The 144,179-nt window shown below is 35.2% G+C and overlaps 9 protein-coding genes across 12 annotated transcripts; 4 read left to right on the forward strand and 5 right to left on the reverse strand.

Moving 5' to 3' along the window:
* Window positions 1–4,555: 4,555 nt before the first annotated feature.
* LOC142618060 (protein NRT1/ PTR FAMILY 5.4-like) lies at window positions 4,556–10,908 on the forward strand. The gene is made up of 5 exons (XM_075791030.1): window positions 4,556–4,762; window positions 4,953–5,170; window positions 5,744–5,995; window positions 6,608–6,867; window positions 9,628–10,908. Exons 1-5 carry the CDS (start codon window positions 4,618–4,620, stop codon window positions 10,505–10,507), a joined length of 1,755 nt encoding a protein of 584 aa, XP_075647145.1. The 5' UTR covers window positions 4,556–4,617; the 3' UTR covers window positions 10,508–10,908.
* Window positions 10,909–22,218: 11,310 nt separating this feature from the next.
* On the forward strand, window positions 22,219–24,593 carry LOC142614839 (two-component response regulator ORR10-like). The gene is made up of 5 exons (XM_075787481.1): window positions 22,219–22,657; window positions 22,789–22,895; window positions 23,048–23,125; window positions 23,925–23,995; window positions 24,128–24,593. Exons 1-5 carry the CDS (start codon window positions 22,555–22,557, stop codon window positions 24,318–24,320), a joined length of 552 nt encoding a protein of 183 aa, XP_075643596.1. The 5' UTR covers window positions 22,219–22,554; the 3' UTR covers window positions 24,321–24,593.
* Window positions 24,594–40,273: 15,680 nt separating this feature from the next.
* On the forward strand, window positions 40,274–57,415 carry LOC142617263 (PH, RCC1 and FYVE domains-containing protein 1-like). Its single transcript, XM_075790040.1, has 9 exons — window positions 40,274–40,851; window positions 44,875–44,961; window positions 46,529–46,618; window positions 47,437–47,517; window positions 47,674–47,868; window positions 48,020–50,158; window positions 52,608–52,754; window positions 55,215–55,597; window positions 56,931–57,415. Exons 1-9 carry the CDS (start codon window positions 40,789–40,791, stop codon window positions 57,061–57,063), a joined length of 3,318 nt encoding a protein of 1,105 aa, XP_075646155.1. The 5' UTR covers window positions 40,274–40,788; the 3' UTR covers window positions 57,064–57,415.
* A 2,150-nt stretch (window positions 57,416–59,565) lies between these two features.
* LOC142615808 (F-box protein At3g54460) lies at window positions 59,566–66,056 on the reverse strand. The gene is made up of 8 exons (XM_075788651.1): window positions 65,480–66,056; window positions 62,661–65,264; window positions 62,342–62,555; window positions 61,954–62,241; window positions 61,800–61,859; window positions 61,595–61,725; window positions 60,548–60,662; window positions 59,566–59,828 (listed from the first exon to the last, which is right to left on the reverse strand). The coding sequence occupies exons 1-8, from the start codon at window positions 65,986–65,988 to the stop codon at window positions 59,682–59,684; spliced, it is 4,068 nt and encodes a 1,355-aa protein (XP_075644766.1). The 5' UTR covers window positions 65,989–66,056; the 3' UTR covers window positions 59,566–59,681.
* A 4,477-nt stretch (window positions 66,057–70,533) lies between these two features.
* Window positions 70,534–70,893, reverse strand: LOC142616861 (large ribosomal subunit protein eL28y-like). Its single transcript, XM_075789619.1, has one exon. The coding sequence runs from the start codon at window positions 70,891–70,893 to the stop codon at window positions 70,534–70,536; it is 360 nt and encodes a 119-aa protein (XP_075645734.1).
* Window positions 70,894–81,898: 11,005 nt separating this feature from the next.
* Window positions 81,899–89,593, forward strand: LOC142617682 (potassium channel AKT1-like). The gene is made up of 11 exons (XM_075790633.1): window positions 81,899–82,086; window positions 85,743–86,108; window positions 86,229–86,286; window positions 86,385–86,705; window positions 86,830–87,075; window positions 87,202–87,300; window positions 87,486–87,518; window positions 87,642–87,827; window positions 88,118–88,312; window positions 88,417–88,492; window positions 88,731–89,593. Exons 1-11 carry the CDS (start codon window positions 81,899–81,901, stop codon window positions 89,591–89,593), a joined length of 2,631 nt encoding a protein of 876 aa, XP_075646748.1.
* A 10,205-nt stretch (window positions 89,594–99,798) lies between these two features.
* On the reverse strand, window positions 99,799–107,782 carry LOC142617278 (putative disease resistance RPP13-like protein 1). 4 transcript variants are annotated; one of them, XM_075790063.1, is made up of 10 exons: window positions 103,990–107,782; window positions 103,059–103,295; window positions 102,849–102,945; window positions 102,165–102,357; window positions 101,754–101,916; window positions 101,499–101,622; window positions 101,086–101,294; window positions 100,679–100,753; window positions 100,425–100,606; window positions 99,799–100,302 (listed from the first exon to the last, which is right to left on the reverse strand). In XM_075790063.1, exon 1 carries the CDS (start codon window positions 107,780–107,782, stop codon window positions 104,024–104,026), a length of 3,759 nt encoding a protein of 1,252 aa, XP_075646178.1. In that variant the 3' UTR covers window positions 99,799–100,302; window positions 100,425–100,606; window positions 100,679–100,753; window positions 101,086–101,294; window positions 101,499–101,622; window positions 101,754–101,916; window positions 102,165–102,357; window positions 102,849–102,945; window positions 103,059–103,295; window positions 103,990–104,023. The 4 variants fall into 4 exon arrangements, with proteins under 4 accessions (XP_075646178.1, XP_075646175.1, XP_075646176.1 ...); XM_075790060.1 differs by having other exon boundaries at window positions 100,425–100,753; XM_075790061.1 differs by having other exon boundaries at window positions 100,425–100,753; window positions 101,499–101,675.
* A 3,212-nt stretch (window positions 107,783–110,994) lies between these two features.
* LOC142616862 (uncharacterized) lies at window positions 110,995–112,398 on the reverse strand. Its single transcript, XM_075789620.1, has one exon. It carries the CDS (start codon window positions 112,396–112,398, stop codon window positions 110,995–110,997), a length of 1,404 nt encoding a protein of 467 aa, XP_075645735.1.
* A 23,651-nt stretch (window positions 112,399–136,049) lies between these two features.
* On the reverse strand, window positions 136,050–136,697 carry LOC142616863 (uncharacterized). The gene is made up of 2 exons (XM_075789622.1): window positions 136,552–136,697; window positions 136,050–136,317 (listed from the first exon to the last, which is right to left on the reverse strand). The coding sequence occupies exons 1-2, from the start codon at window positions 136,695–136,697 to the stop codon at window positions 136,050–136,052; spliced, it is 414 nt and encodes a 137-aa protein (XP_075645737.1).
* Between the last annotated feature and the right edge of the window lie 7,482 nt (window positions 136,698–144,179).

The raw sequence follows: 144,179 nt of genomic DNA on the forward strand, positions 1-144,179 counted from the left end.
TTAGCATGTTTAATAATCGAGCCTAATCTGACTCTTGAACTTATTAACAAAATAAACAAACACAATAAAATCTAATTTCGAGTTGAGTCCAAATTATTCATAAAAGAACTCAATTCCTGTAATATATCCAACTTGAGTTGGGAATTGTTAGGGTCATATTTTATTGTAATTGGCTAATTCTCTGATAAAATGTACTTTACTTGTAATTGGGTAAATCTAAGATGGGTTTAGTACTTCAAGAAACATGTTGTTCAAGTATTAAAGACGTGAAGATTGGTTCAAAAAACAAGTGAAGAAAAACTGTTGATTAAGTCTCAGCAAATAGCTCGACAAATGTCTGCTATCGAGATTTCCTATGAAGCTCAATAGATAGCTCAACAGCAGCTCGATCTATCGAGATTTGCGATTTTCAGTTTTCCAGATCTGAAATTTGGCCCAAGCTTATGCAATTGTTTAGAGTTTATTTTCTCACAACCTTAGACATATATAAAGCTTATTTTAAAAGTCGTCATACATGGATATAGAGACCAAGAGACTTATTTTCTCTATGTAAAACTACTACGTTTGTACTCCATAGGTTTTGTAACCGAGTGCTTCTAAATCTTCATTGTTGATGAAGTAAAGAACTTTGCAACCTACAACATTTGCTCATGTTGCTGGAGTTAGTCACGTACTTAGATCTGTGCAAAGAGTTAGTCACAATTTGGAAGTTTATGCATCAAAGGAAAAGAATGCTACTACAAGATCAAGTCCAATTGAGTATTAGAGTAAAGGTTCAACTGTAAGTTGGTATTTCGAGATAAGCCAAGATAGTTGGTAAGATTTCTTATACTTGTAATCACTTGATTGTTTATTAGTGGATTCTTGAGAGTGGTGGCCTTAAAATCACCTGGAGGGGTTTTTGTCTTGCAAGGTTTTTTCCATTTGTCAACAAATCACCGTGTTAATTTATTTTTCCACTGCATTTAGTATTTTTTGTGGTTTGTTGGTGTCTTCACGATTTACATGCAATTGAACCTAACTAATCAACTTGGATAAATAAAATTAATTAACTGGGATCAAGCTATCTTAACCCAACAAGATTGCTTTATGTTAAGGTTAGAGGAATTTTAATTTTTGCCTGTTCGACTTTTTCCATATTAATTTTGAATGATAATTGTCATTTTATGTTTATTGCAATATATATTTATAACCATTGTGAGGCACACAGAGCCTTGTAGATTAATCGATACTTACTTATGCATAAAGTTTTTGAAGGTCTAGGGAGGAAAAGATTTGAGTTGCGGGATTAGCATCATATTGTAATTATCTCCACACCAAAAAAAAAAAAAATTATGAGGCTATAAAAAGAATGTTGCTTTCATAAATGTTAGGGTTTTAGCAATAACTTAATTTGTTTAAAAAGTAGCAACAACTCAGTCAGACACTTAAACTTTCACAATTAATTGGAGAAGTACCAAATTACAATTTATCAAAAATTTAAAGGTTTAGCAGTCTTGATTTGGAAGAAAAGAGGAAGTTACTAAACTTATCATTTTTTAAAAAATAATTTTTATGAATGAGCTGAGTAAGCTTATCATTACTCATTAATATTGAGAAAAGAAATTAAGAAAAAAAAAGGCTTGAGGAAAGTATCATTAGTCATTAGTTTTGCAACGTAGCCAGCAACTATTTAAATGCTAAGAGCTTTTTTTTTTTTTTTTTTTTGAGTCATGGACAGGCATATTTTTCTGTAATCCAGAATTGTACGTGCTATATTCCCTATTGTCTGTAACATCATCAGTAAATAATAACTACGTGGAAAATATAATTAGCACGAGCATAAATATTAAATAAATAATTATGTGGTATAATTTAAGTGATTCATGATAATGCATCAATTTAATCTATATGATACATAATCAAGCCAGCACCAAGCCACCAATGAAGAGAAGAGTGTGTTTTTTCTCAGGAGAGAGAGAGTATGTTTTGAATATGTTAAGTTCAATTGTTCCACGTGAATTTTAATTTGTTTAATCATAAAGAATTTGAGTTCGAATCTCACTTATACCGAAAACAAACTAGTTTTTTAGCATGGCAATAAAGAACTATGATTGGAAACGTTGAAATATATCAATTTTTTCTCCCTTATAACAAGTGGTAATTAAAAGAGGGGCAATTGAATCCATATTTTATTCAATTTTAATTAGTTTAATAATAAGGAACTTAGGTTTAAATCTCATTTATATTAAAAACAAATTGATTTTTTAGCATAATAATAAAAAAGAATCGTCATAGAACGTGGAAATACATCCTTTGTTTTCTTCTTTTTTATAACAAGTGATAATTAAAAGAGAGGCAGTCAATTATAAAAAAAAAAAAAAAAAAAAAAAAAAAGGAGAGGCAGTCAAATCCATCCATGTTTTCCTCGTGGTGAAGACTAAGACTCTAATAGTTAGTCAGTAAACACTTTGAGACTTTTTTTTTTGGTGAATGATAAAAGAGAATCTTTGGTGTGGCGCATTGACTCCATGTCACGTGACAATAATGGATAATATCACGTGTACCGCATGAGCTTGCTGGAACTATCGCTCGAACTGCTTCTCTCTGAGTGCTGAAATAAAAACTCATATCATCAAGCCACATCCTGTGTGATAAGCACTTCGAGACTCTAAAAACAAAAGTCAAGCACAAAGATATAAAGCAACGTCGGCAAAACTTAAAAAGTTCATATCATTCGAGAGCTTTTGGAAAGTTTGAATCGTAAATTTTAAACTGACTAATTATTACTATCGTCGGCAAATCCACCGCAAGTATTACAGTGAGACTAACTAAGAGTGGAAATATTAAATTTTTTTTAAAATATAAAAAAACATGTTTGTGTCCACTTTGACCATTCAAGGATTTAACCATTTATTCCATTGATTCCGGCCTCTTCCATATGCATGCTTATGTAAGGCTTCCACCCACATACATTTTCTTATTATCTAAGCTTGAATTTTTCGGTGGTCAAGACATCATCTCCCCATAGTAGTTATTTATTTAAAATAATAATAATAAATTGTACACCACTCAAATATCGTGTCCATTTGAAAACAGCTTATTTAGTTTTTTGCTAAAAATATAGTAAAGTATACTTGCATTTTAAAAAAGTGAGAAAAATTAAAAAAAAATTAAAATATTAAAAAGTTATACATAAAATTTAAAAGTTCAGCATATAAGCTCATACCAAATAGGCACAAATCCACTTGCTCTCCAATTTCAAAACTTTTGATTCTGGTTTTTCAAAATGTTAATAATATAGTCCTTTCATTCACCTGTCAATTTTTTTTTTTCATTCACCTGTCAATTAATTACATACTTTTTGTCTATTATTTCTTACTTACAGTTATGTTTAATGTCAGTTCCTTAATTATGAAATGGGTTCAATTTTAGTCCCTTTAAGATGAGGTTAGCTGGTTAGGTAGAAATATTAAAATGAGTTGAAAAATTATATATTAGCTTCCCTTATTTACCTTTGGAATGAGATAGAGTTGTTTTTAGAAAATTTTCTAAAAACAACTCTATCTCATTTCAAGCTAAATAAAAGAAGTTAAGAAATAGTTTTCTATTATTTATTTTTTTATGATAATACCATACGCAGTAAAAACACAAAAAATTATCTTTACATAAAGTTTTTTATCGAGACAAACAGAAATTCCCTAAACTATGTTTTTTAACCTTCTTCAAGAATGGCCTACAGCTCATAATTAATCTCATATTAGGTTCTAGTAAAAATACGTAAGTTCCTTTCCTAGTTGCTCTTATTATTTTCTCTCTCTTTTTTCCAATTGTTTTAATCTCCTTATTACTAAATTTTAAATTGATTTCCTTTTGTTTAAGACAAGAAATATAATTCTTAATTTTTATCCATATTTTATTTTATTCAAAATAATGTTATTTCTTCAATATATTAAGGTAAATTCATGATTGGTTAAATCTAATCTTATTAAATCTAACTAATATTATCAAGAACAAGGATATATGTCCAAGGTAAGAACTATTGATACATTCTTTAATTTCCCATGTTAGATTTACTACTAATATGTAATGTTTTATTCTCAAATATTTTTTTTATTTGTTATCTTTCTAGGTAATATAACTTTATTATTGTTTTTCATGCAACATGAACAATGGGCGTGAGAAGATTGATAAATTGATATGGTCCACAATATTGTGTGTGTGTGTATATATATATATATATTCTTTTATGGTAATGATATATTAAATTGTGTAAACTTAAGAATTTATGTATTAGTTTAAAATTTATTTTTTTAATATTTTGTTATTTGTTTATATATATTATTACTTTTTTGCAAGTGAAAAAAATACAAATCAACCCATTAACTAAACCCATAATCCGATTACCTAATTCGCTTGCAACTTGTTTGGGACAACCTATTATCTTACTTGTATTTGATTAACTTGATTAACCTGACGTAACCCGTCCCGTTTGGCAGGTCCCTAACCTGACCCTATTGGCGATGCAATTAATCAAACTTACATTATGAAAATGCCAACACATAGTGAACACACAGTGTTTCTTCCGTATATATAAAGGGACCCATATGCCTGAAAGTCCCAACTCATTCATTAGCTATGTCAAATTTCTCATACCAACCTTCTTCCATGGATAGCTCCGTAGCACCAGTTATGATTAATGATGGTCAGAAGGAGACAAGGCTGGTCTCCACCAAGCAAAAGTCCTCCAGAGGTGGCTGGAATGCTGCCATTTTTGTCATCTGTAAGCCTTTCTTCTTCTTCATCTTCTTCTTCTTCTTTCTCTCCTCTTCATTTTGACCTGAAATCGTTGACTTCGATCAGGATTTCAGTGCAGAAAGTGTGTGTATACGATTGTATGCGGTGTGAAATAAACAGTGCCCTTTGCTTTAAAATCTGATTCACTTTTTCTTTCATTTTTTTTGTGTGTGAAGTTGTTGAAATGGCTGAGCGTTTTGCCTACTATGGCCTCGCTGGTAACCTCATCACGTACCTCACAAATGAACTCCATGAGCCCTTGACCACTGCAGTTAAGAATGTCAACACTTGGATTGGCGTCTCAACACTCTTCCCCATACTCGGTGCCTTCATCGCTGATTCCTACTTGGGCCGTTTCAACACCATTATTATCTCCTCTGTCATCTTTCTCTTGGTAAAGAAAATTCCTCACCAACATGACTACAGTTCTTGTCACATATGCACAAAAAGCGGAGTCAATATTTTTCTTTTCTTGGACAAACCAGATAATAATCATGATTTTTACTTACATACATACACACACATATATACACGTTTTTAAAATTTAAAAAAAAAAAAAAAAGGTTTGGTGAAAAATACTTCATGACAAATGAGTATATGAAAGTTCTTGATTCAATCATGAATTTTAATTAGATATCATTATTTTAGATGTTATAAAATTTAATAGAAATCTGTCATACAAAATTGATAATTTCATCTATAAGATGTATAAAGCTTTCTTCTAATTTAATTATGAGATAAATTTGACTTTTTTTTTTATTAAAGTTGGGATCTCTTTAAAAAAAAATTCTTCTTTTGAAAGGAAGATTAGCTCATACTTTTTGGAGGCAGAAATCCAAAAGGAAAAGAAATTACTTTTCTTAAAGTGAATTCATTCTGCTTATTGCCTATTCCTCCTTGATATTACATGCATATGAACATGGTTCTTGACCAAGTTTACTTTCATGATGACTTCTTTGTATCACAGGGAACAGTCCTATTGACTTTATCAGTCTCAGTGTTTCCTCTGCATTTGCGTAAGGCAATGTCTTTTTTAGCCCTTTACATATTATCAGTCGGCGAAGGTGGCCACAAACCGTGTGTGCAAACCTTTGCTGCAGACCAGTTCGACGAGGTCACACCAGAGGAGAAGAAGGAAAAGAGCTCATTTTTCAACTGGTGGTATTTGGGGATAGTTGCTGCCGCAACTTCTGCCTCACTGGTTGTAATTTATGTGCAGGTAACACAATTCTTAAATTGCTAATACAATGACATCTTCATTTTTGTTATATCAATTTGCAGTTTATTATAATTTTTACACATCAATGCAAAGTTTTTTTTTTATAATAATTTTGTGAGCTATGGTGGATCCAAGGTCATTCTGACATTTTTAATGAATGCAACGGAAGTAGTTTGATAGTTTAAAACTAGTTCCACTATTTCCTTTTTAAAGAAGCAATGGACTAATTAATCATTAATTGTGTACAAAATAATTAAAGTGTTCATTTAATTGTTTTTTAGCATACATTTTTCTAATAGAAATTTGAACTAAAATATATACCTAGTGGTGGAGACGTGGAGTGAAAATTTTCAAAAATGGGTTTCAAAGTGATAATAATTATAGAAAATAAAGAAACTTCAGATGGCTATATAGGAAAAATTAGAAGTTTAGAAGTCACTCATGTAATTAAAATTTTGAAATATTTGGGGTCCATGGTCCCCCTTTTTTCCCTTATAAGTTATAAATAAACTAAATGTGAACATATAGCAAAAAATTTAAAAGATCTTTAAAAAAAAAAATTATTCCACTTTTAGTTTATCTAAAAAATTAAAATTTTACTAATGGTTGCAGGATAATATTGGCTGGACAGAAGGGTTTGGAATACCGATAGGAGTGATAGCCGTGGCATTGACAATATTTTTACTAGGAATTAAAAAGTACCGGAAGGAGGGTCCTGTGGGCAGCCCTTTCACCGGGGTGGCACAAGTGTTTGTTGCGGCGGCTCGGAAGTGGCGGGTGGATGAGACACGCCATGGTAGGGGTGTATACTATGGCATGCCCTCGGAGGGTCAACCTAACACATGGATTTTGGCCAGGACTGATCAATTCAGGTACACAAAATTGTCAACTCCTTTTTTTTGTGGTGTATGTGTGTGTATATATTAAAAATCACGTGCGGTGCCTGTGGTAACAAAAGTCACATACCTAACCATACACAAGTGGTCAACTATGGGTAAAACTTGTGGTCAAATTTAGGTCATTCTTAGTGGGGTTCACATTTCACATTTGACTATTTGAAACCTAACCCTGATGTGAAGTCAACGATGTAGATAATTTGTGATGACTATTGGTCGAAATCTTTTTTTTTTTTTTTGGTATTGGTCGAAATCTTATCTCTAAAATATAGCTTTCTCTTCTCTGTAGAACAGAAGACCTAATAATTTATTTGGCTATTAGTCACCAAAATGTATTAAATTATTGAAATAGTGTACCTACCCTCTCACCTGTCATAACTCACAGGTAAACAGATTCTCAGAATTCATTAATGTCTTTGTATAAATTGATGTTGTTATATAATAAGTTAATAACGTGGTTTAAGATATGATAAGCATTTTATCCCCTTCAATAAAAAAATTAAAAAAAATATATGATAAACATCTATATTTTTTATGTAATATTTATTATAGTAACTATACCAATTTCCCTCCATTTAAGATTATTTTCTTAGATTCAAGTGATAATCCCATGGTTTAAGTAAAAATTATAATAATGACCTAATCCTTTTCAAAAAAATTATAATAACCTAGTCGTAATAGTGTGTGTATATATATTTTGTGTCATTTGTAGTTATTAGTACGAATCTCACTCACACCTCTCCTTTCACCATTATCTACATATAAAATAAAGTATAATAAAATAATAAAAAAGTTCGTTTTCCATATCATTTATTTCAAATGGGAAATCCCAGGAGATTTTTTTTTTTTTTTTTAGGGATAAAGATATTAATTTGTTTGGCCATTGCTTGTTGGATCCAAAAGTTTTAAAGAATAATGCTATGTACACATGGACACCAAATATCATAATACCCTCCTATTTTTATAAATGACACTTCACCCCCACAAGGTTTTAATTTATATAACAAATAATCCCCACAAGGCCACAACTATATATTTGTGTTTATCTCAAATTGAGTAACAAATGTATACTTTTTCAAATTTAATTTCATATAGAACAACTTTAAAATAATGCTTGCAAACCATATTCTTTCTATAACAAGAAAATTAAAATAATCATCTTAGGGGGCTAAGGGACATTTTCAAAAATGCAAGGTTTCTAACATGGTTCCAAATCTCAATAGAGGTTAGTGTAATTTACCCAAAAAAAAAATAGTTTGCATAGTTTAATTTATATATAGTGGATCCTCTAATAATTATAATACTTTAAAACATAATAATCTTTGGTAACAAAAATTGATAACAATCTTCCCTTTGTTCCAATTTGAATGACAGTGAATAACTCATACTTTTTTTTACTAACTAATTTGATTTACTTCCTATTTTTCATTTTCTACAAGCTACTAATTAACTAGAAGTTTGAATCTACCTATTTCTTTGAACATAATTAACTGTACTAGAACCAATAACTTCTCTTTCATTATTTAATAAGTTTGCTAAAAATGTAGCTTTTATCCACCAAATTAGCCTTGTAAAGTAAACCATCTATACGTCTTTTACAGTTTTATACTAAATAATTATTTTCCAATATTCATACACTAGCTACTTAGCTAGAATATTAAAAAAAAAAAAAATCTATTATAATATTTTGTACATAACATTATTGGAACCAGCAAGGTATCCCTCACTATTTAACATTCTTGTTAAAATGTAGCTTTCTTTTTCTTTCTTCTTTTTTGATGAAGCTATAAATGGTAGCTTTTATCCACCCAAATTAGAAAAAATCTATTTCTTTTTCTTGTCTTTTCTTCTTTTTTCCCATACATAGCTAGAATAAGTCTTTTTCTTTTTCTTTTCTTTTTCTTCTTTTTTCCCATACTTAGCTACAATAATTAAATTAAATTTTTTGTAAATAAGATTTCTAGAATTTGTAAGTATATCCCATTATTCAATATGCTTGTTAAAATGTAGCTTTCATCCACCCAAATAAATCAGGTTAACCCATCTATCTGTCATGCTACCATTTACACGCAACTGCCCCCCCTAAAGTATTAAAATTGACACTTGATTAACCTGTGCGAATAATTGAAACTATTTTCTTATCATATCTAGTCATCCTTGCTTTGCTTGACGTGTCCAATATATCTTCTTGTGCACAAAAGTCAAAAAACTTTTTGCAATATCTAGGTTCTTATTTTTATTTTCGTCTCCCATTAGTTTTGCTAGTTTTTAAGCAATAGTTTATTTTACAATACTTCTCTTTTCCTCCTCTTTTTTTAGAAAGCCCAAAAGTTTATATTACTGTTCGAAATTTGAACATTAATTAAATTAAGTAATTATAGGCCCAAAAGCCCATGCCCATTAGTATTACATGTGCAGGTCCAAACCCGTTAAAATATATCTGTGCAATACTTCATTCTATTACTTGTGCAGGTCCAAACCCATAATTATCATTACTCTTTTTGATGAATTTTAGTATCATTACTGGTTCAACACTTCTGTTACTTGTACATTACTTATATTGTGTGCCTATAAATATAGAATTTCTTTCTACCTCTCTCTTTTTCTTAACATAGTATCAAAGCAAAGAACTTAGTAATGGACTGACTATATTAATATGACCATATTCTTGATGCATGTGACTTAATTTGCTTATTCTCAAGCAGATATTTAACTATTACTATTTGAAAAATGCAGGTTTTTGGACAAGGCAATGATCATTGACAACATTGATACATCTAGCAAAACCAGAAATCCTTGGAGGCTATGCTCACTAAATCAAGTGGAAGAAGTGAAGCTTGTTCTCCGCCTCATCCCCATATGGTTTAGTTGCATAATGTTCACTGTAGTCCAAGCTCAACTTCACACCTACTACATCAAGCAAGGTAGTACAATGATCCGGTCAATAGGACACTTCCATATTCCCCCAGGATCACTTCAAGCCTTAGTAGGCATCACAATTCTTTTTGCCGTTCCATTCTATGATCGAGTTTTTGTCCCAATAGCCAGAAAATTTACAGGACACCCATCAGGAATTACAGTGCTACAAAGAATAGGAGTTGGACTATTTCTATCCATACTCAACATGGTTGTGTCAGCTCTAGTAGAAGCCGAAAGGGTCAGCATTGCAAAAAAATATAACCTCATGGATAACCCTAAAGCAACTATTCCAATGACAGTTTGGTGGCTTCTTCCACAATACATGATTTGTGGTTTATCGGATGCATTTGCAGTTGTGGGACTCCAAGAATTATTCTATGATCAAATGCCAGAAGCACTGAGAAGTATGGGAGCTGCAGCATATATTAGTGTGGTTGGAGTTGGAAGCTTCATTAGCAATGCTATTATATCTGTTGTGCAGGCAATTAGCTCAAGGTCTGGTGATAAATGGCTTGGTAACAATCTCAATCGTGCACACCTTGACTACTACTACTGGGTCCTAGCAGGGTTGAGTGCTTTGAGTTTGTGTGTTTACGTATGCATTGCTATGCGCTTTGTCTACAAAAAGGTGGAGGAGGTTGAAAAAACCAACGGGGGAAGGTGGGTTATAATGAGCACCACCAATGGAGAATTTTAAGACTAGAGGGACATGCTACATTAGTAGGTTAATTAACAAATAGAAATATCCCATTCATAGTTTTTCACTCTATGCTCCATCAACTGCTACATGTTATATGCTTAATATTTCTTTCATCTTAAACCTTGATTAAGAAAAGAAAAAAAATGCATAGGATTGACATGTGATAAGTTGTGATTGGTGGAGCATAAAATGAAATACTAAAAGTTGGATGGAAGGTTTTATTGTTAATTAACATTTAAAAAAAAAAAAAAACCAAATTAGAAAGAGTAAAATTTATTTGGAGTGAGTTTTGGATATAGCAACCCGTGGTTGTTTTAGATGTACTAGTAAATATGTATGTGTTTGCATGTCAAGATAGTGTGAATAATAATAAAAATAAAATAATATTATTGAAGAAATTTGAAAGACTATCTTCCTTTGTTGTTTAATGTATAGCAGTAAATATGTTTGTGTATGCATCTTAAGTTACTTGACTACGGAATTTGAACTAAATATTTGGGCTCTTTGATAGTCATAGGGAAATTTTTCGTTCTTTCTTTGATTTTTTTCCCCCAAACATTAGGGAGAATGGATGAAGTGGACTTTAAACATAGTAGCATCAACCAAAAATGAAAAATAATATAATCAGAGTTTCGAACCATTTGGTAGTGTCAACACTTGATAATTATTTCGGTTATCAGATGAAATCTGATAAAACTCAAACGCTCAACTCCATGGTTAGGTAAACACTATTTGTGGCACTTCAGTCACTCATAGGGTTTATGACATGTCTAATTGACTACTACTACATCAATCTGGCTCATTTTCTTATTGTTAGGTTCACTATTTTCTGCTATGATAAGCTAATTCTCCACCTCTTCCTTCCTATTAGACACTTAGTGTGTGTTTGTTTGGAGGGATTTTAGGCAGAATGGAGAATTATGAGAGAAAATTGGGAGAGTGTTTGGTTGGGAGGGGGAGTGGAAAATTTTGTAGTGGGGGCTGGGTGTTTTCTCCCCATGCCCACCAAAAAATTCTCTCCCCAAAATAGGAAGAAAACTAAGGGGGAAAAGGAAAACACTATGTCCACAACATTTTCACAATATTTTTACAACAAATCTTATATGGCAGGTTGTTACGAGTTGTTAATGGTGAGGTAAAAAAGTAATATCAATGATAACTTCAAATTTGAACCAACAACAACTAACCATCTTTGATTTGTTGTGAAAATATTATGGACTTAGCACCTCTCAGAGAGAAAATGAGGCTGTTTAAATATTATGGCTTCGTCCATGTCAGTAACGTTTTCCTTCTTTTTTTTTATTTTTTCTTCTTCTTCTTCGTTTGGTTGCTTTGTTTACCCAAAAAAATTTCATCCACTTGCACATACAAAATTTGTTTGCTAAAAAAATGTGTTACTTTTTTTTAATGATGAGGACATAATTGTGAATCTATACCAATTAAATTTTTCATCCTTTCATTTTTCTTCTCAACCAAATAAATACGTTTTTCATCTTTTCACTTTTCTATCCTCCTAACTAAACACAAATGAGAGAAAATTAAATTTCTTCTATCCCCTACTTTTTTTTTCCCTCTCAATTTTTATCTTCCCAATCTTTCACTCCTCCCACCAAACATACTCTTAAAGCATTTTTGGGCAACAAGTTAAAAAAGCCCAAGGCTCATACATCAATAATTCAAGCCCACAATTTGTAAATATGGACAATGTATTGGACAAAATCAATATGTGTGAACTTGGCTAAATTTGGGCCCATGCAACCATCCCCTCAAAAAACATCTCATTAATATAGATCATGAAGCCAGCCAACAATACTAGGCCAGTTAGGGCCTACCAAAAGTCTAACATTGGAAAACCAAGGACACAGCTGGGCCAAAAACTAGGTTACTTGGGTGCTTCTTTTTCTTTGTGTGGACCAAGCCCACATATGGAAGAGGAGACCAACAAAAGATAAATAATAATAATAATAACAATAATAATAATAATAATAAGAGATGTAGGCCCATGCTGGATTTCATGTGTAAAATACCCTCATGTGTAATAAAAAGATTTTCTGCTTGGACCCACTAAAAGTCTCTCAAACCTATGAGATTTATGGGCCCATGCTGGATAGCATGTGTAAAACGCAAGAGCTCATAAAAGGACTTCATTCCCATTGAATAAGAGGCCTTACTTGAAAAATAGCTTATTTTCCATTAGACAAAGATCAGTCAACATTAACACTGATTACCAAGATCCCTTTAATTTAGCAAATTGGAAGGGAGTTTCCATTTGAGGAAGCAAATTTTATGGAGCTTAAGTCAACTAGTGCACCCTTTTCAGGATGAACACTAGTGAATGATAATGATTAATGAGTGTTAAGAATTCTAGTGTATCCTAATCCTATTTTCCTCTTTATTTTTTACCTGAATGATAACAATTGTATTAATCGTAGAATATCATTCGGTAAATTTTAGAGGTCAGGGGAATTGTAATCGAGTAATATTACAAATGAATTAGGACAATTCCTTTTGAAATTGATTTATTTCATAATTTAGACTAAATATTACAAATCAAAAAATGTATTTAATTATGTCATATCATTTAAAATTTTGGATACTCAGCATTGTATACACTGTTAGATATAGTAAATAAATTTTTTAACTATGAAATAAATTATATTTCCATTTCAAAGTTGTTAAAACACAAGTGAAATCTTTTCAATTTTCATATTTGAAAGACAACCTTGCCAACTCCTATCAAAACTTTTCAATTTTCACCCCTCATTAGAAGTTTTGTCATATCCACCTTGACTCTCATATATGAAGGTAGCAGTGGCGCCCACATCCAAAGCTGTCTTCACCATATATCCAACTCTTCCAGCTTGCCCATCACTTCTCCCATGACAGTTGCAATCTCCTCAATCATTAAGTTTAGTAGCTCGTCAAGCAATTGCACATTTGCACCCATAACAATGTCTCGTTATATGTATTGCTATTGCTGCCATCCCTCCCTCTTACTCCTATTTCAGTAACGCTGTACAAGTTTCTTATTAAAGATTGAATTGAAACATAATATGATGTATGTTTAAATTATGTATTTTAATTGTTTGTCTGTATTTTCTGAATTTCATTGAACAAGCAAAGAGAGTTGGGGTGAGACTTGAAAGAGATGGCAGCAAATTAACTTGGGTACATCTGGACCTCTAGTCCATTTAAATTGGTATCATAAATTAAATTTTACAACAATATTACTATGTAAGTACATTACATACCCTACAAATTTCAAAATATTTTTCACAATTTGTTGAGATAACATATTGTGATTAGTATAACATTATTTATACTAAAATCATTACTGACATCACTTTTATTATACATCAATCATAACATGTCACTTTAACTGTTGTAAAAATAAGCGTGAAATAACCACCCGCGTGCAGAGCTTGCATAGTCGTAGGAAACCCTTGTGGTCTATCACCTTGTGAGTTTAAAATTGTAGGTTTGAGTAGTAGCAAATCTCACTATTGTACGGGTGATCTCACGTTATTCATGAGTAGGGTTTAAAAAGGCCAAGGATAATGACCACACATGTGAACTCCCTATCTATATGATTTATTTGTAAATCTAAATATCTATTAAGTTCGTGTAGCCGAGAATAATGACCACACTTGTGAACTCTTTGTCTATATCACTTATTTGCTATGAAGCACGGGTGTGGCGTTTGGGCCGCCGCACCCGCGTCGGACGCGGCGACGCGCAGGCGACGCCGCTGCCTGCGCGTCCGTGCCTCGTCCGGCAATAAAAAATCATTTTTTTCAGCGCGATTCGCGCCGATATAGCTCCGATTCAGGCCGACGCGCGCGAAATCGGGCCGATTCGCGCCGATTCGTCCCGAATCGGTCCTTATCGGGTGAAATTGGTCCGGCCGATATCGGCCGAAATATGCCGATATCGCCCGAAATTCAAAAAAAAAAAAAACAACAACAACAACAGGTGCTTATGGCTGGGAAAAAAAAAAAAAAAAAAGGTGCAAACGCACCGTTTGGAAAAAAACCAAGACCCAACCCTCTCCCTCTTCATTTTTCTTGAGCCTCTCTCCCACTCTCTACCTTCACTCTTCAGCTAGGCTCTCTCCTATTCTCTGTATTCTAGTTATTATTTACCATTGTTCTTAAATTTGGTATATATTTATATAATGTGAAAAATGTATGTTTAGCAATATATTAAAAATATAAATAAAAATATTTTTAATAATTTTTTAATCGCCGCACCACGCCGCACCCGCACCCTACTTTTTCAAAAATTGCCTAGTCTTACACCCGCTCTCGCACCCGCACCCGAATCCCGAAACACACCCGTGCTTCATAGCTTATTTGTAAATCTAAATATACATTGAGTTCATGCGGTGGGTTTAGACTTTGGATGGTTTCCCTAGAGGGAAATGTGGCATCTGAATTACCATATCCCTCAAAAGGATTTGGTGGGGTCTAGGATCTCTCCCACAGCACCAACCCAGAATACCCACCATCCAAATCCTTGGGCTTCCCTTCCAAGACATTGCTAGGCAGCTGCTGGTAAAAGCTAATCAGATATCAGATATGGAAAGTGCAATATATAGAGGTTATCTTCATGATTAATACTACTCCTCTCTTAGTTAGCAGAATCTCTTTCTTTATTACGCAAGTCCTTTTCACGTGGCCTTCTTTTTGTTTTCTGTATTGAAATCTGGTAAATAAAGGTCAAAAGGTTGCTCCTTCCTAGTTCCTGCCTCCTCCCTCACCAAGAAAAAGTGAAGATTTTCTTTGGTTTTTTCCTTGCCTAACCTTTTTTTCCTAGATTTTGTGGTTGATTTTAATAAAAGCAATGTGATCACACTGTTAGAATCTTAATAAAGCAACGTTAAAGACAACAAATTTGGTGATATAAATTTACTTTTACTTAAACCTATCAATGACACTACTTTTTTAATGCATTTATCCGATAAACTGTTGTGATAAAAACTTTGTTTCCCTGGACATGCTGATGTTAACAACTCACACGATCACACCTTTACATACTCATGATTGCACCCAATCGTTGAAAAATTTTCGTTACCACCTCTGTTTTCAACTATTTGATACTAAAATTTATAGTATTTCAAATGCAGAGGAGCCTCCACCGACATTGCATTCACGGGAGTAATCTCCTCATCTACAGAGGAAAAACAATGTTTCTTGACCACTGGTTGGGGAGTATATGCACTAACTTCCTCAGCCTTGAGTTTTGAAGAGAAGCTCAATGAGATATTAGTGTGTTGGTCTCTGGACAGCGAGAGGATATATTAACCGCATATATATATCTTTAGTCTCTATTAAAAATATTTCAGTTGAGATATAAGGCTTGAGTCTTGGCTATTAAATATCCAATCTAAAGCAATAATAATAATGAAAGTAATAATAGTGAACATAACCACTGCACACCTTTGGTAAGATGATCACTCCATAAGTACAAATGCTTGTGGGGTGTGAGGGGTAAAGGTCGGGTTTCAAGTCTCCAGGAAGGAACTTCACACACATATACACTTAGATTATGCTATAGTAGAATTCTATCTTGTATCAAAAAAAATAATGAACATAGATTTATAACGAAGCAAAAAACTAATGACAAACCTCTTCAATGGTAAAACCACCACAGAGACTTGGTCTTGTAGGAACAATTACAAAATAATTAGGATTCCCAAATCCTTTATAGCCTAGCTAGACCATCTACATAGGGTGCGTTTAGATACCACTTATTTTGCTAAAAACTGAAAATTGAAAACAATAAAAAAATAATTTCCGAATTACTATTCATACCAAAAACACTGTTCATTTGCCTACTTGCACTGTTCATGTCCGTGCAATAGGTGCTGGTAAAAAAAAAATGCAAAACGTGGCCATGGACGTGAGGATCCAAACGCTCACATATTGTCATAATCTTTACAAACGATCCACTTGCCTTTCTATTGCAATAGTCCTAGCTATAACCAAGGGAATCCTTTTGTAGTGGTTTCCTCCACAAGAACAACAAATTCGCTTCATGAACCAAAACTTCAAGCACACTCCAAGGATTCTCTTTGAAGATTTGCTATAGTGAACTAACTAGAAAAGGTATATGTAGTTTCAAGAAACATTTAAAGTTCAAGGTAATAAAATAATGGTTTTTCTTGTACAATATGTGTCGCATTATAAGTACATTACAATAATTAACATAGTTGTTTAAGTAAAATTTATTACCAAATTTTTTTTAATTAATTAAAAATATTACTCCTATTGAAATTTTATCACCTAGGGTTTCTAGAAATTTAAAAGTTTTGTATTTTTTAATATTATTTAAATATTTTAACATATATTTTTTAAAAATAATAAAATTGGGTTATACACATTGTGCATACACTATTTGACTCAATGTAAGTGTAAGGACAAGTTTTGGTTCCTAAGCCCAAAAGATAAAAGGATTAAGGCCCAAAGAGCCCAACATAATGAATTTTTAGAGAGTGGGCTAAAAATTAGGCTTCAATGAATTGAATAACGCTCACAATGGATTAAAGATGGTAAGAAAGCAAAGAAAAACAAGTTTTATGTAAAGAAATCCTTCCTCAGCAAAGTCCAAGGAGAGTAGTTCTTGAATATATTTCTTTTAGACTTGATTACAATTACAATTCTCAGTACTTCAATGTTATTTCTATACATAGATTTCCAAATGATCCTCGTATAATGGTGTCTTTCTTCCTTATATTCCCTTCTTTTGCTTCATCTCCACCTTCCACGTGTAAGTCAAGTTGCTTGCTTTGATCCCTATCCCATTAGCACATTCCTGAAATCTTTAGAGGTAGCTGTAAGGCTGTATATCATTGTACAGGTATCACTTCCACATTAATGCGATCAGAGAGTTAGTTACAGAGCATTTGATGCGGTGGTAGCAGCTTTCCCTTAGATATTTCTTAGCTTTCTCTTGTCCTATTCCCTTTTGATGTCTATCCTTACCAGTAGAATCGTTCGGAGTATTGCTCTTGATGGCAGACCAAGCTTTCTAACCTCTGCTTTGTTTAGTTGAGGAGGCATTCCTCCTCAGACTATCTTACCAAACCTTCATGGCCAGAATCCTTCTATACCCCATTAATTTGTATATTTTAGCTAATATCTAATTGTCCTCGGACTGCTGAACGTCCTCGGACAAGGCCCACAGTCCAATGTATACCCCTGGGCCTTCCATCCCTACAGTAAGTATTATAATGTTTTTTTGAGAAAGTATTATAAGTTGTAGGATATAATTTTGTCATATGATTTATTATAAATACATTAAAATTATTAATATACTTTACTTAAATAAACTCTATAACTACAGGTTTAAATAAAATTAAAATAATACTATGATTAAAATTCAATTATTAAAAAAAAAAATTTAAAAACTTAACAGGAGTTTCATTATTATTTAAATTATTTTTAGCTTATATGATATTTGGTTTTTGATTAAAACTTGGTCTTAAATGACATTCATTTATGATGTAAAGTAATTGCTATTATATATTTTTATTATTCAATTTAATTAAATTATTGAAATAATTTTTTACTTTATATATTATTCTTGATTTGTGTACCACACAATTATTATACTAGTTTCTTCATTATATATTATCAAAAGTACCAAACTACCAATTGAATTACAAGACTTTTTATTTAACTGGACTAGGTATCAAGATAAAATCGTTAATAGATTTATTTTCAATTGCTTTTTGTCCAAGTTAAAAATCTTATCATGATTTTTTTTTTCTTTTGGTCCAGTTAAAAATTTTGATTGATTGAAAAATTTCAGAATATCACAGAGTATCTTTTATTAGTGGCCTAAAAAATCTGCCAGAATAACACTAATATCTTGACAGAAAATCATTTATTACAAATGAGATACTGGTATCCAATATTGACAATATCCATTAATGTCACCGAATGCTCCAAACTTAAAATATTGGTAAGGTTTTGAATATTTCAAAAACAAGTCAAAGTTTTTATCATTTTTCCTGGGAAGTCCAACATTGTTTTTACTCCTCGTTTTTCATTTTTAAATTTAGATCTGTACACACACACATATATATATATATATATAACACATTCTCCACAACCAGGAGCACAAACTTTGTCCTTTTCATATATAGGAATATGTGTATAATCCGAACGGATAAAACCATGGAAACCCGTCCCCATAAGGGGCAAGTTGTTGATTACTCTATTGGGATTTTGTTGGAGTTGAGGTCATGCTACCATCGAAGCCACATGTAAGGATCACTTACAAATACAGTGCCTTCACCGTATGGACCCCTCATATATTAATTGATTCTTCAATAAGTTCATGTGGAAGTAGGGTCTTTAATGGATTGTTTATTCGTACAATTTTTCATTATTTAAAAAAAATACAGACTGTAAGTTTAATTATATACAAAAAACTGTGAGTTCTAGACTTTTAGTTAACTTAACTAGTAAATTTTTATTGTTGAATAAAATATTTGAAAGATTACTACATCCACCAAAAATCAGTTGGTATCTTAATTTGATGATAAAAAGCGTTTAGATATGTGAAATCTAATACATTGTTTGAATCTGAGAATTATATATCGAATTATGAAGGGTGAGATAATACAATGATAGTGACATGAAGAAGAAAAACAAGGCAAATAGTCTAAAAAAAACACGAGACTTGAAATTAGCTGTAAGCCTCACATCGAGCTAGGGATCTAATGTGAGAACAAAATATTACCTAGATGAGAGAAACTCACTCAACGTAAAGTTAGATCGATTTCTTATTGCTCATTTTTCTTTACTTCTTTTCTCATTTACTATTTATTAATGTTTTCTCTTGTCACACCTCTTCTTCTTGTCTTAAGCAAAATATTTTTACCTCTATTTCCAGGCATGGATGTTTTAAGTTATGAATCCACTTGTCAAGGATCTAATGCTCAATGTCATCATTTCCAAAAGACAAATTGTCACATGTAGGGCTGTCCACGGTTCGGGTCGGATCGGGTTTGGGCTCAACCCGCATCCGACCTGAACTGATCAAGTGTAGCCATCATCAACCCGCCACCAACCAGGAGGAGAATCGGATCGGACCGGTCGGAGCTTCAACAAATGTTGGGTGGATCGATTGGGGTTGAGGATCTGGAAAACGGGAATAATCCAGCGAGAAAAAAATGAAAAACGGCCAAAATCCAGCGAGAAAAGAATTGCAAAACAGCCTAAATCCAGCGAAATCTTGACCATTTTCGGCAAGATCTCAGCTAGATCTAGTGAAATATCGATCTAGCTAGATCTTCCCAAAAAAATCCTAGTTTCGCCGGAAAACACAACTGGGTCAGTCGGTTCAGGTTTCTCGAATTTGAAAGGAGGAGATATGATACCCGACCTACCAATCTCGATTTTTGGAGAACGAAATCCGTCATCGACCGCCAGAACAATCGGTTCGGTCAGCGACGGGTTAGGTTTGGTCGGCGATAGCAGGTAGGTCGGGTTTGACAAGTCGTTAGACAGCCCTAGTCACATGGCACAAAGATCGTCACTTTTTCATTAATCTATTTAGTAACAGGGACCTCCTATTACAACATGGGTTGCCTCTAAGGTCCATGTCTAGTAAATGCTTCCCCTGTGCACTTATCCATTATTTCCATGATCCTTTCAAGCTTTCGGTCACTATTGTGAAGACATTCTCTTTACAAGACACATCTAACCATGGTTTTAAAAATTAGATTAGTTGAATCAATCGATTTGGTCCTTTTTAAAACCATGCATCTAATTAACCTATAAAGGAAAGGTGTCTTGATTCTTATCTAGGAATAGGTTAAAATGCCTATCTTTGCTAGGGTCTGATAAATTGGTTATCCTAGACGTACAAAGCTCTGCTTTTCTTATCCCCTTCCTTTTGGCGCCCAAATAAAGGGATTGTATGATATTTATAAGATCTTTCGTAGTGGAATTATGCATGTTTTTAATGATGTGAGACTCTTCTTATTCGACCTTATGCCACTCAACTGACTCAAGGAGGATTTGCCCGTGGAAATATATTATTTGTCTATAGGCTCCAGGTGTATTACCGTATTCATGATGTCGAATTTGAGTATTTACAACCGGTTAACTAAGCTGACGTCATCTCTTAACCCTAAACAATATGGATATAAAGCAGTGGCGGAGCTAGGATTTTAGTTTAGAGGGGGCAAAATTAAAAGACGATATTAAAAGTAAAATTTATCTAAAAAATATTAATCAACAATAATAACAAAATAAATAAACAATTGTAAGCAAATATGAATATATTTTATATTATTAAAATAAATAAACAAAAACAACCAATTCATAGCTACTAAAAAATTTACAAATTGATGGAGAAAAAATATGATTAGTGTTACTTAAAAAATATAATGAATAAGTGTTTGAAATTATTTTTTGTGATTGGTGACATGCCAATTTGTAAGACATAAGTAGTAAAATTTGTAATATCTCTAGCATTATTCAAAGATAAAATGCTGTGAAAAGTATCATAAATAGTAACAATTGTGTAAATAATGATATAAAAAAAATAGTGAAATAAGTGGTTTGGTCACTTTCAAATTTCAACAAATAGAAGTCTTTTTTTTATTTTCCTCCATGTGACTACTAATACAAAAAAAATAATAATAATAAATAAATAAATAAATAAAATTAGTAGTTGGGGGGCCAGGTGCCCCCCTTGCCCCCCTCTGGCTCCGCCAGTGATATAAAGGTTCATGTTTAAACAATATTGCTAACCCCATGTCAAGAGAGGGGGTTGGGTGTGGGGGGAGCCGGAAGGGAACATATAAAATGAAAAAAAAAAAAAATATATATATATATATATATATATATATATATATATATATTTGTTGGCAATTGCCAATTGGCCTAGGCAGGTATACACGTTGGATGTGTAAGTTCCGATTATTGGAACCATATGCAGTCCCTTTGCAATATATTTATTTCCATCTAACAAGGTTGCCCCTTCGAAACAGGAAAGGACCAATTTGTTTTAACTTAACGACGGAAATCTCACTAAGCAATTTATAAGAGCTAGTAAGAACTTCCAAACGTGCCAATGGCCTCTATGTTTATTCCCCTCTTGTGGTTGGTATATGTTGGATGTGGGGAAAAAAAATTCTAGTCACATATAAAATTTTTAACGAGGATATAAACACAACAAATGGCAAAACTTGTTGAGGCGGTACTATCTTGTAATTAGTGTAAAATTACTTTCATGTGAACCATTATTGATATCACTTTTATTTTACATTAATTACAACTACTTAGCACCTTACCAACTGTAAAAAAAAAAATAAATAATAATAATAATAATAATAATAATAACTTATGAAATTTGATGTCATTAGACTTGTTGAAAATTTTTAAAAGCTCTTTCAAAACTGTTGAGATAGTATGTAATAATTGGTATATTACAAAAAAATTTCTTAATGATCGGTTCTTGTAAGAATGAGGATACGCTAATCACAATTTGCCAGCTCAGTACTTAGTAGATAAAATTATGAAATTTCGTGTGTGACTCACGTGCATGAGAAATTTCTAAGTTCTAACATGTGTTTTTTTTTCTTTTTGAAAATTGAAAGAAAAGTCGTGGATCAATAACAGTATAGCACGCCATAATAGTCATACATTGTTGCCTTTATTTCTTATCAAAAGGGTCAAATGGAACATTATGAACAAGTCCAATATTAAAATAGGAAAACCAGCACCTTCTTTGCTTGTTCTCTAATTCAAAAATCAACATAGAAGATCCGGGAGATTCTTGACGAAATCTGTCGGATCTTGCTTTCCAAACTGTCAGATTTCTTTGGGGATTTCCTTCACTCTGACCCCAACCCCATCCTCCCTCATGGTCATGGGTTCCCATTTAAAAGTCTCACACCCTTTGTTCTTTTCTTCCATCTCATTCTCATTGTGCTTTTCTTCTTCTTCTTCTTATCCTTCATCTCCTCCTTGTGTTTCTTCTCATTGGGTTCTTCTTGCTTTTGATATAAGTCAAGTAAAACAATCATGGGTATGGCTGCAGAGGCTCAGTACCATGTTCTGGCTGTTGATGATAGCCTTCTTGACAGAAAGTTGATTGAAAGGCTCCTAAAAACCTCTTCTTATCATGGTAATTTCATATTCTTTTTGGTCTTTGAAAACCAAGTCTCTGTTTTGAATTATGGTTGTGATACAAAATCTAAACTTGGATTTTGATTGCTAATTAAGTTTTGCTTTCTGGGTATGTTTCATTCATCACAGTTACTGCAGTGGATTCTGGTAGCAAGGCTTTAGAGTTTCTGGGTTTGCTTGAAGATGAACATAATGATGCACTTGCTCCCTCTGTTTCTCTAAATGATCATCACCAGGTACATGCTTATCTTATTTGGACTTGGTATCATACACATTTTTAGATATTGTAATGATTAATATGAACCATGAAATTGATCCAATTTCAATGAGTTCTAAATTTTGATGGTTCTTTTAACTTTTTTTTTTTTTTTTTTTTTTGCTCATACAGGATGTAGATGTAAATTTGATCATTACAGATTACTGTATGCCAGGAATGACAGGCTATGATCTCCTTAGAAAGATCAAGGTAAGCTTTTTAGCATTTTATTAATTGCTTAATTTTCCCATATAATAATTATATAAAAAGCATTTGTTGCTTATAAATTTTTCTTTCTTTCTTTCTTTTTGATGGAATTTTGAGTTTATGTTACAAGTTATGGCCAGAACTAAACCAAATTGATTGTCTTAACATATATCTGGCCTCGAAAAAAAAAGTCCACTGTTTAAAAAAAAATTTGTTATACTTTTCTCTAGTTCTCTCACAATAATAACCTTTTATGGATTAAATTTATAACAAATATAAATGCTTTAAAAAAACTAAAGGACAATTTGCAATTTTGAAATTTTGAAATATTGAGGTGGGTGAGCATTCTTTTTTTTCTTTTAGGGTAAGGCAATAATTTGGGGAACAGAGGGAATATAATCATATAAATTAGTTTAAATTTAGATTGACCAACTTTTTTCCCAAAATTGGGCATAAATTAGAGGACATTATGTGTAGTACACACACTTTGGGGTGTTGTATTGGATTTGAGATTCGATTTGAAAATTTCCAAGCCAAATATGCATTCCCCAATGACCATGCAGACCTCTAATTGATTTTCATGTTGTAGCTGTGGGGCTGACTTATTCTCCACCTACAGATATGGAATTTAAAGAATTTTATTTTATTTCTTCCTTTTCTGAGAATTTAGTGCATCAAATATGGCCTATACATTATGGTTGATCAATTCAAATTTGATGTCTTAGTCATTACTTTTGGCATAGTTTAAGAAAATTTCTTGGAAGCAAACTAAAATCTTTTTGGGATTTTATTTGATTTGCAGGAATCTAAATCTCTTAAAGATATACCAGTAGTGATCATGTCCTCTGAGAACATCCCATCAAGGATTAACAGGTAAAGGGAATAACATACATTTTTTTTTTTAATTTAGTTACTAAAAAATGCATTTATTTTAAATTTTTTAAAAAAAAATGAGAATTGTTTGATTCAGTTTTTAATCTAACATGGTCTAATTGGTTTGATCAGATGCTTGGAAGAAGGAGCAGAAGAGTTCTTTTTGAAACCAGTTCAATTATCTGATGTGAATAAGCTCAAACCCCATTTGTTGAAGGGAAGAGACAAGGAATCAGAGCCCAGCATTAACAAGAGAAAGGGCATGGAAGAGTACCACTCACATGACATTACAAGAACAAAATATGATGGCTTGGAAGTGGTCTAAACTCTAACCAGCAATTTGATGATATATGGAGCTTTAGATAGTAGGAAATTTGTGGGAAATCCCCCTATCTTTTACTCATTTTCATAATTAATTTTAAGCTTCTGAAACTCACAGGCTTGATAGAAATATTGATTCATTAGAGAGAAGAAAGACTACATTTTCCATCTTTAGGATCCATCCCCCCATGTTGTGCTTAGGGGTCTATTGTAAATTAACACTAATAGTTCAATTTTGTTGACTGATTTTACAGAATATTAAACTCTTTTCTATATCTTTGATGCATTTTGTTACCAGTCAAATATGTACATACAGTAAGGATAAGGAAACTCCATCTGGCTGAAAGGCCAGAACTTTAAAAAATGAATTCTGAAAGTTCGTCCAATTTCTTGATCAGGAAAATGTGTTCAAATAAAGAGAGAATGAAAGAAGAAATAACAGGGATGGATATAAAGTAATGAACTTGTTGCAGCTTTAATTGTATTAAGAAATCAATGTATTAAATGTATCTTGCAATTAAGTAGTATTGGTCAATCCTCCCACATATGAGAATTTGGTTCAAATCTTCCTCCCCAACTTGCTAAAAAAAATGGTAATAAAAATTTCCAAGAAGCAATATCTGGTAAAGGTCAGTCCTGGTTTGTGGAATATTTTGCCAACAAAAAGGTATAGTAAGTATGAGATATTTGGCACATGGACATGAAGTAATGGCAAGTCTTCGTTTGTGGAATTTTTGGCACGAGGCAACCAGTGATGGTGACTTGGGAGGCAAAACTCAAGATTGTTGGTGGTGATGAGTTGTACTGATGCTTGTTAGAAATTGACATGATGGGGTTGTGGGGTTCGCAATTGGCGCAAATTGGTGACAATTTGGTGGTTTTGAGTGGATCCAATCAAGTTTATGCTGATCAGATTGTGTTTGTTGGTGGAATTGGTTAGGTTTGCCCAGATTAAGTTGTTTTGTGTCTTGATTTAATTATGTTTGCACCGATCTCATGGGATGTGAGATTTGGTAGATCGAATTGTGAGATATGAATTACTCATTTATTTTACATGGCACCAAACACATAAAAGTGTTTTTGGAGCATTTTCAATAATGTAACTTGTCCAACAAAAGAAATAGAGGCTTAGTTTTATGTATGTAAGACTTGGATAAAAGGAGAGAGAGAGAGAGAGAGAGAGAGAGAGAGAGAGAATCTCAATGGCAAAGTGGAGCTTCTCATTATGAACCATAAAAATAAATAAATAAATAAATAAATAATGTAAGTGCTTGGTAAAGCACATAATCAAAATGGTGGAAATAATGACATTTGAAGGAGAAAATATTTGGCATGTGAATTAAGTTGGGGTCTTTTATCCAAAGAAGACGGCAGTTCGTGACCAAATAATAATAACTATAGTTAAAGGAAGTAGTTAGTTTGCACCAAATGCCTATTGACTTGGAAACAATATGTTAATAATTATGTGGAACACAGTGGAGAACAAACACATTCTAAACCCATATTCTATTCTTGTATTATTAAAGACCCGTTTGGTACGTGTGTTTAAACAACAGTTTTCAGTTTTTTTGAAAATACATGTGGATGAAAAAGTGTATGAGAATATGTGTAATGTTGTTTAAAAACTGAAAACATATGTTTAAAAACATGTACCAAACATGTCCTAAGCCTCTTTTTTTTTTATGTACAGAGAATTTGATTCAGTTCACTGTATCAATCAAGCTAGCCAATACTCACCTAACTAAAATATAATTTTTAATCCTTGAAAATGAAAGTGAAAAGAAAACCTTAATGGCAATGGTAGAAAAAATTCAAAAGCCCATAACGGGGAGAACTTGGAGATGTTAGCGAGGCGTGCTATGATATTTGCTTTGGAAATTGGTCTTCAACAATCACACTTTGAAGGTGATTCAGAGACTGGGACCTAGGTTTTACAGATGGGTGATATATTTTCTTCATCTTTTGGTCGTTTAGTTAGAAATACTTTAATTCAGGTTAGCTCCTTAAGGAGTTTCTCTTTCTCTCATATTACTAGACAAGGAAATGTTGTAACACATGCCTTAACACAGAGAGCATGACTTTCTTTTTCTTTGTTAATTTGGATAGAATCTGTTCCACTAGACGTGAATGTTTTTGTCTCTACTGATTTTCCAGCTTCTTAAATAAAATGCAGGCGTGGTATTCTTCCTATAAAAAGAAGGTGTTAATTAATGTACATCATCACAATGGAAAAAGGACTAAGAAATGACATTTAAAAGACTAAAACATTGCCCCAATGTGAATTAATTTGGGGTCTTCAACTCTTTATCCACCAAAGGACGGCAATTCTTGTTAACAAGTATCCTAAGGGTCTATTTGGTTAGAGGAGTGAAAAAGTGGAAGGATAGAAAATTAGTAGGAGGATGAAAAAGTGAGAGGATAGAAATGATTTAGTTTTCTCTCATGTGCATTTGGTTGAAGGGGTAAAAAAGTAGGAAGGTGGAAAACTTTTTTGTTTGGTTGAAGAGAAAAATGGGAGGATGAAAAATATAGTTTATATAAATTGACTATTATGTTATTATTATATAATATACAAGAAATAGATATAGTGAGAAAGTGAAAGAGGTAGGTGAGTGCAATAAAGTGGAGGTATTTGTGTAAAAATGTGGACCCGGAGGGATTATTTTCCTCCTCATTTTGTCTCTCTTGTTTTCTCTCCTGAATTGATCGGTGGAAAATGTCTCTCCCTATTTTCATTCTCCCTGTTTTCACCCCAACCAAATATGCCCTAAAAGTATGGGTTAAAGATTATAATCTTCAATTATAAGCTGTGGTACATACTTTTTAAAAATTAAAATATACATGTTAATGATTCATTTGATTCATTGGTTTACACGTACAAATTCATTGTTTTTTAGATATATTTCTATAGTTTGACTTTTGAGAGTAGTTCTTAACAAAATCTATTAATGATAAGTAATTACATGAAGTTAGTTTGCTACCTATTGACTTCAAACTATGTGTAATGGGGAACATAGTTTGGAGAACCAACACAACCCCACGCCCTCATCCATAGAATCATCATCATAACTTTCATGTAAACCATATCAAATGAGTGAAAGACCTACCATATTATTGACAAAACTACTATTACCAATAATAGAAATATCTACCAAATAAAGGGCAATTATTTCCCAGCTAGCAAGATGGCAGATTACCTACGGGTAATGCTCTAATTGGATCATAATTATATCAAAATATACTGGATTGAATGTAGGGTATCTTTCAGGTGGGAAAAAAAAAAATAGGTGACTTGTCTTGGTGGCTTTGCCTATAAAGAACGGTAGGTGATTTCACTTATTCATGGTTTGAAAATCTTGACAAAATTTTGTGAAAAATTTATTAAATTCCTGTTAAGGATTGCCTGAAAGCTAAGATGTATTAATTTTATTTTTCCTTTCTTTTATAGAAAATAATTCAAATAAGGTAGAGTCAACTAGTGAACCATTGATAGATATATTTTTTTTTCCTTGGAAAAAATGTGTATTGCATTATTTTTTTGGGGGAGGTGGGGGGGGGGGGTGTTTATGTGTGTGGTCACATGTTTGGTGGAGGGCTGACCTTGTTAAATCTTAAAAAAAAAATTAAAATTTAAAAAAGAAGAAGAAGCAAACTTGAAGTTAAATATTGAACCAAAAGAAGATTGATGGCTACTGGTGCACTCGTAATTTTAAAAAACAAAGACAAAACCGAATGTCCAAAGGGGAGAAAATGAACACAAAAAGAAGTTTAATAGTTTAACTTCTATCTAACAATAATATAATTAGTAAAATAATATAGATAACTAGGTAAGTATGCAGCCAAACCTTTCCCATATTAAAATGAAAGTAGAACAATAAGTGTTTGATAATAAATTAGATTGAACAATGCACATTTAACAGTGAGATAAAAAGAGAAATAAAACAGTTCCAATATTTAGTACAGTTGTGAGTGCAGTGTTAAAGTATCAGTTGGACATTTAATCATCATTTAACGATCTACTCTCCCGTAGGGTAAAAGCTGTGTTGATTCATGATTGTTGGGTTGGTATGTAAAGTCTCAAATGATTTTCATGAGTTGGGTTGCTTTTAGCCCAAATGCTATGCTTTGCCCATTAACACTTGGACTTTCAAGAAATATAGATAGATTTTATGCCTTTGTAGTAGTAGCTTTTAAAGACATTATTTGAGACTTGGGCCTTCAAAAAATATGGGTGGGCCGCATATTTTAATGGTCAAAAGAATTTGACTAGTTTGTAATTGGGCATTTTTTTTTTCTCAAAAACCCATTATCAACAGGTATGAAAATTTATTGGGGAATCTCATCTGTGATAGATGAAGGATGTGGCTTCTGTCCAGTGGCCAGTACCCAGTGGACACGTTGGATTGGTGACATGTGTCCAGTCTTGGACACATGTCACCAATCCAACGTGTCCACTGGCCACTAGCCACTGGACATAAGATGAAATATGAGAGAAATGATGAGGGCCATGAACCTTAATCTATTGAGCTGAAATATTGGCCTTGAACCCAATTCATGATGGATGAGAAATGAGCCCATTTTTTAATGTACAAAAAATATGAACCATGAGCATATATATATATATATATATACACACACATGAATTTTATTTAAAGTGCGGTTGGATGAGATTTGGACCTTTTAGACTTTAAATAAACAAAACTCAAAACTCTTTTTTTCTTCTTTTAATACATATCATATTTGTTAGGTTGGATCGAATTGTCCAATAAAATAGTGCAAAGAGACATCTTAAATATTAATATTAATCTTCTAAAAAAAATTAATATTAATATTTATTAGCTTGTGAATTTAGGACACTCACTAACAATGCCCGATTAAATTAATCAATCATTTTCACATCTAAAAAAGTGGTATGGAAGCAAATAATACAGTTGTAGAAAAATTGCAACATAAGTTGTTAATTAATCTTGAACCAAACTGTGAAGAAAGCTTTTGTTTTTCTCAATCTAATTGAATTTTATTCTGTGATAAGGCATAAATTCTAGTATGTAAATTAAGAAAGAATGCACTACGAAAACATGAAGTAAAGAAATGAAATTTTCCAAATAAGGGAATTCATTATATTGAACACATGAACTACATATGCAGGATATACGATACGATGAACCTAAAGAAATCCTACCTAACCTAATCGCCAATCCAATCCCAAGTGGTTAAGATATGATTTATTAGAAATTTAGTAATAATCTATTACAATTACATCTCCCACTACGTAATGTATTTCACTCTTTTAATCATATGGTTATAAAAGAAAAATTACACGAAACTTACTTAAGATATTTAAGGAAATATAAATGACTCAAAATTTAGCTTTAGGATAACCCTAAGAGATAGGATAAAATGACTCTTTTAATTCATCAAAAAAAACAGTGACTCTTTTAGCACTAAAATTTATATATATATAAGGATGATGATAAATAATTCCATAGCTTGGATTACGTTGTTGCATTTAGAATACAAATCATATTGTAAATCATTGCCCCATGTTGGTTAATTACTTAACTTGGGTGTTTTTAACTTTTTATCCAATGAGGACGGCTATCCGTAACCATATATTAATAATCAGTCTTGCTAAATGTTAACAAGTATCTTAAAAATATGGGTTAAAGATTATAAATGCTCAATTATAAGCTATAGTACGTACTTTTCAAAATTAAATAATATTATACATGTTAATGATTTATTGGTTTACATGCACAAATTTATTGTGAATACGTATGTTTTTAAAAAATATATTATTTGACTTCTTAGAATATTCCTTAAGAAAAATCAATTAATAATAAGAAATTACAGTAAGTTAGTTTGCTACCTATTGACTTCAAACCATGTGTAATGGGGAACATAGTTTGAAGAACCAACACATCCCCACCTCCCCATCCATAGTATCAGATTTCATCATAACTTTCATGTAAACCATATCAAATGAGTGAAAGACCTACCATATTATATTATTGACAAACAAAACTACTACTACTACTACTACTAATAATAATAATAATAATAATAATAGTAATACCTACCAAATAAAAGGCAATTATTTTCCTTCTAGCAAGATGGCAGATTACCTACGTGTAATGCTGTCATTGGATTAAAATTATGTCACAATATATTGGATTGAATGAGGGGAAAAAAAATTAGGTGACTTCTCTTGGTGGCTTTGCCTATAAAGAAGGGTAGGTGGCTTCACTCATTCATGGTTTGAAAATCTTGACAAAATTTTGTGAAAATTTTATTAAATTCCTGTTAAGGATGGCCTGAAAGCTAAGATGTATTAATGTTTATTTATATTTTCGTTTTTAGAAGATAAGTCAAATAAGGTAAAGTCAACTAGTGATCAATCATTGATAGACATTTTTTTTTCCTTGGAAAAAATGTTTATTGCAACTTTTTTTTTTTTGGGAAGGTGGGGGTGTCACATGTTCTTTGTTGGAGGGCTGACCTTGTTAAACCTTAAAAAAATAAAAAATAAAAATAAAAAAGAAGATTAATGGCTACCGGTGCACTTTTAATCTTACAAAAAAGACAAAACATAATATTCAAAGGGGATAAAATGAACGCTAAAGGAAGATTAATAGTTTAATTTCAATCCAGCGATAAATTAATTAGTAAAATAATATAAGTATAATATTAAAATGAAAGCAGAACAATAGTGTTCGACAATAAGTTAAAATTGAATAATGCACATTTAACAGTTAGATAGAAGTGAAATAAAACAATTACAATATTTAGTATAGTTGTGAGTCTAATGTTAAAATATCAGTAAAACAATACAAGTTTTACAATAACAAAAATGCGGATTCAAGTATTCAAGAGACTTGGTAAATTAGAATAAATTATCATGATAATTTAATATTAAAGGTCTATTTGGGATTCGCATATTTTGTTGAAACTGAAAATTTTTTACTGAAAGTATTGTAGATAAAAGTAAAAGTTAGTTGAAATAGTACAATAGAACCCATAAATAATATCAAAAAGTGCAATAGGACTCATAAATAGTAGCAAAAATAAACTGAATAATAAAAAAAGTTGACAAAAATAATTTTGCCAAATAGACACTAAAAAGGCAAACTTGAGAGAAAGAGAGAGAGAGAGAGAGTGCAACCAACTACACACAAGGGTGGGTTGGCCATGGGCGATTCCTCTTGCTGAATCAGTAGTTTAGAAGAAAATGCATAAGGGCTTTAAGTGAAATGAAGGGAGGAAATAATTTTCTGTGATGTGTTTTGGCTATTGAAGCATGATGACATGGGTTTTCTGAGTGAGGCTGATTAGTGTGTGTCTGGGATGGTTGATCTAATAGAGGTTACAAGGCCAAGTTTGAAATCAAAGGGCAAGTAGAAAATTGAAGAGGGGGAAAATCCAATGTGTGGTAATGATTTTCTTATCTTTGAGCAACGCATGGTGGAAAAGTTTAAATCATTTGATCTAATAGTGTAAAAGTTGTGTTGTTGATTCATAATTGTTGGGTTGGTATGTAATGTCTCAAATGATTTTGATGACTTAGGTTGCTTTTAGCCCAAATGCTATGATTTGCCCCATTAAAACTTAAATATAGATAGATTTATTCATCAAAAAAATATATAGATAGATTTTATGACTTTGTAGTTGAAGCTTAAACACATTATTTTACCCATGTGAGACTTGGGCCTTCAAGATATATGGGTGGGCCTCACGTTTTTAATGGTTAAAGGAATCTAACTAGTTTGTAATTGGGCATTTTCCCTCAAAAACCCATTTTGTACAAATATGAAATTTTATTGGGGAAACCCATTTTGTGGTACACGAAACATGAGAGAAATGATGAGGGCCATGGACCTTAATCCATTGAGGAGAAATATGGGCCTTGAGCCCAGTCCATGATGGAGGAGAAAAATGGGTTGTGAGCCCAATTTGTAATGTAGATAAAATATGAACTATGAGCCTAATTCATATGTGTGTGTGTATATATATAATTAAAAAAATAAGTGGACTGTGAGCCTGTGAGGAAATTCTGTGTGGTTGGATGAGATTCGAACCTTTTAGACTTTAAATAAACTAAACCCTAAGCTCTTTTTTTATTTTATTATAATGCATATATAATATGTTTTTTTCCTATCAAATACACACACACATATATATATATATATATATATATATATATATATGTATGTATACACAATGTGTGTGTGTGTTTTATTTATTTATGAGACATATATAATATGTTAGGTAGGCATGGGTTGACCAATAAAATGGTGCCACAAATCGTGAAGTAAAAAAGAAACATCTTAAATATTAATATTAATTAATATTTATTAGCTTGTGAGTTGTGAGTGTAAGTCACTCGTTAATATTTATTTTGCTTTTGGTTCAGGCAAAGTGCAGGACGTTTGTAGAGCTGTTGGAGGTTTTGTTTAATCATGGTTCATGCTATCGGGTTGCGCTTTTTGCTACTGTGGCGTGGTGTTTGTGGCAGTTTTGTAACAGGTTGAGAGAGCACCAGTCAATGTGGCTGTTGCATGAACTAGGTGAGTGAGCTTAGGGCTTAGTTGATGAGTTTTGGGAAGTTAATCCTCAGGTGCAGAGTGAGCCAGTGCGTCGGTCCCTGGTGCGTTGGTCTTCTCCCCCTTAGGATCATTACAAAGTGAACTTCGACACAACTTTCTTTGCAGAAACCGGGTCAGCAGGTGTTGGTGTAGTTGTTCGTGACTGTGATGGGCAGATTATTGGAGCTTTGCAGCAGAATATTGGCTCGGTTCAGTCTGTTGAAATGGCTGAAGCTTTGGTGGCTCAGAGGGCGGTGATGTTTGCTGTAGAATTGTGTGTGTCTCGAGTGATTATTGAAAGTGATTGTAGTTGGGTTATTGCTGCCTTGAAGGGACTTGATCGCTGCCGTACTTTGTTTGGTCACATTATTGATGAATTTAAGCGAATTGGAGGAACGTTGAGAAGCTGTTTGTTTCAGCATGTTCAGCGTGAGGGGAATAGGTTAACTCATTCTTTAGCTAAAAAAGCAGTTTTAACTGCAGATACTGATTTATGGGTAGAATCTCTGCCTGAGGATGTGGAAGATATTTTCCATTTAGATTTGCCTTGAACTTGTGCTGTTTTTTTTTTTAATAATATTTCGCTTACCTTTGTCTAAAAAAAAACAATGCCCAATTAAATTAATCAATCCTTTTCTCATCTTAAAAAGTTTGCTGGACTGGACAAATGACAATGGTATGGAAGCAAATAGTATAGTTGTAGAGAAATGGCAACATAATCTATTAATTAATCTTGAACTAGACCTTGAAGAAAATTTTTGTTTTTCTCAATCTAATCGCATTTTATGAATGAATGTCTATTTATGAAATCCTTTTTATCATTCTTAGCCTATTAGGAGAGCATTCCATGGTTTAATTTATAATTACCTTCACAAGTATGAGCCCATAGGCAGGTTATTCATTGCCCAGCACCACAATTTTCAGAGATAAAGTATAAATTTTAATATGAAAAGTAAGAAAGAATGCACTACCAAAACTTGAAGTAAAGAAATAAATATTTTATAAATAAGGGAATTCATTATATATAATGAACATATGAACAAATATAGGATATACGATACAATGAACCTAAAGAAATCCTACCTAACCTAATCCTAAAGATATATATGTATCACAATAATCTAATCTCAAGTGATTAAAATATGATGTATTATATATTTAGTAACGATCTATTACAATTATATCTCACACTACGTAATGTATTTTACTCTTTTAACTATATGGTTACAAAAGAAACATATATACAAATACAAGTGACTCTTTTAATACTAGAATTTATATATACAAATACAAGGAAGATGATGACTTTATGAAGGATAAATTATCTTAGAAACATTAGGCCCTGTTAAAAAGAAAACACTAATAAATGTCAACTAGATGATTTACAAGGTTCTTATTTCTTAGAACCATATTTGTGGATTTATGCGTGTGAGTTCTAAAAAATGTTGCATATGATGCTTTTTTTTGCTAATGGGGGCACATTTGCTTATATGGATAGCTAAAAGTATTAAATTTCATACTTTTTTTTTTGCCAATTTAAACTTTCAAATAATTGGTAATTGATATATTTTTATGTCACACTCAACTAAAACTAACTTGGCTTATTGTTAATGTTATATATATCTTAAATAACATATATGTGTCATTCTCACTTTCATATATATACACATTCCTAAGATTAAAATCTCATCCAAAACAACTTTAGATAGAGTTTTAAAAATTTCTTTAACTAAAAGTTGCGCAATTTCCTAAAAACAACCAATTGATCACAAATTTAATATGTGTCGACACTTGTTAGTAGAATCTTTTACAAAGAAAAATATTTATGACCTGAAAATAACTGATCAATTGCAAATTAAGAACGTGTCGACACTTGTTAGTAAGACCATTTCTAAAAATAAAAACCTTATGCTTATGTTGGGCCAAAATGGAAAAATGCCATTTTCGTGCAAAAAAATAGTATTATGTCCTATTTCCCAAACTAATTAGGAAAATACCCTTCTTTTAAAACTCGATTTTCTCAAAATCGAGTTAAGCCCTATAGCGACGTTTTGAGGATCCTATAGTGGCGTTTCGGAACTTGAGCTTCATAAAATCGAGTTATAGGTTTAAAAAAAAAAAAAAAACTTGCATAGAACTCGAGTTCATGGAGCTCGAGTTACAAAACGCCGCTATAGGTCCTTAAAACGTCGCTATAAGCTCCTTAAAAAGTCACAATAGGGCTCCAGAAATTTTTTTTTTTTAAACTCGATTTTGAGAAAATCGAGTTTCAAAAGAGAGGCATTTCTCTAATTAGTTTGAGAAAGGGGCATTTGCCCTTTTTTTTCTGCGCGAAATAGGCATTTGCCCATTTTCGCCGCTTATGTTGTAAAAACAACTAATCGATTGCAAATTCACCATGTGTCAAACCTGTTAATAGGTTTTATAAAAAAAATACAAATAAATATTGATGATGTCATTGTAGTTTACACTTTAAAAAAACAAACAAACAAAAAAAGCTAAAGGCCCACTTTATTTCACAGTTCACACTGAGATGTCAATCTATCAATGGTTCTTTGACCATAAAAGCACATAAATAATCAATGGCTTTACTAGAGAGCGAAACGAACACAACACGAATTCAGATCCTCTAGATTTTCTAGGGTACTTTACCAAATAGATTTCCTTAAATCTTAACTATTCTTTAATGATTTAATGGTTTGGATTCTGTCATCTTAGCATTCCACTAACAATAATCTTAATTGTTTTGTTTGCAATATTATTTTATTATTTTAAGAATATTGTTAGTGGAATGTTGACATGACAGAATCTTGAACATTAAATTATTAAAGAGTGGTTAGGATTTAAGGAAATCTACTGGTAGAGTACCCTAGGAAATCTAGAGGATCTGAATCCAACACAAAATATATACATTATCTAAGAAGAAACCCTATTATTTCGGTTTAGTTGCTTTGCTTTTAATTCATCAATCACTTTCATCAAACTCGTTCTCTCATTGATCACTTCACTCACCATAATTTTTTCCCTCTCTCTGTCTCTCACTTTTTCACATTTTCCCTACATTTTCTCACTCTCCCAAACACAAATTACGAGAGAGAGAGAGAGGAATCCTTGAACCAAACAGAGCTATAGTGAAAGAAATCTTTGAACAATCACATCTCACACTACATAATGTATTTTACTCTTTTAATTATATTGTATTCTACAAAAGAAAAATTACACAAGGCTTACTTAAGGTATTTAAGGAAATATAAATGACTCAAAGGTTAGCTTTATGATAATTATAAGGAATAGAATCAACGATTAAGTGACTCTCTTAGTACTTAAAATTTATATATGTAAGGAAGATGACAATCTTATGAAGGATAACTTATCTTAGAAATTGTTAGAAGTATTGGTTAAATGATTAAATTTACCATATCCTAACAGCTTAAGTTTTTGGGACAATCGGTAATTTAACATGGTATCAAAGCATAAGATCCTGAGTTCGATCATTGTTTCCTCCACTCTACCTCCCATTTAAATTCCCACATGTTGGGCCTCACCTATTAAAAGGTAGTTTTGACCCACACGTGAGAGGGAGTGTTAGAAGTATTGATTAAATGATTAAATTTGCTGTATCCCAACAGCTTAAGCTTTTGGGACAATCAGTAATTAATAGAAATAATAGGCCCTTTCAAAAAGAAAGAAAGAAAGAAAAAATACTAAGAGGTGCTAACCAGATGAGATACAAGATTCTTAGCTAAGAAATATTAATTCATATTTGTGAATTTTACGCATGTGAGTTTTGAAAAATGTTACATTCTATGGCTTTCTGCTAATGAGCACATATTCTTATATGGATAGCTAAACATATTAAATTTCAAACTTTTTTGCAAATTTAAACTTTCAAATAATTGAAAATTTATATATTTTTATGTCACACTCAACTAAACTAACTTGGTTCATTATTAATGTTATATATATATATATATATATATATATATCTTAAATAACAGATATGTGTCACTCTCACATGAATGAGAGACTCGTTCTATACTAATACAAGTAACTAAGAAGTATTGCATATCCTTGTGGCATAGGATACATATGTTGTCAATTGTCACCTTAAATTGGTTTAGAAAAATAATTTTATATATACCTTCGTTGATGTATCATGTATCTCATAGTTGATGGAAAGTTGAAAACTGCACACACTGGTACACTACAAGACAATTTGTCATGAGGGAAAAGATACCACCTGGTATTACGTGCATGCATGTATATAATTTAGAATATGAAATAGAGTTTTATAACTTTACATATAGACATACATATTTGAAGTAGTTGAGTCCACTTCAGTTACGTGATCTTGTCAATTATATAGCTTGAGCTATCTCGATCTCGATACCCACATGTTGCCTTGGCTTCTTAACATTATTGGCAGGCATTATTGCATGACACTTGATATTCTAAGCTTAAATTAGTGGTCCTTTTCTTTCTTCTTTTTTATTTTTTATATTTTTTTATTTAGACTAGAAGTCCTTTTGAGGACTGAAAACTAGTTATTACAACATTATATAAAAGTTTTTCTTGGCAAAAATAGCAAAATACCCATTTCGTCCAAAAGTCCAGTAAAATGTTTTTGTTCTGAAACTATCTAGTGATGTGCCCTTGTTTTGAAACTTGATTTTCTAAAAATTGAGTTTCAATGTAAAACTCGATTGGTAGAAAATTGAGTTATAGGAAATCAAACTTAAAAAAAAAAAAAAATTATGGAACTCGAGTTCCTTGAAAAATTTCAAATGAAACTTGAGTTCCTTACTGAAATTCGATTTTTAGAAAATCGAGTTTCAAAATAGGGGTATTTTGTTAGATAGTTTCAAAACAAGGGCATTTTGTTGGAATTTTTGGGTGAAAGGGGTATTTTTCCATTTTGACCATTTTTTCTTTTATCAAAATTAAAAAAAAAAAAAAAAACTTATCCTTCAAGTTTCTGGATGGCAGCCAAAGCTGCAAGTTGTTGTTGTTGTTGTTGGTTTTTTTGGTTTATTTTATTTTTAATATACATGTCACACATTGATACATTGGAGATTAGATCAGGGTTTGTTGATTGAGTCGAGTCAAGGACTCTTGTCAATTTTGGGTCGTGTTTTTTTTAGGCAATGAAATAACATAACGAGTATATGGAATGGGATAGGTTAAATGTAACAATAATATTGTTTGTATGTAAAAAATAGTTGCAATAATTTTTTGGGTTGCTTGATATTGAAATTGAATTTGAAATGAGTCTTTGTATGACTTTTTGTGAAAATGATATTTCAAGCTTGAAATAATCAATGGTGGTGGAAAGTATTTAGTCGTAGTAGATAGTAACTTGAACCTGAAGTAGTTTACAAAGAATAGATGGAAAACATTCAGTGGTGCCATAATGAAGAAGTCAGTAGTGTAGTATGATAGTCAACAATGCTTTGTGAGATATTCAACAGTGTATAGGCTCTTGAGAGCTTATTTTGTGGATTTACACCTAAGTTGTTAAAAGTCAAAAAACTTGTTGATGGAATTGTATAAGAGAAATTTGAGTGATATGGAAGGTATTGCCCATCAAAGTCTTTAATTTTATTGTATTTGTAAACCAGCTCATATATTCGTAAAACATGCGTTAGACATTGTTGATTTATTTGCTTGGATTGAAGAAAGTTTCTGTTTCTTAAAGCAAACTCATAGAGTTTTCAGTCTTTCCATAAAAATAAATAAAAAAATCTTATGGAAACTAGCATGCCTGAGCTCAGCAAAATTAAAAAAATAATTACTCAAATCAACAGGGTTAGAGACTGAGCCTATAGAGAAAATTTTATGTTGGCATGAAGCAAAATTTGATCTATAGGACATGCAAAAGAATGTTCATGTCAGCAGATTTGAATTTAGGTTGTAGAAGAATTCGCAGAGCTCAAATCTAGCATGTAGGAGCATCGACAGAAATTTAATGAGAGTGAGTATGAGATTCAAATCAATTATTACTAAGGAAAGAAAGAAACACTCCTTCACTTAGCTTCTTCTTCTTCTTTGTTTTTCCTGTTTTGTTTAAAATTAGATAAAAGACTCTACTTAAAACGAAAAAGAAAAGAAAAAACTTAAAAATTAAATTTCTCTTTGGAGTAAAAATTTGGTGAATAACTTCAAAAAATATCAAATTCTTATTTTTTATATCGAGAAAAGAATGCCATTAACCATAATAAATTTAGCATATTTTGACCAGGAATTTTGTCCATTTCATAGTTAAAATTTACTGATTTTTAAGATTATGCATATGGGACCATGTTTACATAATGTGTCACAAATCACAATTAATATATTTGACATGAGGTGTGAAGTAAAGTGGGGCTCAAAGTCCCTTCTTTCTTGGATCTCATTTTGTTTTATTGTAAGATAAATTCTACCCACATCCCTCAAGGTTGGTGAAATTTCAGAAACATTGTGCTATTTTCATAAATGGCATTTTGTCTATTTAAGTTTTGAGATATACTTCTTATAAAAAAAAAATTGAGATACACACATTCCTAAGATTAATCTCATCCAAAACAACTTTAGATAGAGTTTATTTAACTAAAAAGAAAACAATAAATACAAGGGAGACTAAATAAGTAACTATGTGTCAAAAAGCATAGAAAATTACTAAATACACTTTTTCTTTAATTTAAAGTTGCACAATTTCCTAAAAACAACTAATTGATCACAAATTCATGCCGACACTTGTTAGTCGGAGACTTAAAAAAAAAAAATTATAATGTAAAAATAACTGATTGACTGTAAATTAAACACGTGTCATTAATAAGAACATAAGGTGTTTGTATTGGGTTTGACTGTGCTTTTTAGTTCGAGTCCTACTACTTGTACTTTGAAAAAAATTACCAGCGCTTTATCTCTTTGTGAGTCTATTCGATATGAACAGTGATTAGTCTCTGAATAAAAGTTTTGAAAATATACTGTGCAAAAGTAAAAAAAAACAACCGACGGATCACAAATTCATCATGACACTTGTTAATAGGAATCTTTCAAAAAAAAGCAAAAAAAAAAAAAAAAAAAATGATGCCATTGATATATTTATGAAGTAATTGAGGAAGGTCATTGTAAGTTACACTTAAATAAAAAAAAAAAAAAAAAAGAAAAGCAAGGGGCCTACTTTTTCTTCACGGTTCACACTGAGGTGTCAATCTACGAATGGCTCATTGACCATAAAAAAAGCATACAAACAAAATAGTCAATGGCTTTTTACTAGAGACCCGAACCGAACGCCCAAAAAAAAAAAAAAAAAAAAAAAATCTAATCTAAAAACAAAAGAAAAACCCTATTATTTCGGTTTCAGCTGCCTTTTGCTTTTAATTCATCAATCGCTTTCATCACTCTCTCTCTCTCTCTCACTGATCACTCTCTCACTCACTTTCACAGTTTCACTACAATTTTTCCCTCTCTTTCTCGCATTTTCTCTCCACATTTTTCTCTCTCTCCCAAACACAAATTAAGATAGAGAGAGAGAGAGAGTGAGAAAGGAATCATCGAGCCGAACGGAGCTGCAACAGTGAGAGGAAATCTTCGGAAATTTCTCCCTACTTTTTTTGTCTCACATTCTCTCCTCTCCTCGCCATTGTAATCGCACTTTTACAGCTTTCTTTCTTCGGATTTAGATTCCGTTTTTTTTTTTGTTTGTTTGCGGTGGAATTTGTCGTTTATTTGGTTGTGTGTGAAGCTTGAGCTGTGAGAGGATTGGGATCGAATTGCAGCGATTTGAGGTTCGGTGTGGTTCTTGGAGGAGGAAAAGGCAATGAGTGGAGGAGTGGGAGGAGGTGGTGGTGGTGGTGCATTGGTGGTGGTGAGGGAAGGTAGGGTTTCGTTTGGGAAAGTAGGTTCTTGATGTCACGCAAAGCTGAGACAATGGCTAATGAGCAGTCTAGAGCTGAGAGAGAGATTGATTTGGTAAATTATTTTTATTTTTATTTTTTAAAGTTTAATTCATTTTTGAAGTTTTTATTATTTATTAGCTTCTTGTTATTTTTTGTGTGTGAAATTTGTGATTTGTGAAGGTTTATGGTTATATAGTGAAACAAGAAAATGTTGAAAATTTAGCTTTGATTTGGTGTAATTTTTGCAATGAGCTCTGGCTTAAATGGAAGTGTAAACTGGTTAATAGAAAAAACAAAGAAGAAGAAGAAACGTGCAGGTAAAATTAATAGTGGGTTTTTGTGATGATTATTAGGAATTGTTAAAATGGTTGGATTAATGGTAGGGAAGGTTGTAGGTGTTGTGTGAGTTCTCAACTATGAATTCGGAAGAAAAAAAAAATGGTTGTAAAAAATTGTTGTCTACTTACTTTGTGCTCTTGTTTATTGCTTGATTGCATTTTTGTGTGCTTAGTTGCTTGCTGCTTTGACATCGTTTGAAAACTATTTGCATTTTGTTTGAGTTGTAAATTATGAGAAGTCCTGAAATTAGATTCTATATTGTGTTAGATGCAACTAAGATTTTTGCCATGGGAAAGAATCAGCGCCCTCATTGGCATCGCTGTATTTTAGCACCCTATAGTAACTTTTGACTTGGAACCCATGCTTAGATGAGGGAAGGGACACTATTCTATCTTCTCCCTCTTGGCTAATATGGATATCATACAACTCATTCGAAAAATGCTCCAATGATACCAACTCCCGGTCTCGGACTTTTCTAATAAATAAAGTATTGCAATGGAGGTGTCCATTAGACCATTCCATATAATTAATACAGGAGCATCTCTGTCCCTGGAAATCATGTACAGCTCTTGATTTTTGTACCTAAGGGTTCACTTTACTTCTATATACTCCCTCCATCCCAATTTTTTGGCCCTCTATTCTGTTTTGGGATGTCCCAAAATATAGTCCTCTTTGAAAAGTCAATGAATAAATTTCCTAATTTATGCTTTTACTTTATTTAAAATGCCAATACTATTCTTTAACTATAGTTTAAACTAATGAGGGTAGTTTTGAAAACTTGTATCTTTTTAACTAAAAGACAATGCATTAAATGATTTTTCCTTAAAATTTTGGATTTTCTAAATCGGACCAACAATTTGGGATGGAGGAAGTATATGTATAAAACTGTCCTTGAAGTATCACCACTCCAACAATCATGCCAAAAATGAATTCTGGTACCATCTCTCACCTCAAGCTAAGCAAAACAAACAAAATTTTTCAAGCCATCTCTTAGGCATACCCCATAGGGACCTCCTATAGCATCAGAGCACTCACCCCAAACAACACCATGTTTGTTAGATTACCTTCTCCACAGCGCGCCTTTTTCATCCACATAATGCCACAACTATTTACCAAGTAATCCTTGACTAAGACCAATAGTCTTTGAATCCCCAAGCCCGTTCTAATTAGGATACACATAGTGTGTCTATTTTACCAAATAGAATTTGTGCTCACCTCCTATGATAGCCCAAAGAAAATCTCTTTGTAGTTTTTCCCATATGTTGGCCACACAAACAGGGAAAGGAAACAAAGGTAGTGAGTAAGTGGGAAGGCTAGATAACGTACTCTTAAGATGACCTCCTTTTGATAAATAGAGTTTCAAGTCTCCTTTCTATCTTTTCTAGAATGCCATCCTAAATTCTCTTTCCCTCAAAAGGAGCTCCCACAGGTAATCCCAAATATTTATTGGGAGAGAAGAGACATTACATTCCAAAGTATTAGCCAAAATATCCAAATCTGCCTCCCCCCCCCCCCCCCCCCCACAGGAACCATATTAGATTTAGTTAAGTTCACCTTGAGACTCAAAATAGCCTCGAAGCACCAAAGAATACACCTCAAATGTGATGCCCCAATTTGATTGATTGTGTGATGTGTGTAGATGTGTGATGAGTCCCACATCGGGTATTTACTGGGTTGTACCGGGCTTTATTAACAACTGCAAGGAGTCTCAACTGTGACTAGTCCTTTTGAGGTATAGTGCAAATGTGGCTAGCGCTTTCCTTGGGTCGTTACATTTGGTATCAGAGCCGGCCCGGTAATCCCGTGTGGACTCGGAGACACTACCCCACAAAGTGGGCCCTAACGAAGACGTTAGGTATTTAAGTGGGGGAGATTGTGATGCCCCAATTTGATTGATTGTGTGATGTGTGTAGGTGTGTGATGAGTCCCACATTGGGTATTTATTGGGTTGTACTGGGCTTTATTAACAACTGTAAGGAGTCTCAATTGTGATTAGTCCTTTTGAGGTATAGCACAAATGTGGCTAGCGCTTTTCTGGGTCGTTACATCAAATGCTGAATTTGATTGTTATCTGCATCATATAAGGTTAATAATAGAAGATTTTTTTTTTGATAGGTAAAGTTAATAATAGAAGATTACTTATTAACAAAAAGAATAATACTAGAAGATGGGAAATCAGTAAAGACTGAACATTGACATCACTTATAGAAAAGCTAGCTAAGTAACCTCTTCCTATTTCCCTAAACACCAATTTACTAAAAGCTTCCATGACCAAAACAAAAGGCAATGGGAAAAGAGGGGCTTCGTAATGTAATCCTTTGCTGTTGTAAAAAAAATACCCATTAGGGTTCCATGTACTAATTCTGAGAATCATACTGTGGAAATGCAGAACTGCATCCAAGCCCTCTATTTTTCTCCAAATCCACTTTGTGCATAATGGACAACAAAAACTCTTAATTGATATGATCGTAGGCTTTCCCCACATCTAATTTGCATAGTAACTCCTAAATTCCTGATCTCAATTGGCTGTCCAAACATTCCTTTCTAATAAGAATTGAATCCAAAATTTTTCTCCCTTTTATGAAGGGATTTTGATCAATAGAAATTACCCTTCCTAAAACTTGTTTCAATTTGTTGGCCACAATCTTATCAAGAATTTTGTTGACACTGCCAAGGAGATTGATAATCCTTAATATTATTATCTCCTACCTTCTTGAATATAAGGCTATGAAAGTAGTTTTAAGCTCTTTTTAAATGCTATTCTCTCATGGAAAAAATGAAGGAAATTCGTGAAATCTTTTCTCACCACACTCCAACATACTTGAAAAACTACAATTGAGAAACAGTATGGGCCTTGAACTTTATTCCCATTCATGCATTTCAAAGCTCCAAGTATGAAAGAGACTATATAAAACATGACAAGAATTGATTCTGCTAAAAAAAACAGATGACATCATGTGCCTTCTCACAAGGAACTAAGCTACCCCAGGCTTCGTAAAAACTTATTTGGCCAAAACACAAATTACAAAGCTTTAAAAAGGAAATATTTTGACTCTTTCATACTGAATGTGGGCCGTTAAGAAGTAACATATCCATAAAATTAGTATAGTAGAAATGAGAATGTTAAGATGGATAAGCGGAAATACATGAAAAGCTAGGAATTGAAATAAAGGAATCTGCTTAAAGATAGGGGTAGCCCCTATTAATGAAAAAATGAGGGAGAGTCGCTTGAGATGATTTGGTCATGTTTAGAGTAGAGTGATTGATAAACCGGTAAAAAAAAGTGGGCTGATCTAAGCTAAGGGAATGAAAAAAGGTAGTGGAAGATTAAAAATAACATTAGTAGAAGTAATAAAAAAAAGACATATCAATCAAGAAAGTAATAGAGACTAGGACTTCAAATATAATATAATAGAAAGGATGAATAGAATACATGTGGCTGACTTTAATGAATTTGTTGATGATATATAGCCAACTCCAAAAATCTGGGACAAAAGTTTTGTTTTTGTTGTTGTGAAAAGAAAACAAAATATTTCGACAAAGAATCGGTAAAATTAACTCAGCTTAAAGCGTTAAATCTATGATGTTTGCATAGCTTTGTTATTTGTATTTAGAGTCTTTTTCTCTCCAACAAAAGTAGCATAAGATGAATTTGTTTATTTATTTATTTTTATAAATTCTACTTTTATATGGAACTGTATGTCTTTTTTTTTTTTTTATATTTAAATTTAGGTTCTTATCTTGTTCTTTACAACAGGCCATCACTGCTCTCAAGAAAGGGGCACAGTTGCTCAAGTATGGACGCAGAGGGAAGCCCAAATTTTGTCCCTTCAGGGTGGCTAATGTAAGGCTTAAAATGTGTCTAAATGTTCATATGCTCTATATTAATTATTAAACTTTCGTATCAATTATTCTTAGTTGACATCAAACTAAGTACAATAAGAATCGCCCAGAGCCTTGAAGCTCAACTAGCGCTCAAAAAAAAAAGGGGGGTATGTTATATATATATATATATATATATATATATATTTTGATGAGAAGTGGGATATGTTATTTCATCCTTGTTGATGGAGATTTCTTGAATAACAAGCCTGCCTTCTACCAAAAGAATGGCTACTCTCATTATTGGTCATAAAAATAGTTAAGCATAACATTTAGCTGTTATTGCTTTACCATGCATAGTTTACAATATGTTGGCCTTGGAGTTGTCTTCAATGAATTACGTGATGGGATTGCTTAAAGTGTGTTATCACACCAAAAGTGAAACAAATGAAAGAAAATCATTTTGGCAACCACTAACATTCTTGCTTCGTTTTTAAAAAGTTACATGCATACATGTATATACATATGATAAGAACATAGGAAAGGGATCTACCAAGGCCTCTGAGACTCATGAAAAAGTAGGAATTTTTTTAAAATTCAAAGAGAAAGCCTTTCGACAGATGAGTATGTTAAACTCTGGAGAAAATGCCACCACATGTAAGCAGTCATCAAGACATCCCCAATGAAGGTTTGCCCAATATCCCTCCCCAAAAAATCTCATTGTAACCTGCGTGCTAACATAGATGCCAAGTGGCAGGATCTGTGCCCCTTTGCTTTGAAACTTATGGCACTGTGATACCTCCTTGAGTCTTTGTGGTTAGTGTATTCCGAAAAGAGAGCAACAAATTACAGTATACATGGGCAATCATTGAACTAATAATACTATAATCCTAGAATTTCTGTTTTATCTAAGGAGTAAGCTTTAAAATTAGATCTAAATGCAGAAGGGTTAAGCTTGAGTCATTGGGACTTACTAAGCCATGGTACAGTTCTGACTGAATCTGCTTGCTTAAAAGCACTTTCGAGTCCTTTGTCTACTTCCACCTGACCTCAATGCTTAGTTTTTGTCTGGCCTTGGTGTAGAACTTGTCTGTCTTATGGGTACCGAAGTTTCCCTGTCTGCTTCATCACGTGATAAAAATCAGCATGATATAGAAAATAAATTTTCTTTATGAGGCTTATTCTAGTAGAAAATAATTGAAGTTTTCATGGGTCAGCTGCAATAGAAGATAAGAAAGCACCCTTCTCTTAGTTTTGAGGGTCATTATCTAGGTATTGCTGCTGCATATATACTGTAAAAGTAATAGAAAAACTAACTGTAATTGGGCACATGCATGTTATTATGTTTAGCCGTTGTGATATTGCATTAATTCTGTAGAACAAAATTTACTTTTGTACTTAATAAAAAAAATATGTATATGAACTTCCTTTCCTAGACTACTTTTTAAACTGGTTTAGGGTATCTGGAAGGTTTCATGTTGTGATCCATTGCACACTCTGCTGCTTCTAATGTTGTTGGTTAGTGAATCCTTTGGTAAGATTCTATACTAAAACGATATATGCTGTTTCTTTGATTCTGTTTCTTTCAGGATGAATCTGTTCTGATTTGGTTCTCTGGAAAAGAGGAGAAACACCTTAAACTAAGCCATGTGTCCAGAATTATTCCTGGTCAGCGCACTGTAAGTTTATCTATGATCAGATCTACTGCCCCTCTTTCATGGTGTATAATGTATACTGCTATAGATCTGAGATAAAAAAAATAGCATATGGTAATTTTGCAACAGAAGTTAGGTTTCTATCTTATGCTTCAGCAAATAGCTTTAGAATTTGGTGAATTAGTAGATGAGTGTAACTTAAGCTTTGAAATGATTTGTCTTCAATATTTCATATTATTCTGACAATGTTTTCCACTTAAGTGTAGTTTTATGGCCAAAAATAAGTAGAAAAAAAAAGTCCTCAATGAAAAAAAAGACAGTTTTTTTATTATTTTGTACACACCTATTTCATAATACTGCATGATGTTTTTTTTTTTGGTTTCATGAGGCTTATGCTTTCATGTGTATCTTTGGTTGGATTAACCACTGGAATGTTTCAGTTTAGGAAAGCTGCATCTTCAGTTTATAAGGAAGCACCATGGTTTGTGTATGTTGATGCTTGATGAATGCCTTCATTTTTTGGGTGTCACAATTCTTTTACATGATTGCCTATGCACATCAGAACTGCCAAATACAATCAGGTTTTAGTCTACATCATGTGTGCTTTTACCATACATCTCTAGTTGCTCGAACTTTGTATGAGTTCTGTTATAGTTGATTTCACTTGAGTGATTTAATGCTGTTCCAAGAGAAGTTAGTTGTCAATTCTTATGACAATCCTGTTTCTTAATTACGTTGGATCTTTTACTGATAAAAGATTTTGATGATGTGTTATAAAATGCAAATTTTCATCTATTTTGGAGCCATGAGAACTTTCTGATTGTTCTTGATCTTCACTACAGCCAATATTTCAGAGGTACCCTCGGCCTGAGAAGGAATACCAATCATTTTCTCTTATATATGATGATCGGTCTTTAGATTTGGTGAGCATCTCCTTGTGTACATTATTTTCCTCTTAACTAAATATTTTCTGAGTTTCAGAGAGGTTTCATCTGTACTTGTCTAATCTCTAATATCTGACCCTTTAAATTATTAACAGGATCTTTTTCACTCTATTGATCCAACTCTTTTTGTACCAGATATGCAAGGATAAAGATGAAGCCGAGACCTGGTTTATTGGTCTAAAAGCACTAATATCCCGTGGCCGTCACCGTACAGGGAGATCTGAATCAAGAAGTGATGGAGTTTCATCTGAGGCAAATAGTCCCAGAGCTAACACCCAAAGAAGTTCTCCTTTGAGTTCTCCATTTGGCAGTGGTGGGAGTTCACAAAAGGTGTTCTGTTTTTTTCTTACATTTTTCTTTTTCTTTGTTATTTGATTTATTAAAAGGTCTTCGTTTGTTTCTAAAGTTTAGTTTTTTTATTCATTTACTGTGCACCACTCTTATATTTGTTGTTTTGAAAAGTTTCTTCTTGTTGATTTAGGATGCGGTTGATCCCCTTCATTTGCGTACGCCACATGACAGCCCTCCAAAAATTGGTTTAGAGAAGGCATTGTCAGATGTGATATTTTATGCTGTGCCTCCCAAGGTTTTCTTTCCCCCAGATTCTGCTAGTGGCTCGGTCCATTCCCTGTCATCAGGGACCTCAGATGGAATTAATGGACGTGTAAAGGGTACAGGCATGGATGCTTTCAGAGTTAGTTTGTCAAGTGCTGTTAGCTCATCAAGTCAAGGCTCTGGTCATGATGATGGTGATGCTCTAGGGGATGTTTTTATTTGGGGAGAAGGCACTGGCGATGGCATTCTGGGTGGGGGAATACATACAGATGGTAGTTCTTCTGGTGTTAAGATTGATTCTTTAGTACCTAGACCAATGGAATCTGCAGTACAACTTGATGTTCAGAACATAGCTTGTGGTCGGCGGCATGCTGCTTTAGTAACCAAGCAAGGGGAGGTTTTCTCTTGGGGGGAGGAATTGGCAGGCAGACTTGGACATGGTGTGGACTCTGATGTTTCTCATCCAAAGCTTATAGATGGTCTTAAAAATATCAACATTGAACTTGTAGTATGTGGGGAGTACCATTCTTGTGCTGTTACTCTTACTGGTGAAATGTACACATGGGGTGGTAATTCTTACCATTTTGGGCTCCTTGGTCATGGAAACGAAGCTAGTCACTGGGTTCCAAAAAAGTTAAATGGACCTCTGGAGGGAATACATGTTTCATCAGTTTCTTGCGGACCATGGCACACAGCTGTTGTAACCTCTGCTGGGCAATTGTTTACTTTTGGTGATGGGACTTTTGGCGTTTTAGGACATGGGGATCGTAGAAGTGTGTTGATACCTAGGGAGGTTGAATCCCTTAGGGGCCTGCGCACTGTGCGAGTAGCTTGTGGTGTTTGGCACACTGCTGCAGTTGTTGAAGTCATGGTTGGATCTTCAACTTCCAGCAACTGCTCATCCGGAAAGCTTTTTACGTGGGGAGATGGAGACAAATTCCGTCTTGGGCATGGTGATAAGGAAGCAAGACTGGTGCCTACTTGTGTTGCTGCTCTTGTTGAACCCAACTTTTGTCAAGTTGCCTGTGGAGACAGCCTGACTGTTGCACTTACAACTACAGGCCATGTCTACACAATGGGAAGCCCTGTTTATGGTCAGCTGGGAGATCCACAGGCTGATGGAAAGCTACCCATCCGTGTTGAGGGAAAGCTTACGAGGAATTTTGTTGAAGAAATAGCTTGTGGTGCTTATCATGTTGCAGTTTTAACTTCAAGAACTGAAGTATATACTTGGGGAAAGGGTGCCAATGGTCGGTTGGGTCATGGGGATACAGATGATAGAAATTCCCCATCCTTAGTTGAAGCTTTAAAAGATAAACAAGTCAAAACAATTGTTTGTGGCACTAATTTTACTGCAGCTATCTGTCTGCATAAGTGGGTCTCATGTGTTGATCAATCTTTGTGTTCTGGTTGCCGCCTTCCGTTTAATTTCAAAAGAAAACGACACAATTGTTATAATTGTGGATTTGTTTTCTGTCATTCATGCACTAATAAAAAGTGTCTCAAGGCTTCCATGGCACCCAATCCCAACAAACCCTATCGTGTCTGTTATAATTGTTTTGACAAGCTTCGGAAAGCCACTGAAGCTGACTCTTCCTCTCATTCTGCTCTTAATAGGAGAGGAAGTGTGAATCAGGGACAAAATGAACTTGGTGAAAAGAATGAGAAAATGGATTCAAGATCTAATGTCCACCTTGGAAGGAATTCTTCTTTAGAATCATCTAGAGAAGTGGAAAGTGGATCTTCTAAAAGAAACAAAAAGATAGATGTTAATAGTAGTCGTGTTTCGCCCCTTCCCAACGGCGTTTCTCAGTGGGATGCACTCAATAACTCTAAATATCTCAATCCAGTGTTTGGGTCTTCCAAAAAGTTTTTCTCTGCTTCTCTTCCTGGATCAAGAATTGTTTCTCGAGCAACATCTCCAAAGTCAAGACGATCCAGTCCCCCTCGTGCCACAACACCAATCCCAACTTTATCAGGGCTTAGTTCACCAAAATTTGTTGTGGATGATGCTAAAAGGGTGAATGATAGTCTGAGTGAAGAAGTTCTAAAATTAAGAGCCCAGGTACCTTGATTATCTTATTTGAATTTTGATCATTTTATGTGTAAACCTTTTTCTTATGTCATATCATGCGTACATCTTTCCTTATCGTTCCTGGATCTGTCTTCAGAAAATATGCCACTGTCCAGTGGAGGATCAGGGATAGAAACCTAAGCGTTCTAGATACATAGATATGTAAGTAAAAAATAGATATATTATTTTATAGAAGGAAAATTTCATTAGAAAAGCTCAAAAGGCATCACCCGTGTCTATGGCCTATGGGGCGTGTACAATTAACAAGTCTGGAAAAGCAATAAAAGAAAACAAACCTGAAGCATTTTTCCACTCAAAGCGTGGTTAAATTGGACTAGATTTCGCTTTGGCAGTCCATCGCTAGAAAGTGATGCACAAACAATTCTCCAATTAACCAAATTGAATTTAAGCTCATCTTCAATCCCATGCCATTGGAAATCCCTTTGTAGCTTCTCTATATGCCAAGGAACTCCCATTGGAATAGAGAATAAAGATAAGTAGTAGGTTGGGAGGTTAGATAAGGTGCTCTTTATAATCGTCATTTTACCACCTTAGAGAAATACATTCTTTTTTATCCAGCCAACTGTCTCTCCATTTTCTCTATAACAGCGTTCAACACATCTTTCTCCTTGACAATTGAGCCTAATGGAAGCCCCAAATATGTCATAGGTAGCTTGGAAACTCTGCAGCCCAAAATATCTGACACCTTTCACACTTCACCTACTGGAACCAGTTCAGATTTATCCAAATTTACTTTCAACCCAAATTGGCCTAGAACCACACAAAAATAGCTTTCAAATGCCAATTTTGTTCTGGGTCGGCCCCACAAAAGATTAGTGTGTGATGCACGAAAAGAATATGTGAGAACACGACTGGATCATCTAGTGGATCATTAATTTAAGACCCTGAAACATAATTACTTCTCTTCTCCCTCACCAATATTCTGCTCAAAGCCTCCATAACGATGATAAACAATAATGAGGATAATGGGTTGCCCTACCCCAAATACTAGGACCTAAAATAAAAATACACAATTGATGCCCAAAAGGAAATAAAGCTAAATTAAAACAAATCTTTGATTGTTCTTCCCACATCAGTAATGGCGTAGTACTGAACTTCATGGAGTACATCTGCCATGTTTTGGAGGTGGGTACTGCATTGAATTAGAAATGTACCTGCTACATGATACTTAATTCTAGATGGCTAATATCAAGAGAGGGCTTTTGTAAATTACAACCTGTTGCCATGATTGCTGCCTGCATTGTCATAATTATCAATTTTATTGGTCTGAAAAGGATAATATACTAACTCGAGGGGCTCTCAACATTATTCCTTTCTCTCTGAAGAAGAAAATGAAATTTAAGCTTAAAAATATGATCTGTAACACCCTGAGCTTAGAGAAGCAGATTACTTAAATCGTAAGAGAAGTATTAAATTACTTTTTTTTGTTATACATGATAGGTGTAAAATATCTAAGAGAATTGCAACTGGTGAAACTTGAAGGATCTCAATTATAGATCCTTGGTTCCTGCAATTTATTCATTATTAAGTACTAATGACTGATGAGAATGTGATCTTTTGTTTTTAGTGAATCCTTCCATATTCATTCTACTTGAATAAGCACATGTTCAAATTAATGCACATAAAATATATGGTTTTGACATTTGTCATATTCTGTACCATTAAGTGCATAACTCTGTGGTCAGTACTGTGAGTGTCATGCTCAAAGTCACTGTCCAATCATTTGGGTACCATTTAAAAGGTGGCCTGTTGACTTGTCTGCTTGAGCACTGCCTACCATGATAGCTAATATGAAAGATGTTGATTTGCCAGTGTCAGATTTGGGATTAAAAATAAAATGGTCTTTATAAGCTAATTGAAATTTATTTTATTATTTCTGCCCTTTTATATCCAATTGGATATCAATATAATAGGTGCAAATATGTGAAAGCTAGACTACTGTGTAATAAGGCCACAGAAAAGAATAAAGAACCAGAAGGAAAAAAAAGGGTTGTAATAATCAGCATCATGCGTTAGTCCTATAATAAATATTTGAAGAATTACCCATAGGTTTTATTGGATAGAGATGAGTCCGAAGGGCTCTTCTTTGGAAAGTTCCCAACGTTATAAAAAAAAAGGAAGAATTGCCTGTAGTATTTTTTAAGGTACTATGACCAGATATTACTATCACCATTGGGTGTTTTTTTTTTCTTGTTTTTTGTTTTTGTGGGTGGATGGGTACTTTTGCTTGTCTGTCTGCATTTTGTTTTCCTTGCATGCTTACTTCTTGTAAACAACACATTTGTAATATGAAAACTTTGGGCTTGCAAGTTTTTGTCAATCTGTGGTTTTCTAAAACACGTCTATTGTCTTCTTTGTGAAAGTTCTTTGTACAGAATAGTTCTTTTGTGCACTATTGCTAATTGACTGCTTGATGTAGGTTGACGATCTTACCCGCAATGCGCAACTTCAAGAAATTGAGCTGGAGAGAACAACCAAACAGCTTAAGGAGGCCATTGAAGTAGCAGGGGAAGAGAGTTCAAAATGCAAAGCTGCGAAGGAAGTAATTAAGTCACTCACTGCACAAGTAAGTTCAATGTTCATGTCTAAACTCTTTATCCAGAATATATTAAATGTGTTTTTATTGTAGATAAAATTTAGCTTGAAAAATTAGGAGGATGTATGCTGTCACTTAATGGGAGTCATTGATTCAAGAAAGCTGACATGTGTACAGTGCAGTCAGTTTGGTGAATTTGGAAAGTAGGATCAGTGGACCCTTATTTTATGGATCACAATACTTAAAAAAAAAAATTTATGGCTCACAATAGTAAGGGCTTGACATGTTTAATCCTGTTATCTTCTCAGATACTCTGTGTAGGTACATCATTTTTTAATTGTAGGTTGTACCTAAACATGTAAATAGAAAGGAGAAAATTTTGGACTATTATTTTTAATATAAGCAATCTTTAAGGTTGATATGGGTTTGATGGGCTTGTTATTGTGTATTGAAGAAGCAAATCTTCTAACAAAAAGATTACTTTGTTTCCTGAGAAGCTCTCTTGAATTCCTATTATGTATTATTTTATGTACTTCTTGAATGAATCTGTCAATGTCACAATGATGATATTCTTGGATATCAAATTCCCTTAGGTTTTAACTCCTGCCCATGTTCTGATCAATATTTTGCTACATGTCATGGTTAAATAATTATATGGAAGTAGGTGTAGGTGACTGAGCTGAGCCAAGCTTTAGTCTGCATTCACTATAGTCAAACATCAAAACATGAGCTCAAGCTTGAGTCAAGCTTGTAGACATGAACTCAAGCTCAAGTTGAGCACTTGAGAGCCTAAACATGGGGTGAGGCTTCCGTCTTGTGCATAGGAGCATAGGACAGGACACACGGCTGACATGTGTCAGTCCTGTGTCACCTCCAATGCTTTTTTTGCACTGGAGGGAATCCAAACCCTAAACATGAGTTGGAGCTTGGGTTGCTGTAAGCTTGTGAAGATGATGAGTGTCTTGATGAGCCTCAAAGACAACACCCTTGGGCCTGCCATTTTTGCAAGCTCATGGCCCATCTCAAAGGCTCAAACTGATGAGGTTCCTTTTCTTCTCCCTGCTGTTCTTTGGTATATACTGGTCTTAATCAGAAGGGGGCACACAAACAAAACAGACCCACTCCTTATGTGTATGAAGTCAAAGAGGTTTGGGCTTTATACCAACAGTTCCAGTAGCCTATCTTTTTTTACTATGTGGGACAAGCATGCTTCAAGTGTTAAAATGAAGGAGAGTGAGGCAGTATTTATTGCATACAAGCTCACCCATCTGGCCACCTTCCTCTAATTTGCAATGTGGGACAAGAGACTCCTTCATGAGTGTAATGCAAGTCCCATGGTGGTAAGAAATAAATTATTTAAGGAGTTCTATAAATGATCATGTTTACCTGTGGAAATGAAGATCATCTTGCTGAGCCAGCTTGCAAGCACCTTGATGCCTGAGCTTTGCTTGTTTTTCACTAATTGAGCCTGGGAGGTGGGCTTAGGCTTTGCTCATTTTGCTCTTCAGGCAAGCTTAGTCAAGCATTTGAAATTGGTGTTAAATATAACATTTTAAAGTCTGAGGATAAATTGGGTGAAATTTTAATCTTGAAATGAGCAATTGAAAGCTGATGCGGAGTTACATACTCATCTCCTTAATCATGCTAAGTTACACTGGTTCCCATAAATTGGGTGCATTCTAGTTCTTGAAATAAGGCGGTAAAAGATTTTGCAAACTTAAGATGCATTAAATAAGAAATCTTTTGTGCATCTCATAGACCCTACAGGAATGGGGGAGTCTTGTGCATTGGGTACAACCTTTTTCTTATGTGTATCTCATAGAAAATAAAATATTAAGCATTAGATATTTCTTAGTTTTGATTTGTGGTTTGAGCCTAGTTCTGGCTAGTGCATGAGGCTTAAACTTAGACCACCTTCAAGGTATGAGTCCTATGTAATTATTTCCTATTCATATCATATGCAAAAGTGTATTCCCTCATTTCCCCTCTAAGGCTGTTTCATTTCTAACTGAAAGTTATACAGTGGGGTGAGGATATGTATGTTGACTTGATCAGGCATCTGTTTTCTAGATGAAGCTTTTGTATCTATGGATGGGGGTTCTGTGTAATTTAATTCTGAAGTCATAGTGCTTACACCCAAAGTATCTGACATTTGGCTTTTGCTAGTGCCATCACCTTTTTGAACAATGCTTTGGACATGTATACTTTTATCACATGATGTGAACATCATGGAGGAAAAGGAGTCTGGGTTTCCAGATCAAGCACACAAAATTGTCTCTCATTTTTGTATTTGAGTTGTACCAAGTTTGATTAATAAGAATAGAAAATACAGTGGAACAATCAGGATGATAGTTGGGCAGGTTTGAAGTGCTGCTATAATGCCTTATGCTTTTTAAATTTGAATATTACTGTTGTTGTCACTTCCCATGGGATTAAATATATTGCATATATCAGAATGCATCTTAATACATGTTCTTTTATCTATGATAGTTGAAAGAAATGGCTGAAAGGTTACCTGTTGGTGCTGCAAGAAATAGCAATTCACCTTCCTTTGGTTCTTCCAGCCCCCTTATTACTCAGGATGTTTCTACTGCAGCCACTGACATGCTAAATGGTCACATGACCTGCCATGAACTGGATTCAAAAGGGTCAAGCAGCCTGGTGATTTCTAATGGGTCAAGCACAATTAGTAACCACACCTCAAGCCACTCTGAAGTGCTGCATCCAGAAGCAACTGCTAGGAGTAAGACCAGAACAGCAAAAGGTGAACCCACAAATGGGGATGAATGGGTTGAGCAAGATGAGCCAGGTGTTTATATCACCCTTGTTTCGTTACCTGGAGGTGCCAAAGATCTTAAGCGTGTCCGCTTCAGGTATGTCATAACCAAATGTGACCTAGTTTATTTTTCCCTAAGATGTTTCATGTACTCAAAACTAGACAGACATTTTCCCCTCATCTGGATTTGGTTCAATCCTGAAAACATTTAATGATAAAGCATAAGGGTTATAATTCTGGTATACAAGAACAACAGCAAAGTAAAAGATCACAAGACTGATTTCTAAAGTTAAACAAATCCAAAAACTACAGCATTGTAGTTTGAGAGTTTGATTGTACTTCACCCTGAGTACACCCCCGGTGTACTTTGCTTTGATTTTTTTAATAAAATTTTTGTTACTTATACAAAAAAGAAAAGAAACAAAGACAAATAAAAACAACTTTACACCAGTCACTGCTATAGTGGTCTCAGAGCAAGAAGCTGCAACTTGACAATGACTTGTGGCCTTTGGAGGTCACAAGTTTTCTTTTTCCCAAATCTCACTAGATGCACCTCATGAGACATAATGATACAACAAATCTTGCCATTACAGCCTCACCACCACCTTCACACATACAATACCTATCAGCTATAACTTTATCATGCTTTCTGTGGTTATTCAGAGTCAAGCCCGAGAGCTGCTTGACATGCCTGACATGCCTTATGTACTGCATTTGGTTGGGAAGAAACAGAGGGCTTTTGATGGTGTGGAGGAGTCTTTGGGTGAAGTCATGTAGAATTTGCTCCAAGTTTTGTCCTGTTAGATCTTGACTCACTCTTCTTTATGGATCTTCAATGTCTTCTTGCGACTTTATTGGTGTTCTTAATTTTAGATCTTAAGTATTCCTCTTTCTTCTTTCTTCTTTTTCTTCTTTTATGGGACTCAGCACACACCCACATAACACACACTCAACTAATTTAATATCAGTTTGGGGCATCACAGCTTTCACATTCACCCTCAATTTTAAAATCGTGTGAAAGAGTAACAGTATTAGTGGAGGCAGCCATTTGACAGTGAACGTGTAGTTTGTGAATGTTGTATGATCCACGATGAGAAAGTATCTGTCCTATATAGCATCCCTCTCACAGACATGTGGGATGTGATTCGGCTTTAATCAAGCTTTCCAAACTTTCTCCAGTTTCTAAAGCTTTTTTCCTAACAAAGAATTAGAGTTAAAGCCGTTTTCTAATGGAAGACTCAAGATAAATCTCATTGCAAATATTTACTGTTTTTCAATTTGGTTACTTTATGTTGGGTCCTGGTCTCATGAGCCAAATTTCTCATTATCATTGCTGGAAAGATTTGTGAGTATGATATTTCTTGTGAGTAATGAAAGTGATTATCATCAACGATTATTTACCTTTAGTGCCTTTTTTCCTCTAACTGCAGTCGGAAGCGGTTTAGTGAGAAAGAAGCAGAACAGTGGTGGGCATTAAACAGGGCTAGAGTATACCAGCAGTACAATATTCCGATGGTTGACAAAGCAAGTGTTGGCATGGGAAGGGAAGGTTTAGCTCATTGACCTACAAGATTCAAGATGTAAATGAGTTGGCAGTTTCCACATTCCAAGCTTCAAAATTGAAGGATTTTTTTTTTTCTTCCCCTTTTTAATTCAGCTTTTAAGCTTGTCGGAAAAAAGAGCCGAATACCCCCAATTTTGTTTTCACAGCAGGGAGGGTTGTATTTCTTCTTCCCTCAAGGTCAATTCTTTTTTTCTTTTCCCCTCCGTAAATGCATCCCTCCTTTTCTCTGTTTTCTGAGGCAAGTTGTGAGGTTGTTAGTCATGTAAATTCTTTGTAAGTAGGTTACTGGTGTTATATTCAAAACTTTCTTGTAAATTTGTAATGTCAATGCATTTTCCATGTTTCTTTTAATTCCAATTGTTTGGGGGTAAAAGCAGCTAAACCTAATGCGGATTATAAAGCAAGCCAGCTATAATATAGATACAACAGGACATCTAGGCTCGGAGTATCTTCTATTTATTTATTTTTTTTAATGAAAATGAGCAATTTTGGTTGCTAAGAATGAACAATTTTTTTAAAGATGTTGGGTCTATTTTAATTATCTAATGGCCCAAGAGGCCCAATTGTTATTATAAAGCCCTAACCATGATTATCAGAATCTGATCTTGGAATCTGTCAGTTTGGAATTTGAAGTTTGTCATTTATTCATGTATTGGTGAGTAAGTAGTCAGTACTTTTTATAATTAATGTGTCACATTTATATATTTTTTTCTTATGATTCTTAAACATATATTATTATTATTATTATTGATGAGTAATACTGGAATGAAACCTCACTAGAGTATTGCATAGGTGATTGTAGATATTTTGGATTTTGTAAGGTGTTTTGATACTTTCTCATTTTATTTTATGTAAAGAGAGAGTAATGTTTCAGTTCATTTTTTAGCCCAATAGGTTGCTTTTGTTAATTAGGTAAGGCCAGTTACCATCTCTAGTATTCTTCTCTTGGTTACTTAGGTTGTGGAGAGATGGTTTGAGACCCTCCCTCCTTTGTATATTGTATACATTTGTCTAGAATTAATGTAAGATTTACCTTTAAAATGATTTTTTTTTTTTTGGGGCTTATTATTTCCCCCAGATTTTAGATTAAATTGGTTTGCTGTTGGGCTTTTTTTGCGTGTTTTAAAAGACTAAAATGTTGTTAAGAGGAACTTATTAGCCAAAATTAGAAATTAACACTAATTTCCAAACAATATAATTAGTAGGCATTGTTATAAAACTATATTTTTTACTAACATCTCAAGTCTAAAAGAATCGATTTTGGGCCTAAAAATCGAGTCTTTGAGAGTTGCTTTTCATGGTCTGATCCCGTCTGATATGGCATTTTTTCCACGTGGTGTCCACTTGGAAAAAATGCCACATTAGACGGGATCAGACCATGAAAATCGACCCTCAAAGACTCAATTTTTAGGCCCAAAATCGATTATTTTAGACTCAAGATATTAGTAAAAAATATAGTTTTATAACAGTAGATACTAATTATATTGTTTGGAAATTAATGTTAATTTCTAATTTTGGCCTGAACTTATTTAAGCTTATTTCAAGTAGATTTAAAAAAAAATTAAGGTCAGAGTTTTCAAAATTTTTTATTTTAGGAGGGTCAAATAAAAAAATATATTACATATTTATATATGGTAAAAAATTGCCAGCTTAGAGGGTTCATTTGAACTCTGAATCTGAATTATATATTGTGCCGCCCATGAGTTTAATCCAAATTAATAATGAAAAAAACTAATTTCACAGGAGCAAGCATTCTAGAATTTAATCTCATATTAAAGTATGTGTATACTAAATTTGAGAAAATATATAAAAATTTTAAAATAGATCAGTACCTATATTGTTTCATACAAGAGAGTACTGATACACCCTTCAACATGGTACTTATTAATTTGCCTAAAGGCATTTTATTTGTCATTTAAACAGTCTGTCAAAACAAACGGCAGAGTATGGCCAACCAATTAGAGATGCTCGTGCTTGGATCATAGTTGTATAAGGATTCCTACTATAGAAAGGCCTTCATAAGGCCTAAAATCAAAAGAGAATCCAAGATTGCGTTTGACAGTGGCTAAAAAAGGACAGTTTTTTGTTTTAGCTTTTTTTTGCTACTATTCAGTTGGCTTTTAACTTTATCTACAATACTTTCAGTAAAAAGTTTCAACTTTAGCTAAATAAGTTATTCCTAAATAGCTTAAGCTTTGAGCTTCACAAATGGTGCTAATTCAAGGGCCCAGGTTGTCCTCAATACTTCATGATGCCAAAATACTTTATTCTTTATTTCAATTGGTTAGCCCTTAGATCTAGTACATAACAATAAAAGGGAAAGTTGGGCTACGTACATGATGCTATAAACCCACGAAGATCTTAGCATTAGGGCACCAAAGCAAGCAGTTTTGAAGAAACTGGGGTTTAAAATTAGAAAGCAACTGCACTTTAATTTAAAAAAAAAAGGGGGGGGGGGGATTACTCAACAATTTCTTGTATTAGCTTATAATTTGAAATAATTGTGCAAAGAATGAATGATTTCATTAGTATGTCCTAGAATATTTGAGCCATCTCTGTACAGAATAAGCAGATAAGTCAGTACAATTAAAATGGTAAAAAATGTTTCATAAACCTTTTAAGTCTTTGGATTAGTGCGCACAAAACCAAGCTGAGAGAGATAGTTGCTCTCAGCAAAATCATGTAATGTACGATGAGTTCTTGGCCCTTCACGATCAGGTTTTCCGTACTCTTCCTTCAAGAATCTTCTACGGTCATCGGCATCCTGAAGGACCACGATGGATATTTTGAGGGGAAAAAAAAGTAAGGAAAAAGAATAAAGGATCAAATAAACAGAAGACCAAGGTATTAGTTAAGCTACACACGCACACTGTGTGGATCTAGAACACCCCCAACCTCACCCTCCATCCTGTTATTATGAGATAAGGAACTGCCAGCTGAGCTGTAAGCTGTAGTTCATTGGCAGTTATGTTTCTAAAAAAATTAAATCACAGATCCATGTGGTACAAAGATGTAAATCATCATAAAGCAAACAAAACTGATTTTTAACCTATAGAAACCTATAAGCTTCCAACATAAAGAAACGGGCAAGTAAAATCAGATTTGCCAAAAACACCCAATAATGAAAGAGACCAATTTCAATCCTAGATTTCAAAAAGAAAATCCTGGTCATCTGTGACTCTGACTGCTTTACATGATCTTTGACTTGACTCTTCTTCTTACTAAACAGAGCATAACCTTTTTTTTGCCAGGTTAAGGTCAAATTGGCACGATTATGACATAAGGAGTGTCTAATAATGCATATGGAAGAGAAGAATACGTTTGTCATGGATCTGGATTATTTAATATGGGAAAAACTTGTTGCACATCAGTCTGTATGGACACACAGGTGTGCAACAAAACACTGCCCATTTAAGATCTACATATCATGACTGATGCACAGATACTCTTTAACAGTCAACTTACAGTCAAAGATTGGTTTACCTGTAAGAAATGCACCATTTGCTCTTCAATTGTACCACGCATTGCTAAAGTTTCCACATGAATAGGCCGAGTAGCACCCATCCGATGAGCACGACTTATAACTTGTTCCTCCATACTAAACCAATAGAACAAGTCATTATCTTTGGCAAAGAGAGACAGGTTGATCATTATGTTCAAAAGAACACTAGATAATGTACAAAGTTAATAACATGGATAATTTTTTAAAGCATAATTGTGAACCAAACATAAGCTTAAATATTGAACCTGATAAGGTCAGCAAATATATATATAATTTTACAAGTGAAAAGGTTAGCAAAATTTTGACAAAGAACAGTGGCATCTTAGGTAGTTTGGAATTCATTGTGGAGTATATGTAACTCATTTAATCAGAGTGAATTACCTATAATATGCTAATAGCAAAATTGATTATAATAACACCATAACTAATCTTTTCTTACTAAATAATACAACAAATTTCAGGTTATAAGAGATTCGAAGCAAAACATTAGGAAGCATTTTAACTGAAGATCCTAGGAGGTCGTGCTTTTAACTAAATGGTGGCAATAATGTACCGATGTTATAGCAAAACCAAGGAATTATGGCCAAGGTTGCAGCAATAGCTCCAACAGAATTGGTTTCAGCATCAGTTGAAGCAGTGGTTGCAGTAGCATGGCAGCTATAATGGTAGTACCAGTAGTTATCTCATAAGAATGACACAATGGGCTTCATTGCACATGCATGCAGCAACAATAGAAAGTCATGGTGCTGCCAATGTGGTAGCAGAGGCGTAATGATTCAAGCATAAGCTGAGATGGTGGTCATGGTTGGATAACTTGGAAATAATAATGTTTCCATTGCATATACAGTTTAACTTTCACCAGAAGATTGGTAGAATTAAAACCACACTTCACTTTATTATTTAAATAATTAATAAAATCTTATTTTTAAAATAAAAAGAATCTGGAATAGGATGATCTTTCTTAAGTCTTGGAAATCAAAATGATTTTTTCCCCTAAATCTCCATACAGTACCAAAATAAGGTATTACCTTTTGTCCCAAATTGGTTCCATTAGGAATACATGCGTTACAAAGCTCAAATCGAGCCCCAACGCAGCACTTCCATCCATCAAAAGTGCCATACAACTTTCATCATTCTGGAACATGGCCAGTGACTTCATCTGAACCAGTAAAAGTGTGTCAATACAAGAACATGTAATAAATTTAGACAATATGGGGAAAGAAAAGGATATACCTTGTTGCTAGAATGCATTGGACTATACATCCCAGCAAATTTGATACCTGCAATAGTTAACTGCCACAGAAATGGAATACATCAACATTCAACCATTAATTGTATCTGTAGAACCACACAGAGTCATGCTCAGCCTATGTTATACAACAACTACCTGTTGTTCAATGACATGTATGTGCTCAAGAAATTGAGAGAAGATTAAAACTTTTTCTGGGGAAAATTTCTGAGTCTCACTGCTCGCTCTAGCGCAATCATCCAAGGACAAGACCCTTGCATCACTCAACTGAGAGGGATAAACTAGCTCATCCACACACTTCACAATTTTGCCTTCTCCCATGCAGTGATCAACCTCTCTATTAGCTTCAAGCAAAGCTTTCAACCTCTGTACAAGGTAAGTAACTTTACTGCTAGATGTTGATTGCCAATCAGGATCCCAGTTATCCTGTATAAGTATAAAATTGTATATATAGATAAACATTTTGTTTACCAAAAAAGAAATAGAAATTAGACAAAATTCAACTTTTTCTCATAGCTAAGCCTGCCTGTTTGTATGATGGTTGTAACTCAATAAGATCTTTGGGCACAGGCCACTTTGGGTTAGGATTTTCTGGCCGGGTTAGTACATCAGGAGACTCCATATCATATAAGTTACCACATCCAGGATAAGTACACTTTTCACTGTCCAAAGCAACACAATCAAGGCACAAAAGATGCCTACATGGTGTAATGACAGGTAAACGGCACCACTCGTTACATCTAACATAGAAAGAAAAATATGTAATCAGTGATTAAAATGTGATAAAAAAAATTCAAAAACAGAAAACAAAAAATCCACACGAAGCCTCAAATACCAAATATTACCTGACACAATACCCACCATAGAGGAGGTAATTTTTTATATAAGTATACTCATCCGCAGTATGATCCAGACCCTTTTCAACTAAAACATCCATTGTTTCTTGAATATCTTCACCAGCTTCTGTAACTTTAATATGTCCAGCCACACAGCAAGACAGCCTGACATTTCTGACAGTTGCACTTCGAGACTTCCACTGCTTTGGATTCAGTAGACTCTCAACATGAGAAGGATCATTCCAGTCAGCCATTAGTATATTGCGCCGCACTGTAACTACTAATTCATTGTAACTTCTTGCATGTTCCTCAGTAAAATCAAGAAACATAACTTTCTTAATGCAGGGTGGAATATTTTGCAAATCCATCTTCCTTGCGCTGATCATGCACTTCTGAAGTAACTGCAACAAACGTAACCGTCCTTCCTCCATCTCTGCTTCAAATGGCCTAAGAATACCAGCTTCCCAAGACATTTGATTCTGTCCAAAAGCTTCCTCATGAAGAAACTTAAGCAATGGTTGAAGATGTGATAGTTGACTGTTGGGAGTGTTAGGAGTTGGGGTTCCTGTTAATATCCACCGATTCGAAGCCACCAATGAAATAGCCATTTGCAATTTGTTTGTCAAGCTAACACTTGAGCCAAGGGTGTGTCCCTCATCTAACATGACTCTAAGCCAATGCACTTGCATTAGCACACTCTTCTTTCGGGGGCTCCACTCTGCACTTAAACGACTAACGGTTGTTATGACAATATCATAATCCCATGCCAGACTGTGAGCAGGAGGCTTTCTATGATCAGTCCAAACGTACACACGTAACTGACCAGGACTGACATGCTTTTCGATTTGAGTTTTCCAATGGTCAACTAGATTTGATGGAACAACAATTAGGGTTGCTCTGGACAAATATAACCTGACAGAATCCAGTGGCTCACCGAGAGATATATTGAGAGCAGCCACATCAAAGGCCAAGTTGTCAAGATCTCGTGGATAATACCACTTACAAATACCCTTTTCTTCTCTCTTCATGAGACCAAATGCACTGAATATCTTATCAAAGCCATGGGCATTCCTAACAGGCATAACACAAGTGCCTAAGTAAGGACTTCGTAAGCCAATTGATTCCATGTGTGAGAGTTTCTCTGGAGTAAGTTTAGCCAACCAAGTTAAAGCTTTCTTTGTTTCGGAATTAATCAATGGATAGTGCTCCCTAAGCACACTGGTGAAAAATGAAACATTTCGTTCCTCACCCGCAGAAGTTCCTTTGGTGTAGAATCCTGGTAAATATCTTATTGGGCTGCAATTATCCCAAGATTCTTCAGGAACACTACAGCTCTGATATAAAGGATCAGTATTCATACTACAAAACCATACTGCAGCAACATCAGCAGCCCTAGTTTCTATAAGCTTTCGCCACTTGCGACAAGAATCACATTGAACCCAGGTGTCATTATACTCGAGATAATCTGCAACAGCCTTGCCAGTCCTCTTGCAACAGTTTGATTCTCCATATGAAACTTCAACTTGCTTTTCCTGAGATAAACGTCTTGGACAAATAGAGGCACGCTTACTTCTACTTGAATTTCCCCCAACCTTCTTTTCTTTAGAAAAACCAGCCGCTCCTTCATATTCGGAACAAAGGTTTTTCTTGATGAAGCTCAAGTCCCTAGAGCACTGAACCACAGACATTGCTGAAATGGAGGATGCAGATATAGGTGATTTATTTCCTCTACTAGAAAATGAATCATCAAATGCAATCTGATCATCAAAACCCATTAACCTGGCTCTTTTAGGTGAGGAGCGGGTCAAGTCCTCCATGCCTCTTCGAGCATTCTGACCTACATCCCTTTTTCCCAAGAACTTGATCCCACCAATGGCATTATCACCACTAAGCTCATAATAGCCACATCTCTGGTCACCATTATGCATACCCCAGGTTATTGGCACCCCTTCTGGAGCATCTGCCCATGTTCCCTGTGTCTTCAGAATAAGGGAAAGAGCAGTTATGGTCTTGCCTAAGCCAGGTTCATCACAGAACATACCCCCACGAAAATCTTTGATACTAGGACCTATTCCTGTGACTATTTCACCAGAAACAATATTTACATAGAAACTAAACCCATCTTCTGCTGAGAAAGCCATGTATAAAGGATGTGGCAAAATTTCAGCATTGCGCTCGCGCTGCAACATCCACTCAACTGCTGCCTGCTGATGAGAAAAAAGCTTTAGTTTCATACATGGCATGATCGACGCGGCCAAGGATTTCAGATGCCGACACGTTGCAGCAGCCTTCACAAGGTCCGTTGGACCAAGCGTAGCTAGTATATTAATCAAAATGTCATCCGATAAATCCCAAATGCCAGATCTATAAATGCCATCCACAGGCATTACTCTTGAAGAATCTAACTGTTCCCTCTTCGTCAAGCTGGGTATGCTCTTAAAAATTTCATGGAGTTCAAATAGCCTTCTCTTTGAAGAATCTGTGACATTGTAATGCAACTTGCATCCAAGAACATGACAATCAGAAAGATTCCAAACGCTCTTATCAACCCCTTGAGCTTCTATACAACGCTGTTTACTCGCAAGCATCGAATTTCTCTCGTCCCAGTCACAGCTGCAGAAAATTGTTACTGTACTATGTTATCGAAATTTTATCAAAAACTAAATCCACACAAAATTACAATGTGGACAAATAAACCATACCATATAAACCCTAAACTCGAATCTAATTACTCGAAAAACCGATAACATATAACAATCAAATTTCGCAAAATCATCATCATCATCATCATCACAAAAACCAACCAAATTAACCAAAGAATTGCTTACCTCAAGTGCCGAAAAAGCGCGGCGGCGATCGCGCCGGACCGGGGGAACTGCCAGCCGCTCCACACGGCGATCGGCAGATACACGTCGACGAGCACCACCGCCCTCGACTCCGACTCGGAATCGAAAACGCAAACCACGCGCGCGTCGATCTTCACGCACTTCTGAGAAACAAGCGCCTGAAGCTGGTGCACCACGCTTATGCTGCCGTGGACTTGGCCTATCTTCCTCACTCTCTTCTTCTTCCTCTTCTTCTTGTTGCCGCTCGAAGAAACGCCGCCGTTTTTCGACTCGCATTGCTCTACTTCCGGCGCCGAATCGAGCACGGAGAGTACGACGCCGTTCGGGGACCTGAACCCGACGTACAAGCCGTCGCCGAAGATTTCACAGCGAGTCTTGAAACGCAGCGTTTCAGCCGACGGCGGAGAATTCACCGTGAGAACCGTGCATAAATAGCCGCAGAGCTTGTGGTCCGGAAACGACTTGTCGTTTTCGTCGTCGTTGTCGTTCATCTTTTTGAGTCTTTTGGAAATTGGAATTGAACTCTTTTATCAGAGCCGCTCTGCTTTTCTTTGAAAGTTTTTCTAAAGAAGACGATGAAAAAAAAAGAGTATTTATAGTGTAGGAGGGTTTTGTTCTGGTGCGGTTGGGTTTCGTTTTGGGTTTTGTGGGCCCGCGGTTTAATCACCGTTTATTTAGAGTTTTGTGGATTGGGGGCACGTGATTGGGGATTGGGGTTGCGTTTTGATTGGTTGTATTTGGATGATGAGCTGGCAGTGGGGTTGGACTTTTTCTTTAAAATTTTGTAACTGATAGTCGAATCAAAAACGGAACCTGGAACTTTTCTAGTCTTCTAGTAAAAGTGTAAATACTGTGGGTTGGTTTGTTTCTGCGAATTTCTGGTACATTGGTTACCGCGAAGTGGCGCTCACCAAACTAACCAAATCTAGAGGCATGCATGAGTGGTATACTACTGTGCTATTTACTTTGTGTACTTATCTTCTCCTTGTCAAATAATAAGTTCATAGTACTTTTACTAGTACTTTTACAATACAGTCACTGCCAAGTTTTTATTGGTTGTTACAACGTATGAGTGGATAAAAGAATAATTTAAATTGAGAATTTAAATTAAAATTAATAGCAATTTATCTGCATGATTTGTTGTGAGATATAGTACTACTTCTTATCTATTATATTTTTTTGCTTTATCTTTTGGGTTTATTGTTTTTGTTTTTAAATATCTTTTTGGATATTTTGCGTCATCAAACTCTTAAAAATAAAATAATAGAAAAGACTAAAAATAACGGTCAAATCTACCAATACCATGGGCAAGTGGCGGTTCTATAAATTTTTTCAAGTGGTTATTAAGAAACTTAAGTGGCATTTGATACAAGATAATATTTTAAGATTCTTGAAAATGTTGAAAGATTTCTATATTTGGTTGCAAATCATATAAGGGAATCGAATGCTAAGAGTATCTGGATTCCCTCTTAACCCTTTCTTTTAGGAATGTAAATTTCTTTTGAAACATGTGGGTATTGAGATTTCCAAACTTAAAAAAAATGACATTTGTTATAAATTGACAATTTTACCATTTTTCGCTTATCATTTAACCAAATGGAGATAAAACATACTTATCAAAAAAAAATTGAGATAAAACATAAAACAAATCATCAATGTCTATTCCCTTATTTTTATCTCTCCCCGCCACAACAATATAAATGCTAAAATAAAATGCAATATTTATATCTCCTATTTGGGATTGGTTATTTGCTAAAATAATATAAAATTTTTATTTTTATTAACAAAATATGATGTTGTGATTTTCATAAAGAATAAAAATTTAAATAGTTATTTTTATATTATACATGTCATTTTGAAATGTTAAACTATAGTTTTAATGAATTTAATTTATGGTTTATATTTTGTTTGTTATTATTTATTTATAGGAAGATTTAAAAAATTGATATTGAGTTTATAAATTTAAGGAAAGTATGAGAAAAATAAATAATTCCTTTAAGATTCCTTTAAATAAACCAAACATAGGAATAGTTACATCCAAGACATCCAGATTGCAAGACATCACATTCCAAGGAATCTGAATATAGGGGATAATGGGGATTCCTCCGTACCAAACGCTACCTTAAATTATACAAAATCTAATAAAAAGATAATTTCATATATTGACAATAAATAAATAAATAAAACACACCCAAATAAATAAGTCTTACAATTTTCTTCTACAAGTTTTCTTAATTTAAAATCTTTATATGATAGTCTCATTATCAATGCTGTAAACTACATCTCTTTCGAAACTTTAATTCAATAAAATTTTTCTTTAGCATTTTCTTTTTGTTTTGTAAGGGTTGTTAAGGGGACCAATGTTTAAGGACAAACTTAGTTGTAGCCTAAGGCTAGAACCCCCACTAAATAAATTAACATGACTATATTTTTTAAAATCTAACAATTAAATTGCATGTTTTTTTAAGAAGCAGTTTCAAGCATATTGTTAAAGGAGATTATTCAAATCAACCTGGAGAAAACAGATTCAACGTCTAGTGGTAAATTTTTTATTCAGACCACAATTTTATTTTCCTTATATTCTTAAAGCACACATCAAATTTTATGTCATTCAGATGCTATCTGCTATTCGATTTATAAACTTATTTTTTATTATACTTTTAGACTACAAAAACTCGAAATTTAAAAATTTGATCAATGAAGTAATTATTGATCTTTGAACTTCTTGAAATTTTGCAAGTATGTGAAGGATATAGGGTGTGTTTGGATACCGCTTATTTGCTGAAAACTGAAAACATATTGCTGAAAACACTGTAGTAAAATAATTTTTAAATGTGTTAATAGTTCTGTGGAGCCCAAATTTATATTGAAATCTGTGTTTAGATGATTTTTGTGGGTTCGTGAACAGTGTTGTGGGACCCACCATTTTTTAGCAAAACACAGAAATGCATGTTCAACTTGCATTCCAAATGCACACATAAGAAGAAAATTTGATCCAGTGATAGATTTGTCAAAATTCACATTCAATAAAAAAGAAAAGAAAATATTGAATGGAGTTGTAGTCTTAGTTTACAAATAAGTTTGTTATCAAACTTTGTCTAAAGTTTAATTATGTTGGGCCTAAAATAATTTAGGATGGTCACAAATATTTTTTAAGGATAAAAAAATCATAAAATTTTTAAATTTATATATAATAATTATTTTCCAAGTCAGGGTAGTCCTATGACCATCCTACCTTCAATGCAGAGCCGCCCTTGACCATAGCTCCAATGCACAATAGGACAATTGGCATGTTGTGGATTTCACACACATTACTATACACACACTTTTAAAATGCACAGAAATCATAACTTGAAGTGTATATAATAGATTATGTAATAAACACCATCCAATAAAAATAAGAGTGTTATGACAATGTTCAAAGCAAAACTTCTAACCAAAGCCCTCCATGGAACGCATCATGGTTAAATTAATATGGATTATTCATTGTATTTAGGTGTTGAGTTTCGATTAGCTTAGCTAGTAAAGTCTTTTGTTGAATAAGAAATTTAGGATTCGAATATGTCTATAAAAAAAAATTAATTAATGTCTTGGCTTGATTATAAAAAGCAATCGTTATGGGATGGAGGTTATAAGATTTAATTTATGGCGTTCATTTCATAATGAGTACGCTTTACTAGATGTTGTTTATTTTACAAGACGTATAAAAAGCAATCATTATGGCGTGGTGGTCATAAGATTTAATTTATGGTGTTCGTTTCATAATGGGTACATTTTACCAGATATTTTTTATTTTACAAGAAGTGACTTTACCAATGGCTTATTATGGTCAATTATTTTATAATGTGAAGTAATGTAGTTCACAAAATATCATTTGTTTTTTCATCAAGAGTCTTGTAACTTCATAATATTTGTTTGATCTTTCCCTTATGGTAGCGGATCAAGGTTTCAATGTTGCCTCCATTGTAACAACTTTTAAAAAAAAGTCACTTGCTCTCTCTCTCTCTCTCTCTCTCTCTCTCTCTCTCTCTCTCTCTCTCTCTCTCATAAAATTGTCATCTTTACAAGCTGTAAAGTTTTGTATGTCTCTAGCATTGGTCTTTTTTGTTATGTATTTCACTCTTGTTGATCCAGTGATACTTTTGCTTTTACCTTCAAATGATTCCTACTATTTATTTTTTCATTCATTTTTCTTCCCACCATTGATATATATGGCTCACATGTTGTGAGAGGTTCACTGTATACAATAGAAATAAAAGATCATTTTTCCGAATATTAGTGGTATTAATGGTAGAAGGAGAGTAAAAAATAGGAACGTTAGAAAAAATTGAAAGAGAAAAGAAAACAAAGGTGTTTAAAAAAAAGGGAATAGTATGATGCGGTAGTCTAATATATATATATATATATATATATATATATATATATAGGCAAAACTGAGAAAAAATCCAATTAGGTTCTAAATTTGATTCTAATTGTTATCTAATTTTATGTCACGTGTCCTATTTAAGTTTTTTTTAATTTTTGTTCTAGGTAAGTTAATGAGGTGCAAAAGACGAAGAGTCCAATATAAATAAATCATAAAAAACCAAATTAAAAAAATGAAAGAATAAACTCATGTGTATATCTAAAAGAAATTAAAATAAAAAAATAAAAAAGTAAAAGAGTGAGAGAGAGTATAATTTGAATCCATATATGTCTGTAATTGTAATTTTTTTAATTTTATCATGCATATGCACGGGTTATAGACTAGTTAACATTAAATTAAGAGAAAAAGTGGCATCTTCCGAAAATTCTAGATGTTAAAGGATTGGAGAGGATTCACAAGTTTTTTTTTTTTTGTTGGTAAAAATGAAAGTATATTAAGAACTACCCAAGAGACACAACTATTTGAGGACGAATCCTCTCATAGTACACGCCAATTTGGTCATAAAACAAAAGCATATATAACAATGTCCACATGCGAACTATCATTAATTACAAAGTCTTGCTGGATGATCGGGCCTCTACAAGCTAGCGCATCAACACACTTATTAGTTTCACGGAAGCAATACATCATCCGCACTTGCATCACTTGGTTGATAAGAGCCCTGATTGGCAATGGCCTTAGCCATACGAGGAAACTCCTTCCTCATGACCGACTTGTGAAGTAGAGCCACCGGCTTGTTTTGCTTCTTTGTCTTGGTCGTGCCCAATACCACCAATAGATCTTTGCCACTTGGCTGAATCATCACCGTCTTTTGGTTCGCCAAACCGGAGTACTTGTAGGAGTTGAGGTTGAAGAGGTTGTTGGGCTCTTTGCTGAACTGGACGCTAGCATTATCACGTTCGAACTCCTTGACGAGGAAGTAGTTCTTCTTCACCATCTCCCATATCAACTGCCCGGGAACTGTCGCCATTGCTACATTTTACCTTGTGGTTTAGGTCTGAGAGAGAGAGAGGGAGGCGAGGGGGGGGGGGGTTTACGAGGAGGATTCACAAGTTTACCATATAGTTGATTAGATGTATTAATCTCTTGATCTATAGAGGCAATATATATAATTAGTATCACATATATTTTCATAGGGAGGATGTGCTCAAAAGGCTTACTTCTTTTTCTTTTTTAATTTGTAAGGAGAGAGATTAATTTTCACTAAATAAAACATCACCCATATCCTCTCCCTTAGCAAAAACATCACCATCTATAAGACAAATGATTAAATCTCAAATTATAAACGATGTGAAATATCAATCCAAATATAGAAAAGAAAGTGTCTTATCATGATGTTGCAGGGCCTCAACATCCTGAGCAAACTGTATAGTTGTATATTTTACCTTATTAAAATTTAAATATTTGTTAAAGGTCCAAACTCCGAAACCCAAAAGATGCAATTTGCAATGTGACATTTGATTTATACAGGATCAAATTTGAAAGGATCATCTAAGTCCAATCAAAGTCAATTCTCAATGTACAACAACAAAAAAGATCATCCAAGTCCAATCAAATTGTTTACACTTTACAAATTCGATTTTTTTTTTAAAGGAAAGAGATATAGAGTTTATATGATTACCAAGCTTTTGCAATTGCAAGCTTTCCATTGTAACATCCTGGATCTCCGTTCTCCACTATCTTTTCAAAGGAATAAGCTTCAGCCATTGCCACTGTCTCCCTTACAATTTATTCTTATTTACTGCGATCAAACCTCCCCTCTAATCTCTAACAATGACCTTTACTCTATATCAATCTCATGAAAATCAGCCCCATGGCCACATTCAACTTATGCATCTCTACTGGTAGTGGTAGAGGAGGAGGAGGAGGAGTACCATATATCCTTGTACTTCTTTCAGGCTTCGGTCCTTCTGGTAATAGTACTTTTTCTTGCATATTTTAGCAACCTGAATTCTCCACATTAACTTTAACTAGCATGCATGCATGTGTGGGCTCATTATTTTAGTATGTTTGCAATCAAATTGTGTTGGATATATCATATATGGTGTTGACATAATAAGTGTGAGATGATGTGATACATGTCAAAGAAACTCATTTTGTGAACAATTGGAAGAGATCAAAAAGAAGGTGCATACTTAAGAGGGCCCTTAGGCCACAGTTATCAATGTCTGGAAGGATTTTCAATTACTTACCCAAAAAAAAAAAAAAATTAGCACTTTCTTTTTACAGCAAAATTTGGTTATAATCAATAGCTATAACTCTCATTGAAAAAAAATAATATGACTATATATTTTGAAAATTTAATTGTTGAATTGTATGTTATTTATATTTTTAACAAGCATGTCAAATTTCATGTCAACTGGATGTTATTTACTATTTGATCTATAAACTTATTATTTATACATAATTTTAGACTACAAAAATTTGAAATTTAAGTATTTGATTAATGACATAGTTATTAATTTTTTATTTTCTAAAACTTTTGCAAGCATGAGGGACTTAAGAAAAAAAAAAAATCTAATGATAAATTTTTCAAAATTCATATCCAATAAATAGATATTGACTAGAGTTGTAATTCTCGACCTTACTACTTCCAGAGAAAACCTATATTAAGGGTCCGTTTGGATAGAGCTTATTGTTGAAAATTGAAAACTGAAAACTGAAAACACTGTACCAAAATAATTTTAAAATGTGTGAATAGTACCGTGTGACCCATTTTTAATGAAAAAGTGGCTGAAAAGTAAAATTTGTGGGTCCGTGAACAGTGCACGAATGCACTGTTCACGGAAGAAAAGTCAATAACTACGGCTGGGAAGGAAAAAAAAAAAAAAAAAAAACTGAAGCTGGACGCTGGACGCAGGCGCTGGACGCTGGACGCCCAATCCAAACACACGCTAAATATTTAAGAGAGACCAAAAGGATTTTTTTTTCCCATTAGATACGATAAGATTTGAACAAATGACGTATTATCCATAATGATTACTTTTTATTATTAAACCAAGATACTAATTGGTGTTTGGTGTAGATAAGATTTAAACACGAGTTATTTATTTGTTCGATAATATAAGAGATTTTACTAATTGAACTAATTAGAACCCACAAAAAAGATAAAAAAAATTCGTCAGTAATTATTGTCATTCCATTACTGTCTTTGTCAGCTAGTAGTAATTCTCAACATTTACTTCAGTTTTTAAGTAATAAGCATTTTCCCTTGTAGGCATCTTTGTCAATTTGTCAGATTCAAGATAAGAGAGTTGCACATGCCTCATGGTAAAGGAATAATCTCTCTCTAAATAGGGAATTTCCTTTTGCAAATCTCTTGAACACTAATTTAATGAGGGCATGATTCTAATGAGATTATTATGAAAAGAAATATATATGTCTGTTTGTTTGTTTTACTTGAAATAAGGGAGATACGAAAGTTAATAAAAGACAAAAATGTGCAAATTAATGACTTCATATAACATAGATTTGAAAATATGTGTCAACTGTCAGCTAATTAATAAAATTTCTTGTGGTATGTGAGAGGAAAAGAAGGTGGAAAGGCAAGGAGGGGTTTACTAGTTACCATGGTTTTAAAAACTGAACCGGGCATCGAACCGTTTTTTTCAAAATTTTCGATTCAACCCTCGTTTTTTACCGGTTGTTGACCGGTTTTGGGGCTTTTAACCGGACTGGACTACACCAATTTTCTCGGTTGAACCGGTCGGGTCGGCCGGTCCGGTCTGGTTTTTAAAACAGTGCTGGTTACATCTATCACTACAAGGAAAAAGATAAGATACAACAAGTATTATTAATTTTTTTTTTGAAATGAAACTCAAACTTTCCATTAATATCTGAGATTGAATTACAACAAGGCAAAAAAGAAGCCAGCACTAGCACTTTGATCTATCAAACATAAGCAGATTAGGTAGCCAAGGGGGCTCGGTCCCTATCCAAGTCTGAGACATCTCAGCCTTTCTAGCAAGCTGTGCTAATTCATGTGCCACTTTGTTGTAGTCCCTTTTCAGATGCATAACTTTCTAACTTCTAAACAGATTAAGCAAGGTAAGACCACCATGGATAATAAGGCCTATAGTTCCATGGCATGATCCTGAGTTCACCACTTGGACAGCAATAAGGGAGTCTGATTCGATAATAATTTGAGGGAGCTTTAACTCACTAGCCAATAGGATCCCTACCTCAATTGCAAGAGCTTCAGTAGTCTCCACATCATAGGAAGCATTCAACAAAACGCTTCTTGCAACAACCATAATACCTCTACATTCACAAATCACTAGCCCGACACTAGATCGTCTACCATCATTAGTTGTAGCTCCATCAACATTTATCTTAAACGTGTCTAGAGGTGGGGCTGCCCAGCCAACACCAGGGGGCTGCTGCCTCAGAAGGGTTGCTGTTATTGCACCTTTATAGTCACACCGAAGCGTATGGGCATAATCCCAGACCTGAGAGGGTGTGAAGTAAGGCTGTTCATGTACCACCTAGTTTCTATTGTACCAGATTGACCAAGCTGTGATGAAGAAGATATCCAAATCCATATTTGTCCCCTTTTCTATAATCCGCATAGCTATATCTGCGATATCCAAGTTTCCATCTCCCAAATTTATTGGACAGGTCTGCCAACTCCACCAAACCTCCCAAGCCTTCCTACAATGAACCAATGCATGTTTGATGCTTTCTGGACCCTTCTCACATAATGGGCATAAACCTTCAATTTTGACCCCTCTGTTTTCCAAGTTTAGCTGAGTAGGCAGTCCATTCACACAGGTCCTCTAGGCAAAAACACGGATTTTTGCAGGTAGCTTCAATTGCCACATCTTCTTCCAAAGGGGGGTCTTATAGTCTCCATTTGAGCTCTCAGCTTCCACAGTCGGATCCAATAGTGCCAAAGCCACATAATACGCACTCTTGACAAAAAACACCACGTTTGTTTCCAATCTAGCCAATGGAGTCCTCAGGTAAGTTAAAGTTGAAAGGAATATTAAGGATGGTTTGGGCTTCGAAGGGTAGGAAGATGGAATGGACAATATCAGCTTTCCAACGCCTTGTGTCCTCGTCAATGAGGGAGGAAACCATAGGAAAATCATCAAAGAGTCTCGGTGGGCTGCATACTCTATATGTGGTTGGGGTGGGGAGCCATTTGTCCTCTCAAATGTGTATAAGTTTCCCATTCCCAAATCTCCACCTAGAACCCCTCCGAATGACCTCCAAGCTGTTATGTATGCTTCGCCAAGCGTACAAGGGGTTGCTACCAAGCTTCGCCCCTAAAATGTCTCCATAGGGGTGATATTTTGCTTTGTAGATGAGAGCCACCAAGGAAGTTGGGTTCGTAAGAAGGCGCCAACCTTGCTTTGCTAGCATAGCTAAATTGAAGGCTTGGAGATTGCGAAAACCCATACCCCTTTGCCTCTTAGCCTTGCACATTTTTTTCTAGCCAATCCAAGCCATTTTGGTTTCTTGGTTTCTTTGACCCCACCAAAAATTCCTCAACGTCCCCTCCAAATCCTCACAGAGACCTTTAGGCAATAGAAAATAACCCATAGTATAGGTGGGGACCGCTTGTGCTATTGCCTTGATAAGAATTTCTTTTCCCCCCATCGAAAGCATCTTTTCCTTCCAGCCCGACAGTTTTTTCCCCACCTTTTCTTTAATTTCAGCAAAGACTTGGTTTTTGGACTTTCCAATAAGAGATGGGAGACCTAGATACTTGCCATGTCTTGTATATTGCATAGGTCCTAGGATGTCCATCAATTCCTTTTTCCTAGAAGATGCTGTGTTGTGGCTAAAGAACACAGAGGATTTATCCGTGTTCACTTGCTGACCTGAGGCTACTTCATACTGCTTAAGAATCTCCACCATTTTGTTGCATTCCTGAACCTCTGCTTTACAAAAGAGTAGGCTATCATCGGTGAAGAACAAATGAGTTACTTTTGGACTACCTCTGCATATAGATATACCAGTAAGGGTGTTGTTGTTGTTTGCTTCTTCAATCAGAGCTAAAAAGGCTTTTGTGCATAATAGGAAGAGGTAGGAAGAGAGCAGATCCCCCTGACGTAGCCTCCAAGAGGGTAATATGTTGCCATGTGCTTCCTCGTTGATAATGATGGAATATGAAACCGTGGTGATGCATCTCATAATCCACCCTATCCATCGCTCATGAAATCCCAATCTTCGCACTACTTCCTCAATAAACTTCCACTCCACTCTATCATAAGCCTTGCTCATGTCGAGTTTAACAACCATAAACCTATCTCTTCCTTCCTTCTTATGATCCAAGTAGTGCATTAGTTCAAAAGCCACTAGAATATTATCTGTGATCAGCCTCTCAGGTATGAAGGTACCCTGATTTTCTGAAATGAGCCGTGGCAAAACTACCTTGAGACGGTTAGTAAGAACTTTGGAGATAAGCTTGTAGGCAACATTACTAAGGCTAATGGGCTGGAACTTCTTCATTTTGGTAGGCTGTTTTACTTTCGGCACAAGAGTGATATTAGTTTTGTTTAATTCAGTCATGGGGTTATCCAAATTAAGCACATTAAGTACCATAATAGTAACATCCCAACCTACAATATTCCAGTATTTCTGATAAAAAATGGCTAACATACCGTCGGGGCCAAGAGCTCGAGTTGGGTGCATTTGTTGAAGAGCGACTCGAACCTCTTCTGCAGTAAAGTCGGATCAAGCTGTCATTCATTTCTTCAGAAACTTTGGCCGGAATGAGGCTTACTACTTCATCCATTCGGGTTGGGTTTGTAATGGTGTAGATGTCTTCAAAGTAGGAGATAGTCGTGGCTGCAACACATTCTTTGCTTTCACACTAGATTCCATGCTCATTCCATAGCCCCAATATAGTGTTCTTCCTTCGTCTCTCTGACGCACGGTTGTGAAAATATTTTGTATTGCGGTCACCTTCCCCCAACCATCGAACCCTTGATCTCTGCTGCCACCACACTTCTTCCCCATCAAGTAATTCATTTATTTCCTTTTTCAATCTATTAATTTCAGTTCCATTCTGCCCTTCCTTATCCTGGACAGTCAGCTTGTGTAGATTCTTCTTCTTTTCTTCAATCTTTTTTGGTATATGCCCAAAGACTCCCAAACTCCAACTACTTAAAGCATAAAAACATTGCTTAAGCCCTGCAGCAAGACCACTTGGAGTACCTAGGTTGGAGCTACTACTCCACGCTTCTTCAATGATTTCTTTGCAATCAGCTCTGGTCATCCACAATGCCTCAAAGTGGAACTTGCATTCTTTAGTACGCCTAAGGGAGCTAGCTTTAGTTAGAAGAAGGGGGCAATGGTCAGATGTGGTATCCATAAGGTGGTGAACTTTGGTATTACAAAAATGCTCAAGCCAATCCAGTGTTGCGAAAGCATGATCAAGCCTCAAATAGACCCTGTCCACTCCTTCCTATTGGTTGCACCAGGTGAAATCCGCTCCGCAATATCCCATGTCTTTAAACCCACACCTATCAACTACTTCACGAAATCTCTCCATTTGGTTTTGAGACCTTGGAGCACCACCCATTTTTTCCTTCGATGAGAGAATCTCGTTAAAATCTCCAAGACACAACCAAGGCAATTTGAACTGGCGGTTCAATGCGTCAAGAAAGTTACATGATTCCTTTTGACGGTGGGTTTCATGCCCATAAAAAACCTGTTATTCTCCATTTAAAGCCAGCCCATTCCCCGGTTATCACAGCATCAATGTGATGCATTGAGTAAGTCTTAATCTCAAGGTTCACCTCCCTTCTCCAGAGCATTGCCAAGCCGCCACCTTTGCCCTTCTTTTTCACATAGAACCCATTTTCAAAACCAATTTTCAGTCTAACTTTTGTCGTACCTGCATTTTTCTTCTTTGTCTCCGTTAAGAAGACCACCATAGGATCCCAACGCCTCACTAACTCGCACAGCGCACCAACTGACTGGGGGGTCCCAAGTCCCCGGCAGTTCTAGCACAAGGCGATCAATGCTTTCGGCGGTGCTGTCCAGCAGCCACCGCCATTTGCTTAGTTTGTTGCTCATCCGAAGGGAAAGCTTCACCATGGGTCTTCTTAGTCACTCTCTTTTCCTTAATTTCTAAAACATCAATACCACTAGCACGTTTATTTCCAATCCCATTCCTTTGGTTAGCCATATCTGTATCACTATTTGAGCCTTGTTCTCTAGCTAATTTTTTCCATGCTTTAGTTTTGGGCTTACTTTCATTTCCGTTGTTGTTGTCAAGATAGCCCACCACCTTCTCTGCTTCTGCATTTAGATTGGGCTTTATTGGGCTCGTTACCTCAGGCTCTTCTCTTCCTTTGGGCTTTTGTTGGCCCGCTACTGAAATCTCGTCCATGCTTACTTTTTCTTTCCTTTTACTAATGTCGTGAAAGAGCTGTTGCATGGAAAATTACCTTTCTTTACTTCGAGACTACCAACGTCTGAGATGTCCCATTTGGTTGACTGACCCGCCACCTGACTCCCTGTTAATTTAGCCACACCTAGCTCACCTACGCTGTCAGCGTTTTCCAGTGCCTGATTCCCTCCTGACTGTTGATTTCCACCACTGCTGTTAGCTGTTGGATCCCCCATGCCGTTCCTCCCCAGGGGTGATCTTGATCTTTCACTTTCATTCCTTGAAGGGTAGCTATCTGACTTATTGGAGTTTCCTTTACCTTAACTCCCTTTGTGAGATCCGTTAGCCCGAATCCAGTCACCATATTGGTGTTCAGCTGTTCGATCACATGGTGACATTGTATAATGTCTCTCGTCATGGCCGATCTTGCCGCAACCATAACAGATAATTGGGAGTCTTTCATATTTGAAAGTGACCCACATTCTTTCCTTTTCCAGGTTTGTAACATACCCACCTCTGCGAAGTGGTTTATCGAGTTGTAGGGCAACTCGGACTCTCATAAATTTGGCTTGATCCGTTTGCCATGATCTTCTATCAGTTTCAAGATAGGTGCCTATTCTGCTCCCAATGTCCCTCCCTGTTTCTTCTACAATAAGCTTAAAGGGAAGCCCCCATATTTGGACCCAAAAGGGCGATTGCGTGAACACAATATTTGCAGCAGAAAGACCTTTTAATTTTATTATTTAAAAGATGATTTATTTATTTTTAATTTTTTTTTAAAAATCAACCTATTGCAATGAGATTTTCAAAGTAAATCGTTGCAATATGTGACATTTATTACAACAAAAATCTAGTGTTGCATAAACCTATTGTCTTAGAGTTTATTACAACAGCTTGCATCGACTTTTTTGTCATTACAATAACATCTTATTACAACAACATTAGTTGTTATTGCAACAACTTTTTCATTGTATTAAGTTTTTTTTTTTTTTTTTTTTTTTTTTTTTTTTTTTTTTTTTTTTTTTTTTTTTTTTTTTTTGATGTAGTGTATTATGCATAACGCTAATGGGCTTCCAAAGACCAAAGAAAAAAGAAACTATATATTAATATGACCTATTAAAAATAAAGAACTTATATAGACAAAATAAATAAAAACTTGGATTATTTGTTGACCAATTTTTTTTTCTAATAAATATTACTAAACATGTAGTGTATAATTTCATCATATTAAAGATGGAATCTTACTATGGTAAATATTGTACGAAATATGAAAACAATTAAAACTGACCTTACAACTAATATCATCATCATCATCATCATCATATATATAGAAATCATGGTTTTAATTAAAGCAAGGAATCTTCATATTGTACAAGTTGGTAAACCCTAACCAGTAGGAGTAGTATATGGGCTATATATGTCACGAAATAATTGGAAAAAATATATTCAGAATATATATCAGTACTAGCTATTTAAGGTCATATAGACGTAAGGCCTGGATATTTATGGGCATATTGACGTAAAGCTAGCTTGGGTTATTCATATTTCTAACAGGATACGAAGTTCACATACAAGTGTGAGGAAATCTCTCCTCATATCATTCCAAAAACGGAGGGGGGAAGAGAGAACCCTAAATTGGCAAAAATATCCAGCTCGAAGGCTTGCATTTATTTATTTATTTATTGTGATTTAAAAAATAATAATTTATGAAATTATTGATTAAAGTACGTTTTTTACCCTTAAAGTTTCAGGTTATATTTATTTTGCTTTCATATTGTCTCTACCGTCCATTTTTATTAGTAAGTAACCTCGCCGTCAAAGTGCTCTAGATCTTCTTGTTTAATTATTTCATGCAATACTAATTCTAAAATGTTATGGAATGCAAGAGTTTATTTGTTGTAAGGCAAAAAAAAAAAGAAAAAAGTATTATGAATGTGTATTTTACTAACGGAAATGGAATAACCAATAACATGAAAGTCAAAATAAAAATTTTAAAACGGTTTAAATGAAAACAATCCTTAAACAATAAAAGTGCACCAACACTATATTTGCATTATGCTTTCTCACTCACATTAGGATATATAGGTATCTTATGTTCAAGATCCCTCAAGTAGGACCACCCTTGAATGAGAGGAGCTAGGGTATAGGATGTAGGACCACCCCTGTATGAAAGTAGGGTATACTACATAGAGTAGTAAATAGATTCAAAATTTTCATGCTTGTATTTTCAAATTATGACTATTATTTAATTTGGAAAAATTAATGTATAACACCATTTTAAGGTCAAGAAACTTCAACATACGATGCCTATAGTCTAAGAAGGCCATATATCTATTTATTATTATATAAACTATAAAATGAATACATATTTGTGTTACATTATATTTTATGTAGGAAAAAAAAGGCTTATAAGGACCTTAATTTTTTTTTTTATTGATATTTTCATACTAGAGGACTCCTTATATAATTTTTGAGTAATGCTAGAGATACAAATTTTTTTACATTTTTTTTTCAAATTATTAACGTAGTGAGTGATTATTGGTAAAAAAAAAAAAAAAAAAAAAAAAAAATATATATATATATATATATATATATGGTGTTAATATTGGGCCTAGATGAAAACTAATAAGAAGTTGGTCACATTACCAATTTGTAAAAATGTTGTCAAATAATTTGTAGCTATAGATACCAACAATAATGGATATCATTTAATTAATGTATATATATATTTTACATGACCAAAAAGCCTATTTATTTATGAGTCCAAATTAATTTGGTAAGGATGGGATGTAAAACCTATGTTTTATACCATCTAATAAGAGATTACCATATCAGCATTTTACTTAAAATTCAATACATTTTACCACATATAATAACATTTCAATATACTCCTAATTTGGTTGGATTTATATATGGGTATTAATTAGAATTGATTGGGTGTGGTTGTGCTTATTCGTAAATACATAATAAGATGATGTGATATGTTGAGATTGGAAGGGTAAAACATGAGTTTTACACCATGTCCTTACTAAATTTAATCTCTTTATTTAATAAAAAATTCTCATGAATCAAATTGATAATTAATTTAAGATTATGTTATTTTCAGAAGAGGAGATACTAACATATTAACAAGTAGTAAGTGCATTAAGAGGCATGTATAAAAATTTATTGGATAAATAGTTTTATGAAATAATTTAACTAAGCTCTCTTAAAAGTTTAGAAAATTGTTTCTCAAAAAAAGAAGTTTAGAAAATTAAGTTTACCTTTTGTAAACAAAAAAATTAAAATAATAACAACAAAAAAAAAATTTAAATAAATAAAACTTTGTTGTCCAGAGTAGGGATAAAAGGGTCAAAGAGAGTAAGCAAACCGGTGTTTGTGACTGTGAGTGTTAGAGAAATTCAGAGAAGTCGCTCATTCTATAAAAGGAGACCAGAACTATTACATATATAGCGCATTGAAGAAGCACACAAAGAAAGAAGCTAGCACTGTCATAACACATTGCAATACATACACAAAAGAGAGAGAGAGAGAGAGAGAGAGAGAGGGTTTCTTTTTTGCTGTGTACGTACGTACAAGAAAAGTTAATACAAATAGTGCTTGCTTTTTTTTCTTGGTTTGTCTTATAACAATGGAGGCTCTAATAAACAGTGGACTCTGTAAGGGTTCATTGTGCAGACAAGAAGATATTGAACAGTTGTCAATGGATGGTAGCCATTACAGTTTCTCAACAGGGATTTTGCCTTCTCTTGGAGGAAGTAGTGCACGCAGAATCAAGCTCAAGAGGTTCATCATATCACCCTATGACCGCCGTTACAGGTGCAAAAGTGATTTGATTCTTGGTTTTTCTCTGTGGGCTAGTGACTTTTTGTTTTCTTTACATTCATATGTATGTGTCTATATATGTGTATAAAAGACTGGTTATATATTGTTTTTACTGGTTTGATTTTTTTTTTCCTGTATTATATATATAAATGATTTTTTATTGTGTTATTCTTTCTGGTTTATGCTGGATTGTTGAAATATGAGTTTACCATATTGTTCTTGTTCTTTTAATTTATTTTATTTATTGCTGGCTAGCTGTATAAAACTGATATTATTTGTCATTATGCTTGACATTCTTGTATATATTTTTTTGGATTTTTTTTTAATTATTATTTGTTTTTCTCCATACTTTTTTATTGTTTACGAGTGCATGTTTAAATCTGAGTATTCAGAAAAGAAAAGTTTTGACTTTTGATTAGGGATGACACACTAGAAGAAAAAAGACAGATATAATACAACAAGTATTATTGCAAAAAAAAAAAAAAAAAATTATAGAGGTAATATATATACTATTGCATTTCTAGGTTTTTTTGTTGTTGTTGTAATATTAACTTAAAATTATTACATCAGTATGAGATTGTAGTAATAATTATTAAGTTACATTGAAATGTGTTGTTGTAATAGGTAACTTTTATTATATATTGAGATATGTTGTTACAATAAGTAATCTTTTATTTCACATCAAACTATAGTTCCACGATATGGTTTTTAAAATGTAAAACAAGTTAATGAAAAAATTATTATTTAAGAAAATGATTTATTTATTTTTAATTTTTTTTTGATAAAAAAATCAACATATTGCAATGAGATTTTTTCAACTTATTGCATCGAAGTTTATTACAACGGCTTGCATCGACTTTTTTGTCATTGCAATAACACCTATTGCAACGAGATTTTCAAAATAAATCATTGCAACATGTGGAACTTATTGCAAGGAAAATTTAGTGATTTATAAACCTATTGCCTCAGAGTTTATTACAACGGCTTGCATCGGTTTTTTTATCGCCTATTATAATGACATTAGTTGTTATTGCAACGACTTATTTTGTTGTATTAAGTCTTTTTTCTTGTAGTAAGAGTTAAACGGCTAAGATTAGATTTTTTTAATATAAAATTCATAATTAACAGCACCACAAATAATTATTTATAACTAAAACATATCTTAATATCACAAATTATAATATGTCATACAAAATAAATCACAAAAACTAATAAGTTTATATATTTAGGATTTTAAAGAGTATATTGATAAATTAAAATTTAATTAGACGGAACAAATGGGTTCCGTGTATTGGACACATGTTTATTTATTAAATAAATTAGATGTATCAACTTGCCACTCCTACTTTTCATTCTTTCTGAGTTCTATATACATTCTTTGTTTTATTTTCTTAATATTATTATTTTATGTATTTTCTTAGTTCTACTTTTCAGTAAATGGCTTTTAGTTGGAGTATTTTTCCAATCTGGGTGAAAATTTTCTCCTTAAATGGTTTAAAAGGTATTCTTTCTTGAACTATTTAGTTAATTTCATGCTAAAAAAGCTTTATAGCTTTTTCAAAATACAATTTTCTTGCTTTTTTCTCAATAATGAGCTCCTTTTTTTCCTCTCCAGAAATAAGCTACAACTCAAATGACACTTTTTTCTCCTAAAATATATGTATAACAATCAAGATTATTATTATTATCATCTACTAACTATATAAAAAGAGCCAATGGCCCTAGCTACAGGACCCTTGGTTTATTCAACTTTTGTTTTATTGTAACAAACCAAAAAGGTGAGTTTAGAAGAGAATGAAAAATTATTAATATTAAAAAATGTTATGTCCACAATATTTTCACAATAAATCTCTTATAAGTAGCAACTTATTATTGACTATTATTGATGAGGAAAAACCAATTTTAGTAGTGGGTTCAAATTACAATCATTAATAACTTACTGTTAAACATTTGTTGTAAAAGTATTGTAGAAATATTATAGACTTAACACTTAGTATTTATTACTATTACCTAAAAGCCTTAAAATAAGGAGAATTTGTGAGCTCTCTTATTCTTTCTTATTATTATTTTTTCCCTCAAGTACGTCAATGTGGTTTGAGCTTGTTTTTTGTTTTTGTTTTTTTTTTTTAATTTTTTTATATGTTTACTTTGTACTTTTACAATGTAAGCTTACATTGTAGAATTTAGACACACAAAAAGTGACAAATATTATACATATTTGTAAAAAAATGGTAAATATTGTCAAATTTGGTAAGCCAAAATTCACTTTTTCAAGCACAATTTTCTTGGGTTGAATTTTTTTTTTTACACTCTTCCCTAAATTTGAAGTAAAAAAATAAAATAAAGACAGTTTTACACCAAAAGTAAAAAATAAAATTGGGCCCTTTAAGTTTGGGGTAATTTTATTCCTCCCTAAACTTTAAAACCAAAGAAATACCCCTAACTGTTACTCTCTTAATTAAACTATTTTGAAATCTTACAACTCTTAAAATATTCTATTGTAGAATGTCTAAAATACTCTTACTAAATTTTAATATCCCAAAAAATTTTCTATGTATTTTAAGTTTTATGTGGTAGTCATACTTAGAAAGTTGGAATGGTGATATATGATGTTCTATTTGTTACCTAAAGAACGTTGATTTTCTTAGGTTTAAATATTCAGGACTTAAAATTTTATCTAATTGAAACTTCATTGACACGTCTTTTGTTATCTTCTTCTTTTTTTATTTTTTTTATTTCTCTTCTTACTTAAAAGGGTGTTTATTAAAAACTAAGTAAGCTAAATATCGTGGCTAGACTCATAAAATGTAGTATAATAAAAAAGAAAGTATAAACAACAAAATCTTTATTGTGGATAATTGCAAGTATTTGATGAAGACCTTCAATTGTAGTTTATGATCACATTATTCATTGCGAAAATTTATATATTATGACAATGTCTTAGAAAAACTCAATTGCTTATTATTCAAACAAAATGATATTCATTATTACTCTTAGAAAGTTTTTAGTGAATGGAAATTGCCTTTAGCAAATAGGTTCTAAGAAACTATCATGGCAAATAGATACTCATATGTTAAAATAGTTACTCTAAATTTAAATACATGGTTTCATTTTTCTTCGAATAGAAGTTTTTTCTTAATTTTTTCACTCAAAGGGGCAACACGTGCCTTGCATGTGCCAACCAAACTAGTTTTCTTAAAAAAATTCAGTCTCGGATTGGTATTCTAAAAGTGAGAAACTAGTGGCTGGTTGTCATTAATTTGCATTTTTTTTAAGAAAAATTTTTCTTCTTGAAATATTGTTGAAATTATATAAGAGGTCAGGTCTAAAGTTTTAAAGTTTAAACAATGACACATTTGGGTTTAAGTTGATTTTAAAGAGTCTTATTGCCAAAATAAGAGAGAACTGATAATAACTCTTATTCACGCTAAAAAAAAGTGTTGTCAAATAAGGGAGACTTGGGATTGACTCTCCTACTCCTACTTCCACAAATTTGTGTTTAAATTCTATTATATCTATAAAATAAAATAAAATAAAATAAAACAATATATGACATGCACTCTTACTATGATTAACAAATTCCTGTCTAAAATTTGAAATGACAATATTTTTTTTGCTAAGCTCAGCTAAGATCACATTGGTTATCGCAGGATTTGGGAAAATTTTCTTGTTTTTCTGGTCATCTATACTGCTTGGGTGTCCCCGTTTGAATTCGGATTCCTTAAAAAGCCACATGCACCTCTCTCCATAGCTGATAATGTTGTCAATGCATTCTTTGCTATGGATATTATCATTAGTTTCTTTGTAGCTTACCTTGATAGAGTAACCTTCCTACTTGTGGATGACCCAAGAAAGATAGCATGGAAGTATGCATGTTCCTGGTTTGTCTTTGATGTCATATCCATAATCCCATCTGAGCTTGCTTGGAAGATATCTCCATCACCTTTAAGGTCATATGGATTATTCAACATGCTTCGCCTTTGGCGTCTCCGAAGATTTAGTGCCTTTTTTTCCAGGTGTGAAGAGGTTTTTCCCATCTTATGAATGCCTTCGAGCCATTGTAAAACAATATGAAAGAACATTATTTTGTTTTTGTCTTAAGTCTTAACATGGGGTTTGTTTGTTCCTCAATACAGATTGGAAAAAGATAAGAACTACAACTACTTTTGGGTTCGATGTACAAAGCTTCTATGTGTAAGTCTTTTTAAATAACTCAAGAGGACTATTTTTATAGGTGAAAGAAAAAGCATGCACAATGTAATTGTCTTATGATTTGGATATTGTTTATACAGGTTACACTTTTCTGGCTTCATTGTTCTGGATGTTTCTTTTATCTTCTGGCATCACGTTATGGTAACCCGAAAAGAACATGGATTGGATCATCAATGGAAAACAACTTCCTCGAACAGAAATTGTGGATCTCCTATGTGATGGCGATTTACTGGGCCATCACTACTCTAACTACTGTTGGCTATGGTGATTTACATGCAGTGAATACAAGGGAGATGATCTTTGACATATTCTTCATGCTATGTAACCTTGGATTGACATCATATTTGATTGGAAACATGACAAACTTGGTTGTCAATGGGGCCAGTCGGACCAGTAAATATGTGAGTAAAAACCGTACTAATTGAGAGTGATACTCTGTCATACATATATAAACATAAAGACTTAGATTTAGATTCCTGGTACATTCTTAATACCATTTCCTTGTCTTCTGTGACAAATATCCAGAGGGATACCATTCAAGCTGCCTCAAGTTTCGCTAAGAGGAACCGACTGCCTCTTCGTTTGCAAGAACAGATGCTTGCACATTTAAGTTTGAAGTTCAGAACAGACTCTGAGGGGCTCCAGCAGCAAGAGACTTTCGATTCCCTTCCTAAAGCCATCCGGTCAAGCATTTCTAATAATCTTTTTTACTCGCTTGTGGATAAGGTGTACTTGTTTCAAGGAATTTCAAATGATTTGCTTTTTCAGCTGGTAATATTTCATTAAAAGCTGCCTCAACTTCTAATCTTTGAATGCTTCTCCTTAAAGTGATTTTTGCGTGGCCTCTCTTGAATAAATATTTACGTGACCAATTTTTTCTTTATATAAATTTCAAAGGTCTCGGAGATGAAACCCGAATATTTTCCTCCTAAGGAAGATGTGATCTTGCAGAATGAAGCACCTACGGACTTCTACATACTTGTCACTGGTGCTGTGGTAATAATTCAGTGTTTTTTGTTTCTCAAAATCTTAAAATCCTGAATTTAATTTAATTTTTTAGTTAATTTAAATATAGCTGCACTATTGTTTTGCAATTTTTTTTTTCCAATTGAGAATCGCTATTTCCTTTCTTTAATATAGCAAATAATGGCCTCTCCTCTAATGTCTGAATTGCATCACAGGAGCTATTGGTCTTCAAAAATGGAGTTGAACAGGCAAGTATGATCTTTCAAATTTTCTGAACAGCTTTAAATGGATGCATGAGAAATTCAAACATCTTTCCTGGTGTCCATGATATACAAGATGTTGACTGATAAAATAATGAAAAATGATTGCAGGTTGTTGGAGAGGCAAAAGCCGGTGATCTCTGTGGAGAGATTGCGGTACTTTGTTATAGGCCACAGCTATTTACAGTGCGGACCAAAAGATTGAGCCAGCTACTGAGGCTAAACCGTGCCACATTCTTCAATATTGTTCAGTCCAATGTTGGAGATGGGACAATAATAATGAATAATCTCCTTCAGGTCTGTAAAGTTATAGTATCTCATGACATCTAAACCTTTATCAATGGAGAAACACTTTTCCTACTTAGACTAATCTGCACCTTTGCTGCCTTTTCTAACTTAGAACTACACTTTAAATTGTGTCCTTATGGTATAAGATTTTCATCCCATTTCCCTAGTCTTTGATGAAGCTTAGTAGATGCTGGTTTTGTATAATATAAAGAACTTGTGTAATGTGAAGTAATTCTGATTATAAATATGACAAACTTTAACATATTATGTGCTACATGCCTTTTCTTCTTGGTGGGCAGCATTTGAAAGATCTTAATGACCCAATAATGTCACAAGTTTTAGTGGAGACAGAGAACATGCTAGCTCGTGGTAGAATGGACCTACCTCTTAGTCTATGCTTTGCAGCTCTTAGGGGAGATGACTTGTTGTTACAACAGCTGTTGAAACGGGGTCTCGATCCAAATGAATTGGACAGCAATGGCAGGACAGTTCTTGTGTGTGACATGCTTCCACTTCTGATCTTATTCATAAACTTCTTATGATGTGAATTCTGATACTTTCTCTCTTAAATTTCTTCCCTTGTTTTATGTAAAATCAGCATATAGCAGCCGCCAAAGGAAGTGAGAATTGTGTGCATCTATTACTTGAATATGGGGCAGATCCTAACAATAGAGGTACCTCCTAGCCCAACAGCTTAACCTTTTGCTTTTTTCCTGTTTTTAATTCTTGCAATGTTCTGCTATTAACCATGTGGGACAATGATATAGCTTGGTTTTGTTTTAAGAATGCATTTTAGTTAAATTTCCATTTATTTCATTTGATTTTGGAATTTGGGTTATTGTCAAGCATGGATCATTTTGGGGATTGATTCAATATTAATCTAAGGTGATGAATTCAATTTTGTGTATGCAGACTCAGACGGGAATGTGCCCCTGTGGGTGGCAATGCTGGGTGGTCATGAACCAGTGATCAACCTGTTACTAGAAAATGGAGCAAAATTACACTCCGGAGACATTGGTCAATTTGCATGCACTGCTGCTGAGCAAAACAACTTGAAGTTGCTCAAGGAAATAATTCGTCTGGGGGGAGATGTAATGCGTTCTAAGTCCAATGGAACCACAGCTCTCCACATTGCAGTTTGTGAGGGCAACACTGAAATAGTAAGATTTCTTTTGGACAAAGGTGCTGATATTGACAAACCAGACTTTGATGGTTGGACCCCAAGGGCTCTAGCTGAACAACAAGGACATGAAAACATTCAACTACTTTTCCAATCTAGTGGAGAGCCCAAAAATCAATCCTTCATTGCAATGCCTGAGCAGAGAAGTGGCAATCAGTTCCTTGGCAGATTTAATAGTGAGCCAACAATCAGTCCTCTATCCCAGGAAGTCTCTTTCGAAGGAATAACATTTGAATCATGGAGCCAAACCCGTCCAAGGCGTAGGGCTAATAATTTCCACAACTCACTATTTGGCATTATGTCAGCTGCACACACTGAGGAGAAAGATCTTCTATTCCCTGCTAATCAGATAAGAAGTGCTAGAGACTCTGGAAGTAAAGCTGCTAGAGTGACCATCAGTTGTCCAGAAAAAGAACAAGCTAGTGGAAAACTTGTGCTACTTCCAGGGAGTTTTCAAGAGCTACTTGATATTGCTGCAAAGAAATTTGGGATCCTGCCTTCGAAGGTCCTAAGTAAAGATGGAGCTGAAATTGATGGTATAGAGGCAATTAGAGATGGTGACCATCTTATTTTTGTCAGTTATCTTGGAATTTAGGAATCTAACAGCAAAAGCTCTCAAACCAATGGATGCTTTTGGTACATACATAGATTGAATTTTATCTTTATTTTTTTCCTCCTTTTTTATTTAGCATTCTTCAATGTGATGGTTAGAACCTTAGCAGGCACGATCCCAAATTTCTTAGCACTAATTTCAAGTAGGTCTTGAAACTAGCTGGAAGTAGCACAAGCTTTCCAGCAACTTACCCCTTTTTGTGGACAACTAATTGTCACTCTAGCTAGCACCTAGCAGGTGTGAACTCCACAGTTTCTCGCACACTGCTTATCATTCTTCATTCTAGGGAGCTCTGTTCACACTTCACACCCGAAATTGGCAAATGCTAATTCCCCACGAGGTAACTGTACGATTTTCCAAGGTAAAAGGACACCCCGACCAAATCGAAACAAAAATAAATAGAAACAAGTTTCTAATAAAGGGAACCCATCGACCCTATTCTAGCACCACATAGGGTCAGCATTCTTCACTGTTAAAGTTTCTCCAATTTCTGCTACATTGAAATTTAATTTCCGCATGCTAAATGGACATTCATATTCCTTTACAATAATCTACTAACAATACAGAATAATGTCAGCTCTGAATGTCATGAAATACTTTTGAGTTAAGTGAAATAGCTTGCACCTTGGTACCCCTTGTTGCACTTGTTTCCTGATATATAACAATTAAGAGGAAACGGTCACGGGGCTAGTAATTACAAGCATCAAAATGAATTAAGTATAAGAAAAAAAAAAAAAAAAAAGCCTAGCTCATTACGAGTCTAAGTAAAGACTTAGCAGCCTTAGCAACAAAGCCTATACACTCCTATACCAAACCAAAATGCTTCCTGATGTGATTTGCAGCTAGCAAATGTCTTCTAAAATAGGTTGCAACTGAAATTGGCAGCCAGGGCCTTGAGCAAGTTGCACAATGACATTAACAGAGGAGATATATAGTCCAGTTTTTCCATGTCTTCTGAGGTTTGGGTTCGTCATGCAATTATAATTTTGTTAAATATCTCCATATTTTGCAAGTCCTTTATTGATATTTCGGGTCCATTAACAAACTAATATAGTAGAATTACTTGCTTTACATTTGCAGAAATGTGCAATAGAACTGATCTACTATTTAGTGTACAATACTACTCTGCTGGCCTATAAGCACTGCTTTATTTAGTTTTAAAAATACTTGTTTTACAAGTTTAGAAAGCATGATTAAGATAGCTGTAATTGCATTCCTCTTTTCAGTTCTAAAAATTTCAACACTATCATGAAAATCATTGATCAGATTTTACTCTCAGGGATGAAAATTGCTTTTTCATAAATATCAAATTCATTTTATATCTATCATGAAAGATATTAACATTAAAACAATAACAACAACAAAACCTTAATCCCAAAACTATAAGGTTTGCTATGGATATTTAAAAGACTAATCGTGATAATTTATAAAGTGTCTAAATTTTACACTAACTAAACCATTGCAATCCTCCTTAATTTGCCTAGATTTGGGATTGGCTACTATATTGAGATTTTTCTATGAATACCACATGATGCAAGAGAACATGAGAAAATGAGAGATAAAGAGAGAAAGAATAAAGAAGTATCAGAGTATGGGTTTTGAAAAGAAAGGTTTAAAACTTAATTAAAAAATAAAAGCATTTAGTACATGTTGAACTTTTTTATCCACTTACCAGTACCACCACAGAGTGTCTATGGATGGAACTATTTTGAAGCAAAACTTCTCTTCTTCTCCATAGGCTATTTCGTATTGCTTAACTACCACCTACAAACTCCTTGATAAATTTCAACTCAGCCTTTTTTGTTTTTGCCAAGATTTTGTTGAAGCCTTTGACATAAGGAAAATGAGAGGTATTTAAATTCCAATATTTTTGCCAAGATTTTGTTGAAGCCTTTGACATAAGGAAAATGAGAGGTATTTAAATTCCAATATTTTCTCAAGAGAAAAATACAATGTAAATACAAAACAAAACAATGAAGGGAAAAAAATTATTTCACTAAAATAAAAGTCAAAGGAGAATAGCTTTTATCTTCCTTCTCAATCTAAAGCAACAACACTTTTTTTGACACATAGATTTTAGGAATATCCAGCATATAGCTTCCAAAAAATATATATATATATATTTTTGAAACTAGCTTCCAAAATATTAATTTTCCTTGAAAACAAATAAAGGGAAATCTTCAATGTTTGTTTTGCTAAATATCAAATATAGACTTCCCGATATATTGCAAATGGAACAACACTTATATCATTTCAACTGAGCAAAGCAGGGTGCATTCATTTCTTGAAAACATTTTTAACAAACAATTTAAGCATTAACATACTAAAAATCTAGTGAATCTCACTCTAATATAAAACAACATGACATTGAGCAAGTTAGCAGCTAACAATACCTGACCAGACACTTATATGCATCCATATTAGAGTTATCCTGTAGGACCAAATTAAATCGAGCCTATCAATTTGCACAACTATTGGATCTACTTTTACATTATTCTCCAATGGCAACTACAAAAGCACCACAAATCAAAAGCCAATTTTAAAAAGGAAAAAAATAACCACCATTAAAAAAATCTGAAGAAAGTCAAAATTGTAGGTATTTTTTTTTTTCTTTCTATTTGAAAATTCAAGTGGATCAAACTTTATGCTCTAAGTTAGCTAACTCAATTTGAAATTCAAATACTATCAATCTTCATAATAATGCACAGCGAACAATGAGAAATGTATTGTAATGGAAGACTGTTAACAGAATAAAGGTTTCCATTGATTATTTATTCAACTTCATCTTCAAGTTTATAAATCGAAGACCGAATATCCATATTTATAATCACTCTTCATAACTGATTGCTACCTATACAATAGATTAATTAAAAAAAATGAATTTTACCTTAAACACCTGCTAAATTAAGAAAAAAAAAATGAAAATCCACTGGATTTGTAGATATGATATATGAGAGGGACTACCATAAAGGGAATTGTACCAATAGGCAAAATTTGATACTAGTGATGTATAGATCATTTTGTTCATGTATCCTTCTTGACTGTCTTAGAAAATTGAAGGTTAGCTGTGAAAATTCCAAGGGACAGCTGAAAGTTAAGAAGAGAATAAAGTGGGGAAGATAATAGTAAATTTAGTAATAGTGAAATGAATTAACCTGGAAAGTCCAAAACATTGAGAAGCATTGAACGTGAGTAATTGGTTATTAATTCCCAGCTAGTGACAATGATGTTAGCCAATTAGATTTGATGGGGGAGATGAAGAGTTGAGAGATGGAGGGAGGAAAGTTAATAGAAAGACTATTGCAAATGATGTGCCACTTGGTAAAACCTCATGAAAACCCAGTGCTTTCCTAATCACTCCTAAGAGTCGATTCGTACGTAGATATGATATATGAGAGGGACTACCATAAAGAGGAATGGTACCAATAGACGAAAGTTGATGCTAGCGATGTATATATCATTTTGTTCATGTATCCTTCTTGATTGTTTTAGAAAACTGAAGGTTAGCTGTGAAAATTCCAAGGGACAACTGAAGGTTAAGAAGAGAATAAAGTGGGGAAGATAATAGTAAATTTAGTAATAGTGAAATGAATTGACCTGGAAAGTCCAAAACATTAAGAAGCATTGAATGTGAGTAATTGGTTATTAATTCCAAGCTAGTGACAATAATGTTAGCCAATTAGATTTGATGGGAGAGATGAAGAGTTGAGAGAAGGTGGGAGGAAAGTTAATAGAAAGACTATTGCAAAGGATGTGCCACTTGGCAGAACCTCATACACTCCTGCATGAGGTCTCTGCTTTTATGATAATAATAATAATAATAAATCGAGAACCTTAGAGAAAATTGAAATACAAAAGATTTGAGCATCGTTTCCAAATTCTGGTAAAACATAGTCGAAAAATTGTAAAAAGATAGAGCTGTTTATATATAGTCTAAAATGATAGTAATTGATTTTAATTACATGGCAAGCATGGAATAGAATAGAAATAATTTTTTTGCTTGAGATGGAATATAATTTGTAACAATAATGACTGTTTTACTATAATTATCAATGTGTATTTTAAAATCAAATGAAGAATTACTTTTAAAATAAGAATCAAAATTGTAACTTCCTCATCAAAATTTAAGCAAGTAAAGCACCTTTGAAAAAAAAAAAAAAACTTAAAGCATACATATTGATCCCACATCGCCTAGTAATTAAACAATTTTACTGTTTATATAGGTACAGTCCAGTTTGAACGAGTGATTTTGCCCTCTAGTAAGAGCAGCCTATGAAAGGAACACAGCTTGACTTCAGCCCTAGTAGATCCATTGTCCGACCTCCACCTAAGGTGACTCCTCTTATTCCTCTTCAATAGTGTCAACATATATATAATATTAAGCCATTCTTTTACTCTTCTAAACTTATTCAGTTATATCGAGATTTTAGTACGCGTTTGGATTGAGAGTTTGCGTTCACGTTTCTAGCATTTTACGTTTCCTTTTTTTTTTTTTTTTTTTTATGCACGTGTTTCAGGAGACATAGAGTACTGTTCAGTGGGTCTTGTGCACTATTCACACATTTAAAAATTATTTTGTTACAATGTTTTCAGTTTTCAGCAAAATAAGCTGTATCTAAAAGGACCCTTACCAAACTCAAGTTTTAAGTAATATTTGGCAAAAACAACCCTTCTTTTAAAGAGTAGACATATACTTGATAAAATAAAAAGTGTAAACATATAAATAATATTAACCCATGCATGTATTTTTTGTTTTTTGATTTTAGAGATTATTTTAACTTATAACGTCTATTAAGAGACTTTTTGAATTGAGCTAATTGAAATCCATTTAAGTCATGCATGTCTAAGAATGAATTATGAACCAAGTGAAGAGTTTTTGATATAAAAAAATAATAATAAACCAAGTGGAGAGAGAAAATATGGTAACAAGCCAATCCTAATTAAGTTTTTAGAAATAAATAATATTTTAAATTTATAAATTTTTTTCGATCAGCATTATTTAAATAAATATTATAATTAATAATATTTATTAATAAGGAGTGAAACTTTATCTCTCTAACAAATCTAACTTTAACTTAAACTCAAACGTTGATAATTTATTTTCAAATTGGTGAGATTAATTACGAATACTATAAAAGCAATATAAACCTCAATATTTTAACATCTGAATTATTCTTTCGATATTCTCACGCTACATTCTACAACCTCCTTCCCCCAAAACTCAAAACTCAGATCATTTAAATATTATCCACACAAAAAAAAAAAAAAAAAAGCGTAGAGAAAAACGGAAGTCGATATCAGATAGCTGCTGTCACCTCCATCTTCTTCGCCAAGACTCCTTTCTTTCTTTTTTGCTCAAGCTCCTTTCTATTTGCTTTTGTTTTTTGTCTTCTCAACCTTATTTTGTTTTGTGTGCCTTTGCCTAACCAAGCCTGTGAAGCTTTCAAATTTAAGTGTATATGCCTCTACCACGTCCATCAAGTGTTAACTTCATGCGCTTGCATTATTTATTTTATTATTTATATTATTTTATATTTAGTATTGATTGTTTATTTTATTTTTTATATTATTTTATATTAAGTGCGCATACACTTATAAAAAAAAAAAGTATTGATTGTTTATTTTATTAATAGTGCTATCTCTTTTGACAGTTCATATGATAGTAGTGATTTTAAATAGTCATGTATTTGTTTTGTGGTTTACAACGACCACTATTAATGTTTTATAATTTTAATTTACATTTAGCCTTTTGTTTTGTTTCTCTTTTTGTATTAATATGAGACCTTTTTTTGCCGGTTTGTTTGTGTTTGGATATAATTTAAGCTTATGAGTTGTATTTTTGTTGTTGGATGGGTTAACATATTTGCTATTGTTGTGGTTCATCTTGATTAATTAGAAATATTGAATAATTTGTTCTTTAAATTTGTCTTTCATACATTTATTAAATAATTAATAATGTTAAACTTTCATTACCAATAGCTTTCCTGTGCATCGCGCGGATTAGCGACTAGTATATTTTAAAGAGTTGCTCCCTAAAGCCTAGGAGCCTAGGAATAGCCCCGTCCCTAATTGCATGGACATTTGGCTAATAACTATATTATAATTCTAAATTGCGTTGCCTAAATAGAACCTTTGGAACCGTTTATATTTCCTTGCCTCTCTTACTCTCTGATATATTAATCAAGACTTTTCTTTCAATAGTTGATTTCAATTTTTCTTAAATTAGATTGATCTTGTGGGAATTAAGGAAATTTCAAAGTTAAGGTTAGGTTAATGCCCTGATTTTGGGTATTTTTTTTGTTCCAATTTAATTTCTTCCAACTATCATTAAACCATGTAGTTGAGATCTTAGATTGAAGATTTAAACTATAAATTGAGCCAAATATTTTTTTTTAATTATTTAATAAAATTTAAATCTCTGCTTTTAGGGTTTGGTTTAAATACAAAGGACACGTTTGGTACTTTGTAATGGTCATTATAGCATAATAAGATTTTCTTAAAATACTACTATCGCACACCCTTGGCATAATAGTCATTCAATTTATACTTTAGAAGGGAGCTTTATACACATATACACTTAGACTTTGACCAAATTTGAGGCTTTTGATGATTTAAATTTCTTTATGTAAAATTGAAGATGCATATGGGAAACTGCAATGCCCAATTACAGGTTTGGACCTTTCATTGGATATGATGATCAAATGCTAATAATTAATTAGAATTTGTGTTTGTGATTAAAAGGGTATTTTCCCTTAAGTTGGGGTATTACCAATTAAAATTTTTAAAATTAGAAGCACCTAATATGAAATTGAATTTCCTAATTGACTTGTGACATGTTCAATTTTAAGTCTTTGGTAGATTAGAAGAGGCAAGAATTGTTTTTGGGCAGTGAACTTGGGGAAAGTGTCCACTACTTATTTGTAAACTTAAATCCATGGGGGGGCATGTTTTAGTTTGTATTAGTCCTGACTACACAGACTCGCTGTTTTTGTTTGCTGCATCTAAATATGCCTCTGTGATATAGATGCTTTAACCAGTGACTGTTAGCTAACTTATAGTAGTACTTTCCACCACTAGTCTTCTTCTTCTTCTTCGTTTTTTTTTTGGAACTCTTTTTTTTTTTAATTTTTATTTATTTAATATATATATATATATATATATATATACACACACACACTGGCAAGAACTCCAAAAACAGAAGCATGACTTGTGTTTGCATGAGACTTTTTGAACCACCATTGGAATAGTCTTGTTTGACTGCTTCATTTTGCATTGAACAATTAATATCTTTAGTTTTGGATTACTATGTCACTATTTTTGGTATCTTTCAATTATTTAAAGAGAAGGGTGATCTCTTTGGCTTCGTGGCAGCCTAATTATCACGAAAAAAAAATTGAGATTAAATTTTTTATTTATTTGTTACATAATATTAGATATTAAGGGATTTAAATCAGTAAGGTTAACAAAAACAATCATTGTATCATATTCAGTTTCATCTCCACTTCTCTTTGCATTGTCTTTCTTTATTCTTGTTTTTGGTATCTCGTTTGATAATCATGTCGAGTGCAGAGGTTTTTCTCTCTGCTTTCCTTCAAGTGCTGTTTGACAGATTGGCTTCCCGCGAGTTCATAGACTTACTGCACTAACGGAAGTTTGATGACTTGCTAGAAAAGCTGAAGATCACAGTGCTGACTGTCACTGCATTGCTTAATGATGCTGAGGAGAAGCAATTCCATAGCCCTGCAGTGGAGAAGTGGCTGCACATGGCTAGAGATGCTCTTTATGATGCAGAGGACATATTGGATGAGCTTGCTACTGAAACTCTGAGATGTAAGCTGGAAGCTGAATCTAATCTGATTCTTCTGAGACTTAATAATTGTAGAAATTGTAGTTCTCTGCCACCACTTGGGCAACTACCCTCTCTCAAAAACCTCACAGTCGAAGGAATGGATAGAATAAAAAGAATAGGGATTGAGTTCTGCAGGGATGGGTGTTCTTCTGCTATGCCTTTTCCATCCTTGGAGACTTTAAAGTTTGACAGCATGCTACAATGGGAGGAGTGGTCTTCTTCTGGAGTTGAAGGGAGGGATATTGAGATTCACAACTATCCTAAGCTAACAAAATTGCCACACCACTTTCCTGGATTGAAAAAGTTCCATCTGCATGCATTTGTACGTGTAGCCATTGTATTGCAGATTATCATCTTGTAAAGTATCTGATGATCCTGCCAAAGATTCCCATCCTCATAAGAAGAAATGCCTGCCTGCTAGCTGTGCTGTGCTATGGATCTACCACTGTTATATGCTAAGCAGCAGCTTAAAGAGGAGAAAACAGAAGATTTGTGATCCAAGATAATCCAATAGCTTGCATAGTCATCATATAAGATTTTTGTTTTCTTTTTCAAATTCCAGTTTGATTTATACGCATACACAACATATATGCTACATATTAGATTCTTGCTTGTAGGTTCTTGTTGTGCTGTCAACATAGGAGGAAAAGTGATAAAACTTTCACATATGGTGTATTCCTTTCTCTTTACTTCAATTGTGGTATTGGACACAATGTTTTGAAGTTTTAGTTTCTTTATCTCCGGGGTTCTTTTACATCATCAAGTTATTCTCTGCTGAACTGCATAATATAATGTCAGCATTTTGTGCTTGAACATACTCTAAATTTTATGCTTATGCAGGTCACACATACCCATTAAATATTGGATCCAAACAGCTTGCATACTTTAAGAAGAACATCTACCAATGGTAACTTACAAGGAAGAGGACGGTATAATTGGTTACCTGATGCTATCGGAAGCTATATACATCTGCAGATTCTTGGAATTTCTTTTAGATAGAAAAAACCAGTAATGATGTCAATTTTCAGGCATTGTTACTACTCGTAAGCATGTTTCATCTAAAAATGGCCAGGAGTGTGTTTGGAATTGAACTTGGGAAATTCTTCACTATTTATTTGTTGAATGTGCTTATACAGCTAGTAACTGGAAAATTCTGCTGAAAAGATTTTTTATATGACAAATAGCATGGGCAGCAGAGTGCGTGAGGAACATGTTATTGTTTGCATTTTTCCATTCTCAAGAGGCTCATTGTCTTTGGAAAGAGAAACAGACTCTTTTAGGGGTTGGAGTTCAAGTGTTTAGTGTATAATAGAAGCAGTGGAGTGGGAGATTAGTGGTGGGAGTAAAAGAGTTCAGTCTGTAACAAAAGGTGGAGTTTTAGCACTAGAATTTTGTGAAGTAGATTAGTTACACAGTTTACACTTATTCACAGCATCTAATTCCTCAGTGATATTGTTTTTGGTGTAATTTTATGTCTGTAATTGTTTTTGACCACTAACCCTCAACTTTTGGGGTTTAGCAAATCATGTTCTCAATAGAACCATCTGGAAGGCTTTTCATAGTAGTGTTGCCAAGAAAATCTTTAGTCTTGTCTTCTTATTTTCAAAATATAATTTTCCATTGCCAAAATGTTAATCGGGTTCACTTGAGTCGATTGTATGTCTCTGTTTCCAAGATTCCTAATGATAGATCAATAGCATTGGAAAAGTACCGACAAAATCTAAATTCAAGAATATTTCGGAGTATATCCAATCAAACTCATTTAGAAAATGGTCAAATTCTTGATATGTAACAATCACAATTGATATTACATAAATTGCCTAAGTGATATGTTTCCAATCAAATTTTGAATCTGAAAACTGGAGCTACACAGTTCTCTCCATTGCTCTTCATTGTACCATTTCACACATGGAGGTCCAAACTTGATATGAAGTTAAATAGAACAGGCTAGCAGGACAGATATCATTTCTGCTTGTTGGATGTAAGTTTAGCTCTTTGGAAGCTTTGGTTGTAGAAGGTCAAATTTGGTTGGTAGCAGCCACCTTAGATCTTAAAACCAAGCCTATAAATATAGTATTCATCAATAGGATGATGTCAAGCAATTGTCAGGTATGTTATTGTTGGAAGCCTACATGTTGCACTTATTGTGTTTGAAAACCTGCAAAATAGATTGAATTTAAACATCATTCAGGATTGGAGGTCCAAATTTTAAGTAGGAAACACAACTCATATTGAACAAAACTAAACCACTGAGCACTCTTTTGTTGCCAAGAAAATCTTTAGTCTCATTATTATTTTCAAAATATAAATTTCCATTGCTAGGCTCAGTTGAGTCGAGTGCACGTTTCCGTTTCCTTAGATTCCTAATGAAATCTCAATAGCATTGGAAAAGTACCAACGAAATACAAATTCAAGAATATTTTAGATTACATCTGAGCAAACTGATTTGGAAAATGATCAAGTTCTTGAATGTAATAATCACAATTGATATTATACAAATTTCCTAAGCGACATGTTTCCAATCAAATCTAGAATCAGAAAAATGGAGCTACACAATTCTCTCCATTGCTCTTCATTGTACCAATTCACAAAAGGAGGTTCAAACTTGATATGGAGTTCAAAAGAACAGGCAGGTAGGACAGATATCATTGCTGCTTGTTGGATGTAAGTTTATCTCTTTGGAAACATTGGTTGTAGAAGGTCAAATTTGGTTGATAGCAGCCACCTCAGATCTTAAAACCAAGCCTATAATTATTGTATTCATTAATAGGATGATGTCAAGCATTTGTCAGGGATGTTATTGTTAGAAGCCTCGACATGTTGCATATATTTTGTTTAAAACCTGCAAAATAGTTAAGATTTAAACATCATTCAGGATTGGAGGTCCAAATCTTATGTAGGAAACACAGCTCAATTGAACAAAACTATCAACCACCGAGCACCCTGTGGTTTGAAAACACGTACTGGTAATTTCTGGTAGTGACAAGACACAGCCTCAAGAATGACCTTGATCTTTCATGGAACAAGCACCTGAGCCATCTTGGAAAAGTTTCCCCCTCTATGCCTCTCGCATGACACTCTCAGCGTAGGACAATTTAGAATTATTGATAGTAACAACGGAGTTGCACATCCCCTACTGGTGAGGACTGCAAGGACAACAAGATCAATGATGTGCTGAGTCTTTTGAACTCTCTGGAGTGTGGAAGAGAAGAAAGTACCAAAAATCTGGAGAGGACTGACTGTTTTCCATCCACCATCAATTCCCAAAGCTTAGAGAGAGGTAGTTTGTTGACCTGAGAATGTATACAACATTTAAACAGGTGCATATGGAATTTACAAAATGTACTTGCCACTGTGGTAGTATTGCACATATGTTTAAATAACAGAATGCATGATTGTCGTTTGGTCATATCAAGCAAGGTCATTGATGCAAATAACATAAAAAGAATAAAATAAATAAAGAAGACAATCAAAGGCATATAACTTGGCAGTATCAAACACCAAAAGGTTCAAAAATAGTAAGTAAAAATGATGATGAATTTTTTTAGTTACAAAAGATGTTCCCATAAATGCTAATCTAATCTGAAAATAATGACAAATTGTTGGAACAAGATGAGTTTACCACCTTTAATTTCATGATCCATCCAGCATGGATTTTTTGTGTTTCAAGAGTTGCAGGAAAACATAGTTTTCATTATCGACAACAAAACAAGAATTCCAAGCAAGGACCTCCAGCAGAAAAGACTCCATAAGTTGATTTCTTCATGATTAGACACTCCAACAAGGGATGTCATACGAAGGCCTATCCACCCACATATGATGTGTCTGTTACATCTGGAATTTGACATTTAGATAATTATACGGATGAGCATTCAACCCTGATTACTTCTAATAATTTTAATACCATTTTTTACTGTCCATGAGAACATTTTACTACTTTTATTCCATTTCTTATTCATAGTAGAAGTAATTACTGCTTTCCTCTCTTGAGAAGAGCAAAGTTAGATGATAAGAATGGAAGCACAGTGTGAAGCTGACCTGCATTGTTCAATCAAAAGAACTTCTCTCATGAGAAGTGATTTTAGTAAAAAAAAATGTGATAATGGAAGCTACAATTCTGCACTAGGTTCCACCTGCCGCTTGTCAAATATGGTCAAATAGCCTGCCATATTTCTCAAGACAAATGTTACAATCACATTTTGAACTTCTTATAGTCTAAATTGTTAAAAGAAACAATCTGTTAGTCATTGAATACATAAGCTTAAGGGAAAAAGAAAAAAAAAAAAAAACTACCAGAGACTTGTCAATCCCTCAATCTCCCACTTGCTTGTTGTACCACCGGAAGTTTGGACACAAAATGAAGGAGCTGAATAATGCTGCAGGTCCCTCCAATTGGAATGTTGGCGAAGGAGTCAAGCAACCATAGATCCTCAAGATAAGAAGACTTTTTAGTGACCTGGTAGCATATTAGAAATTTAGGAGTGTGATTGATGTAAGAGGACAAATAAGCACTGATATCAAGCCAAATAGATGCTGGGCTTGTGTTGTGCTTGTTGAAAAATTGAAGTGAATCTGCATAAGAATTCCACCCCTTTACAATTTCTGGCTGTAGTTTGAAACCTCTCATATCTGTTTTATCAGTTTTAAAAATCATTTAGAAAAGTAGTAAACTAACTTCATACTAAGCTGGATGTAAAGAAGTACCTGACAATAAAATTGAGTTTTTTTGCTAGCTATCTCTTGTGTGGAGTGAAACGGGGGATGGGGAGGCTTGAATTGTGCTTGGCCTTATACCCTGATAATTTATTTTCTGACTCATGAATGAGAAACTATAGACCTTCTCATGTAACTGAACAATATTAATGCCTCTTTCTGGGTTGCTCAGTTAAAGTTTATCCTGCAAAAACAAATCAATAAATAAAACATTCACCAGAATTTTATTGTTCTCTTATTAGATTTAAAGAGGCAAGGATATCAACAATTGCAAGAAATTATTGATTTAAGTGTACAGAAATTGAACATCAATTACATTATTTTCAATTAGTGGGGAAGACAAGGAAAAAATTTTTAAATCAGGGATATCCTAGTAGTGACCAAATGAATTGAAAAGCAATGCAATAATAAATGAGTTAAGATTTTGGGCTGACGGAACATTAAAAGAAGTATTTAAAAATGGTTTGAAAATTTTCAGCATTAGAGAAAAAATTTATGCTACACAGAGTTTTATTTCTTATTTTAGTCACACAAGCATTTAATAAGAAAAAAAATGTTGCACTGATTTTCCAAATATGTTATTTCTTAAATCTATTTCAATTTCCTCCCTTGTAAGTTACATGCTTTCCTCTCCAAAATTAAAAGATATAAGAGGAAGCATTAGGGAATACTGACCAGCATCATTCAATCAAAAGATTGTCATGCATACTGTTTGTAGGTATTAAAGCAACACTAGCTTCAAATACCCCATTGTCCACCTGAAATTAATAACCTGCCATATTGTGCCCAAGTCAATAGCCAATATCACAAAAAGTACTCTGTAGTCTGTACTTGTAAAAAGAATTCATTAATCATCAAAGACATATATATGCTAGAAAAAATTACCATCTAGGATAATTATTCCTTCAAAGTCTGTGTCTCACACTTCAAATGTCCAAAGGTGAAATGTAGTGAACGGAAAATGAAGTAACTGCAGCTATACCATTATGAGGAAAGAAGGATGAGCTTTCTACAGGTGACTTGAAAACAGATTAAGAATTCAGTAGTTTGTACAACGCAAAAGGACCAGCAGCCAGGTAGCACAAAAGTGATGCTTGGAGCCTGGAGGATTTGTTAGTGACACTGCAAAAGAATAGGCAAAGAACTTAGTATCTACATTGACATCCCCACATTGAAAATCAAATAGTTTATAAAAATCATGTAGCCGTACCATTATTTGAAGCTTCCATTTTTTTTTTGCCTAAAATTTCCTAAGACCCAGAGTTTTTTTTTTTTTTTTTTTTTTTTTTCAATTTATATATATATATATATATATATATATTATATTTTAAAAAGAACTCCAACATTGGAGACTTCCAAGTATATTTAATACTAGAAAGCTTTACTCTTGTTGTGGATGTTCAGGAGATATGCTATGTCTAGCTTATGATTAAGGAATGTGATATCTTTATATACATAAAGGACCTATTCTAAATAAATCACTATACAGTCAATTTTAATTGTTTCTACAATTATACACAATGATGAAAAATATGCAAATAAATAATTTAATCGTTGATCACTATTAGCTATATAATCCTGTACACCTCCAGACAAATAATTTGAAAAATCTTTTCTCTATTTTTATTGGTTGAATAATCAGTGTCAAGCTTCTCAAAGAATTTAAGAAATTTATTGTAGGAGGTTATCAAAAAATGTTCATGCTGCCTAAATCAAACGTGCCATAAGAAAAAGCCCCAATTTTTTGAAAAGGAATTGCAGGTGATAACAAACAAATACTCCCAACTTGATGGTGCATTTATAAATACAAAATTACCTGATCTGGGCAGAAGCGCTTGTTGACTCATAGCTCATGTGATCAATTCATCGTCAATCACTATGTTGGGGATGTGAGCAATTTTTGGCCATTCTTCCCCTTTCTCTCTCTCACACCGTTGTTTTAGAAGAGGGCAGTCTTCGAGAATTAGAGAAGAAAGGGAGGTGGGAAAGCCCTCTTCTGGTAAGTACTGGAGGTTATCGCAGTCACCAATATACAAGGTTTCAAGGGAGGTGAGATGTTGAAAACCCTTGAGTGATTTCAGATTTCGAAAACTTCCAATACTTAATCCCTTAACAAACTGAAAACTTCCAATATTGATATTGGTAAGAGTGGGAGGCAGCCATGCTTCCTCCGGAAAGGACTCCACTTCTTTACACTTACTGGAGATATAGATAGTAGTAAGAGAGTGAAGATCTTGCAATCCCCACTCCATGCGACGGGAAAATAGTTTGTCGCAGTCCCAAACATAAAGTGTTGCTAAATTTAAGGGCAAACCTCCCTCAGGAAACGATTCCAGTTCTGGACACTCACCGACTGCCAAAAACTCAAGGGATGGGAGTATAGTGCGCATATTTTCAGGCAATAACTTTAACTTGTTGCAATTCTTGATCGTCATCGTTGTCAGATTAGGGGCGCAGATACCTCCACTAAAAAAGGATACAAAATTAGGGGAACACCAAATCATCAAATAAGAGAGAGAACTAACAGCACGGTAAGATTCCTCTGATGCGAAAAGAGATTCAAGAGTTTTACTTTCTCTCACTTGGAGAGATTTGAGTTTTGGATACGCATCTAAGGGAAAAGACCAGAGTGAGTCAGAGTCATCCCTTATTTCCAAACTTTCAAGAGAAGGATAGCAATGGCCAGTTGTGATCTGAGATGCTCCTTCGATTTCTAGTGATTTTAATGTATTAAGTACACCACTTCGTGGGACTGTGAGACACGTCATAATTTCCACAAAGGACTGCAAGAAGATGCGACCTCCTCTAATTTTGAGGTCATCCAACTTGGGTGGTAATTCCTTCAACACAACCTTGTCACAATCACTTAATTGCAATGTATTGAGAGTTGGAGCTCTAGGAACTGAAGCAACAAGTTGCTGACATTTTGCAATTTCAAGTTTGATTAAAGAGGGAAGCTGACTGGGTAGACCACCGCTTAGCTTGGGACATTCAATTATGCAAAGCTCTTTGAGAGTAGAGAAAACTCCACCCTCATCTTCATATTCGCCTTCAAATAAAAACCATTCCTGCCACTCTGGCATGTCTTTAAAGCTTAATACTTCAAGGGATTTAAAAGGCTTAATTGTAGAAGAACCATCCCCATAGAACTCACGATCCACACGCAATACAAAATGAAAACCTTGAATATAGAGTTTCTTGAGGACAGGTAGGTGCCCAAGTGAAGGCAAGGATGAGCAATACTTACAATTGGCAAGGCGTATAGACACCATATTGGAGAAAGAACAATCTTCTAACCAATTTGGAAATTTTGTACCCCCGTAATCTTCAATGGTGAGAGACTCCAATTTTGAATGCGGACACAATTGCTCAAGAACATGTCTTTCCTTCTCTGAATTTTCATTGTCAAAGCCACATTGAAACACCAACTCAGATAAGTATAACTTACCCTTCAAATTAACTTCCCTAGCATCTCTAGCATGATGAACGTTTTGCAAGTTTAAGATAGACAATGCTCCAGAAAGATGATGGAGCTCTTTTAACTCCTTAATACTAGACCCAGAATGTTTGCCCACAACAAAAGTAGTTAATTTCACAAGGTTTCTCAATTTTCCCATGTGCAACGGCATCTCTTTCAATTTTGTACCAACTAAATCCAAGTGGCGCAAGTTGACTAATCTCCACATCTTACTAGGCAGCTCGATAAGGGACTCACATTTCAACAATAACAAGGTTTGCAATTTGTACAAATTACATAGAGAATCTGGTAACCGTTTGATTGGAGTGTAATTGAGATTTAAATAGCGTAGATGTTTCAAATTGCCAATAGAATTAGGGAACTCTCTCATGTTTCTATAGCTAGAAAATGAAAGAACTCTTAAGCACTTAGATGTCAACAACAAATCATTTATCATCATCATTGATATCCTATTAAAAAACCATTGACGCGATGACAAATCTAATCCAAGGAAGGTTCGCAAATCCTTGGCCTTGTAAGATACCTTAAATTTCTTGGAGGTATCATATTCAGTTCTAACATATGACAAATGACGAGTCTTTCTTGTAATTACACAAGACTCATTCATCTCCAGCTTGAAACAAAACTCTACAGTGATAAATATTGCCAAGTCATTGACTAGGTCATGCATTACGAAACATGATTGGTTGTTACTTGATTGTTGAAAAAGTGATCTAAATACCAAATCATCAAAGTATTGTTCACCTATTTTTTCCATTTTTTCATTTCCTTCGGATTGCTGTAGTAAATCCTCAGCCATCCACAGTAGGACCAATTCCTCCTTTTTAAATTCATAATCCTTCGGAAGGATTGAGCAATAAGCAAAACAACGCTTCAAATATGGTGGGAGGTAATGGTAGCTCAATCTTAGAGCTGGAATGATACTATTGTTTTCTATTGGTAAATCCCATATATTACTCTTCAAAACCTCTGTCCACTTTGTTGGATCTTCTTCAAACCGCAGCAAACCCCCAAGTGCTTTTGCAGCTAAAGGCAAGCCTTTACACTTTTGGACAATTTGTCTACCAATTTTCTCAAGAATGGGAAATTTACTAGAGCTTCCATTTTTAAATGCATGTTTTTCAAATAACGACCAACAGTCTTCGCTTGACAATTCATTTAGAATATAAGCTGAAATTGTGCCTACATTAGATGCGACTATTTTACTGCGTGTTGTAACAATAACTTTAATCTCCAGTGCCCCACATCTGAAAACTTTAAGTAACTCAACTGAATCATCATATTTTTCATTCCAAACATCGTCTAAAACTAGGAAAACTTTCTTCCCCTTGAATTTCTCTCTAATTTTATTTTGCAGCAAATTTATGGTTTGAACGTCACAAGCAGATGAAGTGACCTCTTCAAAAATAGTTTTTGCTATCCTAAAATAATTATAATCTTCTGAAACACAAACCCAAGCTTTGAGGTCAAAACTCTCCTCTACTCTTGTGTCGTTGTATATAAGTCGTGCAAGAGTTGTTTTACCAACCCCACCCATACCAACTATGGGAACAACACATATACCCTTATCACTCGCATCATCTGATTGGAATATATCAAATATCGCCTCCATATCCTTGTCTCTACCAAACACACCATATTCTTCAGGGCAAGAAGTTGTCAATGGCCGTGATGGAAGTTCAGCAGCAGCAACCTTTTCTAGACGGAGGACATCCTTTTGTTTTGTAATTGATTCTAGTTGTTCTAGAATATTTTCTAGTTCTGATTGTATCCTTTTGTCAAATGAATTAACAAAAGTAGAGATAAAGCCCATTACCTTACTAGTGGGTTCAGCTTCTAACTTGCATCGCAAAGCTTCGTAGGCAATCTCATCCAGGATGTCATCCGCAACATAAACAGCATCTTTGAGCTCATCCAGCCACTTCTTCACAGCAGGGTCTGTAATTTGCTTATTCTCCGCATCATTGAGCACAGCACCAGCAGACACCAGCTCCATCTTCAGCTTTTTCACCAAACGATCAATCAGTTTCCTTCCGTTGAGATAATCTAGGACCTCGCGAGAAGCCACTCTGTCAAACGCCACCTGAAGAAATGCTGAGAGAAATGCTCCACCCACCAAGGCCCCAGCCATAGTCTCTGCTCTTCGTTGAACAGGCTTGAAATAAAGAGCAAAGAGAAGTGCGATAAGGCAGAAAACAGTTTGTGGTGTAAAAGAGGTTCTTTTCTGAGTTCAGGGTTGCACCTGGGACAATCTATCCGGCTGCTTGACTTCACCTAACACGCTTGATTGGCAGGTGGAGACGTGGTCAATATGATTGGCAAAGAGTGAATAACATAATCAGAAGTAATCCTATACGTTGGAAGAATGTCCTTGGCAATTTCTATTAAAATTATTTTCAGCATCTTTCTACATGCTTACATTATTGATGATAGATTTTTTCCCAAATGAATTAATTAACGAGGGTCTCTAGGGGAAATAAAAAAATAAAAAATTAACGAGGGTCTCTAAGAAATAATGTGGCAGAAATGGTATAATTGAAAGTGCATGCTCTTTCGCTTGGTTTCTTAGTTTCTAGGTGATCTGCTTCATGAGATGAGCCGCATCAATCTATTCCTATATTTTCAATGAAACAAAGGATTACCATGCACAAATCGGAACAGACATATAAATTCATGCTTGTGATGGCACTTTACAAATTGTTTTATTTATTTTTTATTAACTCTTTCCTTTTAGGCACAAACGCAATTTAACATAATAGATAAATATGGACGTGTGGATTACCCTTTTTCTTTTTTTCCTCTTAATAAAAGAGCAATGCTACAGGTACAAACTATTTTATAATATTTTTACAAAATGTTGATGTGGTCAACCTCTTATTAGTTTTTATCTAAATTCATCATTAATATCACTTTTTCATTTACTAATAATCACTCACCACATCAGCAGTTTATAAATTTTTTTGTAAAATAGCTTGTATTTCTAGCATTATTCTAATAAAAACTATGTTACTGCTATGTAAATGGGAAAAAAAAAAAAAAAAGTTACACCTTAGCTGAATATGTGGATCTGTCACATTTGTATGGCTTATGACATTTGTATCTCCTACCGCTACCAAGTAAAGCAATAAAGAAAACATAATTTTTAGAGAAATTGCCAAGCCTGAAGGGGACGGATCCAAAGGCAACTCCAAAGAATATTTGAAAAAAAAAATGAATTTCTTGCTTTAAATGGAGAGAGACAATATTTCCCATCAATTAGTACAAAAAAATATTGAGGTTTGAGATTGAATTTTTTGTTTTGGTCTTTTTATTTCAATTTTGTGTTGTTGAGAGAGAGAGAGAGAGAGAGAGAGAGAGAGAGAGAGAGAGAGAGAGAGAATTTTCAATTTCAGTGTGTGTAGGAGATTATTTAGTTAGAATTCTTTGCCTATAGAGAAAAGGAACCATTCATAGCAGTAGCACATCCAAGAAAAATATTTTTTATATTTAAAAATGCTAGAGATACTAACAATTTTATAACATTACATTTACAATCTCACAAGGTAATTAATATGATTATGATCAATGGATTTGAAAAATGTAATAAATGAATTGTAGGGACATTGGGCCCAGTAATTTATAAAGGATGACCCAACAAAGTCTCTTGGGCTAAAAACTCAATCCGAGGACATCAAATGATCTAGGGGTACATGAATGTACCTTATAAAGAAAAGGCCAAGTAAAGATGTGATAATGTGTGAACAATTATGTCCGAGGAAAGCTTTGTCCTCGGATATTAAAGCCGAGGTCATAGGAAGAGATGTTTAATATCCCCAAGCTATGTTATAGAAAATCCTATGGCTACGGGAAGACACGGTACACATGAAGGACAATAGAAAGAGCGGTGGAATATCTAAGGTAAAGTTGCTATCACCGCCCACACATTAAAGACTTTGCAATTGATATACTGACTGCATTAATGGAGAAATGGGACCTGAGCATAAGGTTTGGAACTTGATCCCTGACCCTAGAGGACTTCGGGGAAATTTGATGGGACAAGTATCTAAAGAGAAGAAGAGGAAGTATAAATAAGAGGAAAGACCTTCGGAAGAAGGGGGCTTTTTCTTGAAAAAGAAGAAAGAATAGCATATGATAATCTAACGATCTATAATTGTAATCAACCTTAAGAAGCAATATTATAAACTATCCTCGGATTGTGTCTGAGGAAGAGCTTTCATTCATATTCTTACATTTAACTCTTTGTTTGTGCCATTGGGCCCGAGGTCCGTTTTTTCTTTGTTGTTTGAACCACCCTCAAAATCTAGATTTCAAGCCCACTCTTTACAAATTTATTGTAAAAGGTCTTTCAAGCTCATTCTCTTTTGATTGTGGATTGGAAATTCGACTTGTGTCCTTACATGAATGTTGATTTACTTTTTTGTGATTGGTGACACAACAATTGGTAAATGTCATGTAGTATGTATTTGTAGTATTTTTAGCATTACTTCTTTTCTTTTTGTTTTTTCTTTGATAAAAAAAATATTTTTTATTTATTGACTAATATTTAGGTTTTAATTAATACTCCCACGACTAAAAGATATAGGAGGAAGGAATTCTTATTTCTTATAGAAGTAAGTTTCAGGTTATATGCTCTTAGCATTGGATGGTCTCTATAGTCACTTCAAATTTTGATTATTAAAAGGACGAGTACAACGATTGTAATATAGTTCAATACAATATAATCCCCAAGGAAAAATATTTAAATGGGTACTTTTATATTAAAATATAACTTAAATAATATTTATAGTTTATTAACCATAAATTTAGTTAATATTTTATATCATTTTTTATATCTTTAAAATCCACTGTTCTTTTTTTTAAAAAAAAAATAGGATTAATTCACTTATATTATAAAATTTGTAGTATTTTTTAATGGAAATATAACAATGATAAACAAGTTTGATTCAATAAATAGAATCTTAAAAAATTAGCAAGAATTGAAAATAAAGAGAAGAATTAGTAGCAATCTCACATTACTATAAAATCATGCAAAAAACATTATCTATAAAGACTAATTTGTGTCATTCAAACCTCTAGGATTAAACTATAGTGTCAATCTTCGTAATGGACACACTTCTATTCACGGAGGTTCAAAAATAACTTTCTAATGTTTTTCCTTAGAAAAAATATAAATTATAGAAAAAAAAATGTGGGAGAGAAAAAAAAAAACTGTGTGACAGAGAATAAGAGCAAAAGAAAATGTATTAGGAAAGTGTGTTGTTATGGGGTATTATATGAGCCACTAATAACAATAATATATATATATTTTTTTTTTTTTGAGAAGGAAGACTTTTATTAAGAATACTAAAGAGCAGCCAAATCAGCCTGAACAAAAGGTAAGGTGCAAGATGGAACATCCTCCATCCACACCGTAAAACTCTGTGTTGTCAAAGCTAGCTTAGCTAAACTGTGAGCAACTTTATTCCCATCTCTCTTAACATGAGAGTATGACAATTGAGAATAAAAACCGGAAAATAAGGACACGTCATTCAACAACTGGCTGTAAGGAGTCAACCCGCATTCCTTGCTTGTTAGGGACTTAACTACCACTGCCGAGTCACCCTCAATAATGGCTCTCTGAATACCCAACTCACTGCCAAACTCCACAGCCTTACTAGCTGCCATTGCTTCAACTTCCACGGGTTGGTAAGCTTGGTCTAGCTGCTGAATAAGTGATGCAATGACCTCTCCATGATAGTCCCGAACCACAATGCCAATCCCAGATTTGTTGTCCGTAGTGGAAAGTGCTCCATCGTAATTGATCTTATAGCTGTCAAGTGTAGGTGCTGTCCACAGTCTTTGATGCGTCGGGCTTGAGCTGAAGCGGTTCAGCTTGAGATTGTGTCTACGAATTTCTGTCCAGCTATCTTCTGCCATCTTTTGCAACTCTTTGGTAGGGCAGCAAGGTTGATTCAATCTCAGTTTATTTCTTTGGTTCCATATGCTCCACACCTGAATAGCAAAAAGTTCCAGCGGCTTCCCATTTCCAAGAACCCATTTGCACAACTCTTTGAAATCTGCAAAACGAAGCCTTGAGCGGAAATTCCATCTGTCACCTACCCATACCTCATTCAAGCTCGTGCAACTCCATAAGGCATGCAAGGTATCTTCAGCTGTATCCTCTGCTTGTAGGGAGCAACGGTCACAACTGGGATTTTGTGTGATTGTTCGCCTTACCAAATTCTGCTTAGTTGGAAGTGAGTTTCTACAAGCCCGCCATAGCAGATTTTTATATTTGTTTGGAATTTCCATGGACCAAATGCCCTTCCACAAAGTCTTGTCCTCCTTCGAATGATTGCCATCCCCTAAGTTTTCCTCCAAATCTTTTAGGAATTTGTATCCGGATTTGCAAGTGTACTGCCCATTAGCAGTGAAGGGCCAATACAAAACATCTTCGGTTTGGCGATGAGGCAATGGAATCCTTTGAGCAAGTTCCGCTTCAGCTGGTATGAGCACTCCCTTAAGAATTTCAGCATCCCATTTACCGGTTGTATGGTCTATAAAGCAGTCCACGGTGGCATCTTCCATAGACTCTATAATTGGGGATGAGATCAATGGAGGGTGTTTTATGGGCAACCAATGATGCTGCCATATTTTGATGCTCTTTCCATTACCCACCCTGAATCTAGCTCCCAATTGTATCACCTCTCGGCCCTTCAAAATGCTCTTCCAAGCGTAGGAACCGGTTATCGATTCTTTTGCTTCCATGAAAGAACTATTGGGAAAAAAATCTTGCCTTAAAAATTCTGTAAAATAGAGTATCTTTATTGTGTAGGAGGCGCCATGCTTGCTTGGCAAGGAGGGAGTCATTGAAAAGAGCAAGTTCTCGAAAACCCATTCCTCCATCTAGCTTAGATTTTGTCAACTCTGACCATTTAACCCAATGTATTTTTCTCTTGTCACCTCGTTGCCCCCAAAAGAATTTTTTAATCATTGCTTCAATTTCATGGCAAAGGCTCAAGGGCAATTTGAAACAACCCATGGCATAAGTAGGGATGACTTGCGCAATAGCTTTGATTAGGACTTCTCTACCGGCCTGAGATAGGAGCTTCCCCTCCCACCCTTGTAATTTCCTCGACACTCTCTCCTTGATATAGTTAAAGCTTTCTTTTTTTCTTCTTCCTACAAAAGAGGGCAGCCCAAAATACTTCTCATAAGACCTTATTTCATTCACCCCTAACACATTTTTAATCTCCTCTTTAACATCATCATTTGTGGACTTGCTAAAGAAAAGAGAAGTTTTTTCTTTATTTATTTTTTGCCCCGACACCTCTTCATATTCCGCCAAAATTTTGAGCACGTTTCCACATTCTTGCGGATTTGCCTTACAAAAAAGCAAGCTGTCATCTGAAAAAAATAAGTGTGTTAATTTGGGACCTCTTTTGCATATTGAGAAGCCATTGATCTCCTTTGCCCTTGCAGCTCTTTTGATTAAGCCATGTAATCCTTCTGTACATAATAGGAAAAGGAAAGGAGATAGTGGGTCGCCTTGTCTTATGCCTCTTGTTGGATTGATTAGCCCCTTTGGATCACCATTCACCAGAATTGAGTATGAGACTGTACGAACACACTCCATAATCAAACCGATCCACCTTGAGCAGAATCCCATTTTTTCCATCAGCTTTTGAAGATAATTCCATTCCACCCTGTCGTACGCCTTGCTCATGTCTAGTTTTAGCGCCATAAAACCTGTTTGTCCTGATTTATGATTTTTCATACAGTGCAAAGTTTCAAAAGCTACTAAGATATTATCAGAGATAAGCCTATTCTTTGCAAATGCAGATTGATGCTCAGTTATAAGATCTGGCATGAATTTTTTTAATCTGTTTGCAAGGACTTTTGAAAATATCTTATACAATACATTACATAGACTGATAGGGCGATATTGAGAGACTGAAACAGGATTCTTCACTTTAGGAATTAGAGTGACAAAAGTATGGTTTATTGGGTAAGGTAAGTTACCTGAATTCAGCCAAGCTAGTATTGTGGAAGTTACCTCTCCATTCATAATCCCCCAAAAGTGCTGATAGAATAATGGTGGCATCCCATCAGAGTCTGGTGCTTTTAGGGGCGCCATTTGGTTTAGTGCTTCCTGAATTTCCCACTCCATGAACTCCCCCATTAGTTGTTCATTAATCTCATCCGTGACCAACCTTGGTATAAAGGAGAGAGCACCTTCCTCAATTACTGAATTCCTTGCAGTGAACAATTCTGCAAAATACTCCACAATGATGTCTCCAATCGCTTCTGGTTGCTCTTGCCAGTTCCCCCTTTTATCTTCTATTCCACTAATGGAATTCTTTCTGAATCTCTGAGTTGCTTTGTTATGGAAAAATTTTGAATTACTATCCCCATTTTTCAGCCATAACACCCTTGATCTTTGGCACTACATCCGTGTTTCCTTATCCATGAGGTCATGAATTTCGGCTTTCAATTCTCTAAGCCGTGAATTATCTCCCCCTCTCATAGTCTTGGCCTCAATCCTGGCCAACAATTTCTTTTTGTCTTCCAATTCTCGCCTTATACTACCAAATTCAGTTTTTTCCCACTCTTCCAAGGCCTTACTACATTTTTCAATTTTTTTCATGGTATCCCCGTCCTCCCCATTCCTCCAAACGGCCTCCACAATTTCTCCACATCGAGTGTTAGACAGCCACATCTCCTCAAAACGAAACACTTTCTTCCTGGGTGGAGACTCCAAACCCGTAAGATTGATTAGGAGTGGAGTGTGATCTAATGACATACAGCTGAGATGTGACACCCTTGTACCTAGGAATCTCATGAGAAACTCACTATTCCCCAACCCTCTATCCAACCGTTCCCAAATTGAATGACCATCAGTAAAATGCTTACTCCAGGTGAATTTTGATCCCTCGAACCCCAAATCAATGAAACCACACTCGTCAATTACATCTCGAAATTGTTGCATTTGGTTGTGGTTTCTCAATGCTCCCCCCAGTTTTTCATCTTGTCTACAGATTTCATTGAAATCTCCCGCACAAAGCCATGGACTGCCTTCTTTATTATTCAACCCCCTTAATTTATTCCAAGCCTCCATTCTCCGATGAGTTTCCGGTTCTCCGTAGAATCCAGTAAACCTCCATTCTGACTCCTTATTTTTATTTAGGGTTACATCAATAAAGAATCTATGTGAATACTCCACAGTTACATGAACATCTTTTTTCCAGAATAGCACCAATCCTCCACCTCTCCTCCCACTACAAACCTCCTATTTGTGATCAAAATCTATGCTATGAAGTACTCGTTCTAGCCTCACTTCGTCTGCCCATGTTTCGGCCAAAAACACGACAGAGGGATCTTTTGCCCGGATAATATTTCCAAGCTCCTTCTCTGTACGTAGGTTCCCAAGCCCACGACAGTTCCACACTAAGAGATTCATGGCTCCTGGCGGGGCTGATTAACAGCCTCCACCATTTGAGAATAGAATTCAACATCATCCTTCAAAACCTTTTTCTTGTTGCAAGGTAATTCAAAATGATCTCCTCTTGTTGAGAATTTTCGTTTACAAGGACCAAAGGTGATTCCCTGTTCAACCGGCTGCACCTACTTGTCTTTGTCTAGCCTTGTCCATGTGCCATTTTTCTTTATTGCCCTATTAAACTCATGGTGCTCACGTGGCAAAAGAGGAGGGTTGAATGTGTGATCATCAGGTTGTGCATGAGCCGCTTCCTATAAGTCATTGTAATTGGAGCATTTACTAGTATTATTGATTGGAATAATTCCAATTTGGGCAGTTGGATTCGTTGGACAGCTAGCATCAATAATTCCATGTTGATTGCTTCCTGAAATATCGGCATTGAATTGGTCCGGATTATGAGGAGGTGTGTTATGGTCTTGGTTGATAATTTCAGTGTAACCGTTTCCTAATTGAATAGGTGCTTTAATTGTGTCGGTTTCCTCACTTGAATGAGCATTGAATGTGTTGTCCGCTTTGTCCAGATTTTGCTCCACCATGACCTCCTCCATGGCTTGTGATCCTCCACCGGCTACACCACCACCAGCGGCTCTGTTTTTAGTGACATGAGTCTTTGTTGCTGACCGTTTCTGACTGTAAAAGCCTGGAACAGCTACCACACTTCGCTTTGACAGAAAGAATGGTGGTGCATGAAGTGTAGGTCCAAACTGCTTTTGCGAATCTGCTAGATTTCCTTTACTTTCTATCCATATCTCACAATCACGGTCTGAATGATCCATTTTACCGCACCAATAGCAAATATTTGGTAATCGTTCATATTTGAACGTTACCCAAATTTTTTTCCCGGTATCCATGGACACTACTCGGCCACGACACAGCGGTAAAGATACATCCATCCCTACACGAATCCTCATAAAATTTTCACCCTCCGTTTCAGCTGGATCAGTAGAAGGTATAATTTTTCCAACAACTTCACAAACCTTCTCAGTTGCCTTAACATTCATGAATTTGTAGGGGAGTTCGTGAACTTGCACCCAAAATTGAGTCTTCACAAATTTCAATTCTTCCATTGCCAAACTCTTGTCATATTTCTGCATAAGCACTAAGTGCTTATCAAAACACCATGGTTCAACTTTAAGGACCTTCTCTACTTCAAGCTCGTTTCCAAAAATGAACAGGATCACATGGTCACCCAAGTTCTTGATCTTAAATCCACTTCTTGAGCGCCATAATGGGGTAAATGTTTTTGCAATGGCTTCCATATTAAGTGCCCGTTTCGTAAGGAATTTTGCTGCTATGATGTGTTCTTTGGAGCTGAATTCATCCTCCAAACAGCAACCTGGTCCCTCTCTTTCCGAAAGCGATAACCTTGTCCAGCTTTGTGATAGTTCTTCCATGTCAAAATTTATCTAGGCAGTGAAAAGAAAACAACAAAAAAACAAAGTGTTTCCCAAGTCCCTTGAAGAAAATCCAACTAGCCAACGAACTAACACTGTTAGATCGTGGAAAACAAAACAGCCTTCGAAGAAGGTTCGGCTAATTCTACTGCCTAAGAGAAGTATAGAGAACTTTCTTAGCTACAGAGAAACTTTAATAACAATAATATATAGTCTTTTGTTACCAATAACCTATAAATTTCCACAACTAACTTACGCATAAATGTCCAATGACTATTTTTCTTATAAATGCCTAATGGCTAAAAAAGATTGAAAAAAAACAAAAAAAGTATTTGGACACACTCACACCAACATTTCTAGGGATTTGGGTTGAGTGCAATGCCAGTATAGCACCCGGTGCAATTACCCCTTCCCGCTTACAAAATACTTTTACCACTTTTACTTTTTAACTTTTTCTACATTTATTTTTTTAATCAATATTTAAGATTAAAAGTTTTTATTTTTAACTCTCAATCTTAGTCATTGAAAACTATTATATCAAAGTGCAGCTGATCTCAATTCTAACTCTAGCATAACTCAATGTTTTAAAAGATTTTTTTCAAAACAGAGGAAAATGGTCACACTTAAAGGAGAAAAAAAAAAACACAATGTTTAGCTACAAAATTGATTGTAGCCTAAAGTTACAGCATTACTCAATAAAATAAGTATTTCTACATATTTTGATGAAAATTTAACCGTTAAATTGCATGTTCTTTATACTTTTAATATACATGTTAAATTTTATGTCAATCAGATATTATTTACTATATGATCTATAACCTTATATTTTATGCATAATTTTAAACTACAAAAACTTGCAATTTAAACAATTTATTGATGATATAGTTATTGATATTTAATTTTATAAAAAATTTTCAAAAATGAAGATTATAAAAAGAAAATGTCATCTAATGATGGTTTTGTCAAAATTTGCCTTCAATAAAAAAATATTAAATAAAGTTGTAACGTTAAACTACAACTAATTTTGTAACTAAATTTTATATATATATAAAAAAAGAAAAAAAAAGATATTACTAATAATATTTATTAGTCGTTGGCCTACGCCTACCCTGATTGCAAAGAGGCCGAAAATTGTCTGTCAACTTCTTGCGACAACGTTAAGTAGATGGGACAATCTAGCCGCCTGCTTGACTATACCTAACATGCTTGGCACGGAGTGAATAACATTAATCAGAGAAGTTACTTAATTCGATGGAAGAAAGTTCCTGGCAATTTCTATGTATATTATTGTGTTCAGCATCTTTCTACCTGCTTACGTTATTGAAAACAATTTTTTAGCTAGTTTATTGAGAGGGTTTCTAGGACATAACGTGGCAGAAATTGTATAATTGCAAGTGCATCTTTATTCGTTTGATTTCTCTAGCTAGGTGATCCACTTCATGACTCACAATCAATCTATTCCTATATATATTCAGTGAATAATTTGTTCACATTGAGCGAGACCACTTGCAGAGGGAGGTGGTTTCCAGTCCATTGCATATTCGCATTGGTTTGATTATGGCACAAATAATATAATGTCTCCTGGATTATTATGCTTGTCATGGCACTTTGAGTTTTTTTTTTTTTTTTTTTATATATTTTTTTTAATTCTTTGTTTTTTGCATTTTAACATCTTTAGTACACTTAACTATTAAACAATTTAAGATTTCAAGAGATCTTGATTGGATTGAAAGATCTCCATACCTTGAACCTGCACTTACGAAGGCAGAACCAATTGATCTGCCTTCCTTTTTTTCTAAGCTATCAAATGGAGACATGCAAGCTTACTTTGCTATTCTAACACGATGTGTATGCTGATGGGCACTTGGTAGTCACAAGTTTATATCTACTTTAGCTTCTTTTTTCCCATTGTTTTAAGCATTTTTTTAAAACATCTGCAACATATCGTTTATCTGAAGTCGTTTGTGTATGTCATAGAATGACTTGTCGTATTGAAGAGCGTATGTTATAGAATTTTTTTTTTTTTTTTTGGCTGAATGTATGTTATAGAAATTGGTCAAAGGAAAACTCTCTTTATATATATTTTTTCATTTAACTTGGCATAAGAGAGAGTTGTCTTCCACAATATTCGGGAAAACAACTCTTATAACCTAAATAAGAATAAGAATAATAATAATAATAATAATAATAATAAGGGAAGTTATGAGTTGGTTTTCAAACTCATTTTAAGATCATTACCAACATAAGAAAATAAGATAATTTTTTTAAAAATGCTTTTTAGAAAATGATCAATTTTTAGGAAAATATTAACTTCTAAACAAACGGGTAAAAGTTTAGATAAAGTTTAGATTATTAGTTGAAAGAAATAAAAATTATAAAAATCACATTATATATAATAAAAGTTGAGCTTAGACGTCGTGGTTGTGCTACGTGGCTTCACCAAATTGTAGAATTTTTATTAAATTTTTAGATTTTTAAAGAACTAAAAAGGAATAGTATACTACTAGGACTCTAATTCATTCTTATCATTAAATAAAATTAGATTAACATTATTTTTTTTTATTTGTTAGGATATATTTCTTAAATTAAGGGATAATATTTAACATACAAAAATTTAATTAAGATAATATTTATCATCTAATAAGCATTATTTTTTTTATTTGTTAGGATATATTTCTTAAGTTAGGAGATAATATTTAACATACAAAAATTTAATTTAGATAATATTTATCATCTAAATTTTCAAAATTTTAATATTATTAAATTAATATTATTTTATTATAATATCAAGCTACAAAACTTGATTATTAAGGGATAAGCACAATTCAAATTCTTCAAGAGGTGATTAATATAAATCTATCCCAAGAAACAGTATATATCTCCAATAATTTAATAATCTCTATCTATCATAAAAAATAGTATATATGCTTAGGGTTAGGGTCTTAGAATTAATGATTAAATATGGTTAGAATTAATAAATTAATTTTAACAATTTTCTTATTTGATATTTATGTTACATCAAATTATCAAGATGTTCTACACGTGTATTCTTGAATTATCAACTATAATTTTAATTTATAATATTATCAAGATTATATTAATTTTAGATTTATCAATTGGTTAGTACATTTTTTTAAAATAATTATCAATTTAAAATTCAGTTTGGAATTATCAATTTAATTTAGTTTTAGGAAGAAATCTTACCCATTATTTTAGTGAGATAATTATTTACACTTGATAATTTTTTCTTTTATCTTTATTAAATCTATTAAAATATATAATTATTTATACATTTATTTTATAAGTTTTTTCATAAAACCATGCAACACAATGGTCTATAACTAGAATTAAAAAAAAAAAAGAAAAAAAGAAAAGAAAAGAAAAGACAAAGACTTCACTTTTGGCTAGGATAGGTGTAAGACATTTTTGCTTTGAGTGTTTACTTTTAGCAAAGTGAAATTTATCATGATTCATTTTTGTCAGTCAGTAGCTTTCAACCAATTCGTTAACTAGGAAAAGTGAAAACCAAAAGAATTTCGAAATAATACTTCCTGAGATGAACTACCAACACTAACCCCAGGAAACTTAACACATCTAAAACGATCAAGGCCCCTTTATCTATTTATTCTCTACTATATAGACCTTTGAAGGAAAATTTGATTCTTTATTGCTATTGTTGTGTATAGTGTTGTGGGCTTTAAGCCCAACTGATTATTTGTATAGCACATTTTTGTATTACACTTTTATTTGTATTGTACTCATATGCCTCCTATATAAAGGTATCCATATATATTCTTTCACTGTGAAATACAATATTATTGAATTCAGTATTTCTAACATGGTATCAGAGCCACTGCTCTGACCTTTCTCTTAGCAGTCTTGTCTCTCTTGGTGTTACTCCACTCTTATCGCTTCTGCTGTCACAATAGTCGTTGCAGCCACTCATCATTGAACCTCTGACGTCTTTCAGCTGTTGTCCTTGGGTTCCAGGCCTGCAGCCGTCGTTGTTGAGGAGTCCAACACCACATAAACCACTGCACTCACCGTCTTCGCCGTGCATCTTGCTCCGATAAATTTTTTGCAGGTACCACAGTGATTGTCTTGCTTCGATCTACTCAATCGTGGAAATCTCGTAGTCATCGAAGCCTGCACGCGCCCTCACGTGCCGCCCAAAGAAGTTGCGCCTCAGTCACGCGCCGACCTCTGTTCTTGCTAACGCCATCATTGCCATGTCAACTAGGGCTAACATCATCATCCATTCCTCTACAGACGTCACCCGCCACGTCAGCTGACGTCATCGTTGACCGACTGTTGACCGGATTGTTGACTAGTGTTGACTTTGACCGTTGACTGTTCTCCAAGGTTGGCTTTTGCTGTCCAGGTTCTCTTTACCTAGTTTTTCGTGTAGATTTAATTTTTGTAGCCTGTTTTTGCATATTGTGTCTCTAAATGGATAAAAAAGATATTTTCCATCCTCGCCCCATTAATACTATATTGGAAGGGAATAAGAATTACTTATCTTGGTCTCAAGTTATGCACAGTTTTCTTAGGGGTCGCATGCTCTGGCAATATTGCACTGGTGTAATCATTATTCCTGTCAAGGGGGAAAGTGAAGAAGATGTTGCCTTCCTCAGTTGCATGATTGAACGGGATAGTCACAACCACATGATCCTCACATGGATACGGAACACTTCCATTTCCTCTATCTCCAATCTGTTGGGCAGCTTTGATGATACAAAATACATGGGATATGTTGGCCAAAAGATACTCCACTACTTACAGATCCATGAAATATCAGTTAGTGGTTGAATTACATCAATTCAGGCAAGAACTAGGGCAATCCATCAATGACTACTATGATAAACTTTGCTTCATTTGGGACCAAATTGACCTTTCTGATCCAACCTGGGCACCCTCAAAAGATGCTCAACAATATGCTGCTATTAGAGATGAATTTCGTCTTTATGAGTTCCTAATATCACTTCACAAGGACTATGAGCCCATCCGAGGTCAGCTTCTTAATCGCAGTCCTCCTCTCTCTCTTGATACTGCTGTAAATGAGTTGGTTAGAGAAGAAGCTCGCCTTGAAACCCTTCAAGCCCATAATAAGTTTAATGTTCTAGCTATTACTCCTTCTGCTCCACCCATAGAGCAACCTTAGCAATCAAGTGATCCCTCTAGCTCTAGCAATTGTTGCAAGCAGACCAACAAAAAGTTCTGCAACTATTACAAACGTCCTAGCCACACTATTGAGACTTGTTACTGTCACAAAAAATCTACTGCTGTAGTTGCTAATACTGAGTCTACTCTGTCGATGCCTTCCATTTCAGCTAAGTCCCAATCTTCTGGATCCATTATCAACCTCTCACCCACTAAACTATTGGACATCATAGCTCAAGTTGTTCGTATGGATGGTAATGCATCTCTTTCCACTGCTCTCTTAGTTTTACCCGGTAAGTCTCAAACTTGGCTTTTTGATTCTGCATGTTGCAATCACATGACACCTCACTCGTCCTTATTCTCCAAAGTTGACCTTGAACCACATCTTCTTAATATTCATATAGCTGATGGTTTCACCATGCATGAGAATAGTCTAGGTTTTGTTTAAACCTCCAACATCTTTGTTCCTGTGGTCTTTCATGTACTTGACCTATCCTATAATTTGTGCTCTGTGGGACAATTAACTGAACTAGGATATCGTCTTATTTTTTACTATTCTGAGTGTACTGTGCAGGATTCAAGGGCGGGACAAGAACTTGGGACCGGTCCTAGAGTTGGGCGTATGTTTCCCGTGGACAGTCTTTATCTTCTACCTGTTACTCCTATTTTCGTTACTGCTGCAGTTGCTGCGGTTTCTTCTTTACCTTCTCTCACATTTTGGCATTCTCATCTTGGTTATGCACCCTCTTCTCGGGTACAACAGTTAGCTTCTAAGGGTCTGTTAGATTCTGTGTCCAAAGATAATTTTGATTATACTTTATGCTAGTTAGGAAAACAACTAGCTTTACCTTTTAATAATAACGATTCTATCTCTAATAGTATTTTTGAGTTAATTTATTCTGATATTTAGGGACTTTCTCCTGTTTCTAGTATTGGTGGATTTTGATATTTTATTATTTTTATTGATGATTATTCTCGTTATAGTTAGATCTTTCCTATGAAATCTCGTTCTGAAATTTTACCAATATACAGTAACTTTGCAAAAATGGTTGAAACACAATTCTCTAAACGTATCAAAATTTTTTGATCTGATAATGCTCTTGAATATACTCAATATGCTTTTCAAGCTCTGTTACATTCCTATGGCATTGTACATCATCTAACTTATCTAGGAACTTCTCAGCAAAATGGTCGAGCCAAATGAAAACTTCGTCACATTCTTAACACTGTTCGTGCTCTTCTTCATTCTACCAAAGTTCCTACCCTATTTTGGGGTGAAGCTGTTTTTCATGCTGTTCATGTTATTAATTGCATTCCAAGCACTGTCATCCATAATTAAACTTCGTATAAGCACCTTTTTGGGTCACCCCCTGACTATCATCACCTTCGCTCATTCGAATCCGCTTGTTTCGTTCTTCTTTGGTCTCATAAGCACAACAAACTTGAGCCTTGGTCTAGACTTTGTTGTTTCCTTGGTTATGGCAAAAGTCAAAAAGGGTCTTAGTGTTATGATCCTATCTCTCATAGTCTTTGTGTTTCTTGTAATGTTGTCTTCTTGGAACACCGCTTGTTTGTTGAACTCTCTCACTTTTGTTTTTCCTTAACTACCTCCTCTGTTTTAGAAATCTTTCCAGACAAGTCTCATGTTCCTTCTACAAATACTCTTGATCCTCCTTTGGACTTCTCTATCTAACCTCTAGATATTTTTGATGCTTCTCCTAGACAAGTCGAAGATGAACAAGTTGATGACAAGCTACCCCACCTTGAGTCTGGGTCCCCTACTCCTACTCTGCCTGAAAATCCTCCACAAGACATTCCACCTCGTCACTTAACCTAGGTAAGATCCATTCCTGCACATTTACTTAACTATCATTATTACACTGCCCTTGCTACACTCCATGAGCCTCACACCTATCGTGAGGCCTCCACTGACCCTTTATGGCAGATTGCGATGAAAGAGGAACTTGATGCATTAACCAAAAATCATACTTAGGATCTGTTTACTCTCCCTCCTGGACAGTCTATGGTTGGTTGTAAGTGAATCTATAAGATTAAGACTCGCGCTAATGGGTCCATTGAGCGCTATAAGGCTCGTCTTGTTACAAAAAGTTTTACACAAGAATATGAAATTGATTATGAAGAGACCTTTTTTTCAGTTGCTCGTATCTCATTTATTCGTGCCCTCTTAGCTGTTGCCGTTACTAGTAAATAGGATCTTTTTCAAATAGATGTTAAATATGCCTTCCTTAATGGGGATTTGAGAGAAGAAGTTTATATGCAACCTCCTCTTGGTCTTTCTACTGAATCAAACAAGGTTTGTCGCCTTCGACGTGCACTTTATGGCCTTAAACAACCTCCATGTGCTTGGTTTTCCAAATTCAGCTCCACCATCTTTTACTTGGGTTACACTGCTAGTCCTTATGATTCTGCCTTATTTCTTCATCGCACTAATAAAGGTACCATTTTACTTCTCCTATATGTGGATGATATGATCATAACTGGTGATGACCTCAGTAGCATTCAAGAACTCAAGAATTTTCTCAATCAGTAGTTTGAGATGAAAAATCTTGGACATCTCAGCTATTTCTTGGGTCTTGAAATCACTCATTCCATAGATGGTCTTTATATTACTCAAGCCAAGTATGCTTCTGACTTTTTGTCTCGAGCTGGACTCACTAATAGCAAGACTGTTGACACTCTAGTTGAACTTAATGCGCATCTAACTCCCTCGAGGGAGAAACCATTGTTTAATCCTTCTCTTTACAGATGATTGGTTGGTAGACTAGTTTATCTCATAGTTACTCATCAAACCATTTCCTATGTTGTTCATTAGGTAAGCCAGTATCTGTCTGCTCCACGATCAACTCACTATGCTGCTATTCTGCGCATTCTTTAATACATAAAGGGCACTCTCTTCCATGGCCTTTTCTACTGAGCTCAGTCTCCTTTTGTACTCTATGCATTCTCTGATGCTGATTGGGCAAGAGATTCTATTGATTGTAGGTCCACCATTGGTTATTGCTTTTTCCTTGGCTCTTCTTTGATTTCCTGGCGAAGTAAGAAATGAACCTTTGTGACCCACTTCAAGACTAAAGCAGAATATCGTGCCCTTGCTGATACCACATCTGAGTTTCTTTGGCTACGATGGCTTTTTAAGGACTTAGGTGTGTCCACATTCTCTACTACTCCTTTTTATTGTGACAACCAGAGTGCTTTGGCTACGACGGCTTTTTAAGGACTTAGGTGTGTCCACATCTTCTACTACTCCTCTTTATTGTGACAACCAGAGTGCCATTCATATTGCTCACAATGATGTCTTCCATGATTAGACTAAACACATCGAGATTGATTGTCATTTTATCCATTATCATCTTGCCTATGGTGCTCTCAAGCTCTTCTCCGTCTCCTCCAAAGATCGACTTGCAGATATCTTCACCAAGTCACATCCTAAGGGACGCCTTCATGATTTGGTTGACAACCTCAAGTTGGTCTCATATCCACCTTCAAAGAATATTTGCTCCAAAAGAAATCTATTATTTAGGGTTTGAATAGTAAAAATCTTAAAAATATGAACCCTTTTTTATCTTTCAGAGGGAAAAATACACCCTGTTTTAGATGTATATTTCGTCACACTCACATATTGAGTATTCTACTATTCAATGAGTGGTCCACTATATAATAGAAGAATCTTTTACCAAACCTATTGTCTTTTACCAAACCTATTCTCCCAAAATAATTTTAAAAATACATGTCAGAGTTGCACTAATATGTTTTTAGGAGACTTGGGACTCTAAAACCATTAAAGGCCCAATTTTTCTCACCATTGCAATGATGTTCAAGGGATATTTCCTTGTGAAGAACTTTCAAGGAAAAGAGTGGCAGAAGCTAAAAAGATATGAACCCTATATCAATCTAATTTTTTATTTTAAGAGTAAGTTGAATATCAGATAATTTAAGTTCTCTCAGTATCTCTACCACTTTTCTTTAAGGTTCAATTCTTTTTTTTTTTTGAGAAATAATTACAACAAACTGCTAACCCCGTAACTCGAACCCTTTCCCCCCTAGACCTCCAAGTACTTTGTATATGGGGATTTTTGAGTAAAAAATGGAAATGCTACCATGGCCTCAATTTACCGAAGAAAGTAAATATAATAAATTCAAATTTTATTTGGTTGGACATGAGGGGCAAATGAGAAGTGTGTTTTACAATATTGGGCAAAGTGCAATATTGTAAATTTATTTTGGATTGTTGTTGTTAATTTCAAGAGGTAAAGGTTTCGGCGCAACCCAACGAATCCCTCATTCTATTCTTCTTCTTTTTAATTTCTTTTCTTTTCTTTCCTTTTATTTTGTTTTATTTCTCTTTTTAGAAATATATAGGTTTTTTTTTTGAGATATAATAGAATTTCAACCTTTGGCATCTAATTTATGACAATTTGATTAATTTCTCCTTCTTATCAAACTAAAACACTAATTAATTTTTGGTGTAGGTAGGATTTAAACCACAAATCTCTTATATATTTATCTACAAGAAAATTTACTAGTTGAGTTAACTCGAATCCACAAAACTCATTCTTATTTTATTTTATATTTTTTTCTTTTTTCTATTTTAAAATCTAGTTTTACATTTACGTTGCAATATAAGAAGGCATCCTTTAAAACCAACTAGATGGAGCCAAAGTGTGATTGTAAGGTTAAATTTATTCAACCATTTGTTGGCTTTATTCCTTGCCAAATTTGCTTGTATTTCAACAATTAGATACTCTATATTTAGGTGGAAATCATGTAAGGGTTGTGTGTGAGAGAGTGTGAAGAATTCAAGTGTGTGTGTGCGCGTAATCAAGAGGTCTCTTGCGACTGGATCTTGCGAGTAACTCGCCAAAAGGCCACACTTGTGAAGCATGCAGGAAGCTGAAGGGTCATGACAACTGGAGCACTACATGATAAAAAGTAATGTCTAGCCAGACAGTTATTTTGCGATTGAAACTCACGACTAGTCCTAGTCGTGAGTTAATCGCCAGAACACCCTGTTTTGCAAAAAAAATGACTTTTCACATTCTTTCTCATACCCTACTATAAATACTCTTATACCCACGAAAAGTTGAGAGCTTCCAAAGAGAATTTTGAGAGAGAAAACCTAGAGAAAACCATGATTGACTCATCCACAATCTTATACCTTTAATTCTCAAATTCCTTTACTCTCGCCCTCTCCATTGACATACCCTTAAGAGGAGCTTCAGCCAAATCATTATCTCACCATACTCACATCTGTGAGAAGGTTATTTGGTACTTGGGAAGTAGTTCAGAGAGGACCGATTCATTTGGTTGATGCATGTGCTTATTACGAGATCCGAAAATCTAAAGAAGACACGGTTAGACTTAACTTTGTTGGAGTAAGAAGCTTGTAGGGCTTAGCTGCATTGGGTAGATTAGGCTTGGAGGATCTATTGCTATTCGTATATTCCAACTTTATTCTTTATTGGATCATTTTACCGCTTAGAGGGTGGCGGAGAGGTTTTTCGCCAAGTTCTTTAGTTTCCTCTTCAATAACACATGCCGATGTTATCTCTGTGTTTGCATCTCTCTAGCCCTTACTCTTGCCTTTTAGTTGCTACTGTGTTGTGATTAATTATGGTTTAGAGTTGTTTATTTATTTGGGTATTGCTTGTACTTATCATTTCACACATCTATTGTTTGAGTATAAGTTTGTGTTAGTTAATTTGAAATTGGGGGTCTAAACATTCACTAGTGTTTTGCACACTAAGTGAGCTTTCAATTTGTATCGGAGCGAGTACACTTTGTCGGATTTCTACATTCTAAGTGTGATCCTTGACCCTTAGATGGATAGGTCTCAATCCTTAAATGCACCTCCTTTCTTTGATAGGAGTAACTACACCTTTTGGAAAGTGCGTATGCGTGCATTCTTGTGCTCTATTGATGAGAGCGTATGGGATGCTATTGAGACCGGATGGACTAGGCCGGAGGCAACCAAATCCATTTGGGATAAGGCAGCCCTTGTAGTGGCCATTACTAATAGTAAAAGCATTCTCATCAGGTGTGTCAAACGCCAAATATTTGGCATTTGACACACCAAACACCAAAAAACCCCTCTCATGAGATGTTCCAAATCTCATAATTTGTACCACATGTGAACAGTACCGTTCCATCTTTGGAACGGTACAGATTGAGAATGCTCAAAAAATAGTTTTTTATTCATTTCTCTCTCATCCTTTATGACTTTCTTTCTTCTCTCTCTTTCTTTTTCTTTTTGTTCTTTCTTTCTCCGCCACTCCTTCATCTCTAACACTCTCTTTTCCTCTTTTCTTCTTCTTTCTCCAGAAGCTTCACCTCTCTCTTTTTTTCTTTTTCTTTTTTCTCTATTTTTTTCCCTTTTTTTTCTATCACTTTCTCAGTGCCTCTCTCTCTCTCTCTCTCTCTCTTTCTTCTTTTTTCTCCGCCTAAACTATTGCCATTGAGATCAAACGTTGCCGTGGAGTTTGGCCTCACTGATGAGGTCAACTGGTGGAGATTGCATGTAAGTTTGGGCATTTATTTATTTATTTATTTTTTCCAATTGTGGGTTTCATGTGATTGTGGGTGTGGTGGAGTTATTTTTTGGGTTATGTGGATTTTTTTTTCTAGTTGTGGTTTTTTTTTTTTTTTTTTTTTTTTTTTTTTTTAAGGTGGTGTCAGTGGATGTGGGTTTGTGCCGGTGGTGGCTGTTGGTGTTGTTGTGACAGTGGTTGTTGGTGGCCATTGTTATGGTTGTGGTGGTTGTGGGTTTATTTGATTTGGGATGAGTTTTGAGGTTTGTGAATGTGGTGGGTTGTTGTGGATTTTGTTTTTTGGTTGTTTTTTTTAGGTGGCGTTGGTGGATGTGGGTTTGTGCTGGTGGTGGCTGTCGGTGTTGTTGCAGTAGTGGCTATTGGTGGCCGTTGTTGCGGCAGTGGTGGTTGTGCCGTTGTTGTTGTTGTTGTTGTTGATGGGGAGGAGTTAATATATTATTTTAATGTGTTGTAAATATTATTTTAATGTATAGAATTGAGGCGAAATCCACATTATCGTCTTTACATTCTCACGCGATTCCCACTTTGGTCTCTATCTTTTATTTTCACCACATTTAGTCCCTATTTAGAAAAACGCCATCCATTTTAGTCATTTCCGCCAGTGCCCTAATGGCAAAGTCCTATGTGGTAGATGAAACTATTAAAATAATAATAAAAAATTTTATTTTGGCCTTAAAAAATGCCACTTCAGCATCTAAATTTAAAAAAAATAATTTATTAATTTTAACTAAATAAAAAAATTAAAAACTAAAATAAAAACTATAATTACATGAATTGAAATCTAAGTGTGTCTTGAACAAAAACAATAAGAACATAAACTCAGATCTAAGAACACAAAATTAAAATCCAAAAATCACAAACCCAAAAACACAAACACAAACCCAGCAACAAATCTTCCTTGTCAACCAAACAAAAAAGAAAAAAACACAAACCCAACAACTAATTTTTCTTGTCAACCAAACACAAAAACAACAAACACAAACCCAAACATCGGTAAGAATACAAACACAAACTGAACCTACCATTTTACAGTCTCACCATCACAAATTCTCAAGTATCACTCTCAAAAGAAGTTGATTTTAGTACTAAGCCAAATTCAAAGTCTTTTTTTCATTAACTAAATTGGCCTTTACAAAATCAAAGCACTGAAATGTGAACCAAAAAATCACAAATCAAATTTATATAAAATAACAGAATAATTAAGCTAAACAAAATTACTTTACTGCGTAATCAAAATCAAAATAAACCCTAACAAAAGAACGCACAAACACAAAGAAAAATGGCACTTGATTATTACCTTTAAGAAAATCGTCTTCTGAGGAGAATTCTTCAATGTCATCGTCAATAGCACGAGGCGACGGCGTTTTGGTGGTCGGGGTGGCGGTGGGACATCGCCTGAGGCGCTTGAGGATTGGGGGCAGTTCAGGCCGGGATTTAGGATCTGAATCCATGACATTAGGTCCAAAATCTTCGTCTAGTGTTTGGGTCTGGTATTTGTCTGGAGCTATTTAGGGCTCCGAATCGAGACCTAGATCGAGTCCTAGGGAGAACGAGGGAGTTTCGTATCCCTCCATGAAAGAAACAGGAAGAAGAGCTCAGTTTTGAATTTGGAGGAAATTATTTTGGAAAGCTTAGAGGGAAAAATCTTGTTAAAAAAAAAATCTTGTATGCCCAGTCTTTCATGAGACCCATTTCTCACTATACGTTTAATAGGTTTGTGTTTGTATTCTTACTGATGTTTGGGTTTGTGTTTGTTGTTTTTGTGTTTGGTTCACAAGAAAAATCAATTTCTGGGTTTGTGATTTTTGAATTTTAATTTTGTTTTCTTAGATTTGGGTTTGTATTCTTGTTGTTCTTGTTTAAGACATGCTTAGATCTCAATTGATGTAATTTTTGGTTTTTATTTCTGTTTTTAATTTTTTTTATTTAGTTAATGTAAGTGCACAATTGTACCCGGTCCCAGAACAAGTGTTGGGCTCAGGCCCAATGAGCCTTATACAATAAAATTTGTAGAGTATGGGTTTGAAATCTAGGCTCAGGATGTTGGAATTTCGGTTAATAGGTTGGAGAGCTACAATCAGTACAAACAATGAACAAATATGACAGATAGATCTCCTCGGACGCAAGTTGAGAATGATTTGTATAGCTATTCTCCTTTCTAGACCAAAGTTTACAATCCCTAGTTCCTATTTCTTTTTAGCAGAAAGTACAGGTCCCCTTCTCTTTCCTCTCTTGCCTCCTTATATACTTCTTCTTCACTGGCTCCTCCACGTGTCATACAAATCTTTCCCTTAGATACTTGTCCCATCCGCCACCTTCTTGAAGTCTTCAAACAATAGCAAGGAGGCTAGATCCTACTGTTCAGAGGTCATTTCCCCATTAATGCGGCCAAGGAGGTAGGTACAGGGTCTTTAATGTGGAGGTTACAGCCTTTTCTTTCGATATTTCTCTCACGTCCTTACTTCTAGAGGGTGCTTGGATCACCCTCTTACCCATTAGCTTTCTCCAGAACTGTGCCTTTAACCTTCTTGACAAGTCCCAGGGTCATCAGCGGACCTGTCCGAGGAGACATTCATCCTCAGACAACTCCTCGGACCTCTGTAGTGTAGGCTGACTCGTGGCCTTAGAGGCCCAATGACAAAAATAAACTGGTACCAATTGATCAAGCCCAAAGCCCATTTGTTTATTTAATAGCTCTTACCCCTCCACAATAGCCCCTCAAAACTTTATTTTTCCCTCCCATCCGAGGAGAAAGATAGAGTTTTGAACCAAACAGTACACATTCCACATGCTCTATAAACCGCCACATGTGTGGGGATCCTTTCGTTTCCCTGAAAATGCCGTCTAACGCTTCGAAACCAGAAACGCGCGCATTTATGACCGCAAGTTACATCCTGTTCCCCATGTTCAACGGTGAGATGAACATCCAACGGTCCAGGTCGCCCCCTGAAAATTTGAGAGGGACAAATCTAATTTCTAGGCCGCCTCCCGCATGTCAAAACGCTTGGAAACCCGCGCCTTCATTCATTTCTTCAGAATTCAATCATATCAAAGTATCAATCATCGCCTTTTCTCTCCAGAAACTCGTGAAGACTTGCATAACCAAATCTCGTAAGTTCTTACTTTCTTTGCTCCTCCCTTCTCGGATTCTATCCTCGGCTCCAGTCTAAACTTCTTTTTTTCTTTAAACTCGCATTTTCGCTTCTCCTAGATGGGTAGATTCAAGTGCTTAGTTGATACCGACACTGGGATGGAAGGTTTTAGAGCCAAATACCAGATTCCCAATGACGTAGGTCTAAAATACTGCCTAGTAGAAGCCGTAGGTGGTGCTAAAAAAAGGGAGAAGTCATCCTTCCCATGATCGCCTTCATAGAAAGTGGAATGACTCTCCCTATGAGAAATGTGACTAGGAAATACCTTCGCAACCATAGGTTATGCCCAAATCAGTGCGCACCAAACATGTTTAGGGTCTTAGGTAGTGTGGATGCTCTGAACGAGCAAATGGGCCTAAACCTCACATGGCACGATGTTGCCTTCATGTACGAATGCCACAAACTCAAGAATGTAGGGTATTACATTAAGTCGCGGTCTAGTGTAGTTAGGTTGATTTCCTGTCTGCCTAAATCCAACAAAGGCATGAAGGATGACTATCTCATCGCCTTAGGAAATTGGTACGACGGTCCTCACTGCCCAGTCGAATGGGGAGAACCAGGTGTGACTTCTTAGGAATTAGATTCACTAACCCGTAATTCAATCCTGCTACCTTCTACTACTTTGATTCTTATTGCACACTACTGCTGCTGGTCTTTATGTTTATTATTAAACTGACCAATTTTGTCTCCTCGAATGTCTCTTCTTACAGATAAACAACACGTATGCCCACGCTTGAGCTTCTGCAACATTGCCGACTTAAATCACATCCTCCGCTCAGAAATCTTCGTATGTGAAGATTTACAAGTGAGAGCAGCACATTTGATATTAGGATACGATCCTATATCGGTGGACTTCCAGGAGATAGAAAACGCTATCATTGCGGGGGATAAGCGACGCAGGAGGATAAACGTTGCAAGACCGCACTTCCTCTCCGACCACGATCTTCCCGACGATCCCAACACCATCCTGTACACACGCCCTATTGCGGTAGTTCCACTCTTGGCGCACTCCTAGACAACTGCTGTCCGAGAAGAGCAAGCGTCCTCGCTGCACTCGTTAGACGAAGAGATAGACCAGTTTCAACTCAAGGACGTCGAAAGACCTCGAGGAAACCCGTTTGTCATTCTCTCGAACGAGGAGAACGAGCTCGCAGAGACTTCGGGGATAGGAGGTTTGATAGTTGCCCACCTCGACTCCAGCTATGAAGAGGAAGAGATGGACGCTCTAAAGGGATTAATGCACAAGAGGGGCGAGAGAGTCGCCAAAAAGGGAGCAGGTGGGTCGCAAGTCCCTCCGTCCTTGCCCTCACCCCCTCCTCCCTTTGATCCTAAGCCTCTCGTTGCGGAGCCCAAGAAGAAAAGAAAGGGCGAGGCCGAGGAGGCAGAAAGGGAGAGGCAGAAGAAGCAGAGATAACAACAAAAACAAAAACATAACAAAGGCAAGGGACGGGCCTCGTTAGTGGAAAGCAGGGAGAATAAGGACCTTACCAAGGTGCGTCATGTACAGGCTAACTAGTCTCCCGAGCTTAAGCTGGACGGGGCACCAATCTCTTGCCAGTCCAACATTAGGGTGTTCCAACAAGGCCATGCCCTTCACCTGGCCGATGCCTTGGAACGTCCCCTTCTGTTGCCTAAGGACATGGAAGCCCTGGACAAGATGAGCCAGCCCCACCTATTCCTTTCGCTAAAAAGGGATTTGGCCCTGGTAAGTACTTGAGCCTTATTTTTCATTACCCCTTTTTGTAAGAAATATTCTCATGTAATGGAGACTTGCATTACTGATAGTGTGTTCATTTTAATGTTTCACCGCAGTCTATCTAAGAAGTCTTTGCCGCCGAGAAGTGGGTGGAGGACTTTCGGAAGAAGGCTGGACTTGAACAAGAGCTTAGGCAAGAGGCCGAGAAGTTCCTAGGCCAGGCCCTCGTGCAAAATGAGAAGCTCACGACTCAGCTGGCAGAACTAAAAAGAGAAAAAGATGGTGTCGAGGCCAGCCTGAGGACTATGAGGACCCAAGTGGAGGGGCAGCGCAAGCTTCTTCGTCAGAAGGATAAAGAGTTATCCAAAGCTCAGCAAGAACACTCTGACTTGGAGAAGGAGCTTGATAAGATGAAGGACGAAGCTCGTACCTTCAAGGATTCGCTGGAGGCCACGAAGAAGGCTGCTTACAAGGAAGGGGTGGCGGCGATAGAAAACTAGTTGACAGAGGAGTTCGCGGTGCTGTGCCGAGAATATTGCCAGCAGGTTTGGGGGGAAGCCTTAAATGTAGCAGGGATTCCTTCAACTTCCGAGCTGAGGAAGCCCGAGAACGTTTGGCTTCCCTTAGACATCCAGGAGATAGAGGAACTTCCTCCTGTCGCCTCTGCTCCTGAGACAGCTTCTTCCATGCCCCAACCTATGATCCCAGAGCCCATTCCTGCTCCTACAGAACCTACTAATTCCAATAAAGAGAAGGAACAGGGTGAAGGTGCTAAGAAGGCCACAAGTCAAAGTGTTGAGCCCATCGTCCCTCCATCAACTGCAACAAACAAAGGAAAACAAGTCCTATGTTCCTTTAAAATGGAGCTAAAAAGCACTGAGGCGGCCAGTACTTCTGAGCAAGACCGCCCTTCAAAAGCTTAGGGCCGAGCCTAGGACTTCTCCCCTTTTTTTGTTATGTAACAAAGATTTTCCTTGTAATGTACATTTTAGAAGTAATTAATGAAAGACTGTCTTTGTTTAATATCCAATTGACTTGTACCTTTTTAGTATAAGAGTTCTTATCCACTTTTAATATTTGAACTATCATAACTTTAAACAACAGTATACATTCTTAGCTTGTACTTTACAAATCATGTCTCAAGAGTACAATGTGTGTAACACAATGATGCGCAACTAACAACCTAACTTAGAATTCAATTTGAGGCATAAAGTGATCAGAATACTTGTCAACATCTCAACACTAATATGACATAGATTTTTATTAGTATTTCCAAAGTGAAGTGTTCAAGGACCTGACATAAACAAACTTTGTTCTAATGGTGAGTACGATATCAATTTGTACAAGGTATATGGGCCGAGAACCATACACATCTAAATTCCTGTTTGATACTTAGAATCTATAACTTGAAACGTTAATTTCACTAAAGTATGAGGTTTGTGGACCCGGCACAACTAAGGTTCTGTTTAACAAATGATAAGACATCAATTTCCACAAGGTATGTGGTCCGAGGACCATCCATGACCAAGTTTTTGTTTGATACTTAGAAATTGTAACTTAAGATGTTAATTTTCCCAAAGTAGAAGGTCAGTGGACCCGACATAACTAAGGTTCTGTTTAACAAATGATAAGACATTAATTTCCACAAGGTATGTGGTCCGAGGACCCTGCATTACCAAGTTTCTGTTTGATACTTAATAATATATCAATTTTCATAAGGTATGTGGTCCAAGGACCATCCATGACCAAGTTTCTGTTTGATACTTAGTAATAATAACTTATAAGCCCAAATATTTATTCATAATTTGAACCACGAATGACAAATGTGCCGTTTATTAATAATAATACCTTCGAAGATTATTTACATTCCATGGACGTTGTACAATTTTTTCATCTAGATCAGCTAGTCGATATGACCCTATGTGTGCCACAGAAATGATCCGATATGGTCCTTCCCAATTTGGTCTTAGCTTTCCCCAAGCTGGGTTTTTGGCAGTACCCACAATTTTTCTCAACACCAGATCCCCAGGCGCAAGTGGCCTTAGCTTCACATGGGCATCATACCCTTGTTTAAGCTTCTGCTGATAATAAGCCATTTGGACCATGGCGGCCTCTCGCCGTTCCTCAACCAAATCAAGACTTTTCTCCAGGAGGCCGTTGTTATTTTCAGGACTAAAAGAACTCGTCCTTAGCGTTGGGAAACTGGATTCTAAAGGCATCACTGCCTCGGCCCCATAAGTCATAGAGAACGGTGTCTCTCCAATGGATCTGCGTGGCGTAGTTCGATACGTCCATAAAACATGTGGCAGCTCCTCTACCCATCTGCCCTTCGCATCGTCCAGCCTCTTCTTGAGTCCACTGACTATGACCTTGTTAACGGCCTCGACCTGCCCATTTCCCTGAGGATAAGCTGGGGTGGAGTACCTATTTATGATGCCCATGTCACTACAATACTTCCTAAAAGCTCTACTATCGAATTGTACGCTATTATCTGAAACAAGTGTGTGTGGTACCCCAAATCTAGTGATAATATTCTTCCAAATAAACTTCTTGGAGTCGATGTCCCTAATATTTGCTAAGGGCTCGGCCTCGACCCACTTAGTGAAGTAGTCGGTTCCCACGAGTAGCCACCTTTTATTTCCTACAACCCTCGAAAAAGGCCCTACTATGTCCAATCCCCATTTTGCGAAGGGCCAAGGACTGGACAAGGGATTAAGGACTCCCCCAAGTTGATGAATGTTGGGAGCAAACCTTTGGCACTGGTCACACTTTCTCGCGTAGTCTTGAGCTTTCCTTTGCATATTGGGCCACCAATATTCCTAAGTCAGAGCCCTATGGGCTAAGGACCTTCCCCCAGTATGGCTTCCGCAAATTCCCTCATGCAATTCTTCCAAACGTGCCTCCGTTGACTCGGGGTGCACACATAACAAGTATGGTCCGGAGAAGGAGCGTTTATACAATTTCTGATCTTCGGATAGCCAGAAACGAGGTACGACGAATCTTATCTGCTTCAGACTTGTCCTCAGGAAGAACGTCGCTTTGTAAAAAAGATACCACAGGGTCAATCCAACTAGGCCCGAGCCTTATCAAATGGACATGAACGGCACTTGCAGTGGTCTGAGTCGGCTCTAGCAAGTCTTCGACGAGGATAATCCTAGGCAAACACTGAACCGAAGACGTCGCCAAGGTGGCCAATGAGTCTGCATGTGTGTTTCCACTTCTAGAAATGTGAGAAAGGATAAAGGAATCAAATTCAAATTGTAAACGTTTGACCTGGGTCAAGTACTCTTGCATTATTGGATCCCTAGCATCCATGATCCCCGTCACTTGGCCTACCACTAATTGAGAATCCGAGAACATATGAACTTCCTTTCCCCCCATTCTACGCACCATGTTCATGCCGACCAAGACCGTTTCGTACTCAACCTCGTTATTAGTTGTCGAGAACACTAACCTCAACGATTTTTCAAAGACAATTCCCTCAGGGGATTCCAATACAAGTCTGACACCAGACCCCCTCTGGTTGGCTACTCCATCAACGGACACTTTCCAAATTGGAGGCCCTCTATCCATGATCATGCCAATTGATTTTTCATCCATGTGTGATTCCTTCGCATTTTCTTCTATCAATGGTTTAGTAAACTCTGCCACCAAATCTGCCAGAACCTGGCCCTTCACCGAGGTACGTGGCTTGTATTTGATGTCAAAAGTTCCGAGAATAGTTCCCCACTTAGCTACCCTTCCCGAGTAGTCAGCACTGCGTAACACTGACTTGAGAGGCAATTGGGTTAAAACCACAATAGTGTGGGATTGAAAATAATGAGGAAGCTTTCACGTGGCATGGACCATGGCTAGAAGTGCCTTCTCTATGGGAAAGTAACGCACCTCAGCTTCATTCAAGGATTTACTGACGTAATAGACTGGTCTTTGCACCCCGCTGTCGTCCCTCACAAGGACCAGGCTGACTGCATGGACGGCCACTGCTAAGTATGCAAACAGGATTTCATCAATCTCCGGTCGAGACATAATGGGTGGCCGGGAAAGGTATTCCTTAAGTTGCTGGAAAGCTAAAGCGCACTCCTTGGACCATTGGAACCCTTTCCATTTATTTAACAGTTGAAAAAAAGGCTTGCACCGGTCAGCTGACCGAGAGATAAATCTGCTAAGAGCGGCGATCATTCCAGTCAACCTTTGAACTTCCTTTGGACTCCGAGGTGGCTGTAAACCTTGGATGGCTCTGACTTGCTCCGGATTCACCTTTATCCCCCTGTGAGTCACCATGTAATCTAGGAACTTTCCGGAACCCACCCCAAAAGAACACTTTGAGGCGTTAAGGCGCAGCTTGTACCTTTTAAGTATTTGAAAAGTTTCGTCCAGATCTTTCATGTGCATAGGTATTGTCTTACTCTTCACTACCATATCATCCACATATACCTCAATGGTCTTTCCAAGTTGCGACTCAAACATTCTAGTCATCATCCTTTAGTAAGTAGCCCCTGCATTCTTCAATCCGAACGGCATCACTTTATAGTGATAGTTCCCCATTGGAGTGATGAATGCAGTCTTCTCCTGATTATCTGCCGCCAATGGAATTTGGTGATAGCCTTGGAAGGCATCTAAAAAGCTCATTCGATGATGTCCGACCGTGGCATCCACGAGCTGATCAATGCGTGGCATCGAGAAGGAGTCCTTTGGGCAAGCTTTGTTCAAATTTGTGAAGTCCACACATACTCTCCACTTTCCGTTCTTCTTTTTCACCACAACTGTATGCGCCAATCACTCCGGGTAGAAAACTTCTTTAGTAGCCCCAGCCCTTTTGAGCTTGAGCACTTCTTCTTTAACAGCCTCCGAATGCTCTTTGGAGGAACGATGAGGTGGCTGCCTTCTAAGAATAATGGCAGGGTTGACGTTCAAATGATGACAAATGAAGCTTGAGTCAACCCCTGGAGCCTCATAGGGATCCTAGGAAAAGACATTGATGTTGTCCTTCAAAAGCTCCACCAATTCTATCTTTTCTTGGTGTGGTAAACATACTCTAACTTGAAAGAACTTTTCAGGATCATCGGCTATCAGAAACTTCTGCAAGTCTTCACACATGGCCTCTTCCGCTGTCACTGCTTCGGGCGCATCCAGGGTCGTTAATTGCTATAAGTCCTACATAGCCGAGGTTGAGGACTCTGATTTGGCTTGACGCAGTACTGCAGCTGATATGCATTGCCTTGCCACTGCTTGGCTGCTAAGAATTTCTTCGGTGAATCCCCCCGAGTGGAATTTTACTTTGACATGCAAAGTTGAGGAGACAACACCCAAAGCGTGTAACCAAGGCCTGGCAAGGATAGCCGTGTATGGGGAGTACGTGTCAATCACAATAAAATCCACCTCAACGGTTTTCTAGCCAGACTGTACGGGCAATCGAATCTGCCCCTTTAGTATGACGACCTTCCCTTCGAAGCTTATTAGTGGGTAGTCATAGGGGGTAAGGTCCTCCATTTTTAACCTTAGCCCCTTGAATAGGTCGGGATACATAATGTCTACGCCGCTGCCTTGATCGATCATCACCCTTTTGACATCATAACTCCCTATCCTCAAAGTGACCACCAGGGCGTCATCATGGGGTTGGATGGTCCCAACCTTGTCTTTCTCCGAGAATCCCAGGACAAGCACATTCCCTTTAATCCTCTTCGGCTTTGAGCTCGACTCCTCAGCCTGGGAGTGTGAAACTGCCATCACCCTGGTAGGACAGGAACCAATCTTGCCAGGTGCGGCGAAGATGACATTAATCGTACCCAAGGGCGGCCGAGATGAGTTGTTCTTCTGATTATTTGAGCCGGATTGACTGCCTTGCTCATTAGGCTGGTACAGGTGTTGCTTTAGTTTCCCTTCGCTAACAAGCTGTTCCAAATGGTTCTAAAGAGTCCGACAATTCTCGGTAGTATGACCCACATCCTGGTGGTATTGGCAAAAAAGATTCTGATTCCTCTTCGTAGGGTCCCCCGCCATCTTACTAGGCCATCTGAAGTAGGGTTCTTTCTAGACTTTCTCTAGTAGCTGATGCACTGGTTCTCGGAACACAGTATTAACTGTTTGGGGAGTAGCTGAGCCAGACTGCCCAGAGTAATCTCTCCTCGGCTTATTGTTGTGATACTTGTCCGACCTGAAATCCCTCCTATCCTGCGGGATAACCTTCGCCTTACCCTTACCCTGCTATTGATCTTCCTCAACCCTTTTGTATTCGTCAATACAGTCCATGAGGTGACGTACACTCTGTATGGGCTTTTTGGTCAAGGATTTCCTCAAGTCATGGTCAGTGGGAAGGCCAACTTTAAAAGTATTAATTTCCACCTTGTCAAAATCCCAATCTATCTCGTTGAACATCTCCCAATACTTGTCGGAGTATGATTTCAACGTCTCACCCTCCCTCATGGCCATAGATAATAACGAGTCCAACGGTCGAGGAACTCTACTGCATGTAATGAACCGAGAGGCAAATGCCCTAGTAAGTTCCCTAAATGAACCGACAGAGCCCGACTTTAGTTCGTTGAACCATTTCATAGCAACAGGTCCCAAGCTAGAGGGGAAGACTTTACACATCAAGGTCTCGTTCTGAGAATACACCACCATCCTCTGATTAAAGTGGCTCACGTGTTCCACCGGGTCTGTCCGGCCATTATAATAGTGAAAGTGGGCTGGGTGAACCGCCTGGGGAGCCTTCCATTCTCAATCCTGCGTGAGAAGGGTGATTTGGAGAGTTGGTGTAGCGCTCGGCTCATAGCGTCGTTTCCCAAGCCCCTGGAGGGGAGTTTTCTGTGCTTACGACCCGGTAATTCATCCTCATCGCAAGAGGGGGTTTTGCTGGGGGGCGTCCAGAACCTCGAACTGTAACTACTTCCCCGGGATTCCCCCAAAGAAAGATTGGGTGGAGGTGAAGTCCGCCTTCGTCTGACACGGTGCAACTTCTTCTTAAGGTGATTAATCTCCCTCTGCATGGCTCTAGCATCATCCTCATGGGTGGCACTGCCTCCACTGCGCGTATGACTCGCATCAGGACATACGGTATGGACGCTTCCCTCTCGATCCCTCTGGCGCTCAAGACGCTCAAAAAGATCTTCGGGCTGCGATCCTTGAGACTCGGCGTGATACAAACCCAAACCTGCCATGATGTTCCAATTCCTTTAACACTAGATCCCCATAGACGGCGCCAATTGTAAGTGCACAATTGTACCTAGTCCCAGAACAAATGTTGGGCTCAGGCCCAATGAGCCTTATACAATAAAATTTGTAGAGTATGGGTTTGAAATCTAGGCTCAGGATGTTGGAATTTCGGTTAATAGGTTGGAGGGCTACAATCAGTACAAACGATGAACAAATATGACAAATAGATCTCCTTGGACGCAAGCCGAGAATGATTTGTATAGCTATTCTCCTTTCTAAACCAAAGTTTACAATCCTTAGTTCCTATTTCTTTTTAGCAGAAAGTACAGTTCCCCTTCTCTTTCCTCTCTTGCCTCCTTATATACTTCTTCTTTACTGGCTCCTCCACGTGTCATACAAATCTTTCCCTTAGATACTTGTCCCATCCGCCACTTTCTTGAAGTCTTCAAACAATAGCAGGGAGGCTAGATCCTACTGTTCAGAGGTCATTTCCCCATTAATGCGGCCAGGGAGGTAGGTGCAGGGTCTTTAATGTGGAGGTTGCAGCCTTTTCTTTAGATATTTCTCTCACGTCCTTACTTCTAAAGGGTGCTTGGATCACCCTCTTACCCATTAGCTTTCTCCAGAACTGTGCCTTTAACCTTCTTGGCAAGTCCCAGGATCATCAGCGGACCTGTCCGAGGAGACCTTCATCCTCGAACAACTCCTTGGACCTCTGTAGTGTAGGCTGACTCGTGGGCTTAGAGGCCCAATGACAAAAACAAACTGGTACCAATTGATCAAGCCCAAAACCCATTTGTTTATTTAATAGCTCTTACCCCCCCCCCCCCCCACAGTTAAAATTAATAATTTCTTTTTTTAAAATTTAGATGCTGACATGGCATTTTTTAATGTCAAAATAAAATTTATTATCATCATTTTAATAATTCCGTTTGCAACGTAGGACTTTGCCGTTAGAGTACTGACGGAAAGGACTAAAATGGATGGCGTTTTTTTAAGTAAGGACTAAAAGCAGTGAAAATAAAAGATAGGGACCAAAGTGGGAATCGTGTGAAAATGTAGGGATGAAAATGTGATTTTCGTCTAGAATTGAAAAATAAAACATGTGATGAATGAGATATTGTAAAATGACGTGGTAAAATAATAAAGTAGGCCTTTGGTGTGTCAAAATGACATTTTTTTATAGAAGAGCTGATAGTAATGCTCTAAGGCTTTAAATGCTATATTTTGTGGTGTCTCACCCAATGAATTCCACAGGATCTCCCATGTGACAATTGCCAAGGAACCATGGTAAATCTTGGAGACCACTTACGAGGGCACCAAGAAGGTGAAAGACACCAAGCTACAAATGCTCGCCACTTGCTTTGATGAACTTAAGATGAGCGAAGATGAATAGTTTGACTCCTTTTATGGGAAGTTGAATGAGGTGGTGATTGGCAAATTCAACTTGGGAGAAAAGACAGAGGACTCCAAGGTTGTTAGGAAGATCCTACGATCATTACCAGAGAGCTTCCGTGCCAAGGTCATCGCAATTGAAGAGAGCAAAGACCTTGATGAGATCCAAATTCAAGAACTCATGGGTTCTCTTCAAACTTAAAGCTATCTCTACCATCACAAAGGAAGAGCAAATCTCTTGCTCTTAAGATGATAAATAAGAGAGTCGAAGCTCAAGATTCCTCGGATGAGGATGAGGTTGAAAAGGAGGTGGCCTACCTAGCAAAGAACATTCGTAAGTTCTTAAAATTCAAGATGGATGGAAAGACTTTTGAGAAAGGCAAATTCTCAAATTTCAAAAAGGATAAGAAGGACTCCAAAGAATCCTCTTCATCTCAAGTAGTCACGTGCTATGAGTGCAAAGGGCATGGCCATGTGAAGAAAGAATGCCCCACTTATTTGAAGGCTAAGGGCAAAGTCTTTGCTACTACCCTTAGTGACTCAGATAGCTCCAACTCGAATTAGGAAGAAAGTTGTGACGGAGATGGAAACTACAATGCCTTTATGACTATTGCATACTCTTCGGATGATTTGAGCACTCTCGTGGAAGAGCTCGGTGAGCACACCGAAGTGAAGTCTATGGGGGTTGGAGAGGAATCTGATGATGAAGACGAAGGAGCAAGAGGATTGCAAGAATCCTATAATTCTCTTCTTGAGAAGTCTAGAGAGTATGCTAGAGTGGCTAAGGCCGCCATTAGAAAAATGAAGAAAGCTGAACAGGATTACAAGAGCATACTTGTAAGGTATAAAGAGACAAAATGCGAAGTTGAGGCTTTGAATGAAGAGCTAACAATTGTCTATTCTAGGATCAAATTTCTTGAGCTTGAGGTGATTCAAGCTAATGCCAAAGTGGAGCGGGTTGCTTCAAAGAAACTTGATGAGATGCTTGCATATCAAAAGCCCTTTTTCGATAGAAGTGGTTTGAGATACACTGCAGAAAGTACCTTAAGCACAAATGTGTCTAAAGAGATGAAGTTTGTTAAAGCCAAGAAACCAATTGTATCAACTCCACCTGTTGAGAAGGTGAAGGTTGAGAAGAAGCCACATGTGATTGCTCAAAAGGTTTTGACAAAGCCTCTAAATCCATTTGTGGCCAAACCCAAGCCAAAAGGGAAGTCTCTTCTGAAGGCACAAAAAGGTCTTCAAACTCAACACTTTTGCCACCATTGTGGAATTTGACAACATACTATGCCAAATTGCCACAAACTTCAAGCCTTGAAGAATGCCAGTCCCCATAGGCAAAGAAGGCAAGGAAAGGGGAATTAGAACCCCAAGCAATCTAAAGGGCAAGAAGTAGTTCTCGGTGTTGGTGAGGTGATAAAGATAATAGACACCATCACTTCATGTTTGGCAAACTTCACCTTCAGGTTTAAGAATCACAACTCAAGTACTCAATCCTTTAAGGATATCACCCCAAATGCACGTGCCATGTGGGTGAAGAAGGGTACTCATGCTTAAGCATTAGAACATGTCCACGCATCAATTCTTTCAATATGTTATGACATTGTTGGTTGTTTGCATACGTTTTCTTCATTCTAGCATGTTTTTACTTTTTCTGTGTTGTTTTAAATTTTGAATTTTTTCTTTTTGATTAATCTTTATTTTTTTTTGTGTCAAAAATTCAAAAACACATAAGAAGTAGAAAATCCAAAAAGTTTGATCGGCATTTTTGTGTATTGTTGCACGCATGTTTAGCCTTGTACCTTCGTACAAATGGCTTTGCGCATTTACAAGCTTAGCTTGTTCTTTATGCACTCATATCATTGTGGAAAAAATCTTGACATCTATGTGACTGTTGTAAATAGATCTTCAACCTTGTCATGAATGATAAGCCAATAGTTTTGTTGATCTTGAAACATGCATAGACTTGTGCCTATATGTCTTTCCACTCTTTTATGTTTTTTCATTATAGCTCAACAAATTTCAAATCTTGAAAAGAGATAATGAGCAGCAAAAACTGTCGCACATACTAGTATTTGACTAGGAAAAAGGGATAGCAATTTGTATTGAAATGTATGGTGCCCAAAAAGTCAAAGGCTTGTTCATAATTTTGAAATATCAAAAATTTCTTGCATCGATCTCAAAATGAGATGTATTAAATTGTAGGAAGCCAAATGAAAAGCTTCATAGTTCTATAATCAAGTTTATGTGGGAGGTCATATATGCTCACTTCTATAATTGAGATTGGTCACTTAGTGCTAATCATGTATGTCTTGATTGAATTGATCATTGAAATTTCATGTTAAACTAAGGACTATCTCACTTTTGGTACCCACCCATATTACACATGTCTATGATCAATGAATGTTTTATTCATTTGTGTGATTGTACTTGATTAAATGTGTTGCATTTGATTAAATGTGTTGCATATACTCAATCATATGTTCATCAAACACAAAAAGATTTTTGAGTATTTTAGTTGTTTTTGGAAAGTAT

The sequence above is a fragment of the Castanea sativa genome, chromosome 11 (genome assembly GCF_040712315.1).
Source record: "Castanea sativa cultivar Marrone di Chiusa Pesio chromosome 11, ASM4071231v1".
Lineage (NCBI taxonomy): Eukaryota > Viridiplantae > Streptophyta > Magnoliopsida > Fagales > Fagaceae > Castanea > Castanea sativa.

Coding starts and splice junctions, on each gene's coding strand:
- LOC142618060 (XM_075791030.1), top strand. CDS start 4,618: ATGTCAAATTTCTCATACCAACCTTCTTCCATGGATAGCTCCGTAGCA. Junction 4,763..4,952: donor TGCTGCCATTTTTGTCATCT/GTAAGCCTTTCT, acceptor TTGTGTGTGAAG/TTGTTGAAATGGCTGAGCGT. Junction 5,171..5,743: donor CCTCTGTCATCTTTCTCTTG/GTAAAGAAAATT, acceptor TTTGTATCACAG/GGAACAGTCCTATTGACTTT.
- LOC142614839 (XM_075787481.1), top strand. CDS start 22,555: ATGGGTATGGCTGCAGAGGCTCAGTACCATGTTCTGGCTGTTGATGAT. Junction 22,658..22,788: donor AAAAACCTCTTCTTATCATG/GTAATTTCATAT, acceptor CATTCATCACAG/TTACTGCAGTGGATTCTGGT. Junction 23,126..23,924: donor ATCTCCTTAGAAAGATCAAG/GTAAGCTTTTTA, acceptor TTTGATTTGCAG/GAATCTAAATCTCTTAAAGA.
- LOC142617263 (XM_075790040.1), top strand. CDS start 40,789: ATGTCACGCAAAGCTGAGACAATGGCTAATGAGCAGTCTAGAGCTGAG. Junction 40,852..44,874: donor CTGAGAGAGAGATTGATTTG/GTAAATTATTTT, acceptor TCTTTACAACAG/GCCATCACTGCTCTCAAGAA. Junction 46,619..47,436: donor TTATTCCTGGTCAGCGCACT/GTAAGTTTATCT, acceptor TCTTCACTACAG/CCAATATTTCAGAGGTACCC.
- LOC142615808 (XM_075788651.1), bottom strand. CDS start 65,988: ATGAACGACAACGACGACGAAAACGACAAGTCGTTTCCGGACCACAAG. Junction 62,556..62,660: donor TATGGTGGGTATTGTGTCAG/GTAATATTTGGT, acceptor TTTCTATGTTAG/ATGTAACGAGTGGTGCCGTT. Junction 61,860..61,953: donor TACATGTCATTGAACAACAG/GTAGTTGTTGTA, acceptor TTTCTGTGGCAG/TTAACTATTGCAGGTATCAA.
- LOC142616861 (XM_075789619.1), bottom strand. CDS start 70,893: ATGGCGACAGTTCCCGGGCAGTTGATATGGGAGATGGTGAAGAAGAAC.
- LOC142617682 (XM_075790633.1), top strand. CDS start 81,899: ATGGAGGCTCTAATAAACAGTGGACTCTGTAAGGGTTCATTGTGCAGA. Junction 86,109..86,228: donor TTTAGTGCCTTTTTTTCCAG/GTGTGAAGAGGT, acceptor TCCTCAATACAG/ATTGGAAAAAGATAAGAACT. Junction 87,301..87,485: donor TACTTGTCACTGGTGCTGTG/GTAATAATTCAG, acceptor ATTGCATCACAG/GAGCTATTGGTCTTCAAAAA.
- LOC142617278 (XM_075790062.1), bottom strand. CDS start 107,782: ATGGCTGGGGCCTTGGTGGGTGGAGCATTTCTCTCAGCATTTCTTCAG.
- LOC142616862 (XM_075789620.1), bottom strand. CDS start 112,398: ATGGAAGCAAAAGAATCGATAACCGGTTCCTACGCTTGGAAGAGCATT.
- LOC142616863 (XM_075789622.1), bottom strand. CDS start 136,697: ATGGATGAAAAATCAATTGGCATGATCATGGATAGAGGGCCTCCAATT. Junction 136,318..136,551: donor GTCTTTGAAAAATCGTTGAG/GTTAGTGTTCTC, acceptor TCACATTTCTAG/AAGTGGAAACACACATGCAG.